The sequence below is a fragment of the Schistocerca serialis genome, chromosome 5, assembly GCF_023864345.2.
Source record: "Schistocerca serialis cubense isolate TAMUIC-IGC-003099 chromosome 5, iqSchSeri2.2, whole genome shotgun sequence".
Classification (NCBI taxonomy): domain Eukaryota; kingdom Metazoa; phylum Arthropoda; class Insecta; order Orthoptera; family Acrididae; genus Schistocerca; species Schistocerca serialis.
This window is the reverse complement of record NC_064642.1, coordinates 320,069,894-320,196,068: the sequence shown is the minus strand read 5'-3', so window position 1 is coordinate 320,196,068 and position 126,175 is coordinate 320,069,894. Positions and strand designations below refer to the sequence as shown.

Below are 126,175 nucleotides of genomic sequence, written 5' to 3'. Positions count from 1 at the left end.
TAGTCGAGTGAAATAGAAACAGCGGCCGATACACAGACAGAGATTAGACTTCAGTATAAACAGAACAGTGAATAGAATTACTGAGTATGGACAGAGACCGCGTGCCTAGAGATTTAACTGAGTACTGTTACTTTGCCGGCCGGATTGGCCGAGCGGTTCTAGGCGCCACAGTCTGGAACCGCGCGACCGCTACGGTCGCAGGTTCGAATCCTGCCTCGGGCATGGATGTGTGTGATGTCCTTAGGTTAGTTAGGTTTAAGTAGTTCTAAGTTCTAGGGGACTGATGACCTCAGAAGTTAAGTCCCATAGTGTTCTGAACCATTTGAACCATTTTTTGAACTGTTAGTTTGAAATTGTTCATCTAATAGTACATCAACACTGAAGATTAATTTTCTTCCGACTTTAATTCAGAGAACATTATTTAGTTTGTGTTCATAGAATCGTAGTGAACGCAGGACGGGTAGGCTATACCTGTATTCTACAACTTCTGTAACCGGGGTTACCAAAGTTGAGTGATATATTTTGCTAATAATAATCCTGTGTTACTTTCGTTGTGTGTGTGCTGCCCTAGAAACCATGAGTAAGAGCGGTCCTTTCACGATTCCCTGGGGCACTCCTGGCGATATCCTTGTTTTTGATTAACACTCACCATCCAATACTACGTACTGAGTTCTATTACTGACAACCCGTTGCAGATGTAACTGAGGAGGAAAGCCCTTGCCAACTGGAGAGGTGGTCCGGATATGGCCAGCGTTAATTACATTCAACTTCCGTGCGCATGTGTTCGAATGACAATTGGTGCAACTTTTTTTATTCCTGGGCAAAATAATGAAAGCTGTTGCCAATACAGCATATTGCTATTTTAAATGAAACTGCTTCCACCTCAGGAAAGTATAAGAATCCAAAGAAAAATTCAAAAATTTAGTGGAATTCAGAAAGTTCAAAAGCTACTGTGGCTAGAAAAACGTGCATTGAGAGAATACCGTGCAACTAGTCAGCTGGCTAGCTCTTACAATATAATAAAATAGATACCTAGATGAAGCGTGTTTTGAAGAAAGGGAAGAAAGAGACCTGGACGGCATTTTATTGCAATTTACGTAAAGATACTAGCGTCATTGATATTTAGAGACGAATTGAGGCTCTTCGGCATAGGAACTATCAGTGTCAACATGATGGCTAGAGTACCCGCAGTAATATGCATCTGTTTATTTATTTATTTATTTTTTTTTTTTGTTAACATCATGTAGAGCATTTAGTTGTACTTACCGAGCAGGAAGTTTGGTCAGTGCACGATGCGTTATCTTTCCTACTGAAATGATTTCATCTATTCTAAAAGTTCATGAACTAAGAGAATAATAATTTTCTCTAAAATTCCAACCAGTGCTCTAACTAGTTTTATTAAAGTGCATTTTGCATTTCACCCTGATGATTATTCTACACTGCACTTTTAAGTTTATACCGACTTCAATATTACCAACACTATTACCATCAACAGCTTCACCTTCATCATTAGCGACCATTGGCAACTTTTATTGAAAAAAAGTCTCCTCCAGACTTTTCGACCTCTTCGTCTTCAGTCAAATGCATACATCTTACTCCAGTTTATTATCTTAAATCGACTACCCACCTTCCATTACAGCGTCAACTTAATTTTTGCGTATCTCTTGCTATCCGAAAAAGAACGTCCGTCGTCCATCTACTATAAGTTCGCCTAACCAACTCCGTTTAATTTTCAACACGATCTTAATTATGTCTTTCACTTCAGTATGTTGACTGATCCATTTCTTTGTTTACCTGTCTCTCGTAGTATTCCTGACAAGCATCTTTCGAGTACTTCCTTGGCAAACCTTTGTGTTTGAATGGCTCCAGCATTCTTGAATCAGCAAATTACTGAAATATTTTTCGCAACTTAAGGCAAGTAAAATCGGAGAAGGAGTGGGGAACTGACTAAATATTACTAGTTTTATCACTTCTGATTATTCGTTCTATTTCTTGCTCAGAACCCGCACACAAACCTCATTACTAATTTGTCCAACTGCTAAAAATTTGCTACATTTCTGACCTAACCTGTTGGCACAATGGTTAAAAGACTGGGTTGAAATTTTGGTAGAGTGGGTTCAAATTCCCATACGACTATCTTGATTTAGGTTTTCTGGGACTACCTTCAGTAATTTCTTTTCTAACTATTGTAGAATGCCAGAGCAACAGTGATAGTAACGTGACGCACACCAAATGTATTTACCCGCCGTAGGTGCAACTGATAAACTGTTAACTCAGTCACACGCCAGGATTGCGCCTCTGCCTATCGACCTCGGTGACGGCGAGACTTTAATCTCTAACCAGGCTTCCTTTCTCCATTCTTTTAACTGTGTGTTCATGGATCCTATCACACTGAGAATAGCCCTGTGCACTTGTCAGTCGTTAGAACACCGAAAGTTATTCATATGCGGAGAAAAACAATTACGAAATAGTGACTCCTTTATTGTTTATTTTTCTTGTCACATTAGGTGTAAGAGCCCACATTTTGGTTTCTGCGATTCCGAAAAATCAAACAGATGGATGGTTATCTCTAAAGTACCACCTGTCGAGATATTTGTTTTACTTGTACAACGCTCAGATGAAACACGGCTATACGATCATTTCTGATAATGACAAGTACTCTTAAGATGTGATCCATTTCAGTCACTGAATTAAAATCGCTTATCGTGAAAGCAGTGACGTAATTGCTCACGTAGTTTTCTCCCCTTTTCTGTGAATTCTCTTGTCAGGGGACAGTAAGTGTACTTGTTGGTTATCGCATGTGAAGTACGATAAGCCGCCATATGCGGGAGCAGAGCTATTTCCAGTTTGTTCGTGGCTTTCCGGCCTTGTTTACGTAACCGAACAAGAACGTCAAATTACAGATCCCTGTACTTCCCTACGTCCCCATTCCCTGTGAATATTATTTTCTACTGAGCCAATAAGAAGATGTAACCTAGAGCAAGTAGTACTAATATTATTATATAATCATTAATTTTTCGATATGTTTTGCGCAGTCCTCGGACTTTTCACTAATAATTACATTTCTGCATCCGACGTCCACATCTTTTAACCTTATACTTGCTGCTGTGGATTTAACTGTTCAATGCTTTTTCCAAATATATATATTCATCTATGCCGCTGACACGTTACTACTAACTCGTCCTCCTTCTGGAAAGGATGGCCCACAGACTCCTTTCGTCGCGTTTGCGTATTTTATCACTTTCAACCGTCAACATTTGCTGCAAAAATCTTCGATTGCCAGTACTGTCGTGTGGGTACGAGGGCTGGAATGCAGCGTCCGGCCATATAAGAAAAATTAAATCATATAACATGAGAGTACTCTGTTATGTAGCTGGATAATCTCTTTTAGAATATAACAAAAATGCTGACATCAGAGAGAATTTAAAGAAGAGCTTGTTACAGATATTACAAAGAAATGCAGAGCAAAATGGAATAACAGTGAAAATCTTTGTAAAACGATCGTGCTGTATAACTCCAAAGGTACCCACCCCTCTTGAGTGACTCCCCGCTGTACGTATTTACTTCCTTTTTACATCAAAGGAAATAGGCAATTTTCATTTGTCTGGTTGCAATGTCTGTTGTTGTGGTGTAATTACTTAAAATAAATGGTTCAAATGGCTCTGAGCACTATGGGACTCAACTGCTGAGGTCATTAGTCCCCTAGAACTTCGAACTAGTTAAACCTAACTAACCTAAGGACATCACAAACATCCATGCCCGAGGCAGGATTCGAACCTGCGACCGTAGCGGTCTTGCGGTTCCAGACTGCAGCGCCTTTAACCGCACGGCCACTTCGGCCGGCAATTACTTAAAGTGGTTGCATTTTTGTCTGTTTTGTTTGCATCAGGAAGTGTTGACTAAAAGCACATTTATCAGGTATTCCAGTATTTTGCACTCACCTTTTTGTCTGTTTCTTTTTTCACTTGCAACGAATGTGATTTCTTGATCCAAAATACGACTAAATATTGCGCCACTATTACAATAGTGATGCAACATTAAATAGTGTCTTAAGCAACGTTGATGTGGAATAATGGCGCAAACCGTGTTTTACACCAAGAAACGAATAGTGATGCAAATGAGTGTAAAAATAAGCCAAAAATATGACTGCTTAATACAAAAATCCCTGACAATGGCGCCCACAGACACTTCCAGATGCAAGCAGAAATCAGACGAATATGCAGTCTCTGGCAATGTTCTCATCTAATGAAATGAAACGTTTATACGAAATTAATAGACATGTTTAGCATTTGCGAGAGAGATCCAAAATAATAAATGACGTCTGATATTCGTGATGTATGTAGTATGATTATAAACTATTCCACCTGGTATGCAAGATATATGAGACACTTAAAACAATCTCAGACTTCAAGAAGAATGAAATAATATCAATTCCAAAACAGAGCTGCTGACAAATCTAAGTATTACCATACCGTCAGTTTAATGTCATGGTTGCAAAATATCGCATGAATTATTCACGAAAGAATGGAAAAATTGGAAGAAACCGACCTTGGGGAAGGTCAGTTTGAGATCTAGGAAAACGAAGGGACAGGCAGGGAGGGATACGAACGCTATCTCAGACCTCGCACGCGTGCACGCCTGCGAACACTCTGAGTCTATGAAAAACACCTGCATAGTCCACAATCAGTGCTCGGTAGCGACTGCTTAACGAAGAATACCGAAGTGTGAGCACTGGACTGGAGTACGCAAACACCGCCCCCTCCCCCACCTGGATCCTAACAATTTCCACTGATAATCGCCGCACAACAGGGCAGGAATGCAGTTCAACGTCAATAGATCAGTAAACGCAAAAACATAAAACTCAAATTTCTACGAAAACAAACGGAATTTATTTGCTTCAATTAAACCTCGACAACTCCACTTCGTCGAGAAAATACTACCTCATGCTAGCTAACGCCTTCACTCACTGATGCAAGGTAAATTTTCAAATGGTTCAAATGGCTCTGAGCACTATGGGACTTAACATCTGAGGTCATCAGTCCCCTAGAACTTAGAACTACTTAAACCTAACTAACCTAGGGACATCACACAACACCCAGTCATCACGAGGTAGAGAAGAGGGACGGTCATTGAAGAGGATTCGACAGCTGCATAAATCACTGTAGAACTGAATGTCGTACACGCGAACCCTGTTAGCAACAAAACAACACGAAGGGAGCTCCGTAAGTAGGGAATTGCAGGGCAAACTGGAATTCCGAAACCATTTTATCAGTGATGCAAGTTCCCTTAACCGGAAAATGTGCTGCCGAAGCCATAAAACCTGGACTAAGGAGAAATGGAAGAATGTCATTTGGTCGGATGTGTCTTGTTCCACTCTGTCTCCAAGTTCTACGCAAGTTTACATCTCAAGAGTGAAATATGGTGGGTGTTCTTTGATGGTTTGGGTAACCATATCCTGGTATTCCATGGGCCCCATGATTACTTTGGAAGGTCGCATTACTGCCAGCGATTATGGGACCATGTTTGAATGATCAGGTTTCGTACAATGTTTGTTTTGAAATGTTGATACTGTGTTCCAAGACGACAGGGAGCCCGTTCACCCAGCTCGCACCATCCAGGACTGGTTTTGTGAACAAAGGATAGAGTATCGCATCTCTCCTTACCACCACCATCACCAGATATCATTCTTATTAAGCCTTTGTGGTCTACTTTGAAGGTATGGATGAGTGATCGTTATCCATCTCCAACACCCTCATCTGAAGTTGCCACCACTTTTCAGGAAAAATGCTATTAAATTCCCTTTAAAACGGTAGAGGACTTGTACTTATCCATTCCGAGTTGGCTGGAAACTGTTTTGAATGACAACCCTTTTCCTACACCGTGTAAGGCAATGGTAAGGTGTCGTGTTTTTGGTGCTTCCATATTTTCGTCCACATACTATGTGTTGATCTCAGAGGATCTCTAAGTCACGAATTCAGTGAAACACTTTAACACATCTTCTCCGCCCTATATGACAACGATTTGGCACCTCAAACCAGCAAAGGCTGCCTGCTGACTCCCGATTTCGCGAGCTCCAAAGCCACTCCAGAAAATTATTTCTACCGTCAGGACTTTCATCCAGTCGCCTCCAGTCGCCTCCAGAGGCATTTCAATGGGGCTCTTCCTGCTAACATAAATACCATTTCCTGTAAGATTTTTCCTGCGGCTGTTGGTAAACGCCGGCCATCACTGAAAGTCACAAGCCTTTAACTCAGTCCTAAAAGCTCCAGGAAAAGTCCATTTAGGAGGATTAGGGAAATACCGTTCCAACACCTCTGGGGCACAGAAAAGTTCCTTTCCCCCGGATATCGGCGCTGACGCAGACAATAATCACTGAAAAAGCACACACGTGCGGCCAGCAAACGATGTCACAAAATGTCTGGGAGTATTTGGAACAGTGAGTGAAATGTGGCAATCAACGTCTCCATAGTTTTATAGTTCTGCAGGCTCTAGTAATCAAAGAGTGGCTTTAGATTTCTATGGCATACTTGAAGAAGCTAGTAAAATATCTACCTTGTCGAGCTGGCGGAATTAACTACACTACTGGCCATTAAAATTGCTACACCACGAAGATGACGTGCTACAGACGCGAAATTTAACCGACACGAAGAAGATGCTGTGATATGCAAATGATTACCTTTTCAGAGCATTCACACGAGGATGGCGTCGGTGGCGACACCTACAACGTGCTGACATGAGGAAAGTTTCCAACCGATTTCTCATACACAAACAGCAGTTGACCGCCGTTGCCTGGTGAAACGTTGTTGTGATGCCTCGTGTAAGGAGGAGAAATACGTACCATTACGTTTCCGACATTGATAAAGGTCGGATTGTAGCCAATCGCGATTGCGGTTTATCGTATCGCGACATTGGTGCTCGCGTTGGTCGAGACCCAATGACTGTTAGCAGAATATGGAATCGGTGGGTTCAGGAGGGTAATACGGAACGCCGTGCTGGATCCCAACGGCCTCGTATCACTAGCAGTCGAGATGACGGGCACCTTGTCCGCATCGCTATAACGGATCGTGCAGCCACGTCTCGATCCCTTGAGTCAACAGATGGGGACGTTTGCAAGACAACAACCATTTGCACGAACAGTTCGACGACGTTTGCAGCAGCATGGACTATCAGCTCGGAGGCCATGGCTGCGGTTACCCTTGACGCTGCATCACAGACAGGAGTGCCTGCGATGGTGTACTCAACGACGAACCTGGGTGCACGAATGGAAAAACGTCATTTTTTCGGATGAATCCAGGTTCTGTTTACAGCATCATGATGGTCGCATCCGTGTTTGGCGACATCGCGGTGAACGCACATTGGAAGCGTGTATTCGTCATCGCCATACTAGCGTATCACCCGGCATGATGGTATGGCGTGCCATTGATTACACGTCTCGGTCATCTCTTGTTCGCATTGACGGCACTTTGAACAGTGGACGTTACATTTCAGATGTGTTACGACCCGTGGCTCTACTCTTCATTCGATCCCTGCGAAACCCTACATTTCAGCAGGATAATGCACGACCACACGTTGCAGGTCCTGTGCGGACCTTTCTGGATACAGAAAATGTTCGACTGCTGCCCTGGCCAGCACATTCTTCAGATCTCTCACCAACTGAAAACGTCTGGTCGATGATGGCCGAGCAACTGGCTCGTCACAATACGCCAGTCACTACTCTTGATGAACTGTGGTATCGTGTTGAAGCTGCATGGGCAGCTGTAGCTGTACGCACCATCCAAGCTCTGTTTGACTCAATGCCCAGGCGTATCAAAGCCGTTATTACGGCTAGAGGTGGTTGTTCTGGGTACTGATTTCTCAGTATCTATGCAAGCCAAACTGCGTGAAAATGTAATCACATGTCAGTTCTAGTATAATATATTTGTCCAGTGAATACCCGTTTATCATCTGCATTTCTTCTTGGTGTAGCAATTTTAATGGCCAATGGTGTACATTGGAGGCGTTGTTACCCACTATTACTTTGAGTTTCCATGGGAGTGACTCTTTTGGGCCCGTGTGCTTATTTTGTCGATGAGTTGTTCACATATGTGTAAATCGAAAAGATAGAACTCCGTCCGAATGGGCCATGGAAGATTCTAACGATACTGACAGGCCGCCGTGTCATCCACGTCCTACAGGCGTCACTGGATGCGGATATGGAGGGGCATGTGGGCAGCGCACCGCTCTCCCGGCAGGTTTCAGTTTTTGTGACCAGAGCCGCCACTTCTCAATCTAGCAGCTAATCAATTTGCCTTATAAGATCTGAGTGCACCCCGCTTGCCAACAATACTCGGCAGACCGGGTGGTGAGTGTCATAAGACCTCCTGTGAAACTATACTAAAAATCTTCTCTGAAAACTACCTAGAAAAGGTAGTTAGGAACCCCACTCATGATCAGAATATATTGGATCTAATGGCAACAAACAGATCTGACCTGTTCATGATGTCCACATAGAAACTGGTGTCAGTGGCCATGACATGGTTATGGCAACAGTGATTTTTTTTTTTTTTTTTGTCATCAGTCTACTGACTGGTTTGATGCGGCCCGCCACGAATTCCTTTCCTGTGCTAACCTCTTCATCTCAGAGTAGCACTTGCAACCTACGTCCTCAATTATTTGCTTGACGTATTCCAATCTCTGTCTTCCTCTACAGTTTTTGCCCTCTACAGCTCCCTCTAGTACCATGGAAGTCAATCCCTCATGTCTTAGCAGATGTCCTATCATCCTGTCCCTTCTCCTTATCAGTGTTTTCTACATATTCCTTTCCTCTCCGATTCTGCGTAGAACCTCCTCATTCCTTACCTTATCAGTCCACCTAATTTTCAACATTCGTCTATAGCACCACATCTCAAATGCTTCGATTCTCTTCTGTTCCGGTTTTCCCACAGTCCATGTTTCACTACCATACAATGCTGTACTCCAGACGTACATCCTCAGAAATTTCTTCCTCAAATTAAGGCCGGTATTTGATATTAGTAGACTTCTCCTGGCCAGAAATGCCTTTTTTGCCATAGCGAGTCTGCTTTTGATGTCCTCCTTGCTCCGTCCGTCATTGGTTATTTTACTGCCTAGGTAGCAGAATTCCTTAACTTCATTGACTTCGTGACCATCAATCCTGATGTTAAGTTTCTCTCTGTTCTCATTTCTACTACTTCTCATTACCTTAGTCTTCCTCCGATTTACTCTCAAACCATACTGTGTACTCATTAGACTATTCATTCCGTTCAGCAGATCACTTAATTCTTCTTCACTTTCACTCAGGATAGCAATGTTATCAGCGCATCGTATCATTGACATCCTTTCACCTTGTATTTTAATTCCACTCCTGAACCTTTCTTTTATTTCCATCATTGCTTCCTCGATGTACAGATTGAAGAGTAGGGGCGAAAGGCTACAGCCTTGCCTTACACCTTTCTTAATACGAGCACTTCGTTCTTGATCGTCCACTCTTATTATTCTCTCTTGGTTGTTGTACATATTGTATATGACCCGTCTCTCCCTATAGCTTACCCCTACTTTTTTCAGAATCTCGAACTGCTTGCACCATTTTATATTGTCGAACGCTTTTTCCAGGTCGACAAATCCTATGAAAGTGTCTTGATTTTTCTTTAGCCTTGCTTCCATTATTAGCCGTAACGTCAGAATTGCCTCTCTCGTCCCTTTACTTTTCCTAAAGCCAAACTGATCGTCATCTAGCGCATTCTCAATTTTCTTTTCCATTCTTCTGTGTATTATTCTTGTAAGCAGCTTCGATGCATGAGCTGTTAAGCTGATTGTGCGATAATTCTCGCACTTGCCAGCTCTTGCCGTCTTCGGAATTGTGTGGATGATGCTTTTCCGAAAGTCAGATGGTATATCGCCAGACTCATATATTCTACACACCAACGTGAATAGTCGTTTTGTTGCCACTTCCCCCAATGATTTTAGAAATTCTGATGGAATGTTATCTATCCCTTCTGCCTTATTTGACCGTAAGTCCTCCAAACCTCTTTTAAATTCCGATTCTAATACTGGATCCCCTTTTTTAGAGATTCCATTCCTCTTCAACTGTATTGCCTACTGCGCTATTCCTTATTGCTGTATCTATAGCGTTAGAGAACTTCAAACGTATCTCGTCATTCCTTAGTACTTCCGTATCCCACTTCTTTGCGTATTGATTCTTCCTGACTAATGTCTTGAACTTCAGCCTACTCTTCATCACTACTATATTGTGATCTGAGTCTATATCTGCTCCTGGGTACGCCTTACAATCCAGTATCTGATTTCGGAATCTCTGTCTGACCATGATGTAATCTAATTGAAATCTTCCCGCATCTCCCGGCATTTTCCAAGTATAACTCCTCCTCTTGTGATTCTGGAACAGGGTATTGGCTATTACTAGCTGAAACTTGTTACAGAACTCAATTAGTCTTTCTCCTCTTTCATTCCTTGTCCCAAGCCCATATTCTCCTGTAACCTTTTCTTCTACTCCTTCCCCTACAACTGCATTCCAGTCGCCCATGACTATTAGATTTTCGTCCCCCTTTACATACTGCATTACCCTTTCAATTATCCTCATACACTTTCTCTCTCTGTTCATCTTCAGCTTGCGACGTCGGCATGAATACCTGAACTATCGTTGTCGGTGTTGGTCTGCTGTCGATTCTGATTAGAACAACCCGGTCACTGAACTGTTCACAGTAACACACCCTCTGCCCTACCTTCCTATTCATAACGAATCCTACATCTGTTATACCATTTTCTGCTGCTGTTGATATTACCCGATACTCATCTGACCAGAAATCCTTGTCTTCCTTCCACTTCACTTCACTGACCCCTACTATATCTAGATTGAGCCTTTGCGTTTCCCTTTTCAGATTTTCTAGTTTCCCTACCACGTTCAAGCTTCTGACATTCCACGCCCCGACTCGTAGAACGTTATCCTTTCGTTGATTATTCAACAGTGATTGCCAAAGTACAAAGGACTACTGAAACAAGCATATATATATATATATATATATATATATATATATATATATATATATATATATATATGTGTGTGTGTGTGTGTGTGTGTGTGTGTGTGTGTGTTCAGTAAACTAGATAGAAAAATCAGTAGTGTCATATTTCAATGAGGAATTTGAAACTTTCAGCACAAGGGAGGAGCATGTAAAAGAAGTATGGCTCAAGTTTAAAAGAATAGTTAACCATGCTCTGGGTAGATATGTAGCCTGCAAAACAAATGCTGAAGTGCTTAACTCCGTTCCCAAATGCCCCTTTACAAAGGAGAACCCAGGAAAACTGCTCCAGTTTAATCCTTGTACCACTGAAATGATGAAGGAAATAAGTATTAATGGCAGTGGTATTGAGAAACAGCTGAAATCGTCAACACTGAACAAAGCTCCATACTCCGACGGAATTTCTATCAAATTTTGCGTCTTTGCTAGCCCCTCCTCTAACTGTAATCTACTGTAGATCCCTTGAACAAAAAACCGTGCCCAATTCTCGAGAAAAAAACACAGGTCACACCCCTTTACAAGGAGACTATAATCCGTTCACTATAAGAATAAACCTTATGTAAACATTGCATTAGGTATTCTTGCGCGTTTGCTGGAACCTCACTGGATTTCCGTTTCACGTGGGACTGCAGCCAGGCCGTCTCGAGTATTGTCAAGTATGATAATAAGAATACGTTTTGTGCTCTGCCTCATTCGCACATCGACTTAGCGATAATACGGGGCAACAGCTTTATCGGCGCATTTAACTTGGACAGCACTGGCGTTCGGCTGGTACAGCTGGCCTGCAGTGTCGTGGCCAGCTGCAGTTCACACGTAAAAAGAGACGAGCAGAGGAGCAATACAGCTCCGAATGTCATTTAATTTTTAAGCAGAATGAAATGATACACTACAAATCTTCCACAATACGCTCCTTAGACGACTAGACGAAAACCGCAACGCGTTATCGTTTTTAACTAACGTACTATTGTAATTAAAAACAAGAATTATGAAAATTCCTGACTTAACCACAGCGTAATTTTTTCTGCATATGCTGTGTGTAACGTAAGAGAGTATTGAAGGATTTCACCATGTAGTTAAATATTGAAGCCACTGGAGGTATTACTTACAGTCAGTCATCTGGTAATCTCTTAGCTGCTTCCTTATCCGAAACAAAGAAATACGTTTCTGTTCTGAACGTATCACCTGCTAGATGTTAACGAGCCTTTCAACAACAGAATCCACAAGTCCAACCAGGCGCAGCATATTCTAGTCTTCTTTTTTGACGACCGTTCCATATCCCACCAGCGTTCGGCAGTGACGTGTGAAAAAGCAGTTCCAGGACGTCTGGCAGCTTAACGGTCTTGTTACTTCTCGGGCCAAATCCCCCAGCTTGGCTCCGGATCAGTTCTGTTGGGTTTATATTGTAATGGTACGTGCGTGTTTCACTACGGAGCAGAAAGCGGCCGCAGCCATTTTAAAACTGCGCATTATCAGCGCGACAATCAGAGATTCAGAGCGCAACACCGCAGAGGCTGTGACGGTACACGATTTTTGAAACAAAAACTATGTAGCTAAAGCTTGATTAAGAAAAACGTTGATGGCTGTTAAAAGGTTTGAATATCTTAAAGTTTTATTTAACGTAACTTAGTAGTAAGATATCTAGAACATAAGTAGGACCTACTTCCAAGAGCGGAACAACACCTGTGTACGTGTGCTACAGCTTCTGACCAATCATTGCGTTTGTGTTTGTTTACATCAGGTTTATTCTTAAGCCGAATGGATTATAGTAGCAGTGATCAGGGGGGTGAAACTCATATAGGGATTTCCTGTAACACGACGTTGGTTTGGTCCCAGGCCACTTGGAGCGCTGCAAATTTAGCAATTTATAGTCTCGTGTTCCTATTGGATGACGTAGTCTTCCATAATTGTTTTGGTATCGTAGCAATGTGATCGTGATTTTTCATTTAAATTGCAGTGTAAGTATGTTGCTATTATTCTGCTTAATTTTTGGATGCATTCGTAATATTTGATGGTGTGATGATTCACTATTTATTTTTTTACTTTTGTTTCATATAAAACACGAGGTTGTATCATCACATTACGTTCTGTGGACTCTTGTATATTTGTTCCTGCAAAGAAATACAATTTCCGTTGCTCAGTTTACTTAAAGGGTAAGTATATTTCTTATTTCTGTTAATATTTCCTTTTATTTCATAGAGAATCCCATGCTAGCAGCTTTTGACATAGTTTGTATTCAACTTTCCGAATCCTGTAATGGAATATAATTCTGGCTTTGATTCATCTTCCTTTTTGCCACGAAGTACTCTTAGTGACATAATAAGTATCATTTATTGTGTCGTTTACTACATACCAAATATTGGACGTGTTACAATTGATTCATAATGCCTTGAGTGTGTTCTATTTCCCATTTTCGACAGTAAATATTCTGTACAGTACATAACACTCTATCCAGGTAAAAAGTGTTTGTTGCTGTTGTATCGACAAAGGTTGTGTTCTCACATAATAAGACATTTGTTTCGAAGTCACACGAAGCAGGTCCTTCAAGCAGTTGAACATTTACATGTATTATTGTGGCAATATCCAATGCAGTAGCAATCTTCTCGCACTTTAATGCTCAACACAATGTAATACAGATTTACAGCAGTAACTGTTACTGATAATGTACAGTTGAATTTGGTATCTACCACGGTATCTAGATGCTGAAATATACTGAAATGGTACAATAAGCAGGGTTTCTACCGTCTGATAGCACTGTTTAACGAAGTAGTGTTGAATATAGAATATAGTGCAACTACGCTCACGCAGTTATATGTAGAGTTATGTGCATATCCATAGTAGAAATGAGAATTTGTTTCGTTTTTTCACTATTTTGTAGCAATAACACATCAGATTACAAGCCATGATAGCAGTTGTCAATACTTCAGTACAGGATAGCTGCATTTAGACATAAGCTAATATGATTTTTGATAGTGAAATTAATTTCACATTGAGTTTTCTTTGACATTAATCAATGTAAACCGTACCTATCTTTTTTCTCGTTCCTAATTTTTGGTTTGAATAACATTTCAGACACATGAGGATGGATCATACAGGAAGAGAAGAATCCAGTTTGAGATTGAAATTGAAATACTCGTGCAAGTTTCCTGGATGCAGGAGTAGTTATTATGTAAAAATAAATTCCAAACACAAGAATAAACATTTATATAAATTTCCAGCTGCATCAAAAAGTGAGACTTTAAAGAAGTGGAAATTGATCTGTAATATAGATGAAGGTGTCAACTGTAGTTATTATTATGTGTGTGAGGATCATTTTTATGAAGCAGATTTTGTGAACTTTACTAGACACAGGCTAAATCCTGGTGTTATACCAAAGCACATGGAATTGGTGTTGTATCATCCTCCGCCCACCCATCTGTGTTACACTGGTGGTGGTGGTGGTGGCAGTTTCACCACATCGGGTGCAAATATAAGCGTGCAAGAGAAGGTCACAATGCAAAATCTAAAGTAATACAACGAAGCAGTCCCCCTTTACAGAGCACAGATGATGGTGAGTACAGCTTTTTATCCTCACCTGTTTATAATGTTGAAAGTAGTGCAGGTGTAATGGGATCTGGCGTTTCTAAACGTGATTTAACTCCAAGAAAACACAAAATGTATAAATTGCATAGAATTACAGTTTCCAGAGTGTGTAAATTGAAAAAACAGCTACAGAATGAGAGGAATAAATTGAAAATTCTAAAAGAGCTGTATGATGACAGGAAATTTCAGTTAATTGAAGGAGAGTTGAATGATGTGACTAAAACTTTTATTAATAGTCAGTTAAGAAATGCCAATATGCAGCCCACAGCAGTACGGTGGTCTATACAAGATAAGGCATTTGCTTTATCTATTTATAAGCGTAGTACCCGGTTGTACAGATATTTGGCCACATACTTCTCCCTTCCATCTGTCAGGCTGCTCAAGGTAGTGCTTTCCCATATACCATTTGATACAGGACTTAATCCAGCTTTATTAAACTTTTTAGCAAGGGAAGTAAGTAATATGCATGAAAATGACAAGTATTGTGCTCTACTTTTTGATGAAATGTCTCTGGATGATGGTATGTACTATGATGCACACAAACAGCTAATCTATGGGTATCAGGACTTGGGTCATTTAGGACGTTCACCTGTAGCTGCTAGTCAAGCATTGGTTTTTATACTGAAAGGCATTCACAGAACTTGGAAACAAGTTCTAGCATATTACTTTACTGCAACCACTTTCCACTACACCCATTTGAAATCACTCATTGTTCACATCATAAGTGAACTACAGAATATTGGGTTCAAAGTGGTTTGTACTGTATGTGACCAGAATGCAACAAACGAAATGGCCCTTAAGCAACTGTGTGAAGCAAATTTGTTGAAGCCCAGTATATTTCATTTTGTCGTCAATAATCAACCAATTGTTACCATTTATGAGGTACCACATCTGCTCAAAAACACTAGAAATGCTTTGATACATAATAAACTTCAATTTGTACCTCACAAAGCAGCAAAGTTTCAGTACATCAGTACAGTGTTCTTTTTGGATAAAAAAAAAATGGTTCAAAACTCTGCCCAAATTAAAAGCACAACACTTTAACTTTTCTGATTCCCATGTCAAAATGAAGGTAAAAGTTGCTGCTGCACAAATGAGCCATACTGTTGCAGCTGCAATTGAAACATATGTTTCTACTCACACATTACCATCTGAAGCTATACACACAGCTGAGTTTGTGGAAAAGGTAGATAATCTCTTTGATTCACTCAACAGTAATGAGCAATATCCCAGGGATGGAAAACAATTTAGGTGTGCTTTATCAGAAAATTCGCCACATTTAGAAATGTGGTATAGCATATTGAGGGAAATAGGCAGCTGGCAAATAATAGATTTAAAAATGGGAAGAAACAAGACTAATATTTTTAGCTTCATAAAAGGTTGGCAGATTACATTGCAATCTATTATTTTCTTGTGGAAGACCTTGAAAGTGGTTGGCTTTAAGTACTTAAATTTAAAGGCGTTCAATCAAGGTGCTTTAGAAAATTTATTTTGTTGTATAAGACAACATGGTATTGCTAATACAAACCCAACTTGTTTTCAGTTTGTACAAGCTCTGAAGACTTGTGTTGTCAATCATATGACTTTGCCTTTCAAAGCCATGAGTGTAAGTAACTGTGAAAATGATGATTACACTCCCTTGAGCAGTACTTTTTGGCAGCTAGTGGTAGGAGTAAACATTTAAGTGAATGTGAGATGAAAGACACTGATACACCTGAGCAAATTTATTCTTACTCAGATGGTATCATCAAGTCTGTAGAAGATCAACAATCCTTAGCCTATGTAGCAGGCTATGTACTAAAAGCCATAGATGTACCAGATGATTGTGAAACATGTAATACCAGTCTCCACTCCTCTGTTGTGACTGAAAATCATTTGTTTACCTCATTTAAAGAGAATAGTGAGGAGCATTCTCATTTGAAATATGCAAGTGAAAGAGTCATGATTTTCCTAAGGGCACTCCATGATCAGCTGTATGAGTATCTAAATAGTCATGGTCACACAACAAAACTACATGATAATTTTAAAAAAAACTTTTGTTCTGTCTCATACAAAAATTTGTAATAAACATGACATTGAAGAGAGACTTCTGAAGACAAGTATTGCATTCATAATATACAAGTATGTGAAAGAAAAGATTTACAAACAAGAGGAAATTGTGTATGCAACAACTTAAAAAGAAGTTCAAATCATGTTAAAAGACTTTATATGTCAGTGTTTATTATGTGTACAATGAGAGTAAGCTCCCTATACATATACAAATGTTCTTGTATCAAAATCATGCCTTTGACTTGTTATGACAAAATCTGGTAATTCAGCAGGCACATAACTTAACACTTTCTAGATGTGATGATTGGATTCTAAAAGTATAATGAATAAAGTGCTGTCAAGGGGAATTTGTGTTGATTTTCAGTTGTGTACCAAACAGTGTTTTCAAAGAGGAAGTAAATAAATAAAAATGTTAAAAATAAATGTTGTACAGTGTCTTCTTTCATTATTTAAACATGATGGGTGTTGCCAAAATAGCAGCCAAGTTGGGGAAAAAAGAAAAAACAATGTTGTGTTGCAGTTCATTTTCTTTGTATGTCTCATTGGCAAAAACATTTTGGCTACATTCATGGAGTGTCTACCTGCTCTGCTCCCAATTTGTTTTTCAGTTTTGTAAAATAGTATTTTGTGTGTTTCATAAATTTATTTGAACTGTGCAGAAGTTCAATTTCAGATGAGTGAATATCCATAAATAACAACCAACAGAAAAAATAATAAATCGGATTTTGTAGACTTTACAGTACATCCTTGGTTTGTAGCACAGATTTTTTTGTAAATGACCTCTTGGTTATCCATTAGCTGTGTAGTTATTTATTTGTGTAACCTACTATTCCACTTTCGATCATGCGAGTGGACATAATGTGCTTTAGGATATGTGGAAACGTAAAAATCATTTATATATGCATGCAATGTCAGATGATTTTTGTCTGCCATGTGCTAAAGCTCGTTTATTTCCACATGATAATGGCCATACGGCCAAAATCGCAATATTGAGTTTTACAAAAAAATTTCACAGTCAAAAAGTGACGTAATTTACGAAAATTTTCACAATGTAAACTGCAGCTACGAATAGTTAATGTTTGTTTTTGATTGAGATTTCTTTTATATATTACTTTGCAAGATCTCAAAAACCTTTATTACTGCACTATGAGGCCCACATTCAAAGATTAAATGAAAAATATTGTCCTCTAATTCGCGTATTTAGAAATAAACGTAAGAGATTTTCGCGCCATATTTTTTCGTATTGAAGTTCACAGCCAGGCCACAGGTAGCGCTGGTGTCGTTCTGTGTTTCCGTATAATAATGTGGTCTTTGCACTTCTACTATATTGGTGTTCTGTGGCAGTGATCCACAAAACTACAGTCCAGTATCCTTACGTCGATTTGTGGTGGAATCTTAAAACATATCCTGAGGTCAAAAATAGTGAGATATATTGAACAGAATGACCTCCTCGACACCAGCTGAGATGGATTCCGTAACTATCGACCATGTGAAACCCAACTCACAATTTTCACACATGACATACAGGCACTGAAAGCCTTGTATCAAGGTAATCAGGTAGATGCAGTATTTCTAGATTTCCGAAAAGCATTTGACACACTACCACACTTACGTTTATTGTCAAAAGTACAATTGTATGGAGTATCAAGTGAAATTTGTGACTGGACTGAGGACTTTTTGGTAGGGACGACCCAGCATGTTATCTTGGATGCAGAGTCGTCGTCGGAGGTAGAAGTAACTTTGGGTGTGCCTCAGGGAAGTGTGTTGGGGCCCTTGCTATTCAAGTTGCGTGTTAATGACCTTGTAAACAATATTAATAGTAACCTCAGACTTCTAGCAGATGATACAGTTACCTGTAACGAAGTAAGTCAGAAAGAAGCTGTATAAATATTTCATCAGATCTTGATAAGATGAAGTGGTGCAAAGATAGGGAATTTGCTATAAATGTGAGAAATGTAAATCTGTGGATTTCACAAAAAGAAAAAAACGCATAGTATCCTGTGACAATAATATCAATGAGCCACATTTGGAATCGGCCAACTCATACAAATACCTGGGACATGAAATGGGATGAAAACATAGGTTCAGTCATGGGTAATGTAGATGGTAGACTTCGATTTATTAGTAGAATATTGGGGAAATGCAGTCAGTCTACAAACGAGATCGCTTACAAAAATCTCTTACGACGCATTCTAGAATATTGCTCAGGTTTGTGTGGTCTGACCCAGACAGGACTAACAGGGGATGCTGAAAGTATACAAAGAAGGGAAGTACGAATAGTCACAGGTTTGTTTCTTCGATGGGAAGGTGTCACAGATACGCTAAAGGAACTGAACTGGCAGACTCTCGAGGATAGATGTAATCTATCCCAAGAAAGTCTATTAACAGAGTTTCAAGAACCGAATTTAAACGATGGCCCAAGAAACACGCTACAACACCCTATGTATCACTCACATAGGGATCGTGATGGTAAGATTAGAAAATTTCCTGCGTACACAGAGGCATTCAAACAATCTTTCTTCTCGCACTCCAAGGAACAGGAAGAAACTGTAATAACTTGTACAATTGGATGTACTCTCTGCCACGGATGTCACAGTGGTTTGTAGGGTAGGTGGTTTGTAGGGTATAGATGTAGATATATTGATGTACATCTTGCACGTGATTTCATTTTAAATTCTCTAGCTTCTGTCTGCAATGTGGTGACAATTTAATGTGTATGCATAGTTCTTTTGATTATTAGCTTTTAGAAGTGGCCGATGTATTGACATTCAGCATGTAGCCATATTTACAGATTAATTTGCGGTTTGAATGTCAAATAACTCGTTACACATCACTACGATTTATCGTGCAAAATGATCCATGGTACATGAAACTAACTAACTAAGTAACTAACTAGCTAACTCGTGCTTCATTTTGAGTCCCACACCCTTCTTAACATTGAGGAGCGTGCAATAGGGTCTCCTTCTTCTTTATGGTTCTCATGTAGAATTCAAAAAAATTGTTTTTATATCATCTTCAATCTTGACATTATGTATTGGTAATGTCACCTTGTCAGTTGGTGATGTATTCTCATGCTGTTTCTCAATAACTGTGCAGTCTTAAATAGAATATTTTCTTTTAATGGCAAGTGTTAGTAGTTTTGATGAGTATGGGAAGACTGATTTTCATGTGACATAGCCAGAATAACATGTCTGCTACAATGTCATTACGTAGTGTTAAATGATATCTGTTACCAAATGGTTGGTCAGGTAGTATGTGGTAGCTATTGGTCTGACAGTATGTCCTGTATATAACTTTCTCAACATGTCATAGTGTAGGGTTCTCAAGTATTTTTCTGTCCTTTTGCATATTTGTCTCAATATCATAGCTGTTTTTCTCTTCAGTATATTTTGGAATTTTAAGTGGATATAACTTCAATTAAATATTATTTCTGATAATGAAAACTAAAATCCCTCTACATGCTGTACTATAAATGAACATTCCAGTGAATGTGTAGGAGCTTTATGTGTGATGAGCCTAACTATGTAAAAATGGAGATTTGGACCTACACAGATTATTATTCCTTTTGTCCATGTATCAGATATTAAGAGACTCTATAGTGGAGTTACATTTGGAATGGCAACATATCTTATGAAATTTGCTTCTTCTTATTGTTTCCAAAAGAGTATTACTGAAAGAGTTCTTCCGCTGTTAGCTGTGTTATTAGCGAGCTGTTGGTGGAACGCACAGGTGTGGATCATTTGGTTGTTCTCATAGTTTTGACGACTGTGGGTTATTGGTATCTGCTTCAGTTTCCGCATACAACAGCATTATTACATTTCATATTAATTTCAAAATTGTTGTGTTAACATCAGTGATACTGCTTTTAATATTCTGGTTATTGTTGTTAAAACACTGATTTTAAGTATCGCCATTTGCCTACAACATGTTTCATTACACGATTAACTCTCTTGTTGCTATAGTCTTCTAATTTGCCCAAGATTATTTACAAGTACATGACATAAATTTTGATGCTTACTCTTTTACAGTCGAAAGACTGTACTAAAGAATGGTTAATAATTTGTTAAAGGCAAAAATATAATCCTCTGTGATTTCTTCGTATCAGATAGATCACCATAGGTAATGTAGCGCCTGGTATGTACCGTTCACCAAAGCGGTGTTGTGCACGATTCCGTTAGAGAATCCCCAATCTCGTGGCGTCAAATCTGAGCTGCAGAGTTTAGTTCTCTAAGAGGCGTTGCCACATTGCATCGTAAGGTTTGCCCGTAAGACATTCTCTTTTTCCTCTTCCGGAGTACTTCAGTTTGCATCCTTAGGAGCAACAATTAGTGACCACTGTTATCACTAATCAATAATTGTGTTGAAACAGAGAACCCAAATGCAATATCCAGGTTTCATTCTTAGCGCAGCCTGTAAACAACTGAGTTATACCAAAGTCAAGTGGCAATTCCCAATTGATGTTGGCACCAAGTAAAGTACCCTATGATCACTCCAGAGATATTCCTACGCTATGTTAGCAGGGCAATAAATTGAACCATAAATAAAATTTTATTCACTCAGAGACGATAGACTTGTAGTGATGTTCAAATGAGAAAAACATTCGATAGCAATTAGCCGTCAGATTCCGCAACGTATTAGGTTTTCCTCCTGTTCGCCCAATCCTTGGAATGGCGTAAGCGGTCATATTCGTATTATCTCAACATTTACAGTTTCATTTGTTTCATTTCTGTTCTGCATAATTTTGTACTAATATCGCTGGCAAATGTTTCCTTGGCTGTTTACAGATTTCATGTTAAAGATTTAGAATTGTGGTAGTTGAAAATGCGAGAACTGGATAAAGATGTAACGTTTTGAAATGGAATATCTTTGTTGCGTAAAATTTCTAGTCTTTGACAAGTAGGAAAATTTCAGCAGTTTGAAATAAGGAAGATAGTGCTCTGTCAGACTGAAGTTGCAGGTGGGTGGGCTTATGACTTTGTTGTGATTTTCGGTGTTGCTTGACACTTCTTAAACCTCGAAGTGTACAGCACAGACACAGGAGAAGCCGAGCAACCATTGTTTGGGTGTTATTTTCGACGTGTTGCAGGTGCAGACTGTTGAGGTTTATTTATTGCCCTTTATTTGGCTAAAAATATGGGATCCAGAATCTTGCACTGTAAAGAGCAGGTAGAGAAAATGTTAAACGATGATAAACAACCGTGGACATCGTTTTTTAAGTGGGCCGAACAAAAGTCTGGGGTCAATAGGCTGTATATATTTTTTGGTAAGTAATGAATAATTATGAAAGTAGTGTACTAATAGTGTGTACGTGTTCGTGTAATGTTGTAGGTGGTCGAAATAATTTTGCTGAAAAGATTGTGAATGTATTCCCTAACAGTATGAGCAAAATTTGTGGAGCAGATTTCAGATTTGTAGGGAATGACGTTACGATTCTTTTCTGGCAGCTGATACGATGTTTACCAAAGTTTGTAGCGTTTACAATGCAACAAAGGTGTAATTGTTGAATTCGTTTCTGTCACAATTTGCTGGTGTAGGTGTATGGACGTAATTTATGTATTATCATGCTTGCGATTGTACATGCACTGTAAGTTGAATTTGCTTGTGTGATCAACTACAGTTGTTGAGGAGTTATAAGTCTGAAGGTTATTTTGGACAAATATAGCCTACAGCCTTTGCAGTGATAACCACTCGATACTTATTAAATGTGGTTTTATTGCGCTAGTGAAAAATGTTAGTAATTAGACAGTTTGTATGCCAGTGAGGAAAATACCAGTTCTGTTCGAAGACAATTGGTTATCTGAGGGTTGCATTGTTTTTCAAATCTGCCGTCTGTAAAGCGCCAGATGCTTTTTCGTTACCTAAATGTGTTTTCTCACCTGCATTTCTTTTGTTGGTCACAGGTTTTTCATGAGATTCATAATTTAAGACTTTGATTCAACATGTTGGCCTACTGTTGACACTTATGCCCTTACAAGGTGTTATATTTCCTGACATATTGCCTCTCCCCAGTGTATTGTCGTAGAGATTTTTGCAAATCTGTTTCCACCACATCTTTGCCCATAACTTCACTATCTTGTTTCTTCCCTGCTATAATAAGACAGAGAGAAACCATAATAAAAGATATGTTATGATAATGATAAAAATACTTCCAGAGCGTAATGTGACACACAATCTCTTTCTCTGGTAATGGAGAAACGAATTTTATGAAATTTTATATATGTAGGAAGTAACATTATTGGCAGCTTATATTTTGTACTGTAAATTCTGTGGCAGAGAACAGCCCTTTGCAGTGAAGGCTAAAATTCGCACCGGAACGTGAGAAAACTGTTTAGGTGACGCATTCACAGTCGGTGTTAATTAGAGGGAATTAGTTCAAATTTTTATCACACCTGAGAACAATTTTTGTGTAGTTTCATTAGTTTCAGAATCATCATTTCATATAACCTATGAGCTTTATATTTGTCTTTTTTTAATTCAGTTATTCAAAAATGTCGTTTAACTTGCAAACATTTTGCATTATCATTGGTAATAGCTATGTGCAGCCCCCATACCCAAAAAATACTACAGTTATATCCCACTTCATCCCTATAAATTATGCTGTGTAAAAATACCAACCGTGAAGGAGTTAGACTGATTTAGATGCCGGTACAATCATTGATAACTGTCACAATAAGAAGCAACTCGTCAACTGATGTTAGTTACCAGAGTCCTAAATGGTGGAGAAAAGTAGACCAATCTCAAATTTTCCATATTTTACAGAGTTTTGGGAACGTCTGAAGTGCAAGATGGCTAGTCAACTTGGACCAGCTGTTTCATCTGGCAGTTTTCAGTTGACAAATCGGAAATACAGAAGCGTCCGATTCCACCAGTCTGCTTTGACCCATGACGTCGTCACAAATATGGCGGAAACGACCATACGCTAAGACTCCAATATGGCGCCTGTGACATCACTGCGTAAACATCACCTCAAACACGAAAATACATTGAAAAACTAACACACACACACGTTCCACAAAAACCCTAATGATACTAACGTGACAAGTGTGGGAAATTTGGGGTTTTAGGGTGAGGCAAAATAAATATAAATACATTTAGACACACATCACCATAACAAACCACACAAAACGACGGAAAAAACCGACAACACAAAACTCCCCAAATTCCACTAAACACAATATCCTCTGGAATCGGACACTTCCCTTGACCTATATAGCTCAACAGCAGCTCTCGATCCCACAAATTGGAATCGAACACTTCCTTTGACCTAAATAGCTCAACATCTGCTCCTGATTCCACAAATAACACTTGCCTTGACCTATATAGTTCAACAGCAGCTCCCGATCCCACAAATTGGAATCGAACACTTCCCATGATCTATATAGCTCAACAGCAGCTCCCAATACCGGAACACCCACTGCCACAAACACACATTGGAATGGAACACTTCCCTTGACCTGTTATCCTTACGACATCTCCACATACAGCCTTCCCTGGTCCGAGACGCTGGAACTTTAGTAAGCCTCATTTCTTCACGACATACTGAACACTTCACGACTTCATCCAAAAATTTTATTAGAGACAACGCACTGTCCCCCATCATCACCGACAACCTAAAACTGTTGACCTTGTCGGTCATATCCATACCCACCAAAGACAAAAAAATTTACCAAAATTCACACACGATGAACAGAAAAATACTAAAATAACGTCGAAATAAAAAAAAAAACTAAAATCGTTAACGCACTGAAAAATATTCCGCTGAAAGCACAGTCCCGATACCACACACGTGCAATGCTATCACGCAAATGAACCCCATACACCACGTAACACGCTACCCATAAACACACCACCAGAGAGAACAACCCACCGCAACAATACGCCACCTATAAACACGCCACACACGCAAACTAAACCAAAAGCATCAACTAACAAACCACCAGAGAGCACCACCGACCACCAAACAAGCCACTCTCACAAACTAAATTCTGCTCCGTCGTCACACATGACAACAGCCTTACGTCACCAGTCAAAGCCGACGGGTGGGATCGGACGCTTCGGTCGACCCGACAAATCTGTTGTTCACGTATGTTCATTGTATGTAAAAATGACCCATAGATGGACTGAGATACTCTTATAATCTTACAAATATCGCTGATGGGGCAAAACCGAAGGTTGCAGTTACACCTGTCTGCATTGGCCTATGTTGTCCAGCTAGTGGACTCCCCTATTTCGAATGCATAAAATATGGTGTCCATGACATCATTCATTAAAAACTCATTACTTCCTGCTATTGATAAAATCCTTATAAAACGTTGAGGCTTGGTCCAGTCCAGATTAACTTACACTGAATTCAAAGAAAACAAATTACATACAGTTTGGTAAAATGATTCTAGGTGAATCTAGAACTGAATTGCAGACTCATAGTGGAGTTTGCAAAAGTGTGAGAAACATATGTAGATGAAGCTGTGAATTGTAAACACCACGTAGGATTCCTTGCATACAGACTTAACTCAGCCGGCTTTGCACCGAGAGCATGCACTTTAGAAGGCATAAGAGTGGCATGCTTAGGACATTTTCATTCTGTTGCCTCATATGAGAGAGCATTCTGGGCTCAGTCTAGTGTAAAAGAAATGTTTGTTGTACAAATATGGACTTTTTGAATAATTAACCACAGCCCTACACAAGCTTACTGCATGCCTCGTTTCAGCAAATTAGAAATATTTATACTACTTCACCATCTGTATTACTGTTTATTATGTTTGTTGTGTGGGGAGAAGCTATATGACAATAAGAATGATACCATTCTAAGACAAATATTAGCCCAAAAATAGTGCACTAGATTCTCAACACTAAACACCAGTGACATTTTGATTGACCTTAAAACGAAGTCTGAAATGCCAAAAACCAACAGTCAAACTGTCACTCATTATCCAAATGTTCACTTACTCTATCTGCCTAAAATGAAGTCTACCGAACAACAAACCAGAACTCATTGATATAACCAGTGACGGTAAACCAAAAGCCACCAACCAGGCTCGAACACAGTTACCAAACATTAACAAGAGAAGGAAGCAGATTCGTGAAAACTTGCAACATCACCAATTTAGATACAGGCCATTCTGTGTAGAATCAGATATATTGGTGGATCCTAAGGTGACCCTTCCAGAATTTAGTTTTATATGGAACATGGATATGGACCTGTCTTAAGGGAGAAAACCACATTAGGAGGTTCAAAAAATCAGGTTTTTAAACATAAATCGTTAGCTTAACTATCCAAGAGTGTGCTGTCAAAATTTCAAAGCGAAATTCATATTCGTTTATATTATGAGTATAGAAACGATGTATAGGCTACGTCAAGAAGATAATGGGGCCTGACTCTGAAACATTCGGAAAACTAAAAAGCTTGGTGTAAAGGGAAAACTCAGTCATTAGTGAAAAAGCTCAGTGCTTATTATGGATTAGTGATTCGAAGACATATAGACAGTGTGTAAGACATGAGAAAAGCAATTATGGCAACACACTATCATATGATTTCCACGAATGAAAATCCTCGACACGAGTATTGCCCAGAGGGAGAAGACAGCTGGTGCGAGTGGCAGAAATGAACAGCCCTTGGAGTGGGACATGAACTGCACCCTACTCCATTAACCCTGACGTTATCAAGGGATGAATTACTGGTGAGGTGTTTAAGTGGCCACACACAAAATGTGAAGGAAAGTTTTAATTCCATTATTTGACGATTAGCTCCTAAACACTTGCGCTCCGGACTAAAAATCGTTGAATTGGCATCATACTTAGCAGCGGGCTTATTCAATGGAGGACATTCATCCCTTCTGATGGTCATGAACAAGGCAGGAATTGTAGTAGACACACAAAATACCAGTAATGCCGAACAAATGGATAACGAACGTGAGAGCTGGCAGAATCGCGTAGTTCGTTGGAATCACAGAAAGGTTGGAAAGCTCAGAAAGCACTGCTGTAAGTGTCAGAAAGCACTGCTGTAAGTGCAAAATGAAATCTGTGAGGAAGAGGGCTTACTGTATGGTTCTGGAATCAGATTAATCGGCAAGCATTTTGTATTATTGTTAACTTCCTTGCATTTCTAGTTTCAGAGAATTTATTTTTCAAACGCATTTATCTTGAAATGCCTTTTTTCACATTTGCGTGCAGTCTAACTTGAAAAGTATGGAACTGATCATAATGAAAATTGATAGTATGATCCTTTATAAAATTACAAATTATATGAACTGACATTGTGAGATGATATCATGATTTAAGAGGATTTTTCTGGGCATAATTAGAGAAAAAATTGTGAAAATCAAAGTAAATTGTTCCAACACCTGCAAAATTTTTAATTTTTACTATTTTCACCTACATTTAGGTTCATATTTTTAGAAAATGGTATTAATGTAAACTCAAAAGCTTTTTGATTTCAGATGAAAATTGGAATGGCTACTCTGCATGCAATTGGAGAACTATACTCGCAACCTTCAGTGGACGTCACAGCATAACTTTGTTATTTTTGGCAGATATTTTTCAAAAAATTCAAATATGAATGAAATGTCAAAATTTGATTAAATTCTAATTAATTCCACCCACCTAAAAAATCAATGTCAGACAGCCTTCTAATGTTGTTTCCCTCCTTACTAGTGAAATTGTCAAATAGCACTGTTCTAACTCTAGCCATTTTTTGAGAAATTCAGGCTTGAAGGCTCGAAGGCTGTGTATCCGGGATCATTAGTCAGGCACCAGTTTCTTACAGGCCTCAGTTTTTTTACACAGGAAGTACAGTGTCCATTGAGGTGATATTACGTTTGTAAAGTAGGAATGTCATTCAGGCTTCTTATGAAGAGGGCTGGGGATTACAGAAGTGTCAGATTCCACCCATCCGTCATCAGTATGGCGGAAATGTCCAATATGGCGTCTATGACATCACTACATGCACACAGCAACAAACATGGAAATACATATAAGAAAGACAATAACATCTCTCTCCAATAATACAATCAAACTAACAGGACAATCGTGGAAAATTGGGGGTTCTAGGGTGTGAACACACTAAATATAACGGTAAACAAAAAAAAGAAGTCCAAAACACATAAAATATGAGAAAATAAAAATAACAAAATTACAACATTCCTCTAGACGAACAAAATCTACACGAGTTGGACACTTCCCTTGCCCCTTATAGCTCAACCGCATTTGTTGATACCACAAAAACTAAAACTATGAATATTGGAATGAGACATTTCTCTTAACCTGTATAGGTCAACCACAGCTGATAGTACCAAAACTCCAACGCCTACAACAAAACTATGAAAATTGGAATCGAACATTTCTCTTAACCTATATATGTCAAAGATAGCTGACAATATCAAAATACCAACACCTACCACTACAAAAATTTGAATTGGACATTTCACGCGACCTACATAGATCAACCACACCTGACAACACCAATACCTTCAACTAAAACTACGAAAATTGGAATTTGGCATTTCCTTTGACCTATATAGGACAGCATAACTATTGATACAAAAAAACAAAAACCTCCAACTACGAAAAATAAAATCAAAACACCACCACCTCAAAAACTCAAAAATCAAACATCCCTACGTGAATTAAAAGACAATCAGTATACCATAAAAACACAAGACATCACAACTCGAGAAGAACAGACCCAAAAAAAGACTACTTACCATAAACAAATTCCAGCACTGCAAACTATGTTGGCCACCCCCACCCCTCCCAGTAAAAAAGTCTCTCTCTCTCTCTCTCTCTCTCTCTCTCTCTCTCTCTCTCTCTCTCTCTCACACACACACACACACACACACACACACACACACACAAAAAACCACCCCCCTCCTCCCTCCCTCCCTCCCTCCCTCCCTCCATACACTACACTACACTTCACAGTTTCAGCGATCAGACCTGATAACTGAAGGAATTTAATGACAAGCAACATATTCTCTACCATCTCTGACTGTAATGTAGCACTGTTACATTTCATTATCATATCCATACGTAACAACAGAAGCCACACAGTAAGTTAAGTCTTACCGCACCACAAACAGCAAACAAAAACACCTAAAAAAAGTCACACACAAACAATGAAAATTAATTGGTAACTCACTGAAAGAACTGCCAAACCTTACGCCCTGAGCTACAAACATTGCCAATGACTTGACACATCCAACACCAAACCTCAAATGAACCCAATACAACACACCATCAGATGACATCATCAGACACAACCAACTCATAAACTCCGTGCCGTAATGACGTCGCACACATCATCCCCCTTATGTCGTGGGTCAAAGCATGGGGGGTGGAATCGGACGCTTCTGTTGACCTGAGGGTTGGAACACAGACTTTCTACATGTTGTGCTTTAAAATTTGTAACACTTTAAAAAACATAACTTTATACAGTTAAATAGTACATACCTCAGTTTTGCTCTGTAGCTCTTTAGTCCTAGTTTTGAATATGAAAAAATAATGAAAAGCCTTTTGCTTTGAAATAAATACAGTGTAGTTGTGACTTGCGCTTAAAGCTGCCTCCATCGGACAGAAAGTTAAATTTTCCAAACTCAGTCATTTGGTGAGGGGGTGTTACTTATACAATTGGAAATGTTTGCTCTTTTGCTGAAATGCTTTTGTACCAGGTAGTAACATTAGGTACAAGGAAGAATATCCTGACTCACTTTATTCATTGGCGAAGAATAAAATGAAAAGCTACTTACATATGCCGTTCACATTAAACATTGCAGGGAATTGACAAATAAGTCACACATACTTCTTCAAAAATTGTTCCTAAAATATATGGGGCTGACCTGTAGCTTAGAACTAAACAGATGAGATATATGAAAAGTATGATCCGAATATGGTCAGCCATCTGCTGTGTAATGGAATGACGACAGTGAAAATTTATGACAGACTGGGACTGGAACCCTGATTTCCTGCTCATCAAGAGTGTCTGCGTTACCATTTGGCTGTTCCTCCACACTTGATGGCCAGGCCCAAATTCCCAAATGTCTTCAAACATGTTTCTACAACCTGCAGTCCTACATAGATAATGTATATTTTCATAAAGGGAGACATTTTTCTTGAAAGTTTCTTGTCAGGTGTCAACAGATAAATCTGGGTTTGAATATTGCTGTGGCACAAATTCACATTGTCTTCATTCCTTTAGCGCTGACATGATGGTTGTCCATATTCACAACGGTGAAGACATTTCATTTATTTCATAATGGCTGTAGTAGTCACAGTGGCTTTGACTTAGGAATTTTGTCATACTTCTGAACAGCACAGGCACTGCAGTATTGTATAAACAGATGAGATCTGAAACAGGTATCAGTCATTTTTCTTAATGAAAGGATTGTATTTCAGTGTTAAATGTCTGTGCCGTGTAAAGAATTAAGACACACCTTGGGTGCTCAAAGGTGGTGATATCTTTCTATTTCTGCTAATTAAAGACATCAGTGAGATAAAATAGAAGACGCAAAAAATATTATGACATTAGTAACTTTTCCCTTTATACTTTTATGTGCACCAGACAAAAATCTTGTTCAAAGAAGTTTCAAGAAATGTTCAAATATAAAGTTGTATTTTTAAAGCTATTCCATCTGTGTGTTCAACTTTAACTCTTCAGCCAAATTTGAAGTAAGTTTACTTAAAGGCGAGACAAAATTTTTCTATAGCACTTTTTTCTAGTTTGTGCAGCCATGCACTGTGACTTTAATTTCAACATCTTTAAATTCAAGTGATACTGGGAAATGTGTCCTGTGTACCAGTTTTTGTCGGGTTTGGAAACAACATACATCCCCACTTGCAGCTGTTCCAAAAAAGCATTTTTCCCACTGAATTCTGATTGTGGTGGTCTCGTTTGTATCTGTTGAGTCTCTTCATGAAAGTGGTGTTAGTGGCAGTTACAAGAAATGCACGGTGCAGTTGAGTTTGTGGAACTTTCCTTAGTGTACTGTACGTGTATTCCAAGAAATTTCCACACGATTTGATCTGCTACAAAGAACATATTAATGTTGGTATTTTGTGGATTGTCCATGTGTACAGGTATTCAGAAGTTGCGATATAATTATATGGTTATGTACGAGGGTAGTTTGAAAAGTTGTCGGAACGTAATAGAAAAAAAGTGCTTACGTCACTGAAACTTTTTTATTTTTCAATGTAGTCTCCTTGTAGGTTAATGCACTTGATCCAACGATGTTCCAGCACCTTGATCCCATCTCGAAAATGAGTTTCCTCCAGGCGTGCAAAATATTTGCCAACTTCGGCTATTTGAAGTGAATCTTTGTCCGCCAAGAAAAATTTTCAGTTTTGGTAAGAGATGGCAGTCTTACAGAGCCGTATCAGGTGAATAAGGTGGGTATCACAATAATTCATACCTTAGTTCCTGTAATTTTGTCATGGTGATAGCACATGCGTGCGGGCATGCATCAAGAGTTACCGCACCCACCTTGCAGATAATTTTTTCATTCCTAATTCTTCAGTTAAAATGTGATACACCCTTTCAGATGACATCTGGCAAGTGTGAGCAATTTCACACGCACTTCCAATCGGCGATCCTCCATGACCATTTTGTGCAGTTTTGTAATGATTTCTGGAGTGGTGACACATCTTGGCCGAGCACAGTGCGGATCATCTAAGCACTCCCGACCAAATTGAAATTAATTTATCCACTTGGCTACAGTTGAATATGAAGGAGGAGAGTCACCCAGTGTATTCTGGAAATTGGCATGAATGTCCTTTGCCTTCATAACTTCCTTTACGAAGTAGTTAATCGCTGCCCAATTCTAGATCTTTTTTTCCCATCTTCGCAAGTCATTAAGTGGGAACAACTGAGCCATGTCACTGCCACAGCTCTCTTCCAAAAGGACTGATGTGGCTCATGTTTACAGGCAACAGTCCAATGAATATCATGTGAACAACTTGTCGCTGACCTCTCGTGGTGATTCTGAGAACTTTTCAAACCACCGTCTTAGCTTCTAAGGTGGCTCTTCTGGCTAGGTATTTTACAGTTCCTCCAGTACTGTCACAAGGGCTGGTCAGATGATACAAATAAGAAAAGGGCTGTTGTACTTCAATCCCAAAATCTTCATGATGGTAAGTCAGGTTTGTGTTTTTCTTTTAATTTTTTTTACATCGCTGCATTACAGTGTAAGGACAGTTCCAGGAGCATGATCAAACCATGCAGTCTCTAGTTCTTTCTACTAATGCTATTCTAATGAAGAGGCTTTCAGCAGATGCAAATTCGAACACTGTTATTGTGGCACATCTAGCAAATGTTTTGTGGGAACAGCTGCAAGTTGGCAGTTTGTGGTTTTGAAATTCGATAAAACTGGTACAAAGGAAACCTTTCCTGGTATCATATGAATTTAAAGATGTTGAGATTAACTACATGTCTCCTGCAGAATCATCGCCCAGTAGGAAAACAGCTGTTTGGGTTCCGTTCTCCAGTGTTATGTACGAGGCGGATGTCCCATCGCTACAAAGTCACAGTGCACGGTTACATAATGCGGGCAAAAATACTGTGGAAAGAATGAACTTAACGTAATTTTTGGTTCAGGGCTTAGTCATAGAAAGGTGTAATACTTGTAAAAATACAATTTATGAAAACATTGTTTTTTTGTTTTTTGTATCTTATATAATATTAGTGTTGTCACTCAATACCGTTTGCATTTTTTATTTTATTTTGCTGATGCTTTCCTTTCAATTTACAGCAATAGAAAACAGTAATGATGTATCACCACGTGTATGCATCCAAGCTGTCTCTTTTAATTCTTTTCATTGCAAATATGTGTAACACTGAAATAAAAAACATGCACTTAAAAAAATGACCGCTGCCTTTTTCAGCTTTCACATGTTTACTCCTGATTGCAGGTCAACCCTGTATATTTTAGGAACAATTTTTGAAAACGTCCGCAACTTTTATTTTACAATTCTCTGAAGTGATGAGCGTGAATGTTATGTGCAAGTGACATTTTTATTGTATTCTTTGGCAGTGAATAAAGTGGGTTAGGATATTCTTCTTCGCATCGAAGATTACTGCCTGGTATGAAAGCATTTTACAAAGGATCAAAAAGATCAAATTGTCTACATAACACCCTCACCCCTTTCCATAGAACTTCAAAGGGCTCAATCAATATGAAGTGGTCCAGTGATTGTTGCTTCGCAGTTCAAAACAGTTTTTTAAAAAATTTACCTTTCACCTTTACTGAATGGTAGCCATTTTTGTTTGTAAGTGCGTGACGATGTTTCAGTTTAGACACGTTAGCAAAAATATGAATATCTCTGCACTGGGTTAAGTTACAACATTGCAGTTGACACGATTGTTTTTAGACAAGTGTCGTCTACAACATTGTCTATTACACAAAATACCCTAAATTCAAAAATAACCAGTCAAAATGACCTCCAGAGTTTGGTATCCAAATTTTCAAAAATCCACATTTTAGGCCCAAAAATAACAAACAAGCAGTGATTTATGAGAGAGTATTTTTTGTTTTCCTATAGTTAGATATCGTACACCCATTACTCTAAAACTGATCTTACGGCTGTTGCCTATTTACATGGTTTGTTTCATTGTAATAAAATTTGTGATATATATTTAGTTAACACTATTAACCAATATTCATTTAGTTCATTTATTTTTAATAATGCAATATTAAACGATAGCTTTCACTTTTGTTCTATGGCAATAAAAATGTCCATTTACGTTTAGGTGTATTGTCAATAAAGTACTATATTGCTGGGTGTGGCATTGTTGGCAGTCTGTTCTGAAACTTCTGTTAGAGTAGATGTACATACTTCAAGAGTGTAGAATGTGTTATGTGCATTGTTCTGTGTGTAATTTGTAATTGACTTTATGAGATTAACTGGAATGCAATAACATGGATGAACAGTGCTCTGTTGGACAGATAGCAAGTGAAGTGTGTCATAAAACAGTTTACTGTTAAGTTTCAAAAAACTTGAAAAATGTCAATGACTTTGAAGTTAGACAAGCTTTGTTTAAATTTCGAGTAAGTTCTTCTGTAACATCAGTGTGCGAGTATCATGAGAAGAAATATATTCTGAAGTAAAACCATATTTTAGGAAGAAAGTGCTGTGATCTACTTAAAGTTCATAATAAGCCTGTTACTAAAGGTTTGAGGGAAATAAAACTTGAACATTTGTCCTTGTTATGTGAGAGTGAAACAGCTTCCCAAGTGAAACGAAATTTGATTCCTTGTGCCCAAATTGTTACTGCTATTGAAAATAATGTAAAACAAATTTCAGATAAAATTAGAAAAGACGTGGAATTACGCTTTAACAATACAGATACCAACATTATTTCTAAAGAAGAAGAAAACCTACCACCAGCATCATCTGACACTGAATATTTGAGCTTGATATAGAAATTAAAAATGTTCAGTGACATTTAAAGAGGAAAAATTAAAATTTTAAGTTTGCTCCCTGACACATGGACAAGAGAAAAAATAGTTCATGAATTCAATGTTTCTCACCATTTGGTTAAACTAACCCGAAAATTAGTGAAAGAGTAAGGCATTCTTCCAGTTGTAGGAAAGAAGAAAGGAGTAGGTACAATTGAAGAAACAATTAAAAAGATCCAGCAGTTTTTGAAGATGAACACAGCAGAATGTGCCCAGGTTGCAAATACAGCAAAAGAGGTGTTATAAATGGAGTTAAAGTAACAAAGCAGAAACGACTAGTGCTGTCAAATTTAAATGAACTTAATGTAGCTTTCAAAAATTCTCATCCCAAATGCAAAATTGGAAGGTCACAATAGTGTAACCTCCGCCCTAAGTGGCGTATTTTGCTTGATCCTCAGGGACACACTCCATATTTGTTTATATCATCAAAATGTCAAACTGATGATTGCAATTGCAAAACTCAGTGATCTTAACTAAGAGATACTAGATTTAATGGTCTGTGACACTAACAGTTATGACTGCATGATGAGTTTGTGTAATAAATGCCCTGGTAAGGAAACCGTTTTTGAGTTGTTTCACGACATGATGTGGAAATGCCAGACAGTATTACCTTCAGACAGTGGGTTACAACTGACAGGGCAGAAATGATAAGTGGTTAAATCTCAGGAAGAGTACTTGGAATCTTTGATAACTTACAAAAACTCAAGTCACTATCTGATTTTGCAGAATATTTTACATTTGTGATTCAGGATGCAATACAAGGGTGCTACTGGGCAAATGACCAGGCAACAGTGCATCCATTTATTCTCTACTTTAAAAATGAGAAAGATGATGTTTCCAGATCCTCAATTTGCATTATAAGCCACTACTTCGAGCCCAACACTTTGGCTGCACATGTGTTTCAAAAGTAAGTAATAAATTACATAAAAGAAAATTTTCCCAAGGTTGAGAAGCTGATGTACTTTTCGGATGGAAGTGGTGGTTAGTATAAGAACAAAAAGAATTTTTCAAATCTGTGCAACCACAAAGTAGACTTTGGGTTGGAGGCTGAATGGCACTTTTTTGCATCTTGCGATGGTAAAAATGCACGTGATGGATCTGATCAAGAAAGAAATGGTTCTGCATATGAAAATAACACTTCAAACAAGATTTGAAAAATGTATAGCAATAAAAGGAACAAGGCATTTCCACAAATTCCTTGGCATTGCAGAAAACTTAGTTCAATGTTATATAACACCAGAAACTGAAATTTGAGGATCATTGCGTCAGTAAAATTACATCTGTCTTTAACATTGAATGACATAGTGGCATGTGTGTATGATACAGTGGTGACTTGCAGAGGTTGAAAAAATGAGTTTGGAAAACAATGATATTTTTGTGCATTTTTACCATCCTGCTAGCCCAAGAACATCTTTCAGGAAATCTGCTTGAGACATATTTTGGATACCAATGAAAAATGCTTTAAGGAAACTTTCAGTGTTTGAACTTCCACAGCAACTGGGAGGTCTTATTCTATATCACAGAAGCTGTCTGAAGCAATAAGTGTTCTTAACATTTACCACCAGGTTTAGGAATGGTCGCATCTCGAACGTTAATCGAAAATATTTATTTTAAGTATGTCAAAATAATATAAATGTTAATTTCAGTGATGGTTCCACTTTTTGTATATAATTCAGTACCTTATTTCAATAATAATTGATTATATCCTGCCAATATCACACATGAATAAGTAACAGCCATATCAGTTGTAGAGTAATATGCATTATCTCCTCATTTTCAAAAATTCGTATCTTTTGCTCAGGCAGATGTCAAGTTGAAATTCTGATGGTTTGTTGCTATCGTATGGGTGTGCAAACTGTAAAAAAAAGCACAATTTTGTATTCAGTCCCACCTGAGGTAACTAACCCCAAACTTTACAAAACATGAAAATTTTCAAATTTAAAAAATTCATAAAAAATTAAGGAAACATTTGTAAGTTTTCTTGCTCTATATGGAGCTAGTAGTGTATGATATCTAACCATAGGAAAAAAAATACTCTCGTAAATCACTTATTGTTTGTTATTTTTGGGCCTAAAAATGTGGCTTTTTGAAAATTTTTGTCTACCAAACTTTGGAGGTCATGTTGACTGGTTATTTTTGAATTTAGAGTATTTTGTGTAATAGACAATGTTGTAGAGGACACTTAACCCAGTGCAGAGATATTCATATTTTTTGCTAACGTCTCTAAACTGAAACATCGTCGCGCACTTACAAACGAAAATGGCCGCCATTCAGTAAAGGTAAAAGGTAAAAAAAGGGTAATCACATACAAGAAATTAAAATATTTAAAAATGGTCAAGCAACCAACTTAATTTTTATTGGACCACTTCATTTGGATTGACCCAAAGTCAATTTTGACATTCTTCTGATGGAGTCAGCTTCAAGTGAAAGTAAGAACTACTAACCTCAATGCAAAATGCATTTCAATATTTTTTATGCTTAATAGTAGGACTAAAGAGTTACATTGCACAAACTGAGGTCTGTACTGTTTCACTGTTCAAAATTATTTTTTAGAGTCACAAATTTTAAAGCACAAGATGGAGAAAGTGTTTGTTGAAACATTTTTCATAAGAAAATCTTAGTGATGCATTATACCTACTTAATGGCCGAAGTGCTTGTTGCTTAAATTGAGATCTGTAGGTTAACTTATTACCAAGTAGTAGGTTTCTGAAAATGTGGGATTGGTGCCTGACTAAAGATCAGGTGCACATCCTTAAGCCATCAAACCTGTATTTCTCAAAAATTGGTAGTTAGGACTGTTCTATTTGGTGGGTTTACTATTGAGACATGTAGGTGTACATGTATTGAATGTGACTAAATTCTGAAATGGTCACATCACCCCAGTAAGACCTTACAGAATGACCCATACACACAAACAAATATTGTCCACAACTAGTCTAAATAACTGTAGGAACTTGACCATAAATAATATGTCTTCTCCCATTACAACAAGCAGTGACCTACTTAAGAATTTGTCATATCCATGACTGACAAAAATAAATACATACATAAATAAATCTCCAATCACAAGAAAAACTCAGCACTAATAATTACAAACACAAACTTGAATCCACCAGCCAAGCAAAATCAAAGTAATCATAAGCAAACTGGCATAAACTTCTCCAATAGCAATTGTCTGCAGCTCGTCTGGTGGCTAGCGTTGTTGCCTTTGGGTCACAGGGTCCCAGGTTCGATTCCCAGCCGGGTTGGTGATTTTTTTTCTGCCCAGGGACTAGGTGTTTGTGTTGTCCTCATCATTGAATCTTTCATGAAAAGTGGTGAGATTGCACTGTGTTCAGGTTGGGAAAGCATATGGGCCCTGATGACTGCACAGTTGAGCACCCCACAAATCATCAATCATCGTCATCCAGTAGCAATTTAACGCACTCAACTCACTTATGTATCTAATAAGCAGCTTTGAAGCATAAACATTCAAAACAAGCATGTGCCATCAAATACTATAAATATACCATCTACAAACATGATCCAACTCAAAAACTGTGAGTTTATGTACCATGACATCACACAACAGTTATGTCACAGATCAAAGCAGGTGGGTGGAATTGCAACTTTTGGTCGACCCCTGGTCTGTTACTGTTTGAAGACACTCTTTCATATTTCTCAACTAGTACAAAATTTGCAAAAATGAATTGTATATGTATTTGTGTACTTCTAAATGAGATGAATTTGTTTCAGGATACAGGTTTTATGAAAACTATCTCTTTGCCCATTTAATATTTCATACAGGTGCGTTCCCCTCTCCCCCCCCCCCCCCCCCCCTCAACATCTACAAAAACGAGTTTTGCTAAATGTGAATACCTTCTGCTTGTGGTACACATTTAAAATCAGTATTCGGCAAAGTAGCTCACTACTTATCAATCTGGAGTCACAGGTACAAGGTTCCTGATAGGGCATTTGATACCATTAAAAAGTAATTGACAAAACCTGAAACCATAACTTTACCAGTGCACTATCATGCGGTTTTGAGCAACCATGATGCGAGAACTGAAGTGTAAGCAGTCAAAGGAACTGCTAACAGATTAAGAGAAGCTACCATTCAAAATCTCTGAAGCCCAAGTTATTATTTATAAATACAGGGTGCGTCAAAAAATTGCACACACACTTTGAAGCGTCATAGAAAATTTATTTCCCGTTCTACAATGTTAAATTTCTGGAGGAGGAGGAAGAAGATGAGAGCTCTGTCTGGCAGTGTGTGCATGGACTGCTTACAGATGCTTATTCAGAACAAGGATCTGTGAGCAATATATATATATATATATATATATGGACATGGCCTTTTGGACAAGGTGCTTTATTTCAAATATTTTGACAACGATGGACATTTATAATGTTTTATCCACTTGACATCTTGTGTGTGAGGTCCAATGTAAATGAACATCTTTTACAATAAAAAGATGTTAAAGACTTGAAGATAACAGTTGTGACTGTTGAAACCGATAGTCTTAAATAAATTTTTGATGCTATCTTTTTTAATGGTTTTTAACGATTAAAACAGATCACCTTTCAATACTCTGAAAATAAGAAAATGTAATTCAATTATGTTACCACCTTAGGTGCCACTCCACAATGTCGGTGTTTGCTCTTGAGCAAAAGAGTTTGATGACTATTGCATTAAATGCAATTCCACACTATCACCTAGGTAGCAAAATAATAGCACGTGGAATATTAGTTTTTCTTTGTAATTTAATCAAAGTCCAGGGAAAAATCATATGTGAAAATAGCTTCTGGTGTACCCCAAGGGGATGTTGTTAGACACTTACTGTTAGTCATGTATATAAATGATGTTGTGGATAATGTCAGAACCTCTGTGAGGCTGTTCTTGAATGATGCTGTTGTCTAAAGGGTGTCCCTGGATGAATGGTCAGTATTCAGGTGTAGAACAGAAATGATCATCGGAAGCAAAAAAGTCTGGTAAAAATGGACCCTAAAATGCATAACACAGGAGCTATGAGAACTACTTCAGTAGAAGAGGCGGTTCGCAGTAGCGACGATGAGATAGTGCTCATAGCTCTTAACTTGTGCATTTTAGAGCCCATGTTGACTAGACTTTTTTTGCTTCAAATGATTGTTCCTATTATATTTCCGATTACTGACCAATCCTCCTTTGACATTCTCCCCTGGAGCACCTAATAGATTTTAAATGGCTCCGTTCCTGCGTTTGCCAGCTTATAAAAAGACAGAAACAGGAGTGTTGGGAGAGGTACATCTCGACCATTGGGTGCCCTATGTCACGACTGGACGAAGGTCAGGCGTGTTTTTGGGTACCAGACCCCAGCAGGTGTCCCTGGCGCTGACATCGATGGCGTGGTATCTATCGACGCAAACACGACTGCCGAGCACTACACTCAGTCCTCTGCGTCAGCGAATTATCCTCCAGCCTTTCACACCCTCAAACGGCCACAGTGAACCCTATAATGTGCCATTTACAGAGTGGGAGCTAGCCAGCGCCCTTGCACTTTGCCCCGACACAGCTCCTGGACCAGATTGGATCCACAGTCAGATGATTAAACATCTCTTGTTCGACTACAAGTGACATCTCCTCGTCATCTTCAACCGGATCTGGTGGGACGGAGTCTTTCCATTGCATTGGTGGGAGAGCGCCATCATTCCAGTGCTCAAACCTGATAAAACCCCACTTGATATGGATAGCTATTGGCCCATCAGCCTCACCAATGTTCTTTGTAAGCTGCTAGAACATATGGTGAGCCAGTGGTTGTGTTGGGTTCTGGAGTCACGTGGCCTACTGGCTTCATGCGAGGGAGGTTTCCGCCAGGGGCGCTCTACCACTGATAATCTTGTGTCCCTCGAGTCTGCCATCTGTACAGCCTTTTCCAGATGCAAACACCTAGTTGCCGTCTTTTTTTTATCTACAAAAAGCTTACACATGACCTGGTGACATCATATCCTTGCCCCGTTATGTAAGGGGGAGAGGGGGGGGGGGTCTGGGGCCCCCTCCCGATTTTTGTCTAAATTTCCTGTTATTCAGTACTTTCTGTGTCCCAAGTTGGTGCCTCCCATAGTACCCTCTTATCCAGGAGAATGGGGTCCTGCAGGGCTCTGTATTGAATATGTCTATTTTTAGTGGCCATTAATGGTCTAGCAGCAGCTGTAGGGCTGTCCATCTCACCTTCTCTGTTTGCAGATGACTTTGCATTTCGTAGTACTCCTCCAGTACTGGTGTTGCTGAGTGGTGCCTAAAGGGAGCCATCCACAAGGCCGTCATGGGCTGTAGCCCACAGCTTTGTTTTCAGCCGCAAATTTGTGTGTCATGCACTTCTGTTGACATCATATTGTTCATTTGGAACCAGAACTTTTCCTTCATGACGATCCACTCACTGTAGTGGAGACATATCGATTTTTAAGACTGGTTTTTGACACCCGATTGACTTGGCTTCCTCACCTTCGTCAGCTTAAGCGGAAGGGCTGGCAGCACCTCAATGCCCTCCACTGCTGGAGCAACATCAACTGGGGTGCAGATCTCTCTATGCTGCTGCAGCTCTGCAGAGCCCTTGTTTGATCCCACCTTGACTATGGGAATCTGATTTATGGTTTGGCGGCACCCTCAGCGTTTCATTCACTTGACCCAGTGCACCACTGTGGCGTCCGCCTAGTGCTGGGAGCTTTTAGGACAGGCCCGGTGACTAGCATCCTGGTAGAGGTTGGAGTCCCTCCGTTGAACCCCCCTCCCCAGGGGGTTTCACGGTTCTTCCGTGTGTGTGTGTGTGTGTGTGTGTGTGTGTGTGTGTGTGTGTGTGTGTGTGTGTGGCTCCGAGCTATTGTAGCCTTCCTTCTTTCACGGGCTACGTTTCCTTTCCCTTCCCCTCCTTTCCTGCCCTTGTTCCTTCCCTCCCTTGGTGTCCTTGTTTATGTTGACCCCGCTGTCCTCCTGGTTATGTTGGCTTTGCACTTTGGTTTTGTTGCTTAATTACCTCATCCTTTTGACATTCTGTGGTCTCCCTCTGGGGTTTGACATCCATTACTAAATTTCTATTCCGTAGTGTGAGCCATTTGGAGAAGAGCGCTGTACCTAGTGTGTCCGGCGTGTGCCCTCCTCTTTCCTTTCATCTTTTCTTTTACGTCATTGTCTGATGCTAGGGCCCATAGCCAGCACGATAGCCAGCCTGTGTGGTGAGGTCGCTATATACCCTTTTGGTTGAGCTGCCTGAACACCCAGGGACCACACTTCTGATACCTGAGCTGTGACCACCTCATGTAAGCCTAGGAGTGGTTGCTTGTCATCCTGGAGCATCGGAACTCCTGGAAATGGCCACTGTGCCCTTGCTGTGGCTGGGTGGTGCCTGTGGGGATAGCCCCTGACTGGAGTGGCTGGTATCAGGGCGGACGTTATGCAAATGAAACACATATGGGTCCAGAACTCTGGCCGTTCTTTTACAGCTGTCTCTTTGAATGAAAAGGATTCTTTTCGTGCTGCATCTTCTGTCCCTTTGGCCTACCCTTCCATGGCTACCCCCTTGGAGGAGGATCAGGCTCATCGGTTAGGGGCGAAACCTTTACCCCATTATCTGGTTTGCACCAGGATTGATGGGGATACTTTCACCAATACCAAACCTTTGTTCTTTTGTGGAACATATTTAGGACGAGTTTAGTGAAGTGGACACTCTGAGAAAGATGCGGTTGGGTTCGTTGTTGATCAAAACTGCTTCAGCTGCCCAGTCTTTGGCCCTTTGTACCAGTGACCATCTTGGCGCAATTCCTGTGCCCATCCCCCCCCCCCCCCCCCCCCCCCCCCCACCAATCTTCATTCAAACTGATGACCACAATCTAGGAGGGCAGGGTGTTCACTTTGTTCAGCATGTTCAGAAGGGCGCAAAGGACAATCGCATTAATACTGGTGCCTTTATCCTGGCCTTTGAAGGGGATACCCTCCCTGAGAAGGTCAAGATAATAGTTTATCGATGTGATATGAAGCCGTACATCCCACCAACTGAGGTGTTTTAAGTGCCTGCGTTTTGGACACGTCTTCCCGTTGTTCTGACGCCCCTCTGTGATGACTCTGGACGTCCCCTTCATGAGGGGAGTTCCTGTGTTCCGCCTCCTGTTAGTGTTAATTGTCATGGTAATCATTCTTCACATTCACCTGATTGCCCGGTTTATAAGAAGGAAAAGAAGATACAGGAGTATAAGTCCCTTGATTGTCTATCCTACACTAAGGCTTGTAAGAAGTACGCGCGTCTTCGTCCTGTGTCAGTGATGTCAAGCTATGCTTTAGTTACATATTCATCCCTTCCTCTCCCTTGCTTACCCCAGTCCTGCACCCCTCACCTCCCCCCTCCCCTGCGTTTCCCACACCCTCCCCCCCGGGCGCCACTCCCCCTCCCCAGCCGGAGAAGTGTCCCACTTCTTCGGTGTCTGCCGGTCAAGGGCACCCCTCCCGGGACCCCCTTCCCGGCACCTTCCAGGCCAAAGGTCTGCTGCCACACGGCGACCACGAGAACCACGGTCTGTGGGCCCTCACGTCGCCTACTCTTTTTCTGTTCCAGATCTTGCTGCAGCTGGCTCGTTTTTGCAGCACAGCCCTCATCAATCTCAAACAGAAAAGAAGAAGAAACACAAGTCCTGGGACAAGGAGCCTCTGGTGTCTCCAGAGGTCCCGTCCCCACCTTCACAACCTGACTCTGACCTGCTGTTCATGGATTTCGCCCTCTCCTTGTTGGTGACTGATGGTGACCTGGCGACATGGCTGGCTTTAGCCTATTCACCCCCAATTTGAATCATTATTCGGTAGTTATGCAATGGAATTGTAATGGATATTACTGTCACCTTCTGGAGTTGGCAGCCCTTATTTCGTTGTACTCTGCAGCTTCTGTGGTTCTGCAGGAATCTCATTTTACTGATCACTCACCAATCCTCTGTGGGTTCCGTGCTTTCTATCGAAATCGTTTTGGCTCCCTGCGGGCCTCTGGTGGAGTTTGTACGTTGGTCTGTACGGACATTGCTAGCACGTGGAGTCCTCTTCAAACTACATTGCTGTTAGTGTCTAACTGGACTCCGGGGTCACAGTTGCAGTCTTTATCTCCCTCCTGCTGCCTTAACTGCCCTTCGTCAGAAACTTCATCATCCCTTGTGGGGCAGTGCATTTGCATCTAGTCGGGGTCTTCTCATAGACAAGTTTCTTGCGACCATGACTTGTGCCTTCTTAATGATGGCTCCCCTACTCATTTCAGTGCCAGCCATGGTACCTTTTCTACCATTGATCTTTCTCTTTCTTCTCCCTCCCTTCTCCCTTCATTACACTGGTCGCCACACGACGACCTTTACGATAGTGGCCATTTCCTGTTGATCCTCTTGCTCCCTTCCCGCCTCCCCGATGGACAGGTTACCATGTTGGTCTTTCCAATGTGCAGATTGGCCTCTATATACTGCATAGGTTGTTATTTCACCCTCTTTGTCAGGTTGTATTGATGATGTCCTATGTGATATGTCTAATGCGATAGTTCACGCTGCTATCCTTGCTATCCCACGCTCATCTGGACCATTTCGCTGCCGACAAGTTCCGTGGTGAGTACTGCCATCGCCATTGCCATCTGTGATCGCCGTCGAGCTTTGCACCACCTTAAGAGGCACCCATCCTTTGCCAACGTAATTACCTTTAAACGCCTTTGCACTAAAGCCTGTCACTTAATGAAATGGAGCAAACGGGTGTGTTGGGAACGCTTTGTTTCTTCCCTTGGTCCTATGGTCCCTATGCCATGGGTATGGACTACATTTCGCTCTCTCGAAGGTTGCCATGGGCAGTCTACCCTCCCGGGCCTTCACCTCGCGGATGGCCTTTGCACGGACCCGTTGATTCTCGCGGAACATCTTGAGACCCATTTTGTAACAGCATCAGCCTCCTATCTGGCTACTTTCCTGAACCAGAAGCAGTGGGCCGAAGCTTCTGCCTTATGTTTTACCCCTTGTCAGTCAGAATCTTACAACAAACGTTTTACTGAATGGGAACTTCTTTCCGCACTTTCTTCTTCTCATGATACGGCCCATGGCCCAGACTCCATTCATAACCAATTGCTGCAACATCTCTCTGCTCCACAACAGCAACGTCTTCTCCAAGTGTTAAACTGTATTTGGCTCCAGGGTGACTTCCCTTCTCAGTGGAGGGATAGCATCATGGTTCCCGTCCTTAAGCCTAGTAAGAACCCCCTGTTTGTCAAAAGCTATTGGCCAATTAGTCTGACAAACATTGTTTGCAAGTTACTTGAACAGATGGTAGCCTGTCCGCTCAATTGGGTCCTTGAATCTCGAGATCTGTTGTTCCCTTACCAGTGTGGCTTCCGAGAAGGACGGTCTCCGATCGATTAATTACTTCGCTTGGAATCCACAGTTCAGCAGGCATTTTCCCAGTGCTGTGATTTGGTTGCAGTATTTTCTGACCTTCGCAAGGCCTATGACACGGCTTGGCGCCATCATATCTTTCTTACACTTCATGAGTGGGGTCTTCGGGGCCCACTCCAGATTTTTATCTGCCAGTTCCTGTTTCATCGGTCATACTGGGTTCAGGTTGGTACTGTTTTTAGTTCTCCACGGACCCAGGAGAATGGCATCCCAGGGTTCTGTATTGAGTGTACTTCTTTTCCTTATTGCTATAGATGGACTAGTAGCCTCCGTGGGTCCTTTGGTTACCCCCTGCTCTGTTTGTGGATGATTTCTACATTTGGGTTAGTTCCCCTCCGATGGCCTCTGCAGAGCGGCAGCTGGATCCGGTCTACCATCGTGGTATCCATTTGGCCACTGGTGCCTTCCCTGCTAGCCCTGTTGATTCCTGGTTGACACTGGGATCCCCTCCCCCCCTTTCTGTTTGGCGGTCCCAGCTTCTGGTTTCTTATGCAATCGTTGTCCGTTTCTCTCCCACTCATCCTTTCTATTCTATCCTGTTCCCACCAAGAACGTCGCCCACCTTATTCCCGCCCTCGGGCAGGTTTACCGGTTGGGCTCTGCCTTGCGTCTCTTCGCCGTGATTTTCAGCTTCCTTCTTTGTCCTGTCTGCCACGTTCCCTTCCCAACACCCCTTCTTGGTTAATCCCTCGGCCCCTCCACCGAGGTCCAAAAGATTCCGTTCCCCCGATGGTGTTCCGTTGTTTTTTCCGCCGCATTTTATGGGAGTTTTGGGATGCTGTTGTTTTTTTACACTGATGGCTCTAAATCTGCCAGTCGTGTGGGATATGCCTTCACATCCTCTGTTGGCATGGAAAATCATCTCCTGCCAACTGCATGTGGGGTGTTTACTGCGGAATTGATGGCAATGTCCTAGACAGTTACCTTTATTAAACAGTCCCAACTCGACCGCATTTTGTTATGTACGGACTCAGAGTGGCCTTCAGGCTCTTGACTGGTGTTTTTCCCACCATCCTTTGGTCTCGGCCATCCATGACCATCTTGTTCATCTACACCATGCTGCTTGTTCCGTTGACTTCCTTTGGGTCCCTGGCCATGTGGGTATCCCGGGTAATGAGCTTGCTGATTGGCTGGGGGAGCAGTCACTTACCCCCTTGCCTGTAACTCCTCCTGCGGCAGATTTATGGCTTCATATCAAATCCCACTTCGCACAGTCATGGGCCAACTCCTGGGAGGCTATCTCCCTGTCTAATAAACCTCGTGCGATTAAAGTGACACCTGTCCCGTGGCGTTCGTCCTTCCGCCTCTCTCGAAAGGACTCGACCACCCTGTATCATCTCTGCATCGGCCATACCAGGCTGACCCATGGTTTTCTTTTGCATAATGAGCCATCCCCACTTTGTGGTTGTGGAGCCTTCCAGTCATAACCCACATATTGGTGGAATGCCCCTTTCTTTCGGCTCTGCATTCTAAGTACAGACTCCCTTGCACTTTACCTTTAATATTGGCAATCAATTTCCGGATGGTTGAACTGGTTCTCAGTTTCCTCCATGAAAGTGGTTTTTATTTTCAGTTGTAAAGTTTTTAATCTCCCTCCGGAGTAGGGGCAGGGCAGTGAGGGTTGGGGTGTCTCCCGCTGTAAGCTGTGTTTGGGGATTCCTGACTCCCCTCGCTGGCCAAGAGCCTCTTTTCTCTCCCTTTTACTCTGTTTTTATCGCTTTTTAGATTTGGTTAGTCTCCTTTTACAATACGCGCTTTTACACTGTAGCAGTTGAACGCTTTTGAATATCAGTGTCTTCCCTGTTCTGTATCAGCAGTGGGATATTTCTTGTCTTGGTTTTTTACTATTGACAACACGACTGCACTTCCATGTTTTTTAGCCTTTTACCTCATATCGTTATGGCTCTTCTGAGATATAGATCTGTCCAAATGGACCACCTTTGAAACAAGGGACTGATGACCTTGCTGTTTGGTCCCTTCAACCCCAACCAACCAACCAACTAACCTCCATTGAAGGTTAGGCATGCACAACTGCCCACCAGTTACGTTGCACACATTCGTAGTTCTCCTGAGCATCCAAATTACGCCTCGTTTTCCCAACCACTGCGATTCATCTCCCGCATCGGCGGCCCGGGTCAGGTCTTAAGATACCTGTTCTCAACTGATCGTTTCTGTCTGAATTGGAGTCTTTCCCTTTACTAACTCTACTTGAAGTCCATTCATGTACACTTCCGTGCCGTAAACCTAGGCTGGAGCTTCGCCTGGACCTTTTGCATGACCCTAAGGACTCAGTTAACCCCGCAGCTCTCTGCTGTCACTTCCTCGCGATTCTTGAAGTGTTTTGGGGCTCTGAAATGGTTTACATGGACGACTTGATGGCTGGTGGTCATGTTGGCTTCTCCTACGTCCACAGAAGCCATATTGAACAGCATTCCTTGCCTGATGGTTGCAGTGTATTCACTGCAGAGGTGGTGGCCATATTTCCTGCACATGAGCACATCCATTCACACTCTGGCGTGTCAGTTTCTTCTCTGTACTGACTTCCTGAGTAGCTTACTATCTATTGACTAGTGCTACCCTTGCCATCCTTTGGTAGCGACCCTCCAGGAGTCCATCTATGCCCTGGAATGGTCCAGCCATTCAGTGGTGTTTGTCTGGAGCCAAGGACATGTTGGAATCCCAGGAAATAAACTCCCCGACAGGGACCAAACAGGCAGCAAGGAAACCGCTTCTGCAGATGGGCATCTCTGAAACTGACTTGCATTCAATATTACGCTGCAAGATTTTTCAGCTTTGGGAGACGGAATGGCATAAAAGTATGCACAACAAACTGTGTATCATTAAGGAGACTATGAATGTGCGCAAGTCTTCTGTTCAGGCCTCTCGCAGGGACTCTGTAGTTCTGTCGGCTCCACATTGGCCACACTTGGGTGACCCACGACTATCTCCTGCACTGTGAAGACCTGCCTCAGTGTCTGTGAGGTGCCCGGTTGACATTGACCCGTATATTGTAGAGCTGTCCTTCTTTGGCTGCCCTGCAATGAAATCTTCAATTACCGGACTCGTTACCATTAATATTATCTGGCAATGCCTCCTTGGCTACTTTAATTTTACGTTTTATACGTGAAGGTGGGTTTTATCATTCTATCTAAGTTTTAGCACATGTCTCTTGTCCCTCTGTGTTCTCCACACTAGTGCTTTTAGGATGGAGGTTTTAATGTGTCACAGAGTGGCTGGGTTATCCTTTTTCTTTTCGTGATCAGCCAGCCATGGTCATCTGCTCTCTTGTTTCAATTTGTTCTACCTGTTTCTTGCACCTTTGTGGTTTTCTTGTCAATTTTAGTGTTTGTTTGCCCTTCTGTCGTTCTTGTGGTTTTTCCTTTTTTTCAGCTTTGTGTTATATGTCTTGTTTTACCCTCACCCTTGTGGAATTATTTGAATTGGAACAAGGGACTGATGACCTAGCAGTTTTGTCCCCCCCCCCCCTTTTTAAAACAAACAAACAAACAAACAAACCAATCAATCATGGACCAAAACAAAGCAAATTTGGTTAGTTTCATAACTCGCAGGAGTTCCACATATTCAGCATTCAACATATGCAAATGCAAAAGCTTAATAGCTGTCATATCATTAGCCATTGTGGCATAAAAAGTCCTCCTGGTAAACTTCATAGCTATATCCATACTACTAAGTGTATCATTAGTACTGTATTATCACATGATATGAATGTTCTCTTAGCCATGCATATTAACTTACAGTTGTCGACGTTCAAAGCAAACTGCCATAATGAATATTCCACTCTGCAATGGTGTTTGTGATGTTCTGCAACTTTGACAGATTGAAATTGTTGCTGGACCAAGATTCCAACCCAGAGCTTCCAGTTACCATTGCTCTTTCAGCAGATTTATGTTGGCTTGTACCTTTCCAGCACACTATTTTTCAATGTTCAAAAATTCAAAAGTCATTAATCACCTCCAGATCAAAATTGTAAGTATCCTGAACCAGCCTAGTTACTCAAAAATGAAATTTTCCTGTGCAAAAGTTTATTAGCAGGCAGATTGCTCCCCATCCTCCTCAACAGCCTGTTTACAGACACGATGAACAGGTAGTGTCCTATCACTCAACCCTGCCATATTCCTGACAATTTTCTCTCTCGTGAGCTCTCTCAATCTATGAAATTATGCCAGGTTCTACCAGTCAGTCTTAGAGCCAGTCACCTATTTGAGAACCTTTTCTGTATGATTGTGCCTTTGTTAATGGTCTGCAGGACGCTGCCAAATGCTTTCCAGAAATGTAGAAATATAGATTCTAATTGTGGGCGTTTATCCATGTTGTGAAGAGTATTGTGTGTGAACAGGGTGAACTGTGATTAGCATGAGCAATACTTCCTAAATGCGCAGTGTTCATGGACAGAATCTTTGTCCACTAGGAAACTCATTTAATATGCTCCAGTCTCCTGCTGCAGACAGGCATTAAGGTTATTGGTCTTGGTTCTACACTTTCGTCCCCCCCCCCCCCCCACTCTCTCTCTCTCTCTCTCTCTCTCTCTCTCTCTCTCTCTCTCTCTCTCTCTCTCTCTTTGATGTGAGGGAGATTAATGATAAACAAGAGCTAAGAAAAGGATCAGTGCACCAGGTTTCTCTTTGTTTAACACATTTAGAGTTTCATCAGAGCTTCGTGACGTAGTTACTTCAAATTAGTTCATAATACTATTGTCAGGTCTACAGTTGGATTATACAAATAGTTTAACAATAATTCAGCAATTAGTTCGATAAGATATAGCAAATAGCGTTCTCACCTGAATACGGCGACCAGATGGACTTTAGAAATATTGTCAAGATGATTACAGTGTCTGGCTGCAGATTTGTTGTTTCTGGAAAGTTGTGGTTCAGTTTGCACTTGAACACCAGGGATGCTCATTTCTATGTCATTTATTTGGAATTCTGTGTAGCAGTCGCACAATATCATCACACTGTTTTCCTGTATGAATTATTTCTTCAGTAATACATTTAAGGCATTGGTTTCTCTATACTCTCTTCTATTTTGCACCAGACATGTTGTCAAATAACTGAAGTTTTCAACCCAATAAGTAGTTAAATGTAGGAGCAGAATATTGGAGGATTGTTGGAAAGATCTTTTGCTAATGTATGGCTATATAATTTGTTACATGTGTCAGCCAGAGCTCTCTTTATAGATGCATAACTTTTTATAACTTTACTTCATGGGCACTCCTGTGTCCATTTTTAAAGTGAACAATATTCTAAGTTTGTTTATTGTACTGGTTGTTAAACAGAAACAATTATCTTGAAAAAGGGGGAGGGGGTCAAAACATCAAAAGATCCAATTCATACAATCTTAAAGTTGCTTAAAATGTTATCTGTGTCCATTTGAGCCATATGCTAACGGACAATAATGTAGTTGTTTCAGTGAACGTGTGTTATAGCATCATTTGATGGCTTGTAAAGGAGATTTGTCATCAGTGTTTACCATCGTGGTGGGGGCGTTTGTATCCTGTTTCGGTGAAACTTGCCTTTCAATTAAGGAAGAATACGAAGCAGTGATGATTATGACAAGTAAAAATGCAACATTTACCAAGTGCTGTCTAAATGCAGGACAGAGATTGGACTCGATTATTGCTCTTGCTTTCTTTGTCTGGGGCAGATTTATAAAATATGTCCACAGCTGCACACCAGCGTGCACAGTTCTTGGTGCTGGAGCTGCGGAGAGTAACTTGCTAGTTAGAACCCTTGTGGTGTTTTTATCCACCCACCAGGCTCATCACATGAATATCACAAGCTTATCCCTCAACATATAGCCAAATTTAAACTCTGATTTGATAAGGCCTCACCAAAACATTTATGAGAAGCATTAAATGTCATAATTGTGTGAATCTTTTTACCTTTTTTGTCTGCATCTGTTCAGTTGTAATTTTGATATTTATTTTTATGGTTGAGCATTACAGGATTCTCTTTAGAAGGGGGGAATGGAATGGATTAGATTAGTATAGAACAGAATATATTTTGCACCATCCCAAAAGTAATAGAAACTGTATTGTTTTTTATGTACAGTTGTCTTACAAATTCTTTGCTTATGATTCAAATGATAACGCGGTTTTGCGTCATGTTCTGTGAACATTTCTGCCACAATTGTGGGAGTGTTTGCTGAGCTCGAGACAGAAAGCAGGTGGTAATAAAGGTTCTTATCTGATTGTTGTGAGTTGGGTAACTATTTGCATGCTCTTCACTTGACTTGACTGATAAGAGCAGAAAATGCTTTGGAGAACAGCTGTGGGTGGTAATTTGTCACAGTTCAATTTTCATGTTCAATAGTATAAATATTTCCTCAGATCCTACTATTTAATGTTTTTTTCCCACAATAGGACAGGTATTAATGGTGTTCTTCCGGGTGTACAACCAGTTTGTTTCTATCAATGTGCAATATTTCGACGACTGACCCAGTCATCTTCAGGTGCTGCAAGTTGTATAGTTGCTGCTTGGACTTAAAAACAGAAAAATTTGCATCACCTGAAGAAGTCTTTGACTCAGTTGTCAAAATACTGTGCAAAAATGGAAACAGTAACTCAGTTGTATATCTGTAAGTACACTAGTGAATCACCACAAGAAAAACAGAGAGATCATAGGATATATATTACTTAATTTAGTAAGTTCCTATAAGTTATGTGTTTTTACAGTTGCTCTTTCCAGTGAAGCCGTATTCTTGCTGGTACTGTGTTCTCCTTAAAAATGATCTGTTCATTTCCCAGTTCTCCAGCCACTACTTGTGATTTCTCAAACTTCTCAGATGTAATAAGTTGTTTAGGTTCTAATTAACGCTGAATGTTTCAGGTTGTCTGGTGTTTACTGGCTTTTATCTAGTATTTGGATATGGTGCTCAGCTGTATTGTAATTTGATCGGATTTGTGTATCCTGCATATCGTTCAATAAAAGCACTGGAGACTCCGCAGAAAGATGACGACACAAAGTGGCTTACATACTGGGTAGTTTTTGCTCTTTTCTCTGTGACAGAGTTTTTCTCTGGACTTCTAGTGCACTGGTTCCCATTTTACTGGCTTCTAAAGGTATAGTTGACATAAATTAGTTGCTGAAGAAAAGTAAGTACATTCGATTTTTTTACATATTATTATTCTGGTTCTCTTCTGATTCCAGTGCATGTTCTTCATATGGTGCTTTGTTCCACTGGAGGCAAATGGCTCTATGGTTATTTACCGCAACGTTATTAGACCCTATTTCATAAAACATCATGCTCAAGTTGATAGTGCAATGAGTAACATTGCAGATTCTGGTAAAGTATATTGTATAAATTAATAAATTAAATGTGTAACTTACCAAATGAAAGCGTTGGTATGTTGACAGAGACACTAACAAACAATAAACACACACACAAATTTCAAGCTTTCGCAACCCACGGTTGCTTCATCAGGAAAGAGGGAAGGAGAGGGAAAGACAAAAGGATGTGGGTTTTAAGGGAGAGGGTAAGGAGTCATTCCAATCCCGGGAGTGGAAAGATGTAACTTAGGGGGGAAAGGGACAGGTGTGTGTGTGTGTGTGTGTGTGTGTGTATATATATATATATATATATATATATATATATATATATATATATAAAAAAAAACAAAGATGAGGTGACTTACCGAACAAAAGCGCTGGCAGGTCGATAGATATCTATCGACCTGCCAGCGCTTTTGTTCGGTAAGTCACCTCATCTTTGTTTTTATATATAATTTTTCCCACGTGGAATGTTTCCTTCCATTATATATATATATATATATTTCCTACGTGGAATGTTTCCCTCTATTATAACTATATATATATATATATATATATATATATATATATATATATATATATATATATATATAAAGGGAAACATTCCACCTGGGATATAGACACACAAAGACACAAGCAGACATGTGTAAAGGCAAAGAGTTTGGGCAGAGATGTCAGTCGAGGCGGAAGTACAGAGGCAAAGATGTTGTATGACAGGTGAGGTATGAGCGGCGACAACTTGAAATTAGCGGAGGTTGAGACCTGGTGGGTAACGGGAAGAAAGGATATGTTGAAGGGCAAGTTCCCATCTCCAGAGTTCTGATCGGTTGGTGTCTGTGGGAAGTATCCGGATAACCCGGACGGTGTAACACTGTGCCAAGTTGTGCTGGCTGTGCACCAAGGAATTTTTCCCACGTGGAATGTTTCCCTCTATTATATTCCTAAATTAAATGTGTTAATGACAAGGTGTGGTAAGTTGAGAATTGTGTGTGTGTGTGTGTGTGTGTGTGTGTGTGTGTGTGTGTGTGTGTGTAAGGGGGGGGGGGGGGGGGGGGTTCAGAGCACAAGTTGTGTAACACCTCCTACAATAGTTTTGAGTAAGAGGAGCATTCTTTAAGAAGTATATACACAATTATTAATGTTAATTATTTATTTGTATTGATGAATATAGGATAATATACACGAAGTCTCTCTAAGTATATTAACAAAACAGAATGTCATATAGGAAATGACTTGTTAAACAAAAACGAAAGGAGTTTCGTCATTTGTGCACTGAACTCATTTATCGGTCATCCACTTTAACTTCAAATACATTGTGTAAATACAGGTTTGTTGTTTTCCATGTCCGAAATCTGATCCTGGGAATTTGAACCTCGAGTAGACGTCTTCATAGGCAAGTTCTTGAAGAATTCATGATATGCAGAAGGAATAAATTTTAGATCAAGCATGTCCTTCTTTTCGGTTGTCACAGTCCTCCTGGTCTTTTAAAGTCTCCCTTGCGTCACTGATGCATGACTTTGAAGTGGTGTGCCTAAAGTGCGCTTATGAAAATCCATCTCGTGATATTCTTCAGTTTGACGGAAACTTGATTTAAACCTCATGGAAAATGGCACTGCCCGTTTAAATTACATCCATCTTACTTGCAGCCAGTTGTAACAGATGCCAATCAGTAAGCCTTTCCTTGATCACTGTGCTGTCTAGTAGCTCCTTTGTTGACACAAAGCCGTCGTTCTTTATTATGCAAACAATGAAATGCTTAAGTCCAAAGTCTGCATCATAAGGCGGGTAGCTATGGCCAGGTATAATAAATTTGTTGTTTATTACTTCCACTGTCGTCTCTGGATCTTACACTAATTTCATCAAGGAAACACAAGTTACAATTACGGTTCTGTCCTGTACATGAATTAGAATATGCAGTTATTTCTTTGTACGTCTTGGTGTACTCCTTAAGGTGTTTCACAACACACGACACGTCTTGGGAACCTCGACCTCCTCCTGTTTCATCCCACTTATACAAGCATCTGTTTCCCTCATTAAAAGAATGGCGCCCCAGAGTAAACACACACAAAATTTTTTTTTATAATAGGCAACAGATGTTTGGAGTTTTGGAAAGGGCAGTGCCTTTTGTAAATCAAACATAAACACATAGTGGTCACTAGATACTGCATTTCTGTCTTGTTCCATCGACTCTCTTGCTTCTTCAGCCTGTATGTCTCTTCTGTATATCATCCTCAGTTGTAATCTTCAACTGTAGTTCATCGCACATTTTACAAGTATCTTTGGATGGAGGCTTGAAGTGAAGATTTAATTTTGAACTGAAAACATGATAGTAATATTCTTTCACCAGTTCTTTGCCAGTACTCCTACACCATTGACTGTTGAGTGCATACATTTTTCTCATTGTGAGGTTTGGCTGAGATATCGACAATCCAGATTATCCTTTCTGGTATAATGGCTCTGGTAGGATGGAAACAGTGTGATATATTCTTGAACACTACGGTCATCTGTTTTATTTCCAGGTGTGTTTCTTCCTCGTGAAGCAGTCACAGCAAACACTTCCTCCTTTCCTACACACCTGTATAACCTCCATTTATTTGCAGTGTCCCTAAAAAGTACTTTTTACACACCTGTATACCATTATTTACTACCCAAAGGAAGTATTTATATGTGACTGCTTTTGGAGAAAGAGCTTCATCCTTAAAGCATTTTCTTTATACTGAGTTTGACTGAAAAACTCTCCAAATATACACTATCTGTCTGGAGTAGTCAGCTAATTTCCAAAAATTTTGGAGTAAAGGGTAGTATAAAAAGTAATGAGACTCAGCTTGTGAATCAAAATTTATTGTAGATATCACTACAACCACTTAGTACTCTTCAATGTGTGACGCTTGAGTCAGCAACCCGCTGAATGCGAGATTTCCATGCTTCAGATGCTGCTGCGAATGCTGAGTCTGGGATGGCCTTCAAAGCCCTCATCGTGGCGGCTTGGACCACCTCCAGGTTTCCATGGCGGTGTCCTTTCACTGAAGTTTTTAGTTCGGGGAACAAAAAAAGTCTGGCGGGGCCACATTGGGACTTTAGGGGGCTGAGGAATCGTTGGATTCCCCTTCTTGGCCAGGTAGCTGAACACCAAGAAGCAGGTGTGACTCAGTGCGTTGTCATGATGCAGCTTCCAATCATCGTCGATGGCGGGCCTCGCACGATGGACCCTAACTGTCAGTCTCTTGAGCGCTTCGTAATTAAAAGCACCATTGACAGTTTGGCGTTGGCGCACAAATTCATGGTGAATCATACCCCTAATGTTGAAAAACACAATCAGCAGGACTTTCACCTTCAATTTGCTCTTGCGAGCCTTGTTTTGCACTTTGTCCCGGGTTGTACTGAAACACCCGGTTTCGTCTCCGGTGATAACATTATTTAAAAATTCTGGATCAGCTTCAAGGCTCTGGAGATTGTCTTGGCAGGCATCCACACACGCTTGATTTTGAATGTCTGACAAAATCTTCTGGGCCATCTTGGCGCAGATCTTCCTCATCGAAAATTCTTTGGTGGTGATATTGTGTACTGTCATTTTATAGAGTCTGAGGTCATCTGCTATCATCATGGCACTCTTCTGACAGCCAGTGTTCATAAATCATGCTCATGGTCAATGTTTTCGTCAGTTTTGCTGGTTGATGGGCATCTGGAGTGGTCCTCGTCCTCAACGCTGTCCTGGCCCTCTATAAAGCTCTTCACCCACCTGAAAACCTGGGCTTTTGACAGGCAATCATCCTTGTAGGCTTGCGACACATATCCAATGTTTCTGTATCAGATTTTCCTAGTTTCACACAAAATTTGATGGCATAACGTTGTGTGATCATTCGCTGCACATTTCACCACAACCGATGACTTTGCAACGTCTTCACTCAAAAACATGTTGATGGCCTTGTGATGGTGCTGGCCATAGATCCACCATTTTCTAGTGGTGCTGTTATTTACAAAGGTTACAAGGTGAAACATTATTTGGAATTTTTGAGTGATCAAGTTTAATTAATTGACTTGAGATTTTTTTAATATGCATGACTGCTTCTGTGGTGACCATAATGAAAGTGATATCATTTCCTCAAAGTTTCACATTATTTAAAACTGGTTGCTTCACTTGTAGAGCATAGTGTGAAGTTTCCTTTTGTCATTGACACACCAAAGTGATTCACTGTTTGATAAATGGATCAAAATTATTATGAAAACCTTTGAATTATTGTGGCCATTCATTCTGCAATTAGTCATGTAATGTTCCTAATTTAAATGATTAATTTTTTGAAGTTTGTTTTTTCTCTTGAGCTGTAATAGCTGAACATTCTGTAGCCCATTCTTGATGTGGATAACTATCTGTCTCTAGTATTGTGATTCTGTAGTAGATGCTGGAAGCCTAGAATTTAGTGTAAAAGAAGAGAAGAAGGGAGAAGTCTCTCATTCGTGTCCATATGCGTCTGAATTATCATACGGTTACCTCTTCATAATAAACGATTCTTTATAATGAATATTAAAATAACTGCATAACTCGCAATCTCAAGGTAAACGTAAGGTTGACAGTTCTCATTTTGACAGGTGAATCAGTCCATTGTAAAAATTCACTTGTCTCCTGCAGTAGATTTAAATATTATCGGCTATGGCTCTTGTTGCAGGGCCGATGCTAGGGGCTAACAATCGGTAGTGTGCACAAATGCCCTTCAGGTACTTCATCTTGCAAAGCTATTATGATCACCGTTCCACCTCTAAGACACGTCATCCTAAGAGATGATCTGCCACATACTAAATACATAACCAAATTTTATGACAGCTGTGCTCTCATATTTCAACAACATTATGTTGTTTAAACTGTTAATGAGCATCAGAAGTGGAGGTATAGGGTTATGCATCACTCTTCTAAAGTGATAAGTCACCACTAAATGACACAGTAATGGTGGTTTAATGTTGTATCAACATTTTGTATTAAATTGTTGCCATTACTTTTTTATTCATCATCTTCAAGCATTTGTTGTCTGGTAATATTCCTCCATCGCTGTTGAGTCTTTCCTTTCACAACCCTACCACGACAAAAGACCCATAAAGTATTTACTCATCACTTAAATGAACTTCAACAAACCATGTAACTTCCTTCAGAACGGTGGCAAACCCAATCAGTGGTTATGATCATACAATATTGGCTTTCACAGCTGGTACTGACTTCACTTCAAACTTCCAAGCTGATAGGACGTGGAAAGTATATGAAATATTATCCTAATGTTTCATCTCCGATTGTGGCAGACATCTTCAGAGGTAAACTGGCAAACTGCAACCAGAACCCAAGGGAGTGTTGAATATATATGTGGCGTAGAGGGCACCACAGTCAATCACATGATGTTGGCTAAGAGATTCTCTGGTAATGCAAACATACTAGACTCTAAGTAATAGATCGTCATTCTTACTGTGCAGCGTTAACATCCAAATTGTATCTAATTTCACACTTCCCCTCTTCTGTTAAAATTATAATGGTTTTTATAAAATTTCAATCGCCTCTCTATAAATGCATACATGGTAATGCAATGTTTTCGATATGATGCTTGTCTCGCTGAATTTTATTTTTGATCACCCTCTTGGTAAAAATGTTGTGCTATGACCAATTTATCTGTATTTCCCAGGTAGAAATCACTTTTGTGTTCAACCAGACAAGGGTTAACAATTGTTTTCGTGGTGTCAATACAATCCAGTCCACAACTCTAAGGAATTTTATATATGCCCAGTTTAGCCAAAGGATGTTGTTTATCTTTTGCCGATATTTAATATTCTTATATCTTCCTGGTGAACCTCAAAATAGTTTCCACACTACACTTTCTCAACACTTTCCCAATGTGATCTATAATCTTACTAATGAATGGAAGGCTGACTTTCCCTTTGGGTGGGTGATGTTCCTTGTTGATCCTGATTCTCTCCCTAGGGCAAAGTACTTATCTACCTCCTCCTTCTTCTTGACCATCAACTATAAATGTTCAAACTCATCTTTGAAATTTTGTGCACCTTGTCTACAGAGTTTTTGATCACACATCTTTTTGGTCTGGAATGGTGGTTAGAATTTTTGAGGGTTACAGTAAATATGCTTGGCTTTCCTACATACCCTGGGGCCCAACGCCCTACCCTTCATTTGATAAGGCACGACCAAAAAATTCAGTTGGCATCAAACTCCCCTGCACTCTGTGTCGATAATACGAAAGTATCAAGAACATAACAGTACCACATGGCTGGTCTTTTCCTGTCAGTTTGCAGTGTAAGATCGACAATTGAATACTTCCAATCAACAAAGTTGGCATTACCAGAGATAATCTTGCAGCAGACTTCATGCGATAAATTGCGGTGCCACCTACACTGCCTGTACATTTGGCACTCCCTAGAGTTGTGGTTTCGGTTCGCCACTTTACCTCAGAAGATGTCTCCTGCAGTCGAAGATGACACATTAGGAGAAAGTTTTATACGTGGACTGTGGCCTGGGTGTTTAAAGTGAACTCAGTGGTTATGTTTGTATTAAAATTACTAGTCATCCATAACAAATAGTATCAGTCTCTTGCCTGTTTTATTCGTCTTCAGTATGGTATGTCATACTTCAATCATTGTTTGTTGGGTGGGAATTTGGGTGGTTATTACTCACTCTAAACTATTACATCTTTGAATGGTGTGAGGAGAAAATGATTACATCTAATACTCCATTATCACCTTGGTTTTCCTTTATTTTGTTGTGATAGGTGTTCAGGAACATCAGTGGAGGCAATAGAACATTTGTCAGATGAATGTAAAAAATAAATATTGAAACACTGGTTCTTTGAAAAAGAAAGTATCTTGTTTTCAGTGCATATCAAACAACTGGTCCATTTGTAGTTATCCAGAGATTGAACTGTTATGCTTGCTTTAATCAGAAAGAGTTTAAATAGTTTCTTTTCTCTCCAGAAGGGTACTTCCTTATTCTGTATTAAGGTTCATCATTATTGTGTGTCTTCCCAAGCTTTATCCTCGGTGACTTGGGTGAGGGTGGGCAGCAGGGGACTTTGGCAACTCAGTTCAGTTATTGCTATGTCATTCAGTCTTGCATTATGCTGTACCCCTAGCCTGCTAATAAACCCTAGCCCCTACCCCCCTTGCCCCAATTCTGCTTCTTCAATTACATGTGCTTTCCATATTCCATGTGTGCAGTTTCCAGATACTCTGGAATGGCTATGTTTGGTGGGTTGACAATTTTGTTTGGCGTGTGTGCTCATGTCATCTGTTCTCAATTGTGCATGATGTTTTGCCATGTTGGCAGAGGATACTGTAAGTATCCCAGCTTGCAGCAGCTGAGGGTGTCCTTCCTGGATCCTGATAGAACCAAAGCCTTGGGAGATGGATGAAATGATTTTCTAGGATGATTCATCTTGATCTGTGTAGTACTCACATACTGGATGTACACTGTTGTGCTTGGGGCCTCTTGCTCATCATGCTTTCATGTTGGTGTAACAAAATTTCATAGTTGTTGATCATTGTATCCATTTATTTTTATGGTAATCTGTATGTGTCTGAAGGTTTTTATGATGCACTACCCCTGTAGAGGAGTGCCACAACATGGTTTCTAAAGAACACGGTAAGTGGCCCAAAAAGATAGATTACATGATGGCAGACCGTGTAAAAATCCCAAAGGACAACCGAGAGTAAGTTGAAGTGGAGCCAAAAGAATTGTCAACAGTGTACGAATGAAATCTGAATGTGAAGTGAGACTATAACCTAGAACAGGCACGTCAGTGTGCTAATAGTAACAAGCATGGGAAAGCTTCAGATACATGAACACATTTAGGCATGGAATGCATATCCACTTTCCTCGTTGCCTATGCTGCCAGAGGACCTAGCCAACTTGTGCAGTCATGAAAATGTACAACTCTGAACAGCGAATGCTGGTACATTCATTTGGATATCGGTGTCTGAATCCAGTGGTGATGCTAAATATCTCTCCCCTTAATAGACATATAGGGTCAGAAATGACAAGACCTGTGCTTTACCTGCAGGGACGAAGGGAGCTTCATATGCGTAGCCTTGCCAGTGGCTCAAATGGCTACTCAAATGAAAAGCAGGACATTGGGCCACAGGATATGTAGAAAAGCCAAGCATATTTACTGTCACCCTAAAAAATTCTAACCACCACTCCAGACCAAAAAGACGTGTGATCAAAAACTCAGTAGACAGGGTGTACAAAATTTCCATCCCAGTGGCATCTTGTTCATTGTCTGCTTGGACCACTGGAGGCTGCAGTCGCTGAAGGGGCATTGAGACTGTTGGGCAGTGTTGGAGGAAGTGACTCAGCCTCGGTGGGGTGTCAGTCCTGCACCAGTTCGGCAAGTGGTGGGGCAGGAAATCCCCTGTGCTAGCATGAAGAATAGAGTAGGCAATGTGTGTCACAATTCCTACTGGTTTTGGTGATGGAGAATTTGCTCTGGTCTGGTCAACAAGGAACATTTGGTGCCCCTTGTTGCTGAGAATGATGTCCAGTGCCCAAACCAGCTTCTAGTTGGATGTGCGAGCCCACGTAGTGATGTTTCCATGCTCTTGTACACTACTGCTAAGTGCCCTTGCTTGTGACAAATGTAACGTGTCATAAAACTGAATGCTGGTAATGCTTGAGGTGCATCCAACAGTTTGGACAAGGCAGAGCATTAATGAGGGGTATCTTTCCTTATTATCTATAGAAGGTGTGCTCTGTTTAGACACTTGGTTAGGTTGTATCTGTTTACTAAGTCCCTTAAAATCTATTTTGGAGCAAGAAGTATTTTCGTGTCAGGACTCACTGTGAGTGTCACCTGGAAGACTAACTTGCTGGCATGCAGAGGAGAGATGAGCTATCAGAAAACACATTTTAAGATGCTACTAACACCTGGAAGTTCAGGTAATATTTGGTATTGTGCGTTATTTGGAGTTGGGCAATTCTGAAGCTGTACACTGGACCTACTTGTCCGGTGCAACATCTCTGACTAAGGAAGCAGCATATGTGAGTGCACAATTTGCACATTCAGATCTGCATTTATGAATAAGGCCTATCAGATCTGCTATCACAAAGCTTCAGGGTCTGTGCTGTACACAGCTTTTGCACAGTTTCATAAGGCCTGCTACTACTGCTTGCTAAGAGAGTGCTCTGGACTGTGGAATCTGCAGCAACCAGTGAGGGGTGAGGCAGAGGTTTCCACACCAGTGCTTGTCCCACAGGCTGCATGCATGTTTTGGATCAGCTCCTCATTATGCTTGATCAACTCTTGCATCTACTCCTGCTATAGTTGTTGTACCTGCTGGTGCTCCTGCAGTGTTATTTGATGCTGACAAAGCTCCAGAAATTGTTGATCTATCATTATGAGCTATTTCACAACATGAGCATCAGCCTCGACATCACTTTTATAGTGCACTACCCCAGTACTGGAGTGCCACAATGCTGGTTCTCAGGAGTTGCAGTAGAGAAGTAGAGTGGACAGCCTTTATACTGATCACCAAGCAAAGGGCACAGACTGATCTTAACATGCCTACTTCAGAAACTTGAAGGGCCAATGGGAAAAATACCAAATATGAATAGCAGTGTTACAGATTAGGTGGAAGGAGACATGGATGTTGGATTCTGGTGACTAAACAGTGTTTTGCAGCAGCAGAAGTACAGCCAATCTTGGAACTGGTGTGCTAGTACACAGCGAGTAAAATTCGGCAATATCAAATTTGAAGCCCATAAATGCTAGGATATGCACACTGAGAACAAAAATGGAAATTCTTCGTTATGACACTGACTTGTACCCATCGACAAACAAAGCTTGAAGGCTTATATGATGCAGTAGTGAAAAATAATGTGAAAGTAATAGGAGCTATTAATGCCGAAGTGGGAAGAGAAACAGTGTTTTGACCAAATGTGGGAAAGTGCAGTCTACATACAGAGCATGAGGCTGGTTGATTTTTTTCTGTAAGGAAAAAATCTCACAAGTGATGCCTACAAAGAAGGCATGGCTCAGACATTAAGGATGTTAAGGTGAGGAGGCAGGCTGATGCAGATTTGTATGGTCAAGCAGAGGCAGAGGATACCAACAAAAATCTGTAACCATGTAGGAAAGAATAAGAAGTATTATGTGGATCCAGTCATCACCGATGAGAGGGAAAGAGCAGAATTCCAAAGAGAAATGGACAACAGGATGAGAGTGATTGTCATTGAGGAGGCAGCTATCATCAAGGAGCAGTGGCAACTAATGGAAAGATTAATACAGCAGACAATGGAAGTCAAGCTGGAACTGGATAATGGAGTAAGGCAAAGTGAGTGGTGCAATAATAAACGTGAGAAAGCTGCTGAGGAACAAAGCAGTGCGAGGTAAAAGGTGCGCCAGTTCACCGGACAAAGTTATGAAGAAAAGAGGTGGAAAGCAAAAATTATTTACAGAAGCAAAAAAGAGAAAATATGAGAAAAACAGATTGAAAGACATCGAGGAATGTGGAAGTGAAAATGATATGAGAAGAATGTTTAAGGGAATAAGAGGGGTGAAACAAGGATGGCAGCCTTGGATAACAAAATGCAGGAATAAAAAAGGAAAGTTGATTGGAGGTGAAACTAAAATCGTACGTGTACGAAACGCAGAAGGCTTCATGGAATGAATTAAAGGACTTCACCTAGGAGAAAGTGACGCAACGGTGAGCTTAGACGTGATTCTTGTCTTCACGAGGTGGCCATTGGAGTAGGTCATAAACTTGTCAGTAAGAAGTTTGGAGTCACGTTGAAAAGACAGTCAGAGCTCATGGCTTACCTCAACCTCATTATAATCAGGTAAATGATGTGGTCATGGGATGCCCAGTCACCAGTAGGTGTAATAGTAAATTTATACAGGAGAATATTTTGCTACAGATCATTGTACAGGGTGGTCCAAAAGTCTGGAAACACCCTCATAAAATTCAAATGGAGTAGCAAACAAGGAAACAGTCCCTACACACGAGGAACGGGAAGGGTAAGCTTTATAGGCTATGCCACCAACATGGCTGACATCTTGAAAGCCGCCGTCTTGGATTCAACTCCAAAATTTCAAATGGGAAAGTGGTCATGTGACATATCAAACAGATAGAGAATTTCACTAGAAAAACAATGCCGTTGTTATTTTAAACATAGCTTTATTCATTCTCGGGTTATAGCCAGTTACATGTGGCAGCTGTGGGACGCTCGGCAGCACGTGTGTTATGTGCCGAAGAGACATTACGCCGATGTTACACAGTCCCGAGAGACCACCAACAGTCATAGGAACGGCTCGATATGTTGTCCATTATGTTGGATTGTTAATGCTAACCTCTGAAACCAGTCCCGATGAACTTTGACCAACACATCTGGCTGAATTTGACCACACGCATCAACAATGCAGTGCTTTAGATGATGCAAATACCGTATTTTCACAGAATAAACCAGTGCTTTGACATGACCCCAAAGATAAAAATCCAAAGGAGTCAAATCTGGTGAACTTGGTGGCCACTCCACAGCACTCCTAAGACCAATCCACTTTTGAGGGAACTGCACATCCAGGTATGCTCGCACATTGTGCCCAAAATGTGGTGGGGCTCCATCACGCTGGAAGAATCCCGGAAATGACCCGTCCTCCGTTAACAACGAGGGAAACACTTCTTCATCCAATAACCTCAGAAAACTGTTGGCTGTTAATGTACCATCAACAAAAAAAGGTCCAACGACTTTTGGTACACCACACCAGACCATCACTTTTTGTGAGTCGACCATTTTGGAAGCATCAATCCAGTGCGGATTTGTGTCGGACCAGTATCTGTGATTCTGCTTGTTCGCTTCACCATTGATAAAGAAATTGGCTTCATCACTGAACAGCACCTGATAGGGGAAACGTGGGTTTATCTGCAGCTGCTGTGTCACCCATTCTGCGAACTGTATCTGACTGTCTGGGTCATCCTCGTTCGGGTGTTGGAACAGCTGAATTTTGTACGGGTGCCATTTGTGCTGCGATAAAATTCGCCTTATGGAGGTACGACTAACCCCGCATTCTTGTGACAAGCGACGAGTACTCCGTTGAGGACTCTTGCTAATTGATGCCAACACGCTCACTGTTGTTGCTTCATCGGTGGCGGATTTTGGTCTTCCAGCCTTAGGTTTATCTGTGACAGAACCTGTTGCTCGGAATTTGGCCAAAAGCTTGGCAACTGCGCTGTGAGTGGTGGGCTGTCTGGTTGGGTGACGACTGTTTGACTGTTGAAATCCTCAGCAGTGACCCGTGTACTTCTTTCTCCTGATATCAAGATGATTTCATTGCGTTCTTCGTGTGTTAAGGACATTTTGTAACCTGTAAATAAGGAAACAATGATTAAAATGTTAGCACGAGTAAATGATACGTAACAGTTAAACACATGTAACATATCAGGCATATGATAGTCACTTTGCACTGTTTCAGACTCCATTTTATGACTTCTCAGTACGTAACACTCACGCTGCAGAGCGCCACACTGCTGCCGCAAGTAATTGGCTATAACCCGAGAATGAATAAAGCTATGTTTAAAATAACAACGGCAATGTTTTTCTGGTGAAATTATCTATCTGTTTGGTAAGTCACATGACCACATTCCCATTTGAAATTTTGGAGTTGAAGCCAAGATGGCGGCATTCAAGATGGCCGCCAAGTTGGTGGCATAGCCTATAAAGTTTCCCCCTTCTCATTCCTCGTGTGTAGGGACTCGGTTTCCTTGTTTGCTACTCCCTTTGGATTTTATCAGGGTGTTTCTGGACTTTTGGACCACCTTGTGAAACTGGCATGCTTCTACCACTATGTGGAATGCACACTTATCTTTTGAGAAACATTGCACAAATTGCTGAAGCATGTGAATTTCTGTCTCGGTCCAAGATGGAAGTAGAATAAAACAGGGCTATCTCATTTCTGGATACTGTAGAGATATGTAAATGTGATGGTACACTGACGCCCAGTACATACAGGAAACCTATTCATAGGGATTTATGTCTAATGCTTCATTGTCACAACTGCTTCTATCGTGAAGAGATCTTGTGCAGGTAAGTCTACAGAGAAAGAGCCTTCTCCATGAGAGCCAATTAGCAGAGCTCAAACGCCTAAAGACCATGTTCAAAAGAAATGGAAGTAAAAACCAGCAAATATGGTACATGTTGCAGGAGCAGGAGCAGCAATGTGAAAGCATGTGAGCAGGAGGCTGCCATGACAATAGTGTACATCGTATATGTAGGTAAAATGTTGAACAAGACTGGCAACATCATAGGAAAGCATGACATTAAGTCCGTCTTTCATCCTCCTCCCAAGAGCATGGCTCTTAGTATGTGTGAAGGGTGACTTTAGCCACAGCAAACAGAGTCTTATGGTATCCGCTGCCAATGTTGCAAAACATAAATCAGCGTGACTGTAGGAACAATTTAGAGATGATGCCACTAGCATAAATGCTGAACTGAACTCTACCAACCCACCATATCAACTGTTGTGTTGTCGAGAAGCTGAGCACTCCATGGAGCATGACAAAATGAAGGGGCTCTGAGTCTTTGGAATTAAAGAAGCAATAGAAATCAGACTTGACCAGAATCTGATAAAGCCTAGCTTGGGACCTAATGATTAACAGAGGGTGCAGTACAATACGTGACACAAACACAACAATGCGCAGGAGAGCTTCTGTAAAGTTTGGAAGGTAGGAGACGAGATACTGGCAGAAGTAAAGCTGTGAGGACAGGGCGTGAGTCGTGCTTGGGTAGCTCAGTTGGTAGAGCACTTGCCTGCAAATGGCAAAGGTCCCAAGTTCGAGTCTCGGTCCGGCACACAGTTTTAATCTGCCAGGAAGTTACATATCAGTGCACATTGCGCTGCAGAGTGAAAATCTCATTCTGTTCTAAATTGAAACTGACCATAATATCTGTGTCATGGAACCACAGTTGACAGGTTTTGTAGAAAAGTCAGCGGTGTTGGGACTTATCTTGTTCAGATTTCCTCACATTTTTGCTGAGAGTGCATTTTAGATATATTGTCAGCAGGTATTCAGGTGAGCAAATATTAATAACTATGGGTCTTAGAAGAATGCCATCCTTGTGTTTCTTAGGAAGGCCATTTAGACCTTTAATGACATTACACAGCAAGCCTGTCTCATTGAAAAGAATCGTCATCTTCCTGTATTTTATTCATAAGATCAACGTCTGTCTGTAAGTAATGTATTCAAGTGATTGAAAATAATCTTATTTTAGTCCACACATTACATTAGGGCCACAGCACTGCCCGGCTCTGCTGGCAGAATTACAGTTCCTTGTCCTAAAGATTTGTAAGTGCTAAACTTTCTTTCATGGAGATGTTTGATCTTAGCATCGACAGCTTGGTAAGTGCTCGATAGATTTTATTCTTCACTACTTCTTTTTCTCTTTGGAGAGAGGCTGCAACATGTTCCACAAACCTAATATAATCTGCTTTTGGTAGCATTTTCTGATTGGATGCAAAATTTAGCCCTTTAGCAACGATTTCAATGTATCCTTGTCACTACGTTTGTGAGTGACAGCAATTACTGTGTGGCTTCCTGCGTCTTGCTATGGATTTTTATGAGAGTAACAATTTTGTTTTCTGACATGCGTGTGTTCTCGACTGCACTGATTCTTCTTATGACCGGGTTGTTACGATCCATTCATTTTGAAGACTCTACAGAGGGTATTTGACTTTGCTGGTTGGAACCCAGGCAAAATGTACACGAACAGCAAAGTTTGGATTGATCGCTGAAATATTGTACATAATGCAAACAACTCAGCTGCACAAGCAGAAACAAACCACTAATCACATCCAGAAAACCTGAGAGCTCACTAGATGGAGGTGGTTATTTAGTATTTAGAAGACAGTGCTAGAAACTAATACAATATTAGAATCTTTAGAAACCTCAGTATGTGGAACGAATGGTCATGTTAACGAAGATCAATTTCAACAATTTCTTCACGATATCACATTTGTAGTTTACCACTTTTCCAATTTCAACATATTCCTGAAACTTTTGTGGCAGATAATACTATCCAAAATGAGCATGAAAATGGGACACTTACTCATAGGTTTTCAGAATTTGTGAAACAGGTAGAAGTTTAAATGATCACGTACAGTGAAAAACAATTATATAAGTACCCAAAACTACAGACAATGTACATGGCTACTAAGTTTAGATTCTCTATGTGAATATGTAATTTTATTTTTTTCTCACCTGCTGAGTCAAGTAGGCTGTCGCCTTTGGTCACTCCATTGGTGCATCCCTTTACATTCTTTGTGATACAACTTTCCTTACTGCACAGGAGAGCTTCTGTAAAGTTTGGAAGGTAGGAGACGAGAAGGTAGGCTGTCGCCTTTGGTCACTCCATTGGTGCATCCCTTTACATTCTTTGTGATACAACTTTCCTTACTGCACAGGAGAGCTTCTGTAAAGTTTGGAAGGTAGGAGACGAGATACTGGCAGAAGTAAAGCTGTGAGGACAGGGCATGAGTCGTGCTTGGGTAGCTCATTTGGTAGAGCACTTGCCCGCCAAAGGCAAAGATCACGAGCTCGAGTCTCGGTCCGGCACACAGTTTTAATCCTCCAGGAAGTTTCAGTTTCAATGTAGTCTCTCCCTTTGAGAGCCCCACGTTCTGAATTCTCGGAGATAATCCTAGGAAAAGTTTGCCTAGTAAAAAAGAGGCAAAGGCTTCCTGATGCTCCCTTGTACAATAACACCAGTTTTGTGGTACAAACGCCTGGATTCTGCAATAGCTCTATTGCGTCAGTTGAAGTAGAGATATCAGAAAACCTAATAAACAGGGACAGAGGTTTAAGCTTAAGACTTGAGGTTCAGCACTAAGTTTATTAACATCTTGCCAGCCATCACATCCACCAGAGCTTTGAAACAAAGATAATGTGTATTTCATGTAATACCTGTGCAGACTGAAATAACAAGAGCATCAAAGGGTGTAGTGGGCATTGGGAGTCGCTCAGAGAGAAACAGTAGTTTGATCTGTTTTGAGTTCTAGCAGCAAGTATACATTCAACTAAACTCACGGCATCTGAAGAAGAAGAAGAAGAAGAAGAAGAAGAAGAAGAAGAAAGCAGATCATCAGTCACAAAACTATTTTACTTAAGGCTGTAATTTAGTTTCACCTGGAAGCACTGCATTCATCTTATAGAAATTTCTTTGCATAGAGCACAATGTGTGTGTTCAGTTTGCTTCAGCTTAGTTCTTAGGATTGCCTTAATGACTCTCTCTCCTACCCTGCATACCATCACATTACTTCAGTGGGTTTCAGATTTGTCATAGCAGGTCGTGACATAATTATCTTGCAACTCGGAGTATCTGTCTTCTGATACAGTACTATGTTAGTCTTGAAATTTAATTTCACAGATTGTATCCTTAAATGAAGTCTAATAAGTTGAACACTTTCCAGATGCACCCTGGCTTGGTAACCATTAAATTTCAACAATATGTTTGCAGTGTCTGTCCCACGATAGCTGTAACATTGTGTCTTTCCATTCACCCCCTCCCATCCTTCGTCTTAATGTGTCACAAATACCCTCTTAAAACTCCTAGCTTGTGCCCTGTCACTAGTAAATATACTGTTGACATAATAGAGGCATCATAGCATTATTTGTCATTTTATTCTGTGTGCCTTTGAAAGGGAGAATGTAATAAAGAAGGATGGAACCATCAACAGGTGTACTGCTGGTTCCCGTTGTCCAGTTGTCACAATGGTTTGTTGAATAATTCTCTAGCCATCATCAGGTTTTTCAGTGCAACTGATGATAGAGACAGGATTACTTGGGTGGAGGTATTGCCCATCTTGAATTCTCCCACACACTTTTCACAGTACAGGGTGTACTTAAAGTCCGGGAACACCTTCAGTTATTTATTGCACAAGAACCAAACATTGTACAGATATCATACATACGCCATTTTGAAGAGAAACCCTGAAAGTTTTTTTTCATATATACCGCCACAGTGTGCTTTGGTAATTTGCCGATATTCAGTGCTAGTCGCAAACATAGCGAGTTCAGGTGCGATGGATTGGTCGTACTAAAGAGGAGACAGCTGTTTCACAAAATGGCCTCGCCGATCACCAGATCTCACTTTGTGTGACTTTTTTCTGTGGGGACACATTAAAGATCTGGTTTATGTACCGCCTCTACCATGCGATGTAGCAGACCTCTAGGAGAGAATACGGGAAAAGACTGCCACAGTCGATAATGCCATACTGGCACAGGTATGGCAAGAATGCGATTACCTTATTGGCGTCTGCTGGGTCACTCATGGTTCCCATATTGAATATTAAAACAACTTTGAGTTTCTCTTTAAAATGCAGTATGTATGACATTTGTACAATGTTTAGTTCTTGTGCAATAAATAATTGAATGTGTTCCTGGACTTAATGTACACCCTGTATAGTAGGAAGGGGCTCCTCCCCTAATGTTTCCACCATGTCATCAAGGGTCTCCTGTGCATTCATGCCCCTTTTTCAGCAGGTATTGGATGACCACACACGTGCTCTTTCTATCAATTTTTCAAAATGTGTACATCTTTTACGCTTCAGACTCCAATATCTGAAAAAGAAAGATATTAATGAAAAATTTGGTAAGACCACTTTTGTCATTAGTAACATGAAAGTCTTGAACCTGTGGTTCAGTATTTCAAGGTATGTTGTTTAGAACCAGTTAAAAAAGCTTCAAAGCACTAGACTCAGAATCTTGGAATAATTTGCATTGAAAGTATTCTTAGATTATGGCATTTTGCATAATTATCTCACTGTCACTGATTCTTAATTACATAAATTACTAATAATGATTTGTAAGATTTGTCAGGGAAATAAAACATTTAAAACTGAACTTCTTTGGATCACTTCAGTGTGTGACATACAGCAGCAAGCTTGAACTGCAACTTTTGTTTACTCTGTGTTCTTTCATGAATAATGTAGAGATGAGAGAAAGTGTTGGGGTTAGCACAAAAGTATGTTGCTGAGGTTTTAAGACATGGAATTTTATTTGTTACAATCCTATGAAATTATGTCTCTTTTTATGGCTCAGTGCGACAAAATATTGCCTCTTATAGTTAAACTAGAGTTTAAAACTATTTTACATTGATCAACAGTGTGCTTAGTTGATGTTTCAGTTTTATGTACAATATTTCTTCAGATGCAGAGATGGTCTTTGAAATATTGTGCATGATGTGGAAACAGCAACTTGGTAGAACATCCGGAAGCACACTATCAATCACACACTATGCCATCATGCCAAGAAAACCTGAGAGATCATATTTTACATTGCATCTACTACCTGAAAAACTGCAAACTTTTTAGTTTTGTTTATGCGTAAGTTACAACAAAAGTATCGTTCAATGATTTGAGACAAATAGAAATGGAGGAAAATACAGTGAATTTATAATACTGTTGTCAGTGTTGTCTCTACCAGCATTAAGGCATCCATCCCATATCTGTCAGCTTCCTAATTTCAGTAGTGGAGTATGGTGTCACCGCCAGACACCACACTAGCTAGGTGGTAGCCTTTAAATCGGCCGCGTTCCTTTAGTATACGTTGGACCCGCGTGTCGCCACTATCAGTGATTGCAGACCGAGCGCCGCCACACGGCAGGTCTAGAGAGACTTCCTAGCACTCGCCCCAGTTGTACAGCCGACTATGCTAACGATGGTTCACTGACAAAATAAGCTCTCATTTGCCGAGACGATAGTTAGCATAGCCTTCAGCTACGTCTTTGCTACGACCTAGCAAGGCGCCATTATCAGTTGCTATTGATCTTGTTAATCATGTACCGTCAGACCGACATTCACCATTAACGGATTAAAGTTAAGTATTCCAGCAGCTACGTCCATTTTTCTAAATTCTAATTTCCAGACCTCATGCCAGCCTGCGTGAGCTAAACGCGTGCCTTTCGGCTTCCTCTATTATTAAGGTGTTGGCTCTCCTGGCAACCCACAACATGAAGAATTCTTGGTCTTTGAGTTACTTAACTTGGTTTCTTTTAGACCATGCTGTCTCTTAAATTGGTGCCACGTAATCATTTGAAAATCTTAGTGCTAAGTCAGGACTGGAAGGTGTATGTGCTAACAACCACTGAACCAAATTTGGGATCAGCTTACATTTTTCAAAGCTGTATGTGGAGGGGAGTTACTGAGTATTGCTTTTATGAAAGCACCCTAATAACTTGTTCTTATCTCATTGATAAATTTAATTACAGTAATCACTGTTCATTGTATATTGTCCTTCTAAATCACAAAATACAAATGACCAAGAAGAGCCTCAGAAGGTCATTAACTTTAGTGTGCCAGCAGACTTCTGAAATTTGAAACAAATTAAAAGGTTACCTTAGAAGAGTGTGCTGTATGGATTCAGGTTCACAATGATAAAATCACATTTATTTGCGACTTAGAAAATCTATCGTCTCCTTCAGAAAAGTGTTCTTTGTGTACAAAACAAATGCAGGTATGGATGTCGCATGGATTTGGGGCCACTGTTAGAATAAACTTGCACATTTTGCGATAATTAGACTTATGTAGCCTTAAATATCCAGTTTCAGTTCTAATCAGCAATTGCTCGAGGTATGTAGGCATACATATCTGAATAATGGTATTTATGCACTTAGATCTGTGTATATATATTTTATTTAAACATACTTGAGTATACTCTGGTTGGCTTCACACCTTCAAATAACAAGGTGTTTCATCTTAATATTGGACTTTAGGCATTCATGCTCGTAAAAAAACTGTCACACAGAAATAACTTAGAATCATTAGACTTGCTTCTATTTTCCTTAAAGACAAGTAACTGACTTTGTTTCAAAGATTGCTAACTTAAACACACAATTTCATGTAATAATATTTTGTGGTCTTCCTACTAATCAAGTTTGTTCTTCTAATTATTGAGAAATATTTGTAGTTACTGGGTTTATTGAGAGTACAAACTTCTTAGCTTCAGATAGGACATAATTTACGAAAATTCTGAGTGCTGAGAGACAGTAGAACACTCTAAAAATCTAAAATGTTCTGTGAGAAGGGCAAAGGTGCTTGGAAAGAGGAAAGTGCCCTATGAGCATACAATAATGAGGAACAAAGTTACAGTTGCAAACAGCAGCTTTCCTCATTATTAGTGTATTTAATAACACAGGGAATCTGAAATTTCCTCAAGATAAAAGTACTTCGAACCAAAAGTTTGGGAACAGGCTGTGTAGTATACTTATCTACCATCAGTTCTCCGACCTTCATTACACTAATTCCTTCTTCCTTTCCTTCCTCTCCTCAGATTTATGCATCTGCACTCTGAAAGCCACTTTGCAGTGTGTGGTGAAAGGTACTTCGGATACCACTATCATTTCCCACCTTTCCAGTTCAATTTGCAAATTGTACCTAGGGAGACCAACTGATGGTAAGCCTCCATGTGAGTTCAAATTACTCAGATTTTTTTTTCCCCGTTTTGGTCATTTTGCGATATGATTGTGGGAAAAACTAATGTACTGTGTGGATCTTCTCAGTTTTGAATAAACCATTGTGTGATTCACATAGTCTCTGTTATAGTGTCTGCAAATAGTTTGATGCCCATCAGCAGGATGCACATCACACACACACACACACACACACACACACACACACACACACACACACGACAGAGTGTTACAGAAGAGCTAGTTATATGAGAATTTTGGTTTCTACTTGTCAAAAAATTAATTCAGTGCAGTTGCTCCAGTTTATATCTCTGTAGTTACATACTTCTAGATATTTTACAGTTGTTGTTTGCAGTGATTGAGCACCATGTGAGTCAAGTTCATCTATGTTGAGTCAACTACCAGTGTCTACACAAAACATTTATTTTCTGCAGGTGTACCTGTATTTTTCTCAAATTTTCTAACTTGCGAGTTAACTACATGCATCACCTGTGAAGAACCTTGTGGATCTTCTGTTATCAAAATTATCGATATGTAAGCAGTGAACAGTTACAACACTGGTAGTTGGCATCAGCATGCCGATGGCTACTCTCATATATGAAGATTTGACCTATTATGGGCAACAAAGGTTTTTTTGTTTGGCGACTCCATGAAGTACTCTGTGCACCACGACCAAATAGTGGATATAATTGGAAGGAGAATCAGCATTGGTCATATTTTCTTTGTTTCATCCGCAAAATCGATTTTCGGTTACTTAGTGACCATCCTCAGTGCTGTAATTTACAATTAATTTTAATTGTAAAATTTTAATTGTAAATTACAGCACTGAGGATGGTCACTAAGTGACCGAAAATCGTTTTTGCGGATAATAAAAAAAAAATAAAAAAAACCAATGCTGATTCTCCTTCCAATTCTATCTACAAAGATTTTTGTTTGGTAGAAAGCACTGAAACTGCTGAGATACTCAGTAGGTTCATATGCCGTCCATTATGAAATTAGGGAATCCGTCTCTGAAATCAAGAAACAAAATACCTACCATTGTCTAATAGGCTCTGGATTTTATGGATGAAGAAAGGAATTTTTATTTCACAACTGTTCGGTTTTGGAGAATCAATTTTCCCCTATAGAGTAGATACTGGATTGTAACAAACAAGTGTAAAACATGTTCTGTAATTCTAGAAGTTGAGCATCAGTAATACAGATCTATAGTTACAGAAATATGACAATGCTCCTCCAAAACTGGTAATGACTTAAGTCTTTTTCCAGTCACTGTGAGCTTGAGAACTTCATTGTTCCAGTGACCTGTAGAGAGATGAACATCATTATTTTTATTCTCTGAATCTATATGGAGAAAAGATACCCTTTCTTTGTTGCACTTTTTACTTGATGTTAAATTCTGCAATATATTTTTTCAGTATCTTAATATGGCATTCTCACAACAATCTTTTTCTTTTTATATTCAATGTGCCTCCCAATTCCTTTGCGCTTGGTCTTTTCTTGTCAATTTAGATCTTACAAATGTTTTTTTTTTTTTGTTTTTTTTTTCTTCTTCTTAGGTTTCTCTTTCATCTACAACTTGAGGTTCCATTATTCTTCATCTGTCAATGTCAAGTTCATTGGGTCTGATTTTTGACACCATGAAACTCTACTAAATTCCAATATACTAGGAACATCATCAGATTACGCAGTCGATTTTTATTTTCGGTTCCTTAAATGCATCTTACCACCTGGGCTGTAATGACAGTATTTCTGTCCTTCCTTTTTCTTTTTGTGTTTGCTTTATCCTTATAATAAAGTAATTCAGTTCTGAAAGCATGTTTTGGATAAATGTGAACGCCTTGTGTTGTAGATATTCTTGCGTACGTACTTTTTATCTGAATGTCATATTTTGACGACACTATGTAAAACGTATGACTGTATTAATTGTAATGTTTGTTCCAGCAACCAAACTAATAGCTGAGAATATACTGAAGAAAGATTGATGTGCAGTGGGCTGTGCAAGTTACGAGCACATATTCTTCACATCTTTTATAATTTTTGGTGGAGTGTTTCGCGTTGGACAAACGTCTCAATCGTAGCATCTCTTGTCTTGGCAAGTTGTCCAAATGTCACTGTGTTTGATGTTACTCACAAAGGTGTGATAAATGTGAAATCAGTATGTTAACTGCACGAATAAAATTTTTCCTGCCAACAGCTTTGCAATAAGTGGTGTTTTGAATGATGTTTTTGTTGTAATTGATGTTTGAATTGACACACAGTTATTGTCTTAAATTTTTATGTCTTTTGAGGAGCGTAGCTCTGACCTTAATGTGTTGTGCATATTTTGTAAATTCTTGTTTATGGGCCCAGCATCTTCTGCAAGTTTTGGACAAATATACATGCACACACTGTTGCAGTTTATTATAATAAAATATTTTTGATTACCATATTTTCCCCCTCTCTACTTACTAAACATTTGTAGCTTCATCAGTTTCCAGTAATTCACTCATTCTCTAAATCACAAAACTGATAACCCTCAGCAATGTAGAAAGATTGCAAGTATGGATAGCAAAGAGAAGTAGCTGAGAGAATCAAACTCTGTGTTTTGTATTGACTTTGTTAAATTGCTTTATTCTATTTCTGCTTACTCAAGGGACAATGGTCATGCTAACTATAACAGTGGAAAACTACTATTTTAAAAGCACTTTCCTGTCTGAGTTACATCAAGTAGCTGCTGCTGTTTTAATACTGCTTTGCTTAACATATACAAAACTACTCTGGTACACGTCAAAGATTAAGTTAACTGAATACTGTGATTGTGCAGGACTAATTGTAATGAACAGTGTTACTTGCCATGCTGCTAATAAGAGGCTTTGTCTCTGCACTACATAGATAATTTGGGGGAGAATGAGAGTGTACTATGTAGTGCGAAGGTGGTTAGCAAAGATGTTTTTGGTTTGGCTGGGTGAGTAAAATTAGAGAAGAGGGCTGGTACTTCGCCAGAAGGGCAGAATAGAAGGCTGCTAAGAGAAATACCAAGAAAAGATTACACACTGTAATTTGATCTGTCTTGAGAGAACACCGGATGACGCACCCCAGCGCTTTTGTGTGTTGTGTACATAAGTCTGTCTGGTGCAGATTGTAGCAGCATTTTATACCACAATCCTCAAAACACATCTAAAAAGTAAGATGTATTACAATATATGTGTGTAATGTTTTAAAGCTCTGAGAAGCACACCTAAGAGTAACTTGTTAATGAACCTTAGAAGACAATTAGTGTCTGATAAATGTTTGATTTTCATATTATGAGTTGTTGAACACCAAACTGTATTTACATCCACGTCAAGCAAAAGAAGATCCAAAAGCTACCAGTATTTTATAGCAGTTACATAGTGTGGGACCATCTATTAGAATCTATTACCTGATGGCACTCCGCTCCAGAGTATGAAAGTAATTAGTCTGTAACAACATTTTCAGCTTTGACTCATACAATAGAAGGGAATGGATTTAAAGGTCTGTTAATTAAACTCTTTGTTAAGATTGTAATTAATTGAAAGCCTATTTTTAGGTTTACACAGACATAATGAAAATCAGTCACAATGTAGCATGTGCCTGTTGATGTCCACTGGTTTTAGTAGGAAAATTGTTTGATTCTTTGAGAAGATTCTATATTTACAGCCAAAAGCATTGCAATAGCAGAGGTACTGAAGTTTGTTAGAAGAATGCCTGTAAGGAAACAGTTGCTATTAAGATTCTGACTGTAGTGAAGGCACTGGAAGCCAGGAACTCTTCCAGGACAGAGCACCTCTTAGTTATTAAAATGATAAAGGTGCTTATAGACTGCAGAAAATACAGGCAAACAATAGAAATAGTTTGGATTGAAAACTACACTAATACGAAACATAATGTGATATCCCCCCCATGAACCATGGACCTTGCCGTTGGTGGGGAGGCTTGCGTGCCTCAGCGATACAGATAGCCGTACCGTAGGTGCAACCACAACGGAGGGGTATCTGTTGAGAGGCCAGACAAACGTGTGGTTCCTGAAGAGGGGCAGCAGCCTTTTCAGTAGTTGCAAGGGCAACAGTCTGGATGATTGACTGATCTGGCCTTGTAACAATAACCAAAACGGCCTTGCTGTGCTGGTACTGCGAACGGCTGAAAGCAAGGGGAAACTACAGCCGTAATTTTTCCCGAGGGCATGCAGCTTTACTGTATGATTACATGATGATGGCGTCCTCTTGGGTAAAATATTCCGGAGGTAAAATAGTCCCCCATTCGGATCTCCGGGCGGGGACTACTCAAGAGGATGTCGTTATCAGGCGAAAGAAAACTGGCGTTCTACGGATCGGAGCGTGGAATGTCAGATCCCTTAATCGGGCAGGTAGGTTAGAAAATTTAAAAAGGGAAATGGATAGGTTGAAGTTGGATATAGTGGGAATTAGTGAAGTTCGGTGGCAGGAGGAACAAGACTTCTGGTCAGGTGACTACAGGGTTATAAACACAAAATCAAATAGGGGTAATGCAGGAGTAGGTTTAATAATGAATAGGAAAATAGGAATGCGGGTAAGCTACTACAAACAGCATAGTGAACGCATTATTGTGGCCAAGATAGATACGAAGCCCACACCTACTACAGTAGTACAAGTTTATATGCCGACTAGCTCTGCAGATGACGAAGAAATTGAAGAAATGTATGATGAAATAAAAGAAATTATTCAGATTGTGAAGGGAGACGAAAATTTAATAGTCATGGGTGACTGGAATTCGAGTGTAGGAAAAGGGAGAGAAGGAAACATAGTAGGTGAATATGGATTGGGGGACAGAAATGAAAGAGGAAGCCGCCTGGTAGAATTTTGCACAGAGCACAACATAATCATAACTAACACTTGGTTTAAGAATCATGAAAGAAGGTTGTATACATGGAAGAACCCTGGAGATACTAAAAGGTATCAGATAGATTATATAATGGTAAGACAGAGATTTAGGAACCAGGTTTTAAATTGTAAGACATTTCCAGGGGCAGATGTGGACTCTGACCACAATCTATTGGTTATGACCTGTAGATTAAAACTGAAGAAACTGCAAAAAGGTGGGAATTTAAGGAGATGGGACCTGGATAAACTAAAAGAACCAGAGGTTGTACAGAGATTCAAGGAGAGCATAAGGGAGCAATTGACAGGAATGGGGGAAATAAATACAGTAGAAGAAGAATGGGTAGCTTTGAGGGATGAAGTAGTGAAGGCAGCAGAGGATCAAGTAGGTAAAAAGACGAGGGCTAGTAGAAATCCTTGGGTAACAGAAGAAATATTGAATTTAATTGATGAAAGGAGAAAATATAAAAATGCAGTAAGTGAAACAGGCAAAAAGGAATACAAACGTCTCAAAAATGAGATCGACAGGAAGTGCAAAATGGCTAAGCAGGGATGGCTAGAGGACAAATGTAAGGATGTAGAGGCCTATCTCACTAGGGGTAAGATAGATACCGCCTACAGGAAAATTAAAGAGACCTTTGGAGATAAGAGAACGACTTGTATGAATATCAAGAGCTCAGATGGAAACCCAGTTCTAAGCAAAGAAGGGAAAGCAGAAAGGTGGAAGGAGTATATAGAGGGTCTATACAAGGGCGATGTACTTGAGGACAATATTATGGAAATGGAAGAGGATGTAGATGAAGATGAAATGGGAGATACGATACTGCGTGAAGAGTTTGACAGAGCACTGAAAGACCTGAGTCGAAACAAGGCCCCCGGAGTAGACAATATTCCATTGGAACTACTGACGGCCGTGGGAGAGCCAGTCCTGACAAAACTCTACCATCTGGTGAGCAAGATGTATGAAACAGGCGAAATACCCTCAGACTTCAAGAAGAATATAATAATTCCAATCCCAAAGAAAGCAGGTGTTGACAAATGTGAAAATTACCGAACAATCAGTTTAATAAGCCACAGCTGCAAAATACTAACACGAATTCTTTACAGACGAATGGAAAAACTGGTAGAAGCCGACCTCGGGGAAGATCAGTTTGGATTCCGTAGAAATACTGGAACACGTGAGGCAATACTGACCTTACGACTTATCTTAGAAGAAAGATTAAGGAAAGGCAAACCTACGTTTCTAGCATTTGTAGACTTAGAGAAAGCTTTTGACAATGTTGACTGGAATACTCTCTTTCAAATTCTAAAGGTGGCAGGGGTAAAATACAGGGAGCGAAAGGCTATTTACAATTTATACAGAAACCAGATGGCAGTTATAAGAGTCGAGGGACATGAAAGGGAAGCAGTGGTTGGGAAGGGAGTAAGACAGGGTTGTAGCCTCTCCCCGATGTTGTTCAATCTGTATATTGAGCAAGCAGTAAAGGAAACAAAAGAAAAATTCGGAGTAGGTATTAAAATTCATGGAGAAGAAATAAAAACTTTGAGGTTCGCCGATGACATTGTAATTCTGTCAGAGACAGCAAAGGACTTGGAAGAGCAGTTGAATGGAATGGACAGTGTCTTGAAAGGAGGATATAAGATGAACATCAACAAAAGCAAAACAAGGATAATGGAATGTAGTCTAATTAAGTCGGGTGATGCTGAGGGAATTAGATTAGGAAATGAGGCACTTAAAGTAGTAAAGGAGTTTTGCTATTTGGGGAGCAAAATAACTGATGATGGTCGAAGTAGAGAGGATATAAAATGTAGACTGGCAATGGCAAGGAAAGCGTTTCTGAAGAAGAGAAATTTGTTAACATCCAGTATTGATTTAAGTGTCAGGAAGTCATTTCTGAAAGTATTCGTATGGAGTGTAGCCATGTATGGAAGTGAAACATGGACGATAAATAGTTTAGACAAGAAGAGAATAGAAGCTTTCGAAATGTGGTGCTACAGAAGAATGCTGAAGATTAGATGGGTAGATCATGTAACTAATGAGGAAGTATTGAATAGGATTGGGGAGAAGAGAAGTTTGTGGCACAACTTGACCAGAAGAAGGGATCGGTTGGTAGGGCATGTTCTGAGGCATCAAGGGATCACCAATTTAGTATTGGAGGGCAGCGTGGAGGGTAAAAATCGTAGAGGGAGACCACGAGATGAATACACTAAGCAGATTCAGAAGGATGTAGGTTGCAGTAGGTACTGGGAGATGAAGAAGCTTGCACAGGATAGAGTAGCATGGAGAGCTGCATCAAACCAGTCTCAGGACTGAAGACCACAACAACAACAACAATGTGATATATGATAAGCTGCCAAATGATGTGCTTTTTAGTGGATTGTGTTGATATTCCACTGGGTTAAAAGCATTCATCTGTCTGGTATTGACACAATTGTGACTGTGTGGAAAGAAAAATGTAATATGTCAAAACTCCTTCAAGGATACGCAGAGATAAAGTGTATCACCACGATGATTTGGTGGAAGAGACTCTGACATCTATGTTTGTCTTGCAAATCTGTTCTGAAAAGGAATATGTGATTGTTGGTTGTCACTATTATTCATGCTTTATTATTGATATTAAGTTTTATTTTGCATATGATGTTATACTATTGCACTACCTGTTCTACATTTAATTTAATTTCATTTTCAGTTGACAGTCTGAAAAAAGAAGTGAATGGAATTGATTGTTTCAATAAATATGTGCTGATATATTTGCTCAAAACAAATCACTAAGAATCTGAATAACTAAAAGAAGAAAGAAAGTGAAATTTTAATAGGACTTGATGCACAACCATACACACATGCATTTTAGTTTTCGTATCTTCTAGGACTGAAGAATGAACTTACGAAATGGTGGTATGTTAATTGAAAAGTGGTGCATGTACTGACAGTTTCAATTTTGGCACGGAAACATTTTTACGGTTTAGTTTGAGTTATATGAGGTGCTAACAAAAATCTCCAAGAATTTTAGTGTACTGGATAAACTAGTAGCAGTAAGACATTTCACTCCCAGATGTGTTGAGGTACATGTCGTAAGTACCATGGCACAAAATTACGTCATTTTTGTCACACGCAGTTGCAGTACAGGGTGTGATCAATAAGTTGCAGGATCTGTATTGTGGACGGAACAGTGGAGGGGGGTCGGATAGCCTGGGCATGATAGTGGGAAACTTTCTAGAGAGACCAATATTTTTCCAGTCGCCTGCAGGGAAGCGGAGAATGAGCATGTTGATTTTTGTGCCTTCCGTTCAGTAGTGCGCTCACATTTCAAGATAGAGAAAAATCTCGAGCAGCACCATCAAATTCTGCATGAAACTGTGGGAAAACTGTGATGGAGACCCTTGGAATGATTAAGGATACTGCGTAGACGCTGCCCTGAGCAACTCAACAGTGTTAAAGTGGCATAAGCTGTTCCGGGAGGGACGGGAGCTCGTCAAAGATGGCCAGCACAACAGTCGCCCATCAGCTTCAAAGATCGATGAAAATGTGGCCAAAGTGAATGCGCTCTTGGATTCTGACCGGGGCTTAAAAGTTAGTTTGATAGTTGATGAGTTGGGGTTTTCATATGGTACCATCCAAAAAATTGTTACTGAGGATTTGGCCATGCGAAAGATGTGAGCCAAGTTTGTGCCAAAAATCCTGAGTGATGAACAAAAACTGAATTGTGTGCAAATTTCCCGGGAAATTTTGAACTGTGTCCAAGAAAACCCAAATTTTCTTCACAATGTGATTACCGGCAGTGAATTGTGTCTGGAGTAAGATTCTGAAACCAAATGCTAGTGCTGAGTGGCACATTGCCAATTCCCCGCGTCTGAAGAAAGCCATAATGAGCAAGTCAAGGGTCAAAACTTTGTTCCATCTTTTTTTTCTATACCGTCATGGTGTGGTTTACCTCGAGTTTGTCCCCTGGACAAACTGTGAATGCTAAATTATTATGTGGAAGCGCTTGACAGGTTGCACCCTCTGAATACGGCCTGACATCACCGCTTGTTGGAAGCTATGCCACGGCAATGCGCTGTGCCACTGCGTGCTGTGGGTGTTGGAGCACCTGATGTTTTTATTTCTTCTTTCCGAACTTTATTTCTCATTATCTTTTACCGCCTGTTCATGAACATGTTGTGTAAGATTACTCATGACGTACAACCATATTCATTACTTTCTTGACTACCACCTCTATTTCGTGCCCTTAAACTCCTGTTACCTGCAGTCTGGTTTTTATACCAGTTGTTGTTAACCTTCTGCTCACTGTATTTTATACCCGCTGAGGAGTTACTGAATAGAATTGGGGAGAAGAGAGATTTGTGGTACAACTTGACTAGAAGGGATCTATTGGTAGGACATGTTCTGAGGCATCAAGGAAGCACCAATTTAGTGTTGGAGGGCAGTGTGGAGGGTAAAAATCGTGGAGGGAGACCAAGAGATGAATACACTAAGCAGATTCAGAAGGATGTAGGTTGCAGTAGGTACTGGGAGATGAAGCAGCTTGCACAGGATAGAGTAGCATGGAGAGCTGCATCAAACCAGTCTCAGGATTGAAGACCACATCATCATCTTCAAAAGTCAACACTGTCAAAAATCTTCTTTAAATGTGCCAGTACTGTAAGCACTGATTAACCTTTCTTCAACATTTTGGCTAAGATAAATCTTGGGGTCAGTAATGCATTGCACACTGTAATTTTTCTCCAGATCTCAAATTGGTCTTCATTGATGTGGGCTTCTACCAGTATTTGTCATTCTTTAAATAATTTGTGCCGCTATATTCATACCTGTCAGCATCTATCTTTGGAATTGCAGTTATCATGTTGTTTGTTGTTGTGGTCTTCAGTCCTGAGACTGGTTTGATGCAGCTCTCCATGCTACTCTATCCTGTGCAAGCTTTTTCATCTCCCAGTACCTACTGCAACCTACATCCTTCTGAATCTGCTTAGTGTATTCATCTCTTGGTCTCCCTCTACGATTTTTACCCTCCACGCTGCCCTCCAATACTAAATTGGTGATCCCTTGATGCCTCAGAACATGTCCTACCAACCGATCCCTTCTTCTGGTCAAGTTGTGCCACAAACTTCTCTTCTCCCCAATCCTATTCAATACTTCCTCATTAGTTATGTGATCTACCCATCTAATCTTCAGCATTCTTCTGTAGCACCACATTTCGAAAGCTTCTATTCTCTTCTTGTCCAAACTATTTACCGTCCATGTTTCACTTCCATACATGGCTACACTCCATACGAATACTTTCAGAAATGACTTCCTGACACTTAAATCAATACTGGATGTTAACAAATTTCTCTTCTTCAGAAACGCTTTCCTTGCCATTGCCAGCCTACATTTTATATCCTCTCTACTTCGACCATCATCAGTTATTTTGCTCCCCAAATAGCAAAACTCCTTTACTACTTTAAGTGCCTCATTTCCTAATCTAATTCCCTCAGCATCACCCGACTTAATTAGACTACATTCCATTATCCTTGTTTTGCTTTTGTTGATGTTCATCTTATATCCTCCTTTCAAGACACTGTCCATTCCATTCAACTGCTCTTCCAAGTCCTTTGCTGTCTCTGACAGAATTACAATGTCATCGGCGAACCTCAAAGTTTTTATTTCTTCTCCATGAATTTTAATACCTACTCCGAATTTTTCTTTTGTTTCCTTTACTGCTTGCTCAATATACAGATTGAACAACATCGGGGAGAGGCTACAACCCTGTCTTACTCCCTTCCCAACCACTGCTTCCCTTTCATGTCCCTCGACTCTTATAACTGCCATCTGGTTTCTGTACAAATTGTAAATAGCCTTTCGCTCCCTGTATTTTACCCCTGCCACCTTTAGAATTTGAAAGAGAGTATTCCAGTCAACATTGTCAAAAGCTTTCTCTAAGTCTACAAATGCTAGAAATGTGGGTTTGCCTTTCCTTAATCTTTCTTCTAAGATAAGTCGTAAGGTCAGTATTGCCTCACGTGTTCCAGTGTTTCTACGGAATCCAAACTGATCTTCCCCGAGGTTGGCTTCTACTAGTTTTTCCATTCGTCTGTAAAGAATTCGTGTTAGTATTTTGCAGCTGTGACTTATTAAGCTGATAGTTCGGTAATTTTCACATCTGTCAACACCTGCTTTCTTTGGGATTGGAATTATTACATTCTTTTTGAAGTCTGAGGGTATTTCGCCTGTTTCATACATCTTGCTCACCAGATGGTAGAGTTTTGTCAGGACTGGCTCTCCCACGGCCGTCAGTAGTTCCAATGGAATATTGTCTACTCCGGGGGCCTTGTTTCGACTCAGGTCTTTCAGTGCTCTGTCAAACTCTTCACGCAGTATCATATCTCCCATTTCATCTTCATCTACATCCTCTTCCATTTCCATAATATTGTCTTCAAGTACATCGCCCTTGTATAGACCCTCTATATACTCCTTCCACCTTTCTGCTTTCCCTTCTTTGCTTAGAACTGGGTTTCCATCTGAGCTCTTGATATTCATACAAGTCGTTCTCTTATCTCCAAAGGTCTCTTTAATTTTCCTGTAGGCGGTATCTATCTTACCCCTAGTGAGATAGGCCTCTACATCCTTACATTTGTCCTCTAGCCATCCCTGCTTAGCCATTTTGCACTTCCTGTCGATCTCATTTTTGAGACGTTTGTATTCCTTTTTGCCTGTTTCACTTACTGCATTTTTATATTTTCTCCTTTCATCAATTAAATTCAATATTTCTTCTGTTACCCAAGGATTTCTACTAGCCCTCGTCTTTTTACCTACTTGATCCTCTGCTGCCTTCACTACTTCATCCCTCAAAGCTACCCATTCTTCTTCTACTGTATTTATTTCCCCCATTGCTGTCAATTGCTCCCTTATGCTCTCCCTGAATCTCTGTACAACCTCTGGTTCTTTTAGTTTATCCAGGTCCCATCTCCTTAAATTCCCACCTTTTTGCAGTTTCTTCAGTTTTAATCTACAGGTCATAACCAATAGATTGTGGTCAGAGTCTACATCTGCCCCTGGAAATGTCTTACAATTTAAAACCTGGTTCCTAAATCTCTGTCTTACCATTATATAATCTATCTGATACCTTTTAGTATCTCCAGGGTTCTTCCATGTATACAACCTTCTTTCATGATTCTTAAACCAAGTGTTAGTTATGATTATGTTGTGCTCTGTGCAAAATTCGACCAGGCGGCTTCCTCTTTCATTTCTGTCCCCCAATCCATATTCACCTACTATGTTTCCTTCTCTCCCTTTTCCTACACTCGAATTCCAGTCACCCATGACTATTAAATTTTCGTCTCCCTTCACAATCTGAATAATTTCTTTTATTTCATCATACATTTCTTCAATTTCTTCGTCATCTGCAGAGCTAGTCGGCATATAAACTTGTACTACTGTAGTAGGTGTGGGCTTCGTATCTATCTTGGCCACAATAATGCGTTCACTATGCTGTTTGTAGTAGCTTACCCGCATTCCTATTTTCCTATTCATTATTAAACCTACTCCTGCATTACCCCTATTTGATTTTGTGTTTATAACCCTGTAGTCACCTGACCAGAAGTCTTGTTCCTCCTGCCACCGAACTTCACTAATTCCCACTATATCCAACTTCAACCTATCCATTTCCCTTTTTAAATTTTCTAACCTACCTGCCCGATTAAGGGATCTGACATTCCACGCTCCGATCCGTAGAACGCCAGTTTTCTTTCGCCTGATAACGACATCCTCTTGAGTAGTCCCCGCCCGGAGATCCGAATGGGGGACTATTTTACCTCCGGAATATTTTACCCAAGAGGACGCCATCATCATGTAATCATACAGTAAAGCTGCATGCCCTCGGGAAAAATTACGGCTGTAGTTTCCCCTTGCTTTCAGCCGTTCGCAGTACCAGCACAGCAAGGCCGTTTTGGTTATTGTTACAAGGCCAGATCAGTCAATCATCCAGACTGTTGCCCTTGCAACTACTGAAAAGGCTGCTGCCCCTCTTCAGGAACCACACGTTTGTCTGGCCTCTCAACAGATACCCCTCCGCTGTGGTTGCACCTACGGTACGGCTATCTGTATCGCTGAGGCACGCAAGCCTCCCCACCAACGGCAAGGTCCATGGTTCATGGGGGGGGTGCAGTTATCATATTCTTCCTAAGATATGTAGGACAGGCGAAATATCCTCAGACTTTAGGCAGTTATCATATTCTTCCTAAAGTCTGAGGATATTTCGCCTGTCCTACATATCTTCCACATCAAGAGGAATCATTTTATCACTGTAAAACAGGATCTCAATAATTCTAAAAGAACATTGTCAACTTCAGGGAGTTTTGTTTTAACTTGGTCTCTCAGAGCTCTGTTAGTACTGGCTTACCATTTGAGCTCACTTGTAATTAACATTAGTTAATTACAGGTGCTTCTGTTTCCTTGAAAGATCTCTTTAACTTTTCTTCGGGAAGCATCTATTTTTCCTCGCATGTCTACAGCATTGCATTTATTCTCTAGCCATTTGTGCTTTGCTAGTTCCCACTTTCTGGCAACCATACTTTGTCGATGGCTGAATTCCCCTTTGCCTGATTAATGTTATATACTTTTATATCTTCAGCTTTCATCAGTTAAATTCATTATTTCGTGTGCTATGAAGAGATTGTCACTAGGCTTGTCGTTTTACTTATGTGATCCAGCTGCCTTAACTATTTGATCTCATAAACATGTCTTCTGGTCTATTCCTTTCTGTTTGTCATAAATTGCCTGATGCTCCCTCTGCAACTTGCAGCAATCTTTGGTTTATTTAGTTATTTAATCAGGTCCCATGTCCATAATTCCTACTTGCCTGCAATTCATTCAGTTTTCATCTATAGCTCGTAACAAGTTGGTTATGGTCAGCGTTCACATCAGCACCTGGAGGTGTTTTGCAGAGTATGAAATCTGGTTTTAAAATTTCCATCTCGCCATTATGCAATGTGAAACCTTACGGTGTCTCAAAGTCTCTTCCACATTCACAACCATCTTTCATGATCCTAAAACCAAGTGTTATCAATGATTAAGATATCATACTCACTTCATGGAGTAGGCAATGCACAGCCTCTACTGGAATCAATCATGTCCTTGGACATCAGACACTTCACTGTCCAGTGGGCGTGTAATTCAGGATGGTCCTAGGCACATGATCTTGCTGCATTCTTAGTAAATGGTTACACAAATTAACTTTGTTTTTTAATTTTTCTTTCCAAATTGAAAATTTGTAACTGTTGCCTTATTTTTGTATTTTGTCCTTCAGTGTGGAACCTTCGACAGCCCAGAGACATTCCATCTCAGCTGACATAATTTTTGTTCTGTATTTTTTAAAAAGAACCCATATCTTACTTCCATATAATAATATTGGAACTGCCATTGTTTTATAAAGCTTTAGTTTCATTTCTTATCTGGTTTTAAGTTTTGGAGGCCCCCCCCCCCCCCCCATATGCACATGTTTAAATTTGAAAAGTTTTGCTTCTATGTCATTATGAATTATTGGGGATATTTCAGGTCCAACACCGTTAAAGGTGGGAAACTACCCCAATATTTTACCATTTATCTCAATTTTTTAAGTTAAGTTTTTCACAGAAATGCCATTACTTTTGATTTATGTGAATATATTATCCATCCATATTGTTCTGTTATATTTCATAAGATAACTAGTGCCTGTTGTGTTGTCTTCTCTCCGTTGCGCTGTGACTTGGTTGGTTGGTTGTTTCAGGGAAGGAGACCAGACAGCGAGGTCATCGGTCTCATCGGATTAGGGAAGGATGGGGAAAGAAGTCGGCCGTCCCCTTTGAAAGGAACCATCCCGGCATTTGCCTGGAGCGATTTAGGGAAATCACGGAAAACCTAAATCAGGATGATCGGAGGCGGGATTGTACCGTCGTCCTCTCGAATGTGACTTTGTCCACACAGATATTAAAATGTCTTGGTGAGAGACAGCAACCTTTACTTGTTTTTGCTGATGCTGTTAGTTGCTTCCCCATGTCAATAAACACAGTAGAGTTTTGATACAGACTTTAGATCACTCTTATTAGAGTATTTGGTAAACTTTTCCCAATCAAATTTCACATAGGATGTGTTGATTCAGACTCAAATGCCTCTCAGAAATCAATGAAGGCAATGTGAGTTTCCAAATTGAATTCCCTTCTTTTCGCAATCGTTTATTTCCCTATGAAAGTGGCGTCTACTGTGGAGCAGCCTCATCTAAACCCCACATGTTCTTTGCTGATGATAGCATCTGCAATGCCTTAAACCTAATACTTACTAGTCTGGAGTATATTTTATAGGCCCTGGCCACCAGTCTGATGCTTCCATAATTTTTGCATTCACTCCTGTCATCTTTCTTGATTTCACTTTTAACCAGTTCTCAGGTATTGTTACCCTCCAGCACATAATCAGCAGACCCATAAGTCTAAGATGTGAGAAGCTTCCACGATATTTCCAGCACACTGCCTTAACCTCGTCCATTCCTGCTAGACCATATAGATAATCTCCTCAAGAGAAATGTTGTTTAATCTGTTGTGTTCATTTGTGTATGTCCCTTCCTCAGAGTTCTTATCTTTGTACCAAAGATCTCTGTAGTACAAGTGCTACACCTCATCAATAACATTTAGTTTCATGGTGTGTTTCTGTTCTTGATATATTTTCAGTGTCTTGTGTGTGTGTGTGTGTGTGTGTGTGTGTGTGTGTGTGTGTGTGTGTGTGAGAGAGAGAGAGAGAGAGAGAGAGAGAGAGAGAGAGAGAGACTGTCAGCCATGTACATTGTTTTCAGTGTTTGAAATGACTCTATCGTATGAATCTTTGGCCCATCTTTACTAACTTTGCTTTGATTAAAATATACTCTGCACAAAATTCTACGAAGCTTTCCCCCCTTTCATAGCTTTCCCTGTCAGTGTTCTCTATTACTGGCTCTCCCTTTCAGTTTTGCACTGTCAGACTTTCCCACAGTCATAATTCAATTTGCATTTCCCTTAAGAACGCTGCCTGACAAAAAAGTGAAGTGCCCACAAGATGTGGTTGAATGTCAGTGTAACTTCATATGCATGCACACCATTGGCAGGTAAGTAAATAGTAATCTGCAAATTCTCTGTGACACAATGGCCAACAGAGTGCATTGGTGGTGTTAGTGTTCAGTGTTGTTTCCAAGCCTGATAAGTTACAAGGTGCATGAACTGTTTGAGACGTTGAATGAATGATCACTGTAAGGGTCAGAGATGCCACATACTCATGTGAGACAATGGTACAAGTGCCTGACAGAATTTGAAAGGGGTCTCATTGTAAGTATCCATGTGGATGGTTGGTTGAATTGTGCAGTATTGAGATTTGTGGGGCTTCAGATGTGACTGGCCCACTTTCAGACTCTAGGGAATGTGAGGGCAAGCATACATTCCATTCGACCACATCTGACTGCTACAAGGGAGCACTGCTGTACTGTGCACAAAGTATACTCTAACCCCTCCACATCTGCATCTGCTGTCAGAGAACAAGTAATGGACTCTTTGCAACATTCTCTGCTTCACCCACTATTGCTAACAGATTAACAGCAGCTGGACTAGAGAAGTAATGTCCTTCGTGTAAGCTGTCATTAACACCCTACATGGGAAGCATATACTGCTGGTAATTGGCATCACATTCTGTTGGGCAGTGAACTGCAGTTCTGCACTATCACAACCCCCTGGAGGCTCACAATTATTTGGCGAGTTCGTGCGTGGCTACCGTGTGGGCCCCAGCCTTTGCATCATCTTTTCCCTTCCATGCTGCATGTCTGTCCTGCTATTCGTTTTCCCCTCCCTTGGGGAACATTTCTGAATTTTCAGTATCCTGACATCAGTCCTCACACTGTTCTTTCTTTCTTTCTTTCTTTCTTTCTTCTTTCTCCATCTCATAGCCTTCCTTTGCCTCAGCATTTGAGGTCCCTCTTTGTTTCTTCTTCCTCCTCACTGTACACTCCTGAAGGCCAGCCCATGCATCTGCCATGTAACAGGTGACTGGGTAACACGTAATTCCCTGTCCCAGGTTGACAGTTGGGCTTTGCATGTACCCTCCTATATAGGCCACATTTAGGGAGGGGTGACTGCCTGAGCTGTTACCTTCCCAAATTGCCAATTGGTCCCACTGTCAGGAGTTCAGGAGGTGTGACCTGAGGTGTGAACAGTCATCTAATTCAGGTGAGCCCCCACCTGAGGGATGGGGCTTCCAAGGCTGCTTGCCCCATTTTCTTCAGGATTTTTAAAAGACAGAGTTTTCAAGGTCCATATGGGTTCTGCCTTATCGGATACCTTTATCCAAGAAAATGGGGTGCCTTTCTTTCCCTCACCCCTTCTTCCGTCCTTTTCCTTCCTTCCCTGTCAATAGTTTATTATTTTATGGATATTGTAGTTTCCTCTTTTAATGTGAGATTTTATCGGTTTTATTTAATCTAAGGTCGGAGGGACTGATGACCGCATAGTTTGGTCCCTTCTCCAACCAACCATCCAAAATGGGGTGCCCAGGGCTCTGTCCTGAACGTCGTCCTCTTTGCTATAGTCATTAAACTTACTATGGTCCATCTTCCACTGGGCATCTCTGGCTCCCATTTTGTTGGTGATTTTACAATCTATTACTATTCTCCATGGATTTCTCTCCTTGAGCGTTGTTTTCAGCAGTCTGTTGATTGTCTTCACTCGTCGAGCATTGACAATGGCTTTTGCTTTTCCTCTTGACAAAACCATTTGTATGAGTTTCTGGTGGTGCAGTTGGTTTAATCCACCATCTTCACATCTTTGGCCTGTTGCTCTTCTGTTCACTGAAACTACGAAATTCCTTGGGCTCATGCTTGACGGGGAAACTTTCTTGGTCCTCCCGTGTGTCTTATCTGGCTGCCTGCTGTACCCGGCCCATCAGTGTCCTACGTCCTAAGATGTACTTCCTGGGGAGCAGACTGGACCACCCTCCTCCATTTGTACCAATCCCTTCTCCATTCAGAACTAGGCTGTGAGTGTTTCGTTTATGCATCTGCACGTCCATCCATCTTACGCTGCCTAAATACAATCCACCATCGAGGAATCCGTTTGGCCACAGGCACCTTTTGCACTAGCCCGGTTGAGTCTCTATGCAGAAGCTGCCGAACTACCACTGTCATACTGACATGGTGTTCTACTCAGCAGATATGCATGTCGTTGTCTGCTGTGCCCAGCCACCCATCATCCTATGACCTCCTCCTCTGACGAGTCCTTTGACCGCCAGTATTTGATGTGTCCTCTGTCTCTGTTACCTCCTGGAACTCTCTTTCAGCTAATATTAACTTCACACTACCTGCCACTTTATCAATGTGTGTGAATCCTTCACCACCTTGGCTTCATGTGGTGGCTTGTGTTCCCTTGAACTTAATTTGCTTCATGAGGAAACTACTGCAGGTCCAATCAATTGCTGCAAGTTTGTTGACGTTCACACAGAACTTAGCGACAGTACCTTGGGGTATGCTGATGGCTGTTGGACTGACTGTGGTGTCAGGTGTGCCTTTGCCATTGGCACTGACAATTTTCAGTATCAGCTTCCGAAACACTGTCAGTATATACAGCAGAGCTCTTCGCCCTGTCTCGGGCCACGCAGTACCTCCGGTGACACAGGCTTTCCAATTGTGTTATCTGTTCCAACTATCTGTGCCCTCCAGAACCTCTGTGTGCTGTACACTGTCCATCCTGTAGTGCAATGGGTCCAAGAAAGCTTCCACTTGCTCACTCTTGAGGAAGCCACGATGATGTTTTTGTGGGTTCTGGGTCACATCACTCTAAAGGGAAAAAAGAATGCAGTCATCCTACCTCGGCCAGCTAGTTCTTCCATTTCTTTCAATGATCTCTGGTGTTGCCATCTGTCAGCAGGTGTCACTTTAGCATCATCACTGGTTTTCCCCTTCATGGGAACAAGCTCCAGGAAATTAAACCTCTCCCAGCACCTTGGCTGACCACCTCTCGGCCCTCTGTGCGAGGAGATAATTTGAGGTGATTTGATGTGAACTCCATCGGGGTGTCAGAATGCATGATAATGTCAAGGATAGTTAACAGTTGTGCAGTTGTGGGCTAGCTTGCCTCAGGAGAGAACACAACTGCTTTATAAAATTCTTACCATCTGAATCTGTTTATGCCTCCAGGACAGAAGGGGGTGCAACGTCAATGGGCTTGTGCTATTGTTTGACCTATTCTCCTTCTTATTATTCCTTTTTTTTTTAAGCCAGCATATCTCAATGTCTTTTATCTCTTTATACACTCTCTCTTTATACACTCTCTCTTTATACACTCTCTCTTTATACACTCTCTCTTTATACACTCTCTCTTTATACACTCTCTCTTTATACACTCTCTCTTTATACACTCTCTCTTTATACACTCTCTCTTTATACACTCTCTCTTTATACACTCTCTCTTTATACACTCTCTCTTTATACACTCTCTCTTTATACACTCTCTCTTTATACATTCTCTCAATCTGTACATCTCTGGAGCTAGTAGACATGTAAATGTGTACTGCATTAGTGAATGTTGCTTTGTATCTATCTGATAATATAATCACTATGCAGCTCATAGTAATTTATCCCAAATTTGTTTACTCATTATTAGACATACTCCTGTACTGTTGCTGTTTCATTTTGCGTTGATGTGAGATGTGTGGAGGATTATATGAGGATTGTCAGGATTCGTCACAGGTTCTCTCTTCAGATAGTTATACAGGTAGGAATGGGATGCTTTTCCTTAGAGTAATACAAAAAGTATTGATTTTTTTGACACATTAGACAAAAGATCTGATAAAAATAACTAAAAATGCTGCATGTTTAACATAATGACTGCCATGAGGCCACTGCTGTACACAACAGAACCTAACCCCAGGAGCCGTGTGGCTACTGGCACCCACACTGGCAGTTAACATTTAAAAAAGTTGTAAATAAGTTATTTTACTGCATTCTGATGTATGTTTGTGCCAAGTTGATCAATATAGGTATTGGCATCTCAGGGTAACGTGAACTGAGTGCGCCATCAGATTGCTAGCTGTTGCAGGTAATTATCTCTCAATGAAAATTAGAAACAAACTGTAGTTGTAAATAATAGATAAACTATAAATGAAAAAAAGGAAACACTCTCATACACAAGATAAAATATATTGAGCAGGCGAATAGGATTGAGCATGTGGACATCTAGCGGTCAGAATGTTTGGAAGAGGATGGACAGTTATGTTTCTCACACCATCCATAAACTTCAGAACTCGTTAAGTAACATTCCTGACATTTATTTCGTACTTTTACATTTCTACTGTCTTTTTCTTTCGTAATTGCCAGGCAGTGGTATTTTGTATGTGCTGACAATGAACTCTGAGGTTGTGAGTAATCTTTGTTGAACTACTTAAACCTAACTAACCTAAGGACATCACACACAGCCAAGGCCGAGGCAGGATTCGAACCTGCGACCGTAGCATTCGCGCGGTTCCAGACTGTAGCGCCTAGAACCACTTGACCACCCCGGCCGGTGTTGAAACATAGAGCTTTGCAATTACTTTTGCTCAGTTGACATTCCAAGTAAAAGTTTCTATACAGAAGTTCTTTATTTGCATTGTTTCCAGTTGTTTTCCTATACCGTATTGATGCATTTGTCACTGATGTATTAAAGAGGAATTAAGGTGAATTTGTGGTACCATCAAATGATTTTTCGTAAGGGTGAGAAGTAACTAGTCACTTCATCTGAAATGTCTGTTCCTTTTTTCCCTTTGTTATATTTATCAACTACTGTGTTTAGTTTTTCAAATCCAGATCGATTTTTGCCTGGTAGAATGATATCTGAGGTGTTTTGTTGAAAGAAAGAACACTTCCCTTTCGTTCTTCCACTTTCAAACCCGAATGCTGTCGGATGACACTTTACCTGCTGCTGCCCATTCTGTATGCCTTTTTTAAAAAGATGCCTTCAGTTCTTTCGCAAAGTCCCCACTAACTATGTTTTCTTTTTAAGAAGCTGCTTTGTGAGAGAAACGAGTGTGTAATAGATACCTGTAACAACTGTTCAGCCCTCTGAAAAAATTATTCATAAGCTCCAGCACAATATTTTGTCAAGTTTTCGGATAAAACATTCATGTGTTCTTCACGAGTGACCATGCATAAAGCATATCCAATCATAATTTGAAAACCTTAATGCCATATTTATGGCTTTAACAGGGAATATTCTATGAAGATGGAAGTTGTCCAGTCAATGGTACCTTGGTTTCAGCTGTTGTAACAGTTTGTCATGTGCTATATATTCTGTACAAAATTTCCTTTGAAACATGCATTATTTCCCTGAACTTTTGGGTCCATGAGTTGGCAGTTCATTGCCTGTGCAGTAGATGCAATGGGAGAGTAACCGAAAGTGATTTCTGCTCATTATTTTAGGCAAATTGTCATTTTTGAAAAGAGGATTTGTGTTCCAATAATATTCTATTGTCGGATATATTATCAGTCCATTGTACATAATAATACAAAATAACTTATGAATTGTGTAATGGTAATTTTTTTTTACCAATGTTTCATCTGCACGCTATTGCTTACACAGTTACTGTCTAAAAGTTGTACAGTTTATCTGTTGATCACAGTTACAACCAGGTTAATCAATTCCTCATCAAAAAATACATTGAAAACTTAATATGGTTTCAAAGCATTCCTATCTGTAGGATAAGAGGAATCTTATAAGTATATTTTTCTTAATCTGTAAACACAATCTCTTTGAAATCAGTACCATTGACATCATACCATTCCATTGTCTACAACCTGGAATGTAATGATGATATTTTCTGTATCTGGGCTAAGCTCTGAAGACATGTTACCTTCAAAATGTCCTGTCAACCTGACACTATTGATGATACTTTTTACATTTTTTATTTTTTTGTGTGGCTGCCTTTCCTGATTTTTCTTGATGCAGTGGACCTGCTGTCCAGTACCACCAACTCTTGATACATGCCTTCTTTGTCTACTGATAGTAAAGGGCTGGAAGAGAGTGTTGAAGCATACAAGCCAAGAAATGAGTTAAATATCAATAACTCTTTTGTATTTAGTTGCTCTGATATTACAATTTCAACATTGGGTGAACATCTCTTATTAATCAGTACAATCTCTCTCTACATATTCTTATAACAGAATAGAAAAGAATAGATTTCTCTTCAGCATCTTTCAACTGTTTGTCATTGTAGACAGTGCCTCTTGTTCTCTGGCTTCCAAGCCACTATGTCAAAGCTTAATGACCCCTTCGCAGCAGACGGACGTGCCCAATTGCTATCGCCTCTTGGCAGTGTTCTGTGCTCACACATCTTGCTCTGATTGTACATGTATCAAAACAGCATGCACAGTGGAAAGTTCTCTACTTGCTAACTACCTAAACAATGTTTTTACATGAACGTCTTTCGTCTGTCTGCAAGGAAGAGGTGGAACAACATGTTACGCCACAAACAAGACCACTGAAATTCTCACCTTTGCTATCATAATTACCAATACAGTCATCATTCTCACTGCTGTCACTATCAGTCGTGTCCACATGTGCATCTTCTTCGTCAGAAAACTTCCAATAATGCTGGATTACTAACATCAATATCTGATACATCCTCAGTGGATCCAGAGGTTTTTCAATGACATGATGTCCCACTAATTGACAGTATGGGATCAATTTGTTTGAACTGATGTGGTTCATGCTAATACTACACAATAAAGCAGATCTCATTGTTTGTAACAAAATGTAAATTGGATTGGTAGGTTTAGTAACAAAAAATGCCCCCTCCCCCCAGTGCAGATCATTGTGGTACATTGCCACACACATGTGGCTGCATTGACCATGTGACCAGATGGTGCATAGTGCAGTTCATCAGATACTGTGAGCTGCTCAGAAAATACGAAAATCTGCTTCAAAAACTTTTTTCGTCTGGACAGTGTTTCAGTGTTATCACATTCAAGAAAACTGGGGACTAATAGAAGGTACTCAACAGAGAATTTTTGTGTTGTATGCCAGTCATTAATAGAAAAACGGCTGCAGATACTCCAATATGATTTATGGGCTTGTGGTAACTATTGTCCGATTCAGTGAAGTCTAATTTTAAGCCATTATCTGGCAAAGTAGGTTCAACAAATGAACTATCTGACACTAGGAAGGGCTTATCTTACAAAGTAGATTCTAATATTACGGAACTATCTGACGAGGTAGACTGAAAGTCCTGAACTGTCTGTCAATGTAGGAAATTGGACAGGAGATAGAAGCTAAAGTAAATAACACTGCAAGTACTTTGATCCAGTTGTATAAAGATTTGAAGGATGAGATCAGTAACCAATGTAATTAAGTTCACAAGGAAGTAAGAGCAAGTCTGAGAGGCGAATGAATGTGTAACTGTTTCAGAACAATGCAAAGAATTTAGAGAAATAGATGATACACCTGAAACACTATCAAATTTGGAGGAACGATTACTCGAAACCGTGAAATTCTACCGCACGAGAGAAAGTAAGATCATGTAATACTCTTTGTAAGGAAGATGCTGAATGTTGGTCAAAGTATGTTAAACAAGCAAATGACAATACAGTAATACACAGTCTGCAAGAGTATTTTCAAGATGTGGCTAAATCATGATGTCTATTGACTGATGATGGCCCATGATTTATTAGCTTTAATTTTAAGGAATTCCTTCATAACAGGCCAAGAAGGATTAGTTTGTAGACTATGCTTGGATATAGTCACGAGGGATAAGACTGATGACTGTATCCAAGTATAGTCTACAAACTAATCCTTCTGGACATGTTATGAAGGAATTAGGACGACTGTGTAAAACATACTGTTCTACGAGGCACACTACCTGGACACAACTAGTGCTGAAATTTCAAGTATCCTTAATGAGCTACCACATATGTCAATAGGATTAGCTCCTGTAGAAATTACGAATAAATGCTTTGTAGGAGAGCCCTTGTTAAAATTGTTTGCATGGCTGAATTCACCGGTGATTGACTCTGAAGATTTGCAAGTGAAGGTACAGTAGAATTTGAATACACAGGTAGGTACAGAGGCAAAACTTTTAATGATAATGCTATTGTACCACTCTCTCAAATACTTTGGTATTAGTAGCGCATTTTCATCACAGCTCAAATTTAAAAAAAAATTAAAGTAGGAAACAAGCTATTTTTTTTCTTCAGTTTTATGATGGATTTTTTTGAAGTTCAGAATATACTGCATACAAAATCAGTGTATCTAATAGAGGCTGATAAAGGGTAAGATAGAGAGATTATACGATATAGATATGATCAAAAGCCTTAAGGCTCCAAGAGAGTTGATGTCCTTTGTGGATTTGGGGGATAGACGACCACCGTTGTCAGTTAAATGTCTATCTTAGTATTCTTGAGGACTATTTGTTTTTTGCTATTCTGTTATCTTTTATTACTACTACACCTTCTAAACCACTGCTTCCAGAAACAGAACTAAAAAAGACACACACACCTGTATGTGAAGTGTCTAGTGTTTATTCAATAATAATTGCATCGGTACGTTTACAAGGTAGCCATGATCTTAGTTATAAACTTAACTGTAAATTAATATTTCAGAGAAAGTTTTGAAGATGTGTGATGCATGTGTAGTACACAAAAAGCCAAGAATAAGAACGATTTTAGCTCTATTTCATACGATAGTAATAGAAAGTGGAGGAAGCTATAGGACTATGATATTTGCACAGAAATGCTTTAAGACATGAGATCTTTGGATGAGCAATGAATACAGTAAGCTAAATATTTTGGCATTCAGAATAAGAAGTTATTGGCTGTACACATTTTCAAACATAAAGAAAGAAGAATAGAATGGTTGGTTTTCTGTTTGGATTTTTTTAAGTTACACGTGTTAAGTCACGCCACACGTAGGGAAAGTGTGTCCAGGTAGGAGATGGAAGGGGAGACAAACTGATGGCGGGCTAACATGTGAAGCTGAATAAGTAGAAAGATCTTAAGAGTTAACAAGAGAAGATTTGATAACTAATTATCTTTTGTGTTGTCTAAATCTAGTAATTACAAAAAAAGTAAAGGGTAAGCTGTTAGTACCAGTAAGTAGAAGCAAGATACATGTGAGAAGTATTTGTACATAGTGATGTTATGTGTGTTGCAACAAAAAAGGAGTTTATATATATTCAGATAGAGAGCAATCGGGCAATGTCAGCACAAAGCAATTGGGAAAAACCTAAAAAATAGCAAGAGGCTAGTAACTGGGTTTACTGATGTTTACTGATGTTTAGATGGGGCATACCCAAATAGCGAACGAGGTATGAGAGGGGAAAAGGGTAGATGGATCTGTAGGAGGAATGGCCCATACCGTGATCGGATAGGTTTGACACAATGACTGACGGTCCTTAAGAGTATAAGTGCAGTGAATATAAAAGTATGAAGCTGTATGATGACTGGTGATCACGTATCTGCTCCAGTGACGAATCCCTCAACAATTACACCAATAACCTGACCAGTGCTTTCCTCTCCCGCAACTATCCTGCAGACCTCGTCCACAAACAGATCTCCCGAGCAATACATTCCTCCCCATCCAACAACAACAATGTTCCTACCCCAGACCACACAGAAGCATCCCCCTTGTTACCCAATATTATCCTGGCCTCGAACACATCAACAAATATTCTGCCAGGGATATGACCTCCTCAAGTCAAGCCCTGAAATGAGATCATCCTTTGACAATATTCTCCCCACACCACCCAGAGTTGCCTTTCGTCGCCCCCCCTAACCTCCGTAACATCCTTGTCAAACCCTACAATATTCCCAGACCACCTTCTCTACCCAGCAGTTCCTACCCCTGTAACCGACCCCACTGCAAAACCTGCCCCATGCATCCCCCCGAAACCACCTACTCCAGCCCCTCTACTGGTAAAACATACACAATTCAAGGCAGGGCCACATGTGAAACAACACATGTCATTTATCAGCTGACATGCCTGCACTGCACAGCCTTTTACATTGGTATGACGACAACTAAACTGGCTGAGTGCATGAACGGGGACAGACGAACTGTCCGCCTAGGAGATGCCCAATACCCAGTAGCGGAGCATGCTCTCCAGCATAATTCTAGGGACCTAGGAACCTGCTACACCGTGCGTGCCATTTGGCTTCTCCTACCCAACACCAGTCCCTCGGAACTGTGGAGGTGGGAACTTGCACTTCAACATGTCCTTTCATTCCGCCATCCCCCAGACTGAACCTACGTTAACCAACCTCACTCCCATTTACTCTTCAGTCTTCTCCTCTTTCCCTTTCCTCTTTAGCCATTCACGCATCTTTTCATCCTACATAGTTGTGTTTATATTTATACTATATACCTCTTTACTTCTGCATGCATCCTCTTTGGTTTGTAGCTGGCATAGTACTTACAATAGAATATCTTTGGCTTCTCTCTGACACCCATGCCTCCATCTTTGCTACCCTCCCCGTTTACTTTTCCCTGTTTCTTCATAACCTGGATTGCGAGTAACTGAATCTACTTTTCCTTCTTCCCCTTTTTTCCCCCTCTCTCCTCTCTGATGAAGGAACAAAGTTCCGAAAGCTAGGAATGTAAATTTTCTGTTCTGTTTTGTGTTATCTATCGGCTGTACTGAGCTGACGTAAGTACTGGCCAACCCCTCTATCTCTTTGTTATTATTTGTTTCACATCTTTATATGATATTTTCCATTAATCACTTATATTTATGGTGTCTAAGGTTGCTAGCTTTTCATTAAAATTTCTCTCCACCGCATCTACACAAGTGTTGATCCCTGCAATTTGCGATTGCACAATAGGGATCAGTTTGTCTTGTCTTTCTGTGGTATCTTTTAAGGTATGTAATCTGTTTCACTGCGTTGAATTTAACATTACATACACTTTGAAATGACCCTTAACTTCTCATTAAATTCAGACACTATTTTGGTACACTTGTCCTCAATATCAAATTCTAATTTTTGGGTCGACTTCTGAAATTGATCATCCTGCTTTTGTTTAAAGTCCGTAAACATTTTATTCATTTGTACAGTTAAAGAATTACTTAATTCAGTCTTTAAATCTACTCGTAAATTTTCCGCTTTATTATTTAACACCTCAAATTTCGAATTTAAAGCTTCACCTTGTGCTTCTAGTTTTTCACTTAAAGAAAGATTTTGGTCACTTAACTGAGTATTCACTGAGTCTAACTTCAGACTTAGTCCCATAATTAAATTAGCTACTTCAGCCCAGTCTGGCATGATCTTAGTTACTGTAATCTCAATGACTGGTTCTACAGTTTCTGTAGGTTGTTGTTCCTTCTACATAGCCCTAATTTTCTTTGATCTTGTGATCATTAAAAAAAATCACCTCTGTGAATAATGACCACCCTAATTTACATTCAAATAGTTATTGTCTTGAGCTCACCCAGCATTGTTTTGTAGGCTGCATCGGTGAGGTGTAGAAACGGCACTGGTGAATTACATGGGCACCGGCAGCATCAAATGTTGGTCGTGGTGTTGGCATCGGCAGGTGCAAAGTCAGCAACTCAAACAGCAACCAGCAATGATGGCAGATTACTGCGACCGCATCGGCGTCGGCTGGTTACTGCATCGGCGTCGGCTGGTTACTGCATCGGCATTGGCTGGTTACTGCGTCAGTGTCGCTGGTTACTGTATGTGTGAAGATTGTTTCCTCCCTACAACCAAATCTTAATTGAATCTTGCAGACCAGTTTTATCGTCTCGTTGTTATATGTTGTTATGGCAACTCTCAACTTTTTCTCATCTCAATCTTCAAAGAATTCCTCCTTTTCGTGTCCTGTTCACTTTGGTCACCATGCTCTGTTGGTTTTAACGTGATGATTTACTTTAGCAGTTAATCGATCAATTACACAACAGCTATTGTACACTTCAAGTGGACAAAGCAACTATACACACTGAGATTCTCTCGATCCTTTGACACATGAATACTGATGTTTAGTAAGTTCCCATATCTTCTTAACATTGGAAACAATTAATTACTTTTTCGATAAATACAGTTTCAAAATTATCTCCAGTTTAACATGACAAGTGTCCTGACCTTTTGAAAGTAAGAGAATGAATGAATAAGTAATTGTCTCTTCTCTTCTTTCAACAATTCTAATGTTCACTCAACAATGTCTGACATCGCACGGAGTACGACATGTTTATTCCTTGAGCTGGATGTGTAACGCTTGTTTGAGACATTGGAAATACGAGGGTCTCTTGAATTTACCCTGCAATTCTCGAGGCAATACAATATCCTAATTATTTACAATACTTGTTTATAAACAACATTTTTTATTTTGTTATTTGGGGCACATATGTACAAATTTTTCAAATTTCCCACTCAAGATCAAGCTACATATAGTTGATTGTGAGAGAAGCAGGAGTTTTTGAGATTGATGCCACAATATTTTTAAGTTTGTTCTTGTTCTTTGTTAATTGTAAAACAGTAGACCAATTTGATTGAAAATAGCAGTCTTTTAAATTGGAATGGCAATTCAGTAGAGATCATTGGTATTCTAGGGATAAATAGTGTGTCCATTGTACTTTCCATTCATAAGTTCAGTTTTGATGATGTTATTCAATGGCTGTTTAATGATCGTCCTTTTTCCATTGCATAGTTTTGGTGAGTTGAGATTTCTGAGTAGTATGATAGGAGATCCAATTTTAAGTTGAAGGTAGTTTAATGGCATTCCTCCTACTTGAAAGAGTTTAGGAAATCTGTGGGGAAATTCACACTTTCTTCAATGATTAACATCATGCCGATCGATTTGTATGTTTTCTCTTCACCAGGAATTTTCTTTTGAATATTAAAGTTGATCTCATCGACAATATTATTTTTAGTTTGCAAAATTGCCCTTTCAAATAGCCAGCCCAGATTGGTATAGTTGTGAACAATGTTTTGATAAATTTGGTTGATGGATATGTTTTCAACAGTGACTATGTTGTAGAAATCATTGTTGAGTATAATGAGACTGGTTGTCTGGTGAGTAGGATAAATGCCATCACCTATTTGTAAAAGTTGTGGAGCAAAGGTGCTGTTGTTTTATCTTTCAATAGTTCAACTCTCATATTTTTTGTTAGCTGCAGTATTTGTATGTGTGGCCAGAGATGTGATTTTTTTTAACACTGCACTGATCTTGTCAGCTGGAATTAACTAGGGGATAACTGAAATTGTTTGTCAAAAATCCCCTGAGAGTATGATTAGAGCTCCTCCCATCACTTCACAATTTCCTTGCAAGTCTTGTAATGTCCTGTCCATGGCTTTGAGTGTTTTATTTGTGTGCCATTGTGCATTCATCCCAGAAGATAATTCTAGCTAGCCTTAGAATTTCACCCTGTTCAGATGCTCTTGAAATTTTATGTACCAGGAATAGTTCTTCGACTTCATTCAATTGTGGTTGCAGGGCGGAATGGGCAGTTTGTCCTTCTTCCATTAGTGTGGCATCAATGCCTGATGATGCCAGTGAACATGTTGTTTAGCACATATTTCCACCAACGATATATTTATTAGAAACATTTTCCCAGTGCTGCCTGGTGCATCCAGGTACATAATTCTGCCAGTATGTCATCAATCCAGTCCATAATACCTCTGTAAATTTGCTTTTGATGGTCACTGAGGTGTAGTTTGTTGTGAGCAATGTATTGAAGTAGTTCATTGATGTTGTAGCTTTTTTTCTCTGTAATTTCGTAGTTTAGCTCACTGATAGCATCTTTTCATGGTCCTTGCATCTCAAGTTGTACTAGGGTTTGGTTGTTTATTTATCTTGTAGGGAAATTGGTGTTTCATTGCAGATGTCATCATTGAATTCAATAGTCAGTTCAGGATGAGCCTGTCAGATTTGGTACAATATGTCATCACTCATACTCTCTTTGAAGGAGTTCCATAGCTGTTTTGGATTCGATGGGTTATATACCGTTAAAATTGTGGTGAATGTGTCTCTCATTTGTTCAGCTGAGGCTGTGAGTGAGGCTTCTTGCAGTGTTAATTCCCAATGGTTATCATTTTCCATTAGTCCCAAGTGTTGGCATGCGTCTCTGTATATCTAGCATAGGTAACCATCAACAATCTTGAGATCTGTGGAACTTAATGGTCCCTGCGCTGTATGTAGCAACACCCATAGAAAATTTTAGTGTTGTTAAGCTTTCCAGTGTATACTTGGCCTAGTGTGCCAGTTTTCATGGTTCCTGGACGATCTTCTACTGGAATTCATTGTTTTTGTCATTGAAAGATTTTCCTTGCTTTGTTCCACTTATAATAGGTAGGGATATTGACATATAGTAATGTTTTCGTGAACATATACTAGTGTTTTCGTGAATGGATCAATTTGGTACAGTTGATAAAAAGCCGCTAACATTGAGTGCTGAGGTGGTTCACTTGCAATTTCTCTGGGATTGTGTTTTGTGAAGTAAACTCTCCATCCATTCTTCAAATGTACTGCTAGATTTGCACAGTTGGTTCGCATTCATGTATGGGAAAACCGAAAATCTGCCACGCTGATTTGTTACTGTTGCTGTATCTTCCCATTTGGTACATGATAATCTCATCAGTTTTGTTGTTTGCCACCTTTGGCTATTTGAAATACTGCCATGTCACAGTCTTTGTTCCCATACTTACACATATATTTGATGGATTTCACTGAATTGCAGTATTCTACGTTTATGTGTGCTTCGAACATTTTGGAAAGCAGTGTGTTATGTGGTACTACCCACTGATGATCTATTTCCAGTCTGTCACTGCCTTGTAATCATATTTTTGCTGTGAAGCCACCATTAGTGGCTGATTGTCTTTCGTATTTAGGACAGCCATCAATTCCAGTTTGTGTGTCATCCAAGTATGGTTATGGGTATTTTTGGCCCACATGCTCCATGAATCATGCTTTTTCCTACTATGTCATACAGTTCTGGATCTTCTTGTGAATTGGGAAATTCAGCTTGACTGATTTTTATCGATATCTGTGGGATTAATTTTGTCATGTGGCTATATGAGATTGCCTCACTCACACAGTCTTCCTTTTTGCCATTTGGTTGCATAAATCCAGCATATAAATGTTCCAAAGATGTGGTATTTTGTGATCACTTCAATAAATCTCTTTTGTTTTTGTCAGAAAACTCTGGCTATTATGTCATGTTGATGCATGGGAGCTTGTTCTTATCTTAGTTGTTCTTTGATTTTTGGCCATGAGGAGATGCATGTAAATGTTATGAAGAGGTCATGTTGTCCTTATTTTGTTATGTGGGTCATGGTATCTTGAGTGTATTCATGCATGTGTCTCGGGCAGATGGTGTCAGATGTCTGAGTGTATGTAACTTCTGTGCGATCTGGTAGAGGTCACTAGCTGACAGGTACTGCTTGAGCTACACTCAAAATATTGTCATTTTTATTTGCAGTTCTGTTTGTTTAATTTTGTAATTGTTTATTAATTACTATTATACTTGTGCTTTGTTATGAGAGAAGATGTGAATGTTTTTGAAGTAACTGGTCTCTTGAGCAATGTTTGAGAATGACATGTGTTTAGTCATTTGTACGAGCAAATTTGTTATAAACTATTTAATCAGTTTATGGTAAGGTGGAAATGAGATTATAATTTTGATAAAGTAGTTTTGTTAAAAGGTAGTTAATTTTATATTTGTGGGTTTTCAAAATTAAGCAGGACTGAGCGGGTTTGATGCTGCTTTGTGATTGGTGACATTTCTCTGCCAATCAGAAATTAACATATTCGCTTGTATTTTGGGAACTAGAAACTTCTTTTGTGTAGAGAGAGGAGTAGAGTCAGGGCTTGGATCTCATAGTGATCATACTTATTGATAGATGTTCTGATGAAAATTATTAATATTGTGATATTTCGGTACCAAAATGTTTGAGAATTGCCATGAAGTGTGGAAGAGAGATTGATTTAATGTGCAGTGTGGAATTATGAACTTTGGGTGACATTTTAACTAACTAGATTCTGCATGGAGTGTTGCTTACTCACAAATGTGAACATTTTGTTGCATGGAACTGATTATAGCAACTTTTGAGTGAGCTATTCTAAAAGAAACAATCCATTTTGTAAAATTTCTGTGAAGGATAACTAATAATTACCATACACTGACTATGGTTAGGAAAGATGTGGACTTCTCAGACTTTGTACAGCTTAGAGTAAGGCTTGGTAGTAACTGGTGTATGTAAGCTTACTGTAATAGAGTAAAATTTAATGCACGTAAATACTTTCATTTAACTTTTATAAACCTTCCACCAACAAAGCAATTTTTAGTGTGACTTGTGGTTACGAGGTTTGCAGCTGATACTTTTTTTTTTTTTTTTTTTTTTTTTTAGTGACTGCGAAATGTATTTCAGTAATGTCAAGGTAGTGTGCATGTGAGATGAGATTCAGCACAAGGTGAGTGGTACTTTATTTGCAGGAGCACTGCACTGTGTCACAGAAAATGGTGCATCAAGTCCCAGGAAGTATAAAAAGCTGTAGAGAAGAGATCTGTGTTTGAGAGTAAATGTGAAAATAAACATTGTCAAACAGTGATCAAAAGACGGGATAGAACAGAGTGTGACAAAGTGGGAAAGCAGGACACTGCAACTAGAACTGTAATCCTATGGTGGGAAGAAGAAGGACACTGTAGATCTGACGGAAGGAGATACGTGACTTTGGCAGTTGAAAAGATGGATGCAGTGGCAGCTGCAATCTCAAAAACTGCACTGACAGTGTTGGTAATAGGCAGGAGCCAATTAACTGGTATAGCTGGAGGCAGAAGTTGGGCCCACAGTTTCAATGCACCGAGACTATAGTTGACAAATAGAGAAAAGTTATGTTTAGTTCATCTGTTGTTTACTCATATTAAGACTTTTTAAAATTGAGGGTAATGATAATCCTTTACTTGTGAAAGAAGAGGATGTGCTATGTTATCTACAGTTGTGGGAGAGAAACAGGAACAAAATGTTTTAACAGATGTAACTATTGGAGAGGGTACTAGCTCTTTTAATAATAGCTTGGGTGATTTTACTGATTCTGACTTATTCGGCATGAGCCAGGGTGACATAAATGAACAGGAGACAAAAGAGGCAGATGCCACACGTACCAAGTTAACCAAACTGAACAGGAAACTGTAAAGGAGATATTAGCTGCATTAATTTAGCTAGGCATCTTACGCAAGATATTAAAGAAGTAAAGCAACAACAGGTGAGTAAATTTTAACAACAGAATGATAATTTTAATAAGAAAACGGATCACCAGTCTGATACTATTGAGCAAGATATTAATAGAAAAAATGATCAGCAGTCCAGTACTATTGATGATTTAGCTGGTGAGTTTAAACAGTTCAGAGTTGAAATTGATACCAAGTTAAAAAAAACCATGCTTCTGGTCTACAGAAAATATGGCAAAAATAATTGAATGCTTTTGATGAAAAAGTTGAAGTTAAAAGTTTCTCAAGTTGAGGAAAGTTGAAAGAAATCCTCATCTAGTGTAAGAAGGAATTAACAGAGACCCTACAAAGGGTAACTAATGAAAGCAAGCAAAGAGTGGATCAGATCAAAGAAAATATTCAGAACGTATAGCATATAATAACTACAGTTCTAGATGTATGTGAAAGTGAGCATACAATTTTGAATAGCAAAATCAATGAGGAAAGTGAAAATTGTTTAAAAGTTGTAAAGGTTGTGTCTGACCATATGGAATAAGTAGAAACTGACGTGGGGGCGGTAGCAAAGGAATTGCATGATCATAACAACAGACTAACTAAAGTAGAACATAATATTCAAGTTGGTACTAACAGTGTGGGTGATGGTCTGATAATTGGCTGAAGTAGCTTACATTACTAACAGACACTTCTTACGTTTTGATCCTGCTGCACATATGCATCCAAAAGGAATTCTGGAATGACTTTCAAAATGTGTTACCAACATTGTGGACCAATTGGCAAAAGATAGGTTTTATTTCATCAAAATTTATGGTCAAATCTAAGACCTGGAGAGTGAATGATACAATACCTTGGAAAAGTTAAAATATGCATTTTTCAAAGAATATTGTGTTAAACAAAAGCAGATGAAACAGCAAAACAATTTCTGGGCTGGAGAAAAGTTTAATCCCAGAAAGGAGAGTGTGAAAAGATTTTTCTTAATGTGGGTTGCTAATTTATCATATGTCATTAACAAAGTAGAGCCAGGCCAGATTACCGAGCGAGGTGGCGCAGTGGTTAGCACACTGGACTCGCATTCGGGAGGACGACGGTTCATTCCCGTGTCCGGCCATCCTGATTTAGGTTTTCCCTCATTTCCCTAAATCGCTCCAGGCAAATGCCGGGATGGTTCCTCTGAATGGGCACGGCCGACTTCCTTCCCTGTCCTTCCCTAATCCGATGAGACCGATGACCTCGCTGTTTGGTCTCTTTCCCAAAAACCAACCAACCAACCAGGCCAGGCCGGCCGAAGTGGCCGTGCGGTTAAAGGCGCTGCAGTCTGGAACCGCAAGACCGCTACGGTCGCAGGTTCGAATCCTGCCTCGGGCATGGATGTTTGTGATGTCCTTAGGTTAGTTAGGTTTAACTAGTTCTAAGTTCTAGGGGACTAATGACCTCAGCAGTTGAGTCCCATAGTGCTCAGAGCCAACCAGGCCAGATTATAATGGGTTTAGATGGGAAGCTGCCAATGAACTGGTGTAACAGTCAGTGATAGACCTGAAAACTTCAATGAACTGTTATAAAAATTTAAAGGAGCTAAATTCTTGACTTCAATGGCTGTTGGAATTTGCCACTAGCAAAGGAAGCCATGAAGTATACAGCATTCTTATTTGAAGGTAAGTGTTATCAATATAGAGTTGTTCCATTTTGAGTAAATATGAGTGTTTGCTTTTTTAAGAGCTATGTCAAAAATTTTAGGTGTCGAAATACTGCTGTTCCCAGAGAAGGTAGTAATAAATTCATTAATTATGTGGAAAGAGTAGGAGACTAATGCAGGAGGAGGAGCAGGCTAATAGAAACTTTAGGCCTCCAAATACTGCAGAACCTCAATGGAATGTAAAGGTAAACAGAGAGTGTGTATCCCGAGGTAATGGTAGGGGCAGAGGGGCAAGAGGCTGGTGCCATGCTACAGCAGATAGGCAAACGAACTCCAATCTAGGACATGCTAATAGACTGTGATCTCCAGTACATAGGGATGCAGTATGGGAAAGTAGATCCCATTCATGAAGATGATGGCATTTGTAAGATGGGAGACGGTAGTTTAAAACTGCTAGCAACTCCTTTTGTGATGTGTAATGAAGAAATGACTGAATTAAGAAGTAATGATGTGGGCAGTACGAATGAGGCAAATAATATCAAAACAAGTGTATTTAGTGGTGGCTTAGATGAATTTTTGCATAGGAACAGGCGAAGGGAACATTGCAGTAATGAGGATTTAATATGTGGGTGTGCAGATAGGTTCAAGTCAGCAGGGTAATGTGTGCAATGTAAAAAACAAGGAATCTTTTTACAAAGAAGAGGAGATCACAGGTAGTAAAGAATTGCAGGATTTAGACAAGAGAAATATTGTGGAGGTGATTAATGAGAATTTGTTTGCAGTAAGGCAGAACTGCATACTGAGGATGACGGTAGCGGTGTCAGTATAGTGGCGGATACAGAAAAACCTCAAGGAGGGAGTACTAAAGATACCTTGAGCAACGTTCACTTTTACCATAATAAAAAATATTCAAGTTTAAGAAAGTTTTATTTAAACTGATTATACATGTATACAAAACAATGCCATCTTATGATATAAAAAAGTTATAATTGTCCATGAACCATGGACCTTTCCGTTGGTGGGGAGGCTTGCATGCCTCAACGATACAGATAGGTGTACCGTACGTGCAACCACAATGGAAGGGTACCTGTTGAGAGGCCAGACAAACGTGTGGTTCCTGAAGAGGGCCAGCAGCCTTTTCAGTAGTTGCAGGGGCAACAGTCTGGATGATTGACTGACCTGGTCTTGTAACACTAACCAAAACGGCCTTGCTGTGCTGGTACTGCGAACGGTTGAAAGCTAGGGGTAACTACAGCCGTAATTTTTCCAGAGGGCATGCAGCTTTACTGTATGATTAAATGATGATGGCGCCCTCTTGGGTAAAATATTCTGGAGTTAAAATAATACCCCATTCGGATCTCCGGGCGGGGACTACTAAAGAGGACGTCGTCATCAGGAGAAAGAAAACTGGCGTTCTACGGATCGGAGCGTGGAACGTCAGATCCCTTATCAGCCAGGTAGGTTAGAAAATTTAAAAAGGGAAATGGATAGGTTAAAGTTAGATATAGTGGGAATTAGTGAAGTTCGGTGGCAGGAGGAACAAGACTTTTGGTCAGGTGAATACAGGGTTATAAATACAAAATCAAATAGGGGTAATGCAGGAGTAGGTTTAATAATGAATAAAAAAACAGGAGTGCAGGTAAGCTACTACAAACAGCATAGTGAACACATTATTGTGGCCAAGATAGACACGAAGCCCACACCTACTACAGTAGTACAAGTTTATATGCCAACTAGCTCTGCAGATGATGAAGAAATTGATGAAATGTATGATGAGATAAAAGGAATTATTCAGGTAGTGAAGGGAGACGAAAATTTAATAGTCATGGGTGACTGGAATTTGACAGTAGGAAAAGGAAGAGAAGGAAACGTAGTAGGTGAATATGGATTGGGGCTAAGAAATGCAAGAGGAAGCCGCCTGGTATAATTTTGCACAGAGCATAACTTAATCATAGCTAACACTTGGTTCAAGAATCATGAAAGAAGATTGTATCCATGGAAGAATCCTGGAGATACTAGAAGGTTTCAGATAGATTACATAATGGTAAGACAGAGATTTAGGAATCAGGTTTTAAATTGTAAGACATTTCCAGGGGCAGATGTGGACTCTGACCACAATCTATTGGTTATGAGCTGTAGATTAAAACTGAAGAAACTGAAAAAAGGTGGGAATTTAAGGAGATGGGACCTGGATAAACCGAAAGAACCAGAAGTTGTACAGGGTTTCAGGGAGAGCATAAGGGAACAATTGACAGGAATGGGGGAAAGAAACACAGTAGAAGAAGAATGGGTAGCTTTGAGGAATGAAATAGTGAAGGCAGCAGAGGATCAAGTAGGTAAATAGACGAGGGCTAGTAGAAATCCTTGGGTAACAGAAGAGATTCTGAATTTAATTGATGAAAGGAGAAAATACAAAAATGCAGCAAGTGAAGCAGGCAAAAAGGAATACAAATGTCTCAAAAATGAGATCGACAGGAAGTGCAAAATGGCTAAGCAGGGATGGCTAGAGGGCAAATGTAAGGATGTAGAGGCTTATCTCATGAGGGGTAAGATAGATACTGCCTACAGGAAAATTAAAGAGGCCTTTGGAGAAAAGAGAACCACTTGCATGAATATCAAGAGCTCAGATGGAAACCCAGTTCTAAGCAAAGAAGGGAAAGCAGAAATGTGGAAGGAGTATGTAGAGGGTCTATACAGGGGCGATGTTCTTGAGGACAATATTATGGAAAGGGAAGAGGATGTAGATGAAGATGAAATGGGAGATATGATACTATGTGAAGAGTTTGACAGAGCACTGAAAGACCTAAGTCAAAACAAGGCTCAGGGAGTAGACAACATTCCATTAGAACTGCTGACACCTTTGGGAGAGCCAGTCCTGACAAAACTCTACCATCTGGTGCACAAGATGTATGAGACAGGCGAAATTCCCTCAGACTTCAAGAAGAATATAATAATTCCAATCCCAAAGAAAGCAGGTGTTGACACATGTGAAAATTACCGAACTATCAATTTAATAAGTCACAGCTGCAAAATACTAATGCGAGTTCTTTACAGACGAATGGAAAATCTGGTAGAAACCGACCTCGGGGAAGGTCAGTGAGGCAATACTGACCTTACGACTTATCTTACAAGAAAGGTTACGGAAAGCCAAACCTATGTTTCTAGCATTTGTAGACTTAGAGAAAGCTTTTGACAATGTTGACTGGAATACTCTCTTTCAAATTCTGTAGGTGGCAGGGGTAAAATACAGGGAGCTGTCAGAGACAGCAAAGGACTTGGAAGAGCAGTTGAATGGAATGGACAGTGTCTTGAAAGGAGGGTATAAGATGATCAACAACAAAAGCAAAACAAGGATAATGGAATGTAGTCGAATTAAGTCGGGTGATGCTGTGGGAATTAGATTAGGAAATGAGACACTTAAAGTAGTAAAGGAATTTTGCTATCTGGGGAGCAAAATAACTGATGATGGTCAAAGTAGAGAGGATATAAAATGTAGACTGGCAATGGCAAGGAAAGTGTTTCTGAAGAAGAGAAATTTGTTAACATCGAGTATTGATTTAAGTGTCAGGAAGTCGTTTCTGAAAGTATTTGTATGGAGTGTAGCCATGTATGGCAGTGGAACGTGGACGATAAATAGTTTAGACAAGAAGAGAATAGAAGCTTTCGAAATGTGGTGCTACAGAAGAATGCTGAAGATTAGATGGGTAGATCACATAACTAATGAGGAAGTATTGAATAGAATTGGGGAGAAGAGGCGTTTGTGGCACAACTTGACCAGAAGAAGGGAGGCATCAAGGGATCACCAATTTAGTACTGGAGGGCAGCGTGGAGGGTAAAAATCGTAGAGAGAGACCAAGAGATGAATACACTAAGCAGATTCAGAAAGATGTAGGCTGCAGTAGGTACTGGGAGATGAAGCAGCTTGCACAGGATAGAGTAGCATGGAGAGCTGCATCAAACCTGTCTCAGGACTGAAGACGACGACGACGACGACGACGACGACGACGACGACAACAACAACAACCACAACAACAACAACAACAACAACAGTTGTGGTTCCCTTCCTTAAATGATGAATTCTATGCGCCTATTCTTCCTGGCAAATTGGGTAATTACATCACCAATAGGACAATGGAAATTGAAATGAGCGTTCGGGGTCATTGCCCTTGCGGGACAGGTCTGGCGGCCTTGATGCAGGTCTTATTACATTCGACGCCACATTGGGCGACCTGCATGCTGGATGGGGATGAAATGATGATGAAGACAGCACAATACCCAGTCCCTGAGTGGAGAAAATCCCCGACCCGGCCCGGAGGACGGCAATCCGTTACACTGACCACTCAGCTATCGGAGCAGATGTCAATAGGACAATCAGTGGTAGGATGAGTGTTCAACAGAGCTAAGCCATTAAGTAGATGCCCCCTGCAAGGGGCAAGGGGAAGGGGGGTGGGGATGTGCCCCATATGTATCTGCTACTGGGTCAGTTAAGTAAAGGATTAGAGGATGTACAGGACGAACAAGGTGATGTTTCAAGGTGTTTTGATTTGTCATTAGTGGACAAACTGTTTTCTACTAAGAGGGTAAATATTGAACATAATCCTAAAAAAAAAAAAAAAAACTAAGGCAAGGACAGAATATGGATGATAACCTGAAGTTAGGTTAGTTAGAATTATTTGGGAAACCCAGAGTATCCCAAGGTAGCAGAATATTGTAAATTGCATAAAGGCATTTTGTTCAGGTGGAGAAAGAACACTGAAACCCAATGGAAAATTTGTTTTCCTGAGCAACATGTGGATTTGTTAATTGACTATGTACGCAAAGCATTTACTCACTATGGGGAAAGGAAATGTATTGCCAAGTTAAGTGAAACTGTTACCTTTAACGACATGTGGAGGTGTGTACAGGAAAGAGTAGAAATGCGTGGTAGATCCCAGAAAGTTAGGGTAATTAATGTTTCAAGTACCCCATTTTGGCATGTCATATGAAAAGATAAAGGCTGGTGTGTCTGATGGTCCACAGGTTTGGCAGATCGTTAAAGATGAACATTTCATCAGAACAATGGCAGAACTTTAAAAAAATGCTAGGGTGGCATTCAAAACATTGTCAAAAACTTTCTTGGAAATATACGAGCCACAGTATTACACCTAATTTGTCCAGCAAATCCCGGAAAGCTTCAAAATGCTCGGATGCAAAGTGAGCATCAAACAGCATTTTTTACATAGCCATCTTGCTGACTTCATGGAAAATTTTGGTGCAGTCACTGATGAATAGGGTGAGCAATTCCACTAGGATTTTGAGGTCATGGAGCCATGGTATCAACATAGATGGGATGTACATATGCTGGCCGACTATTGCTGGAGCGGCTAGTGAGAATATTCACAGATTAAACACTTCATTTATGTTTACCATTTAGTAAAGAAACTTTACCATTTTTGTGTACTCAGTTTAACTTGCAGTAACAATATGTAGCTTTTTTCTGAGTAAAACTATTCTTTGTGAGCAGCATATTTGGTAAGTTTTACCATTATTTTCCTTTTATATGCACATTTTATATGACTTTTGAAACAAAGTTGATGTGATAGACAAAAATTGTCTTCATTTTTGGATTCAGAGGCCAAAAGTTAGTCAAAATCAAGTCACAGATCTAAGATAACCAAATTGCTTTTCTCCATTGATATGGACTCTGTGGATTGTCAAGCTTCTGCTGCAGCTACAATTCACCACAACTGTTCATGAGGCAGAGCTGCCAGAGAAAAAGCAATACTTTGTGGACAGAATGTTCACTGTGCTACAGCATAGACAATGCATCAATGCTGTGGACAGTAACACACCACTCAGTGCTAGATCTCCATTGAATGTCATGCATGCTGAACTGCACTAGCCTGTGTCAAAAGCACACAATAGTGACATCACCCATCACCACCCCAGCCAGGATGCTGACCTGCACAACACGCACGCACAATCAGGTGGAAGAATCTCTATATTTTTTATCAAAAAACATGTAAATAATTCCTCGCCAGTACTTGGTCAGACATTGGTACACTACTGAAAGATACAAATGAAACACTCACTATCTGGCACAACATCCCTAAAACTCAATGCTGCAAATGACGCACACGTCACTGTGCATGGAAACACTAGCTGAAACATGGGACCAAGCTTGGATCAACAGTTTCCCTGGATCATCTTCATTACAGGTGTGAATGAACCAGTGTTAGGAATTGAGTTCCTACAGCACTCCTACCTTTCATTGGATTTAAAAATGCAGTGCTGCTATGTCATGACACCAGTTGACTTACCCTAGGGCTCTTTGCCACAATGCCTCCTCATCCACCGCAGACTACCTCATGGCCCACTGGGCATCAGCACTGTGATGATGCATCCTCTAACACCCTAAAGCAGTGATTACAATGATGGAGAACATAATGATGACACACCAGCTTTATCTGGACACAAGAAAAGCAGTGGGTGCACTCCACACCAACACATACATGATGTATGCATCACACAGCCAGCTTCAATACTATCTCTGCCATGCTCACTTTGGCTGACCGTGCCTAATTGCCACTACATCCCACAGCTATGCAGTCATTGTCCCCAATCACATTGCATCAAACATAGGTCAGTGCAGTGCACTCTGCCTCATCTCTCAGCACATCAAAAGAGTACCACTTCCCCCACCCAACTGGTTGCAAGTGAAGCTTAAAGCTTGAGCATGTACATCATTTTTTATAACACGAGTAGGCACGTGGTGTACTTTGCACACACTTAAAGAATGCATGTCTGTATGTTAGCGAGGTAAACATGTATGAGTGAAATCACAGTTTAATCTTAGTTTAAGTGAACAATGATAAAATAAACTTACATTACATGAGTTAAATCACTGTTTAATTAAATAATGATGAAATAAACTTTCATTGTATCACTCTGTTGCCGCGTACAAGTATTAACCCATAGTAATGGCCCAGCAAAACGCTGCAGCTGGATCTGATCTTAGCCACCACTTGTTCGACTGCTAATTACCCCATAGACAACCACCTTGTTGAAGGATTGCACCACTAGCTCAGAATGTGTGTTATTTTTGTGCATGGATTGTAAATTTTATCTCATCTAGCTCGCTGTTTATTTTAGATTACTTCTGGTCACTTTTACATATGATAGCACAATGCAATAATATAAGTGTAGGTATGGGCTTGAAATTGTAAAACGACAGTGGAAAGGCACATTTTATACATAGGTGTGTCTGATCAAGGATTAAACAATGTGCTATCTGTAGAGGTATGGTGCACTGAATGCTCAATGCCCCCTGGTCTGCGAATCTGCAACAAAGCAGATCAGCTGGCAAAGCCACACTTGTGAGCCACAAACGTGGAGGTGGATGAACTATTACAGTCAGAGATAGTCTGCCCTTTGAGGAGGCCATAAAACTTGGGCTGAAAAGGACAGTTCTGTGCGACTTCGTGTTGATTTCAGAGCTCTCAACACTCAAAAAATATAGGACGTTTATCCAATCCAATTATTCAAGACTTTACACACTCTCTGGCTGCCACCACTATTTTCAGTGTTATTGATTGTAGAAAAGCTTACTTCCAAATACCTATGAACCAAGATGACATCTCTAAGAATGCAGTAATCACACCATTTGGACTTTAAAGTTCCTATTCATGCTTTACGGACTAAAAAACATAGCTCAAACTTGGCAGCAGTTCTCTCCAAATACGACTTTTGTTATACTTATCTGTGCGATATCCTAATATTTTTTACCACCCCGCACAATCATGAATGGCATCTTGAACTAGTTCTTGCTTCCCTACAGGAAACGTGCATGGTCACAAATGAGGATGAATCACAACTATGGTAAAGACGAGGTGACCTTTCTCGGCCATGTACTATATGGGTCATTCCACGAAATCTCATGGGGGCGATAAGATGACCGTTTCAGAATTTAGTCGTATTTAGTACATGGATACCTACATCTCTTAGTTGTAAAACTGCCAAATAGCATTGTTCTAACCCTAACCATTTTTGATAAATTAGGGTTTGAAGGATCAAGGGTGTGTACCCCAGTCATGAGAAAGGTACCAATTTTCCTATTCCAGATACATACTACTCAGTTGACTTGCACACTTCAGTTTTTTAATGCCTCCATTAGGTGGGCCACTAAGTTGATATAATGTATAAAAAGTAGGATATATCATTCAGAATTTTTATGAAAAATGTTCAAAAACACAGCTTTTCTATGCTGTGCTTTAAATTTATTATTTAAAAAAAATCAGAACTTTGCACAGAGAAACAGCAGAGAACTCATCTTTTGCACTGCAACTCTTTAGTGCTAAATTTAAGTATAAATAACAATGAAAAGCATTTGGCATTACAATTAGTAGTTCTTACCTTTTCTTAAAGATGACTCCATCGGTCATTTTTTGATGATATGTTTACGTATCTGCTAGTAAGCTTAGGTCCAAAAAAGAATATCCTAATTAACTTTATTCGGTGGCAAAGAATAACATGAAAATACCACTTACATGCGCCATCCACATTCAAAACTACAGGGCATTGGTAAACAAAAACTGTGTGTATTCCTTGAAAAATTGTTCCTTATATATGTGTAGTTCTCCTGTAGATGAAAACTGTAAACAGATGATAGCTTAAAACAGTTATCAATCATTCTTTCTCAATGTGTATGTTGTATTTCACTGTTAATTGTTTTTTCAGTGTAAAGAATTCCAAGAGACAGATTCGGTGCACAAATGAAATGATATATCCTTATTCTGTTACTGTAAATTAAAAAGATAACATCAGTCAAACCAAACAAAAGAGTAAGCAGTTATGAAGACATTAATAACTTTTTAAATATGTACTGGTTTATACAGATATAAAAATTCTGCAGAGAACAGTTTCATAAACAATTTCAGATATAAAGAATGAAAGTGTATTCTTAAAACTCTTCCATCTTGCCTGTGGCTTTGCTTTCATTGACATCTTGATTCAAAAACGAAATGAGTTCATTTAAAGGTGAGAGACATTACTTTTTTCATAGCAGTCATTATCAAGTTTATATGCCCACACACTGTATCTTATAATAATGGGATATCCCCTTGATGTATAACATTGAAGAAGGGCTATGAAAGGAATTGTGATTCAGCAGTGGGCATGCAGTTAATCTAAATGTCTTTAAATTCATGCGACACTGAGAAATGTGTCCTGTGTACCGATTTTCTGCATATTTGAAAGCCAGATACTGTCCAACATGCAGCTGTTCCCATGAAGCATTTTCATGAGCTTCCGTAGCAACAGTGGTCCCTTTGCATCTGTTGGAAGTCTCTTCACATGAAAGGTGTTAGTAGCAGTGTACTGTACCTGTGTTCTAAGAAACCTTCACACGGTTTGGTCTGTGAGGGAACATAGAACATATTACTACCCAAAATTCTGTGGAGTGCCCATGTGAACAGCACAATCATTTTTCTGATGTAACAGTGCTACTCACTCAGAAATTTAGAATTCAACTCACAATGAACAGATTCAAGTTTTATCACTTGCTCCACCTTCATGGAGCATTGTCAGAGTAGCATCTACTGTTGGTGTCACAGAGAACATGGTACTTGCAGCAAGAAAAGTTAAAGAGAGCAGTGGTGTAATTGCTGCTTCAGAATGGAGATGTGGTCAAAAGGTGGTTCCTGAAACTGAGGAACAAGACATAGTAATATTTAATGAAAATGATAATTTTCAAGACTTCATGCAAGGAAACAAAAGACTGTTTCCACCATGATAAACAACAAGAAGATTCACAGGCAGAAAAGACTTATTTTAGTTAATCTGAAAGAGTTGTGTATAAAATACACCACGAAATACAAGATGTTAATAAGTTCTTTGTTTCTTTGCAGGAGGCAAAATTGTATGAAAGTTTTCTTGAAACACAGGTGAAGACAGTTCCAGAAGCACAATCAAACCAAGTATTTCTAGTCATTGCTACTAATACATTTTTGATGAAGAGACTTCCAACAGATGCAAATTGGAAAATTGTTGCTATGGAAGTTCATGAAAATGCTTTGTGGGAACAGCTGCATGTCAGGCGGAATGTGGCTTTCAAATACTATGAAATATGGTACACAGCACACATTCCCCAGGCATCACAGGAATTTAAGGGAATTGAGATAAACTGTATGCCTATTGCTGAATCACAATTCTGTTTGTGGCCCTGTGGGTATGATGCAGTATGGGCCCCCTTCTTCAATGTTGTGCATAAGGTGGATATCCCATTATTAAACGACACAGAGCGTGGCTGTATGAACTTCACAATAAGTGCTACGAAAAAAGTAATGTCTCTCAGCTATAAGTGAACTCATTTCGGTTTTGCATCAAGGTGTCAAGGAAAACAAAGCTACATGCAGGAGAGAAGAGTTTTAAAAATACAATTTCCTTCTTTGTATTTGAATTTGTTTATGAAACTCTTCTCTGCAGAATTTTTATATCTGTATATGCCACTACATATTTAAAGTTATTAATGTCTCCATAATTGCTTACTCCTTTTCTTTGGTTTCACTGATGTTATCTTTTTAATTTACAGTAACAGAATAAAGATATATCATTTCATTTGTGCACCAAATCTGTCTCTTGGAATTCTTTACACTGAAAAAACAATTAACAGTGAAATGCAACATACACATTGAGAAAGAATGATTGATAACTGTTTTCAGCTCTTGTCTGTTTACAGTTTTCATCTACAGGAGAACTACAGATATATAAGGAACAATTTTTCAAGGAATACACATAGTTTTTGTTTACCAATGCCCTGTAGTGTTGAATGTGGATGGCATGTGTAAGTGGAATTTTCATTTAATCCTTTGCCACTGAATAAAGTTAATTAGGATAATCTTCTTTGGACCTAAGCTCACTAGCAGATATGTAAACATATCATCAAAAAATCGACTTTACATTCAACTGCCTACATACACCATCAGGACTTTGAAATTCATCAAATTTGATGTTTTTTTTGCTATGGAGTCATCTTTAAATGAAGGTAAGAATTACTAATTCCAATGCCAAATGCTTTTTGTTGTTATTTATACTTATTACTAGCACTAAAGAGTTGCAGTGGACGAGATGAGGTCTCTGCTGTTTCCCTGTGCAAAGTTATGGTTTTTTTAAAAACTGCAAATGTAAAGCAAAGGATAAAACAACTGTATTTTTGAACAGATTTCATAAACAATCTGATTGATCTATCCTACTTTTTATACATTGTATCAACTTAAGTGACCTGCATACCAGATGCATAAAAAACTCAGGTCTATAGGTCAATTCATTACTGAGTAGTAGGTGCTGAAAAAGGGGAAATTGGTGCCTGATTAATGACTGGGTACACATCCTTGAGCCTTCAAAGCATAATTTATGAAAAATGGTTAGAGGTAGGACACTGCTATTTGGCAGTTTTACTATTAAGACATGTAGGTATCCATGTACCGAATATGACTAAATTCTGAAATGGCCACCTTAAGAACCATGAAAATATGTGATTTTAGATGGAATAGCCCTAAATGCCACAGGGATCAAACTACCTCAGAACGGATGGAACTCATTAAGCAATTACCACCACCACAGAATTACCATGACGTATGACACTTTCTAGGCATAAATTTTTACTGGCATCTCCTAACACAGGCAGCAGAAATATAAGCCTCCCCTGACCGACACTCTCACTGGACTGAATATGCAAGGGAGGGAAATTAGAGAGAAATAACATGTCTGACAGACAGCAGTAATAGCTTTAAAAATAAATTGAAATCATATCTCTTTGACAAACTCCTTCTATACCATAGATGAATTCTTGAATAGGAATAAATAAATCTATAAATATAGTATACGCATTTTGTGCCATTTAAGGGAATGGGGTAAATAATAGAAATATTAATCTTTAACTCTGTATTGAAATAAATAGTGGTCACATGAAATTAAGACACATTTTAGAGGTTAGAATGTACATAACTGAATCAGACGAATTATTATCATTGTCTGGTATATATTCAGAACTGCTGTCTGAAAACTGTGTATTTTCAATGAGTGGAGAGAACATCCTGATCTAAAAATCACATATTGTATAACAGTAGCAGATTACTATGCCTAACAGTACGCCAAGAATGTCAAATTATGACTTACTCGTCTCAGCAACTGAAAGATTGAATACTCAGGAATCTGTTACGACATATAAGTCACTTGCAGAAAAACGATGACTTACACTGATTGGCTTCTGAGCCCTGCAATAACCTATGTCTTTCCTAATGTTAATCAGAGTATCATGTAAACATTTGAAGTAAGATATAGCCTATGTCAGACTGAATATTCATTAGAGTATTGTGTAAAAATCTGAAGTACATCAGTCAAGAACAGTTCCAGAGTTTTGGTAACAATGTCAAACAATGACATATCTTTGTATAACAGTATAGATGCAGGTTATGAGAAGACACTGACATTGTGATATGCCCTGCTGACAAAGTAAATGCCAGGGTGAACAAGATAATGTTGAGAAGATTCACTTTCTCCAGCATATCCAGTCATATAGACATCTGTAATTTACTTCCTGTGAGTTAAGTGGGCATAGGTTAGGTGATTGCTCATTCAATCAAGATGATAATAGTCATAGGAGGCCCCAAAATATTAGTATGAGACCCCAAGAAATGACCATACAGATGAAATGATTATTTATTTATTATCTTTTCTTGCATATAGTCACCAACTGGAGACTTGCAAATGTCATAGCATTTTTATACAATTTTTGTACATACAGTAGGAATTTACAATTCACATGTACAAGAAGCCACTTATGGGTGATGCATGTGGCAATATATGGTTTAGTACTTCATAATGCAACATACAGTTGTTACATAGTATAGGTATTTGAATTTACAGCATGTTGTTACAAAAATAATATATATTACAATCACCTCAGAATAGTACATTGTTTAGATAGAAGAGTTAGGCCTACATTTAAGAATAGCTACATTTTAATATCCGTATTCATTCAGTGAGTACAAACATTTGAGGGTTAAGAATGATTTTAATTCCCTTTTGAATACTTTACCTCTGTGGAATATTCTAGCACTTGGCAGTTTGTTAAACCATATCTGGCCATTAATCCAAGGACTATGATCTCTTGTCTTTAGTTTAGTTCTGTTTCTGAAGAAGCAATCTTTTTGTCTTGTGTTATGCGTATGCACATCAGAGCTCTAAGTTTGATTATTTTTATGGTCCACAAAGAATGTTATTAATTTGTACAGATACAAAGAATAAACTGTTAGATACTCATGTTGTACAAAGGTTTCCCTACATGAATCTCTGTATCCAAGTCAATGCATGGTCCCGATTGCTCTTTTCTGCAGTGTTAGGATTCTGTTCATGTGTCTATCAGTAGCACATTCCCATACCTCTATTCCATAATTAATATATGCAAATATTGTCCCATAATAAGCAGTTTTTAATGTTTGTTCAGAGACTATTTTTGATAGTTTGCTAATTAAATACAGTCAACTGCTGATTTTATTGCATACAAAATTGATATCGTCTACCCATCTAAGATTTTCGTTTAGGTATATCTCCAAAAATATACATTTGTCAGTGTCTACTTTTTTGATGCCACTTACATTATCAATACAGGTTTGGTATGAATTACCAAGTTTAAATGGTAATAGCTGGGATTTGCTAATATTGACTTTTAGACCTTGATTATGGAAGTAAGTAGTTATTTGACTTAAGCCATCAGTTGCAGCCAACGTCAAGTCATTAGTTTGTTTGCAAAACAACAAAAGTGAGGTAAATCATTAATGTAGACCAGGAAAAGGAAAGGGCCCAATACAGAGCCCTGAGGTACACGTTGTTTTACTGTTTCATAGCTGGGTTGGAAATGTTTGATCTGATCACTAATTTCATAACTCAGCTTTGTACACTACTTACGATTGGTTAGATAAGTGATCAGTAGTTGTATGGATGTGGCATTTATATTGTAAGTTTCCAGTTTGCAGTTTGCTTAGTAGTGGCTCATGGTTCAGTGAGTCAAATGCTTTAGTAAGGCCTAGAAATATCCCTGCTGTCTGCATTCCCTCATCCAGGGCATCATACAACTTCTGGAGAAATTTGGTAATTGCCATAATGGTACTGTGGTGCTTTCTGAATCCATGCTGTGTTTCTGCTAGTAAATTATTCTTTGTGAAATAATCAATAAATTGTGTCAACAAAACAATTTCAAATATTGTACCGAAAATTGGTATTAGTGATATGGGCCTGAAGTTTGATAGCTCTTATTTTGATCCTTTTTTTATCCACAGGTTTAACTGTACTTTTCTTCAATATATTTGGAAATGTGTGCCCCCTGATACTACTGTTGATCATATGGGTAATTATTCCAACTAATTCCGTATTGCATTTTTTAATTATAATACTACTCAGTTCATTGCAGCCAGATGAGGTCTTATTCTTTAAATTATGTATTATTTTTCTTATTTCCTCCACGCTCACTTCCTTAAATTCAAAATCAGTTTCCAGCCTAGGGTAAGGCTTTACCATCTGAGTCAGACCTGTGTTATTAACTGGATTCACAGCTGAAGATATAAAATATTCATTAAATATATTGCAGATTTTATCTGGATCATTAATGTGGTTTCTTTCATGTTGGATTCTGTCAATTTGAGCATCTAACTTAGGGGTGGCTTTGCGATATCTATTTATTATATTCAATGAAGTCTTCCCTATATTTGTTGACTGAGCTATTTCCTTATCTAGGATCTGTTTTCTTAAATTTGAGAGCTGTTCCTGAAATAGTTTTTTTCGCTTAATTGTACTTATCCTTGAATATTTTCGATTTAATTGGCTTATGTAGCACACTTAGATCCTGTCAAAGCATTCACAACAAGGTCCCAGAGTTTGAAGTATTCCTAAAAAGCAGTAGAGCTCATGTAATATGGGACACAGAAAATAGGCTAAACCTGACATTATAGTAGTGAGATTTTTGGAGTAAATCTGTGTTTTTATTGAAATGATAGAGTAATGAGAAATGGAGATGATGTATTTGTTGCAGGAGACAAGAAACTGAAGAATAACCAGTGCTCCAGCAGGGGCAGCTTGACCTTGGCCAGTACTGACTGCTACTAGCATGCCATCCCTGCAGAAGTAGACATTATTTTTGCAAAGTGGTTCCTAGAATTTTGATAATATTTTCGTTATCCAGGTCCTAGTTAAAAAGACTTGTTACTTTGCTTACTATATTTTTGATCCCCCTAGTTTCACTCTCGTCTTCTTTATAAATTGAAATATAACAACAGATTTTAATTTTTATTCTTACACACATCTATAAATGGTGTTGGAAGACAATGCTTCAGGCAGTCAGTAGTAATCATCCAAAAGTCAGCATCTCTGTGTCACTATTAAAGCCCTAGTTTAGCTATCAAAAAGTACCCATAGTGCTATAATCAATCATGGGTGTGCAACAACATGCACTTAATCTGCAGGTATCAAACATTACGTTAACATAATGTATTTATGAATCACTGTGTGGGAGAGACATATATGTGTATCATATTTGTGTATCTTTGACCTAATCTGCCAGTGACTGAAGCATGAGTCTGTTCATTAATGAGTGTAACTTACTGATCTGGTTTAAATATTGAGAGTTTTGACTATTAAAAAGATGATCATGAGAACAGGGAAACTGTGTTTCAGTAAATGTCAAGGGCTGAAAACTACTTGCTGCTGTGTAGTATATGTATTTTAACAAATGCCAATCCAACCTATTAATAGCAGGAGAGTGATCCATGATCACCAAAGGCCAATTACCAGATCAGGTAAGTTCTGCTAACTACTTCATGCCTTATCAGTTAACCACAATACAAGACAATAAAGACAATAAAAGAGACAAAATAAGAAAGTAATCAAAGACAAATGACAATAAAAGACAACAAAAAAGACAACAAAAAAGACAATAAAAAGTAATCACCACTAACACTCCTTACTTATTGAAGTAGTGTATAAAAATATAAACAAAATTAATAAAAAAATATTTTCCAATTTCATCACTGGTTACTGTGAGGAATACCATGTACATAATGTTTATTGTGTCATCTATACAGAAAGTAAAACTGCCACCTGTGTCTGATTAATAGATACACTCCAAGCTTCTCACAATTATTTTGGACAAAATCTATTTTTCCTCATTACATCTATTTCATCCAAGAAATGAGGCAACCCAGCACTTCACTGAGATTTCTACCATTTACCTTCTCTCTTACTGAGAGTGTCAACCAAGTTATTAAATTATATACATAGTGTTCAGAACATAAAGTATCATCCAAATACTCATTCAGATTTAAATATTATTTAAAGCAATGACTAAGATAATCATACTTTTTACTATCTTTTTTAAGAGTCAGAATTTGTTAAGTGCTCTGAGCTCCATCCAACATTAGTTATTAAAAGCTGACTAAAATTTGTCAAATGACTTGTAATTATCCCGGTGAGATCTCTAATGTGAAGTCTCTCTCTTCTAAAAATTAGCTGAAACTGAATAAGGGTTGCAACCCAGAATTTAAGTTGAAGTATTTAGATTAGATTAGATTAATACTTGTTCCACAGATCATGAATACGACACTTCGTAATGATGTGGAATGTGTCAGGTTAATAAAAGATGTCTGTACAAGATATTATATTACACAAAATATTGCATGACACTAATGTTTAAGTGTTTCTTTTCCCTTAATTTATATCTAAAAATTCAGCCAATGAGTAGGAGTTGTCATCTAGAAATTCTTTTAATTTATTTTTAAATGTTAGTTGTCTATTTGTCAGGCTTTTGATGCTGTTTGGTAGGTGACCAAAGACTTTTGTGGCAGCATAATTTACCCCTTTCTGTGCCAAAGTCAGATTTAACCCTGCAATTACTGGAAACAAAATTTAGATTAATGTTATGCCTCAGAATGATATTCCAGGTTGATATGAAAATTTTTAAAGTTTACTCTAACTGGGGCCAGGGCCAGAGAGAAAATTAAGGGATGCTGGTACACAAAAATCTAGACTGGATTGTCAAACTGGAAGAACAGCCAATAATGCAGGCAACAAGAGCACGCCACTGATATAAATTGCCACACACCACCTGAGCTGGAGGACAAAGGTGCCAATGCAGAAAATTAACCTGATGGAGAAAGGAGGATAATGTCATTCTGTTGACAGCACACACTGAAGCAACAACACTTAAGTCATATGCAAGAATGGCTTCCAGTGTACTGATGCTGCAGGAATAATTGAACTGGAAGTATGAAGAGCAGAGTTGAGATGCTGTGGCACAGTGTTGGGCACTGACTGGGTCAGAAAACTAGGGCAAATTAAGTCATTTTTGCCACACGATAACACCATTGGTGTAAACTGACTGGTAAAAATACTCTGGCTTCCACAGTTTAATTCTCAGTTTGAAGTTAACCAGTCTTGAAGTGGGACTGTGAAACTCAAACTGCAGGCCACCTGGATGATTACAATTTACTATGCAATAGTGGGCCCAGCCCTGAAGGACTTAGTTGCCATTGGCTGCTGCTATCTCCCTTCTGCCTTCATTGATGGGAAGATTTGGGTGCGTTGTAACACCAGACTTCACGGAGTGTTAGCTAATGGTGCAGGGACACTGGTGAAGATTAGCTGTCTTTTTATTACCAAGGTAAATGCTTAAGAGCAAAATCATGTTTGCTCTTCATTTAATTAAACTATAATAAACTAAACTTTTCATTATATCACTCTGTTGCATTGTAAAAGTGTTATTGCAAAGTAATGATCCACTTGAAGCAGTAAACAGTGTAGCTGTATCAGATCCCTGCCAACTACTTATCTGATTACTAATTATCTTGTAGATAACTGCCTCACTGTGGGGTTGTGCTGTTAACTCAGAATCTGGCTCATTTTCTTACATGGATCAAAAATTTTTCCTGACTTAACTCGCTATTTTATATTACTGCTGCTCACTTGGACATATGACGATACAACTTATTGCTGTTTTAGCTGAAGCAGCAATGAAGGAATAGGTATGGGCTCACAACTGTAAAATAACAATGGAATGTTACAAGAAAGTGTTATTCATAATTTGTGTACTTCATACATAGGTGTGGCCACTTGAGGGTTAAAAGAATAGTTGACTAAGCACTGGATACACGTGTATGCATGTAAAACAAAGCATGGGGATGTAGACAGAGTGATGATGAATGAAATGTGTTTGACTGTCAAAGCACAGTCAGTGAAGACTTAAGTAACTATTGTAACAGCAAAAATATGTAATATTGAAAGGGCTCTCGCAAAACTCAAGAAAATCCTGGTCATATGTTAAAGATGTCGGCAGCATTAAACATAGTGTGCAGAGACTCGTGGAAGACAAAGGAACTGAAATTGAGGGTAGCAAAGCAAAAGCAGAAGTGTTAAATCCTGTTTTCAAATGTTCAGTTAATAAGGAAGACACAGAAGTTCTCCTGCAGTTTACTTCTCACATTACTGCATAAATGAGTGATATGTGTATGTATATAGATGTGGATGTGAGTGTCAATAGTGTTGAGAAGCAGCTGATGTCACTAAAGTTGAACAAAGTTCTTGGGCTCGATGGAATCTCTTTCAGTCACTACTGAATTATAATGGCTGGATTAGTTCCCATTTTAACCATATTATACTGTACATTCCTTGAACAAACAACTGCCCATTGGTGGGAAGAAAGCACAGGTCACACACTTCTAGAAGAAGGATAATGGAAGTGACCCACAGAACAACCATCTAGTCTCACTGGAGTCCATCTTCTGTAGAATCTGAAGTGCCTCTTTCCTTATAAACTGACTAATCTTCCAGATTGTAAGAGTATCACAAAGTTTCAAACGGAAGGATCCAGTCCAAAGTGATAAAAATGGAGAGTGTAACTATTCTCATTGGTATTTGAAATTATTGTAAGTGTTGATTATTTTTACATCAAATAAAATGATACGCAGTGACTTTAATTCAGTGAATGAAAATTAGCGTCGGGTGAAAAAGTCATTGATGTTTAATGGTGCACTTGATGACACATGACCGTGAAAGTAGTTACCATTTGTACATAAGAAGTTATTTTGTGGAAAGTTGATCAGACTCTGAATTATTGTGCAGGCTTGGCATTTTAATAATAAAATAACTAATGGTGGAGTGCTTAAGGCATTTGACCATTGTGTCACCAAACAAGTTGACCCCAACTTAATTTTTATGGCCAGAAATTAACTGCATGAATTAAAAAAACTAAGAATGTCACACATTTTACACAAAGAACAATTGCCGGCCGGAAA

At 39.6% G+C, this 126,175-nt stretch overlaps 1 protein-coding gene across 1 annotated transcript; it reads left to right on the top strand.

Annotated features, from left to right (window-relative positions):
- The first annotated feature begins 21,463 nt into the window (after window positions 1–21,463).
- On the top strand, window positions 21,464–74,437 carry LOC126481622 (receptor expression-enhancing protein 6-like). Its single transcript, XM_050105512.1, has 5 exons — window positions 21,464–21,618; window positions 21,748–21,924; window positions 51,358–51,590; window positions 51,679–51,814; window positions 74,174–74,437. Exons 2-5 carry the CDS (start codon window positions 21,795–21,797, stop codon window positions 74,212–74,214), a joined length of 540 nt encoding a protein of 179 aa, XP_049961469.1. The 5' UTR covers window positions 21,464–21,618; window positions 21,748–21,794; the 3' UTR covers window positions 74,215–74,437.
- Window positions 74,438–126,175: the final 51,738 nt, after the last annotated feature.

Excerpts from the sequence above, each read along its gene's own strand:
- LOC126481622 (XM_050105512.1), top strand. The coding sequence starts at position 21,795 with ATGGGATCCAGAATCTTGCACTGTAAAGAGCAGGTAGAGAAAATGTTA. Across the intron at positions 21,925-51,357 it reads TAGGCTGTATATATTTTTTG|GTTGTCTGGTGTTTACTGGC; the intron begins GTAAGTAATGAA and ends TGAATGTTTCAG. Across the intron at positions 51,591-51,678 it reads CATTTTACTGGCTTCTAAAG|TGCATGTTCTTCATATGGTG; the intron begins GTATAGTTGACA and ends TTCTGATTCCAG.